The 120,759-nt window shown below is 41.7% G+C and overlaps 1 protein-coding gene across 22 annotated transcripts; it reads right to left on the minus strand.

Moving 5' to 3' along the window:
• Positions 1 to 3,404: 3,404 nt before the first annotated feature.
• Positions 3,405 to 106,563, minus strand: LOC306978931 (ankyrin-3-like). Of its 22 annotated transcripts, none has more exons than XM_079577672.1 (51): positions 106,269 to 106,470; positions 68,088 to 68,189; positions 67,847 to 67,945; positions 67,544 to 67,642; positions 65,090 to 65,188; positions 62,986 to 63,171; positions 62,730 to 62,753; positions 61,191 to 61,289; positions 60,263 to 60,361; positions 60,028 to 60,126; positions 58,894 to 59,091; positions 57,051 to 57,149; positions 55,989 to 56,087; positions 54,744 to 54,842; positions 51,889 to 52,086; positions 51,061 to 51,159; positions 50,380 to 50,478; positions 48,669 to 48,866; positions 48,481 to 48,579; positions 47,472 to 47,570; positions 47,289 to 47,387; positions 46,947 to 47,042; positions 45,633 to 45,705; positions 45,251 to 45,310; positions 39,863 to 39,986; positions 37,074 to 37,170; positions 35,978 to 36,022; positions 35,591 to 35,697; positions 34,366 to 34,398; positions 32,494 to 32,718; positions 31,265 to 31,363; positions 30,003 to 30,157; positions 28,614 to 28,825; positions 28,087 to 28,294; positions 27,684 to 27,780; positions 27,376 to 27,604; positions 27,147 to 27,272; positions 26,469 to 26,591; positions 25,988 to 26,014; positions 25,489 to 25,570; positions 18,591 to 24,392; positions 15,461 to 15,535; positions 13,504 to 13,635; positions 12,505 to 12,648; positions 8,315 to 8,924; positions 8,099 to 8,237; positions 7,462 to 7,545; positions 6,695 to 6,778; positions 6,133 to 6,366; positions 5,813 to 5,879; positions 3,405 to 4,815 (listed from the first exon to the last, which is right to left on the minus strand). In XM_079577672.1, exons 1-50 carry the CDS (start codon positions 106,332 to 106,334, stop codon positions 5,832 to 5,834), a joined length of 11,928 nt encoding a protein of 3,975 aa, XP_079433798.1. In that variant the 5' UTR covers positions 106,335 to 106,470; the 3' UTR covers positions 3,405 to 4,815; positions 5,813 to 5,831. The 22 variants fall into 22 exon arrangements, with proteins under 22 accessions (XP_079433798.1, XP_079433783.1, XP_079433800.1 ...); XM_079577657.1 differs by lacking the exon at positions 106,269 to 106,470 and adding an exon at positions 86,024 to 86,563; XM_079577674.1 differs by lacking the exon at positions 62,730 to 62,753.
• Between the last annotated feature and the right edge of the window lie 14,196 nt (positions 106,564 to 120,759).

The following is a 120,759-nucleotide window of genomic DNA, read 5'->3' on the forward strand; positions in this document are numbered from 1 at the left end:
AAAGTTAATTAATATCTCTTTTCATTTTTAAATCATCCTATTTGTCTCCAAACAAATTGCAACAGAACCGGCTCGTGCCCCCACTGCTCCCGGTTCACGGTGAAAAGTCTCCGCCGCCGGCTGGCCCGCCAAGCCTGCCTCTCGGAGAGGGATCCCGCTCTGAATGAGCCCGCCGCTACCGCAGCACTTCAGCTCAGAGCGGCCTCGACTATGAGGAGGAGGACTCATTTGGAGAGGACCTTTTGGTGTCGGAGGACGACGAGGATGACTCCTCTTTCGTTCCCCCGGGCCAAGGGGAGAGTTCCCCGTTGACTAACGCCAGGAATGACGACGGGGCTGCAGCTGGCCCCCAGCAGGTTAGACCCGCGTGGCCGAAGAAAACGGCGGCCTCCTCTACTCCTCAGGCTGTTCCACGGCCACATGGTGTATCACAGCCGCTGAGGAGGAAGAAGAAGGCGTCTTTGCAGTCCACCCCGCTGCTTTCAGACGGAGACGGCCCGGTTCTACGTTTGCCCGTCTCTGTCAGTTCCAGTGTGCCACAGGAGGTCATCCCCGACTCCAGTGTCGTGTGCGCCCCTCAGGAGGACCCGCGTGTCCCCACCAAGAGGAAGAGAGACTATGTTCACGTGTTGGATTGTTCTCATTCTATCTGGTGCTGGATGGTGATCTGTGGTTGCTGTTGGATCTGAAGCGCCAGCAGAAGGCGCTGGAGAGTGCACGCGATCGTCTGGACCTTCTCTGGTTTCGGCTGGACTATTAAAGCACATTATCATCAGCCAACAGAAACTTGAGAATTTCCTGCTGATTCCTGATGATCACGGACTTCGACACCAGCCCCGGCTTTAGAATAGGCCCGATGAATATAGGCATCAGGCTCCCGTTGGTTGTACGCCATCGCCTTCCTCCGGTGACGGCTATGCTCTTTTACAAGCCGCCTGTGTTCTTTGACAGGCATCAAATACATGCATGTCCCACCAAGGCCCACTTGGCCTGGACTATCGCCACTGGACTACCAAGGGATCCCAAAGAAATAAGAATGAGATTTGAATTATTTGAGGTGCAGACAAAGCTCTTGGACCCCACAGTGGAGGAGCAAGGACTGGATCAGAAGTGTACCATCCAGGGCCTGTCCTGTGTCGTGAGGGACCTCATCCCAAACCGCCACTACCCGAGGTGCAGACCAAGCTCCTGCACCCCAGGGATTGGATCAGAAATGTACCGTATTACTACCAGTTCTCTGTGACACACGACGACCACAGTAGCCTGGTCTACGCAGGCGTTTCTGATCCCCAAAAATTATTTTGGATTTAGATTCCCTTGAAATAAATTATTAAGAGTATTTTGGTTCCATGACACTGCAGTCCTTTATGTAAAAGGGAAATTAATATTGAAATGTAGGTAAACTTCTATGGAGGACCGTGGCTGCCAAAACAATAAATATATCTATGAATAAATATATCAATAAAATAAAGATCAAATTTGCAAAGAAATGCATGCATTTATTATAATTAAGTATAATAAAGTGTTTATTTATATATATATATATATATATTTATATATACATTTATTTATTTATGCATTTCAGTATTTATATATTTATTTATGTATTTATTTATGTATTTATTTATGTATTTGTTGTTGGAATGTTGGAATTTCCTCAGACACGCCCCTTTGCGCAGTCTCCTCGCGGCTCAGTTTTCCGCGTCCTGAAAATATTTCTAATTACGCGGACGGTCCGCGCGGAAATCCATGACGGAGGACAACGAGAATCGCGTGTGGACAGTCCGCAGCTACCAAACAGTATGAAAGGCCACTACCGTCCCGTCTGTGCATCTAAACTCCACGCAGAATTAACGTACGGGAAGTATAATGAGACCTTTACTCTGGAAGAAGAAAGTATTTGTCCAGATCCAGATGTTTACATAAGTCGTTTATTGTGCTGTGTGTTTAGATGATGCGTCAGAAGCTACAACTGTTGCAGCAGAGCTCATACTATCTGTTGCTGGACGGTGATCTGTGGTTGCTGTTGGATCTGAAGCGCCAGCAGAAGGCGCTGGAGAGTGCACGCGATCGTGTGGACCTTCTCTGGTTTCGACTGGACTATACTTTAAAGCACATTATCATCAGCCAACAGAAACTTGAGAAGTTCCTGCTCAAAAGTCAGCAAGGACAGATGGAAAAAGATTTGCTCACTGATACTCAGTCCACTGTGAGAAATGTCCATAAAATGATCACGGACTTTGACACCAGCCCCGGCTTTAGAATAGGCCCGATGAATATAGGCATCAGGCTCCCATTGGTTGTACGCCATCGCCTTCCTCCGGTGACGGCTATGCTCTTTTACAAGCCGCCTGTGTTCTTTGACAGGCATCAAATACATGCATGTCCCACCAAGGCCCACTTGGCCTGGACTATCGCCACTGGACTACCAAGGGACCCCAAAGAAATAACCGGAAGTGTCTGTACAACGGAAGTGCCGAGACAACGCAAAAAGTGGCAAAAGTGGGCGGGGCGGAATAAGGTGAATAGAGCTTGAGCTGGAGGTCAACTGACGGTAACTATGGTAACTGTGGTAACTGACAAAATGCATATTGTTATGTCTTTGTTTATTGACTCATATCTCAGTCATTACTGGAGGAATCCACATGAAACAAAAACTGTCACAAAGTTCATTGTCTCCTGTCAGCACATATGAACTAATGTCCAATTATTTTCTCAGAAAAACGTCAAAAAGTGGTGACATTATGCAAAAACATTACCGTGATGTTGTCCAATAGAAAGGACTTTCAGACAGAAAAATAATATCACAGGTTTGTGAATCCAATCATGATGAAATACTGATGAGGGAAATCATTTGTCAATTTTCGTTTTTGAGATTTTATAAAAACTGTATTTCTCCCATAGGGTTGTATTGGCCCTGCCCTCCGTTTGACATTACATTCTAACTCATGAACACCACCTGTATGTCCGCGGGTTTTCAGATATTTTTGGGCGTGGCTCAGTCTTCTACGTCGCCATCCTGAAAATATTTCTAATTACGCGGTCGGTCCACGCGGCAATCAATGGCGGAGGACAACGGTTTTCTCCGTTATGAACACGGAGGTTTCCTCCAGTGAAGTCGTTACATCACAGTTAGCTGTTAATAAGTGAGTCCTAAACTAAAGTGTTACCCTTTTTTCACATAAAAAAGTTGCATAATGCACCTTTATTCGTCACGACTTGGTGCTTTGCTACTTGTGACTTGCACATGAGGGACTGACTCCCACCTCCACTTTTCAGTATAATGTAGCCTCACTTTATTTTATTGTTTTGGTTGTGAAAGTGAATGCAAATGAGAATGCCAGGTGATAAAGATTTTACACACATTAAAAAAACAAAACAAAAAAAACGCACAAGCATTCCAATCTATTTTTCATTTTAAACACAATTTATTTTCTGCTTAAATAATTAATTTGTTCATCCAGTGTAGGCTATGTCCATACAGGTTTTGTACCAGGTTGTTCTCGTCGACAGTGGATGCTTCGGGTGCTTTTGTATGAAAAAAGACAAAGACACAAACGTACACAGGAGCAGAGCATCTGATCTTTAACCAGCAGTGGGCAATACTGTGTCGATTGAAGTAAAAAGTCCTATAGGTTTTACTAATGGTGTTAAAAAACAGAAAGTCTGCTCTCGTGTCAAAATCCAACCAATTAAATAAGGATTAAAAATTATCAAACCGTCAAAATAAAAAGCCCCCTTTAAAAAACACAGCAGGTCTAAAAGCATAGACACTTGAAGGATGACAATATAGACAACACACAAGGCTGCTAGCATTCTGAAGCTAACAAAGTCTACAGTCATTTTGAAGGTGGGTAAGTGGAAACTGCTAGCTAGTATCATGTGGAAGCATAGGTACTCGAAGGAGTGTGTGAAAGATTATATAAAAAGTAAAACAAAAAACAGGCATATATGGAGTTGTTATGAGTGTCCACGCAGAAGTACCGTCAGTAATTGTAGTACAGTGCTTTGTATTAGCAGAAGAATAGGAAAGGTCAAATAAAGTGACGTTACATGCAGCAAAATATTAGTTTCTCTGAGTTTGAAGGAAAAAAACAAAACAAAAAACAAAAAAGAAAACATTTCCGGAGTAACGACTGGCTTCAAGAAATGTCCGTTTGTTAATCGTCAAGCAGAGTTTTCATTCATTTACATACAGCTTGCTTCATTGTTTGTTTGGGAAGAGCAACAGGGAGGCGGGACGCTCAAGGCTTAAGCGCCCGCCTCGAAATGCAATTACAAACGCACTGAACCTGCAAAGCCTCTCTCCTCCGCTCAAATCAGTGCATAAACTCTTTAGATTTTATACAGTGTCATTTATGTACATCAAAACCACCTATTTACTTCCTATAATTCATTGTTGTGTTTTCCATGTGAACCACACTGTGCACCTGAATACAGTGGCTCCAAACAGGAAGAAAAAATACACCATGTGAGGCAAGAGTCTGTCAGGAAGTCCTTTTTTTGAGATTAGATTTTTTTTTTTTTGTCCCAATGGCGCCATCTTTGGTCACACTCGGTCCCGGCGTCGTCGTCGTGTGCGGATGCTGCTGTTCGCTGTTCCAACCGTAAAAGTGATGACATGCTCATGCGAAATCAAATTGTCAAAGTACGTTTGTTTTGCTTCGTCTTGCTGTAAAACCATGCGGAATTTTTAAAAGTGAGAGCATCAGGTTTTTTTTTGGTTTTGTCAGACACGGCTCCCGGTGCAGGTGTTTCCAGTTTGAGATTTCCCTTCTGGTGTGTGGGGGGGTTCGCAGGTGGACGACTGTGGATCTATAGAAATAAAAAATAAAAAAGAGAGAGAAATGCATGAACGATTTAGGACTCTTTTTAGCTTAATATTGTCAGAGATACAGTGTCAACATCCTATCTCGGGGGCAACCACTATATCAAGAGCCACATTTAAAGCCTCTGGTGGTTAAAGTAAACCCATAAAGTTAAGCCATAAACAAGGACATTTAGTTTTTCGGCATTTTCCAGGGAAAGACCAATGGCCGCTGGCTGCCCTGCTTTTTGACCACAAACGTGGGGGCCGCCATTGCTCCGCCGTTGCTGCAGTACCTCCATATCGCCGCTAGGCCCCCATTGAAAAGCATTGGACTTTAGACACGTTAAAAACTACTTTAAAGCCTGGTTTCAATTGTTTCAACACTAGACTAGGCTAGATATTCCTCCTGAGATAACGCTGGGTTAATAACAATATATGAAACCAGGCTGGTTTTCGTAATATGAATTTTTGAAATCTCGTACTTAATGAGGCTCGGACTGTTAGCATTGGAGCAGCGCGAGCTACACGTCACGCAAGGGCCGAGTCTACGGTGAAAATCCCGCCCATATGCCCTTTTTAGGAACATGCTTCGTCAGAGCTGGGGAGGGGGAGCCTGTAAATCCGCCATGAATTGCCCCACGGCCGTGGTCAATCTGGTAAACGGGGAGGAGTGAGCATAAGACGTCCATTTTTTTTACAGTCTATGGGAAAGACCCACTAATCCCCATGTTTCTTTATTTTAAAAAGTCATAAACCGTATTCTCTGAACTATAAGTCGCACTTTTTTTTCAGAGTTTGGCTGGGGGTGCTTGTACTTATACTTATAACTTCACATGTATTTTTTTTAAATACTGACAGCCACTAGAGGGCGCACTGAAAAAAAACAAAAAAAAAAAAAAAACTGTAGTCTCTCAGCAAACCACTTCCTTCCAAATATTGGGTTTCAGTCTCATGAATCACCCTTTATCTATGATTAGATTGCTAAAACATAAAAATCCTTACCAGTTCATGAGCTTCACTGTTACGATTGGCCCTTCTTGCCTTGTTTTTTGCTGCCTCCTTCTCCACTCTAGGCACAAAGGAAAACAAAGTTAGACAAATACAGTTGCAAATTATGGTAAAGCTGTATGACTGTTTTGACAGCTTATTATTTCAGCAGAAGTGTGCAGGCAGCATGCTGAAAATGAGAAGACAGTTCAGAGAAAGGAGGGTAAATTTGTTAGCACAGTTGAAAAGAAAGTGAGTCCACTATGTTAGATGTTACGTTTCTACTCCGATCATGGCCTACGATGCACTGCAGACACACATGGGGACGGTCCAACCTCAGATTTGCCTTTCTGGGCCTCCTCTCCCTTCTGTCGAGAGCGCTTGCCTTTCTTCTTGCTCTTTCCCCCCTTCCCCACAGAAGGAGCAGCGTCGACGCCCCCTGTTGTTAAATCATCAGCACCACCACCACCACCAACAATCCCACCACCAACGTCTACAGCCTCAGTGACTGTCTCCCCCTCCATTAGCTCCTCTGAGTTGTACACGCGCCGCACCACCTTCCTGATCACCTGTAGGGGGCACAAGCGTGTTAGAGGGACAGGCGCTTAAGGGGAATGAAATGGAATGAAATGTAGAGCAACAGGAAAATGTATATGTATTGAGAATATTGTAAAGGCCTTCAGTGTATGTGACAGGGTGGATTTCCAGATTGTGAGATTGACTGACGCTGATATTACAATCCAATCAATATCCCGTTCTAAAAATGAAGCGGCCTTGTGTGATTCTTTGTTTCTCTGTTGCATAAATTGTATAAGGATGCATAAGTTAACACACCATTTAGGACAAGAGATGAAGAAATAATAAAACTGTGTTATGGAGTGAGGAGGGAAAGGTTACTTTTCTTGTGACCAGATTCCCGTCTTCATCTGTGAACTGCTCCTCTGTCACAGAGTCCCCGGGGAGGTTCCTGGCATCCTCGCCCTAGATTTAGTATAAAGGTCAGGGTCAAATGATAAGGGGAAAAAAAGGGAGTAAGACAGATGTTGTAATAGTACATGGATGAGTATTACATGCATGACATTGTGTTACGGTGGATGGCAATAGCACAATCTGAAAAAATGTACTGATAACAGTTGAATAATGCCGAGTATATAGTCAACTCTTTGAAAGGCAGTACAATTGGTTGAAAAGGTTTTAAAGTAGTCATCCGTGCTGGTTTTTTTTTGTGTTTACTGGAGACGTTTAGCCTCTCATACAAGAAACACTTCACGAGCATAACAATAAAATTCAAATTCAAAGCAATCCAGTACAGATGACGATTTGAAAACCTTTCCTACAATGTATAACTCCTGTGCAGCTGAGAACTAAAACAAGCATGTACATACATACTACTGTCTGACAGACTTCAAGATGTCAAAAGCCAAACACATCAACAATCACTGCAAACTTAGCAAGTGTCACTCAGATACAAGACAGACTTAATATTCAAATCCATTCGTTTTTTCATGAACTTTCTCTGTATCTTTAATCTCGCAAATGGCATCCTTGATATTTTGAGGCAAAGCCATGATGTCTAGCAGCAAAGGCCACAACCACCGCAGTCACTACAAGCAGCAGCGATCACACGGTCCAGGCGTTCGGTCCGCACCACACCGGGACCTGACCTTGAGTATGACCCGTCTGCGATACACTCGGGTGGTCACAGTGGCATCATCATCGGAATCAGAGTCTGCAGCCGTGGCGCCCCCCTGACGAAGGCATCCCACCAACAGCGTGTGCACATTTTGAAAGTGTAAACTGATCAGGCATAGAATAGTAACAACTGGCCTTATATGTTGGTAACACTTAAAGCAGAACTAAGTAACTCATGCCCCTAGAGGCCATAAGCGCCACTGCAGTTGTCATATCATGTTGCGTTTTTTTTACTCATTAATTGTCCGTGAGAGTAAATACTACGCTGACAGAAAAGACAAAGGGACAGAGGGATATTGCCTGTTAGCTTCTTCTTCGTGATTCTATTAGTGTGTATTGTGCCTCAGACCCGGTGCAGGCAAAGTTGCAAGGGTGGTTTTCTGGCCAGAGACACCGGGGGAGATAATAGACCCCCCCCAATCACACCATTAACACTTGTATTACCCCCCAGAAGGACTACGAAAAGGAATTAGTAAGTTACTTAGTTCTTCTTTAATATGTGATCACTCAAAACCACCCTCACCCTCGAATATGCTATGATAACTTTAACATGGCACCACCTGTAGGATTTTTCCATTCAGTGTCAAAAATCTTAAGTGTTAATCTGACCTGGACTTTGCTGCTCTCCTCTTTGGACGCCTTCTTCTTCTTGCCCTCTTTGTCGTCTCTCATGGCGTCGCTGTGGCCTCCATTTTGTTTCTCCGTCCTCACCGGCGGCTGCTCCAGTGAATCGGCAAAACTGTCAGGGCTGGACAAGTACAGAAGTTTCACGCTTTGCTGATTGCACATAACTTTTGATGCTCAGAGCAGTTTTTCCACACCCACCTGCCCTCCTCCGCCCCGGGGCTCTGCAGGTGTTGACCCGTAGACTCGCCCGCCGCTCCAGACGCCTCTCCCTCTTGCCAACCTGAAACTGCAGACATGTCCCTCTCTGCTTGCCGTACTTGTTCAAGAATTGCATTGACCCTTTCCTCCGTCATCTCCTGGTCCTCCAAGCCTCCCTCCAGCTTTATGTCCTCCAGTAGGCTCTGTATCCGCTCCGGGGTCATTTCATCTTCTTCCTCCTCTGCTGCCTTTGCCTCCTTTCGCTCCGAAATGACAGTCCCGGCATCTTGTTCGAACTCTGAATCTTTCCCCTGCTTCTCTACGGATCTTCGGTCATTGTCGGGGCTCTCGTAGGTGACTTTAATTTCCTTAAGCAGGCTCGAATCGACTATAACATCGTCTTCGTCATGTTGAGGGGCGACCGTCATTGTGTCATTGCTGGACGTGTTGAGGGTTTGATTTAGGGACAGGTCGCTAGGCCTAGTAACGGACGTCCTGCTTTGGGAATCTGGGTACGTTTCGCCAAAGAAGTCGTCCGAGCGGAGCGGGGTGGGGGGCTCGTAGCTGAGGGACGTGGGGGTCTGCAGCTCCAGATCTACATTGTGGTATCCTGAGTGGATGGGAGGACCAAAGGATTAGACAAGGAACGGGGGGCAGGGGGGGAGGAGAGAGGAAGGGGGGAGGAAGGAAGGAAGGGGGAAGGAGATACAGTGGAGGTGTTGATGGAATGAGAGGCGACACTTGAACAGAAAACAGCGGCTTAAAACACTCAAGAGCTTGTTCAGATGTCCTGTAATGATTATGTGTTCATGTATGTCACGATAATGGTTTAAAACAAAAGTTATGCTGCCACAAAAATAATTAACAGTGCATTTACTGTTACTCAAAACCTAAAATCACAAGAGTCCGGGCTGTCCAATTACTTGAATTTTGATTTCAATTACACTTACTTACAAACAAAAGTTATATCATTTCAGTCGATAACTAAAATAACTGTATTTTCCCCCATAACCGAGCATATAATTTAAAGCATTATACTTTAAAATGCGTCTGCAGCATTAAAGAGAATTATTGTGATGTATAAATCTGCAACCCATCATTAGACATTGTTTCTCTTTTGCTCCCGAAGTATAATTGAATCAGAGATTTCATTGCCCTTCGTCACTATGAATTGTAAACAAAGAAATATCAGAAAAAAAAGCCATTTGTATTTCAATCAATTACAGTATATCTGAACAAGCGCTACACATACTCAGCAGTATGTAGTAAAAAATACAGATCGACAGGCGAAATGTCCCACAAGAAGATGGAGATGGACAATACAAAAACAAGTCTAAATTTCTGTCTCTGTTTTCAGGAGGTTATACCAGGCTTCATACTCTGCAATAGAAAGGGCAATTTTGGCAAAGCTTGCACAGGCGTTGACCAGCGTGAGTTCAAATTATAGTGAGTTAGTTGTTGTTAGTAGTATCTAAATGTAGAGCTCGGGGACAGAGTGATCCCGCCTGAAGTGCGACGGGACACCAGGGGGAAGCGGAGAGGAGGGAGGAGAGGCGGGATAGGTCAAAGGACGAGGAGGAGGAGGAGGGAGGGCAGAAAATGAGAAAGACACACGTTTGGGCAAAGGAAAATCAGTGGGAAAAAAGAAGGAAGATGCCAGGATCCGAGGTGAGGAAGGTAAGGGAGGGATGTAGGAGAGATGGGAGAGGTGCGGCAGGACAGGCGCGACGGGAAGCACATATACGGGGGACACAGTGGGCGGGGCCTGGAATTGTAAACAGGAAGTAGAACCAGGAATAGACGGGAAAGGGAAAGTCGGAGGAAAAAGACTCGGGATGATGGTCAATATTGAATAAGAAGGTTTTTTGGGGCATCGTGTTAGTGTGGGAGAGCTAGGAACTTTTATAGGTATTGCTATAACACAATTCACATGAGACAAAAAGACAACAGTTAGTTAGACAAGACTTGGCATGGACACACGCCGCATGAAAAGACAGACACTGAATGCACACGATGTTAAAATGAATGTATTATTTGAAGCTGCAGAAGCGAAACGATTGCGTATCCCCCACGGATAAGCAAAATGGTGTTTAGTCGGGAGCAGGGTGACTTTTTAAGAAGGAAATTCCACAGAAATCGGAAATAATTGGAAAAAGAAATTGGAAATATATGGGAACTAGGAAGACATAACATGCTTTGTTGCTTGTGTGACTTCCAAGATCAAGCAGCAGGGGGCACTGCTAATGTACGGTATGTTATGCCTCCTTTGCACACATATGGAGAGGGCCATATGCTCAGACACTCGGTCAAGCATCCTAACATTAGAGGCCCAAAAGCTGTCCAGACTTAGCTATCCAGGCTAGCAAAGGGAGGTTAGTGGTTGAATTAGGCTGGTTAGCGTTGGTTATTATAAGGAGAATTTGCATTAGGCGTGAGAAGAGCAGAGAGAAGGAAGAAGAGGAGGCTGGAGTCAAAGCAGGAGAGGCTTGGAGAACCCGTAGATGAGCGCTACATGGAGGCTAACAGCAGTTACACACAGAAAAAGGAAAGTTAGCGTGGTCTATTTCAACTTCCATCTGCGTCGAAGTGCGATTGAAACCAGACCAGATGTGTTGAAAAGACCACAATCACATTTTAACAACATTAGAGCAGGCAGCCTCTGACAACAACAGCAAAAGCCATGCAGTTTTGAGACTCAAAAATTGTTTTGAGTTGCACTTTTGCAGATTAGCTTTAGTTGGAATAGCATTAGCACACATTTTTGAAGTTGAAGATCAAACCAGTATAACCATAAAAACTCAAATATATATAATTATTACATAGGTAATTGCTTAAAGCCACACTGCGGAACATTCCAGCTGTTATGTTGCTACATCACAAGAGAGAAAATCATAAAAGAAAAGCACCAGAAATGCTCATGATGATCAAGTGGACACAGACAAAGCTAGTTTTGCTGTGGGTCAACCATGTAAAGCTTTTTGAAGAAGACATTGTGAATTTAAACCTCAGGCTTAGCGGCAACATCTCCATGGAGATGAGCTGGTGATGTCCACAACAAAAAATCACCCGTAATAATTAAATAAATGCTTATACTTGATTCTGTTTTAAGGGGTAGAATGTTACGCAGTATGGCTTTAAGTAAAATGAAGCATAGTAAGTATAATCAAAAAATCTCAAAGTTTAACGTGTATGTCAGTAGCTACCATCTTTTGAAACCACAGAGGAAAAAGAGCCAGAGGGAGAGGGATAGACTTGCCACACTTAAAGCCACATAACTTGGTTTGTATAATTATGTTTCTGTGTATTTAAAAGTAAAAAAATATGTATGTCGTGCATGTGTGTGAGAGACTGAATATTTATATACACACAAACATAACAAAACCAAATTATGATCTCGTGTCAAAGTCATCTGAGACAAAATATCAGATGCCACAATGACACCGTTTACATTGGTTTCTATAAAAGTTCATGCCTTTGAACATTTATCGACAGCAGTCACACACTGAATTGTCTCATGGTCCAAAATTCAACAAATGTGGTATTTGTGACTAGACGCAGTATAGGCAGAGGTGGACAGGAGTCTTGATTGGGGTAACAGGAGAAGAAATGTTGTACTGCTACTCTGCAAGGACTGTAGTAAGTTTACAGTGTGTAGTTTGATGCAGCTGCAGTTATGGAAATATTGTGTAGTTGCAGAAATAGTAATTATAGTTGACATGTAGCACGTAGTGAATCTGATCTAAGTACTATGCTGCCTTCATGTGTCATCTGTCAAGTTAAAAAATTGCATATGAATGTCCCAGCAGGTTATAATTTCTACTGAAGAGCGGGAGATGAAATAACGTAACAATTAGTGGCTGTAGTAGTGGCAGATACTGTATAACTGTGGTCCTGTATTGACCAAGTAGTGGTAACAGTACATCTTATATTTTACCATTAGTACTTCTACATCTACATGAGTCACTGCAGAGTAACAGTACATTTGTTTAACATGATACTGACTTTGTCCACCTCCATCTATTAGGCCTCTAAAACCTACTCCAGATTCATATTTCTGTTTAAAAAAAAAAAAGTATTTGGTCTTTGCTACGGCCTGCCTACAGCTCCGAGTGGGCGAGGTGAGGAGAGATGGAGAGAGACTGAAGAGAGAGACTGGAGAGGCATTAGGCTCAGGGTGGGCTACTCTTTACCATCGGACTGATCCGGGAATACTGCGTTATCATCGGCAAAGCAGCGTGTGCCTGAAATGTTACCGTAGTCAAAAATGGGCCCTTCCAGCAAAGTCACAATATCCAACCGGTTGATTTTAGTGAGCGCTGCGGTTAGAGCGTCCGCTGTGAAGACAGAGATAAGGAATGGGATTATAATACAGTAAAGTGTGTTTCTGAAGTATGCATACCCCTACATTTATTCCTATAATATTATATGTTACAGGCAGAGCCAATTCATAATTTGTAATGGAATTATTATCAAATCTATGGTTAATCTCAATTCAGTCAACTCATTGTTTGAAGCTACCACGCTCTTCCACAGGCACGCACAAAGACCAGACATGTACGTATCGACTCGTCTAAGCTCAGGTAAGAACATATCTCAGTATGGAAGAACGGTGGCCTGGTCCTTTCAAATGGAAACCATTTTGTGTTAAAAGGCATTTGAGTGGAAAGCATGCATTCGTTGTTTAAGATGGGTTTTATTTTTATTTAAACATCTGGCTCATGAACCATACATAAAATTGGATAAACGTTTCTTGTTTGCCACATCACCCAGCCTCACATTAGTATGACAGAGAAAATGTCCAAATTATTATACTAATCAATTTGAAAAATCATAGGCTTAAATACAGTAGAGGCTGCACTTTCAGTATTATGGGCAATGAAAGGACTTTACCACTAACCTAAACTTTTAAGTCAAAAACTGCACAACTATGATTAAGTGGGGAATCTGCAGTTATTGTGCTGTTTATAGTACTGTTTGAATTACCACATTTTTCTTTTTCGCAATTTTCAACATGTTTCTCTTTTTCACATCTTATTCTATGGTAAATGGCGCCTAATTTTTACATACAGAAAAGACATTTATTGGATTCTGTAAGGCTGCAATATGCTAAAAGAGAAATAAATAAAAGAGGTCTGACAACCTTTTGTCCCTGAATGTCGAGGGTATTATGAGTGTGGACTGTTGCTTACTTGTGGCGTTTTTACCATCCCTGTGCACCCATTTCTTTAGCAGCATGAAGCTCTGCGTGGTCAGAGAGTTGGGGTTTTCCACGCGGATGAAGTTGATCTCCTCCACAGAGAAATTCATTTCCCTGGCCAGCTCTGCAACAACAGAAACATACAGACTTGAGGAAAAAAATGTGCTTAAAAGCAACCAGTGACAGTGAAGTATGTTTAACAATAAACCTAAATTGACAGGATGGACCAATGTAGTCAACTGGACGATTTTGTCACTCCTTCAGGCCTTATCAGTTCAAGTTCAAGCCAGTTTCTCCCTTTTTCCCCCGTTTAAAAACAGTTAAGTGCTACCTAACCTACTTGTAACTTTGTGCCCCTTTGCCAACTTCTGTATTCCCCTTTTATTAATATTTCACACGCAACATTTGGAGTCGGGCTATACTTCATGCGTGCCGTGTTCGATTGATCTTGCTCATGGAAAATTGGACGAGGCGAACGGCTGCCAAACACTCCCATAGCAGCACCTATAACACATGGTGCCCGTGTGCAGAGAAAGCCCGGGCGGTGGCCGTAAATTTAACCCACGAGGACATAATGTGCGTTAGATCTGCAGCTCTCGCAAACAGTAGCACGCATTAAATATGAATCAGGGCTTTTTCCTCCGAGGGGGCACTCAGTCACGCTGCGCAGACAGACAGAGAGGCTCACAACTCCTGACATACTTCTAATGCCAATGCTCTCGCTCATAAACACACAAGAGTTCGAGCCACGCCCAATGGGACACATGCACTACGAGGCGCGGGACAATGCTGCAGTGCAGGTGGGTGAGGACGGACTGCAGTGACCACACCCAGATATTTCAGTGTGATATATTAATGATAAACTACTATCTCTTAAGGCATAATGTTTGCGCATGGAGGGATATTTGCATCCGGGCAATTTGGATATAAGATCTTGGAGTGGGCTGTTATGACTGTTACACCAGTCTTTTAAACATAATGAAGGCAATTGTTTTTGGTATTTTGTGGGCTAAGTGTGCTTTGAATTAGCTTGAGGCATAATCTTTTGCATAATAGCAATAGCAAATTAGACGGTTTAGATGCTGGGAGAGCCAATATGTAATATGCCATGCTTCATCAGGCACACAAAAAACTGGTGGAGTTTTTATGTATATTAACCAGCTAAAATATATAACAATAAACATATGATGCTATACTGCATAATCTCAGAATGTTGACCTATATGTATTGGTTCCACCGTCAACAAAACTATGAGAGAAATTCTTACAAACTATCGACAAGCAAATTCCCTTTTACATGGGAAATAATTAGTGGTTCAGTTGCACGGGCTGCTGTAAGGGGGGGTGGTAAATAATTTCCTCTGCAGTGCTGCACACACGCTCTGCACGGTTTGTCCACCAGGAGGCAACAGACACCACCAAACAAATCCCTTTGAAGCCAGTTCAAATTATTCACATGTGGGTGGGCGGAACACTGCAAAGTCCCCATTGCGGTCTGTTCAGCAGCGGGTTATCCCATGCTCAGAGATACACGATTGCGTCAATTTCAGTATGTAGTGACACCGATTGAGCAAAGCCATTTCAACGGTAGGATGTTATCTTTCGAGTTTTCTAAAAAGGCAATGCAATCACACCTCAATCTAGGTTGCTTTAAGCTGCATTTTGAAGACACAAGCAAGCACTAACAGAGGTCTACACCAGCTTTAATTTAGACTTGACTGGGGGAATTGCGGCTAGGTTTTGGGTATTGAGTGTTTAGATCAAATACATGTATTGAAAATTCTACACTCCATCGACAGTTGCTGTAATTGTGACTAAATTAAGATAGGTCAAGTTCATACAATAATTTTAAAAAAAAAGACAATTCCTTTATCAACATCGATTAGATTAGCAGATTATAAATTGGAATTTGAATCATTTTAAATGTACAAGTGATGTGCATTGGCTCACCAGTCCAGCTGAGTCCGAGGTGGTCTGCTACTATGGCCATGCGGAGGTCGGTCCTCTCACATGGGCTCTGTGGACCTGTGTGTTCAAAGTATCCCGGAAGCAGGAAGGAGCGAGACAAATACAGATTATTATAAAGCAAATAAACAACAGCAGATACAAAATGCCTAAGTAACTCTTAAATTATCTGAATACTTATATGTAATGTCATTCTGTGCATTATTCGTACCAAATACTGAACATTTTACCTGAGCTCTCTGAAGTCTCTTGATAAAGTCCACCTAACCTATAGATTGGCTCAACTCAGGAAGCATGATCTATCTCCGAGAGTGCAGTGGTTTGTATATTTATTTCCATCATGAAATAAAAACCTGTACCTGTACAAGTTTGCTAATGGGTAATGTGGGCTATGGATGGATGACTGTGACTGTACAAATTGATACTTTAAGATAAATGAGATTTTCTACAAAGAGTTCATTGTAAACCTCTGGGTAAATGCGACTACATAGTGAAATATGCTACATACAAATGTTGTTAGTATAAGTAATTGTTAAATTCACAGCACTTCAAAACTACTATCTACCATCAAGCAACATCGCCTCCCACTAAAGAAAGCAGTTCATTATCTTAAGTGGAAATCAGGCGTCACCAGCTTTTCAGGGCCTTTAGCTTGTAGCACAGAGGACATTGTTTTAACCAATGCGCACAACCGCTGGTGGTAGCATGTGATTTTCAAGATTAGCTGATGAATTGCTTTCTCAGTGAGCAAAAAGACGAAGATTACCACAGAACTATCTCTACGAGTCAAGCAAACAGACCAAAGCAAGCACAACGCTGCACTGTGCAACTCCTGTTAATGCTGCAGACCTGAACTTACGCATATGTGTGACCCTAAAAGCGCGCCTTGAGGAACGCATTGCTTAAGGAGCACTAATACAAAATAAATGTTTCAAATATTTAAGAAATCACTCGTACAAAAAACTCCAACCATACGGCAGTGTAAGTATAGTACCATCTGCCATTGTGTCTTTTCCTGTGCATTGTAAAAAAAAGTCTTCCTCATTCCAGAGTTAAGAAATAACTACGGCTGCAAACTGCTTCGCAATAGAATTGAAATGGTATTTTGTAAGGCTGTAATTAGAAATGGCAAAAGCTGCAATTATTTATTTAGCTAATAAAATGTCTTATTCTTACAACAATGTATACTGTCTCTGCTGTGTCTTATTAAATATAAAACTTGCTTTTAGACCATAGACGAGTGCAAGGCATGTACCCTTGGTTGGGGCTCAAACTCAAGCTTTGCTTTGCTGTGTGTGTTAGTAACAGACTGAACAAGGTGTCTGGGAGTTCTCACCAGGAAATTTGTTTAAAAAAAAATCAGCATTTTGCCAGTATTTTAAATGGTGTTTGAGCTCTGTGATGTGCAATCATATTTCCAAAATCAATGAAATTGTGGGGCTCGTTGCCAAACTCTGCCTTGACCACGTGAAATACATGTGATTCTTGTTTATCAGTTCATACTTCTCAAATATAAAAGTGTTTATTTTTTATAAATTAATAACTTCCAAATCTAATCACAATCGCAATCCCTTCCAAAAAAAAAATCGCACTTATATATTTTTCAAAAATTGAACAGGCCTATTCCCAACTATTCTGAAAACTAGATACATTTTAATTCACTCCTAAACCATTGTCTGGTATGTTTTCACCCTGGCATACTGAGACAGCACTGGACAGAAGAAGAATAAAAGAGAACATCACATCACAGAGCACCCACAGTCCACCACAACAGCTGCATGCATCTCATCAGAGAGAGAGGAGAGCTTATAACAAGGGTTTAAAAGAGTTTACAAACTCTCTGTGACAGGAGCCGTGAGTGGCGCATCACCCTGACTCCCTCGCTTCTTGTGCTTCTGTCCTCCCACCAGTGTCCGCCTACACATCCTGGCTGTTTCACCCTCAGCTGACACTTGTGGGGGTGATGTGGTGGAGGTGGGTTGGGTGCAGGTGGGTGAAGGGCCGGCTCTCCTCTCTGACAGGGAAGTGTTCATGCTGCGTCGCCTGGTGTCCGCTGTGGCAAGTGATCTTTCCACTAATGAGTGTCCTGGCATGCCCCTAGCCTGGTCCGCTTTTCTATAACGAACTTTATAATCGGACTTTTTCCTAAATCCTTCACTAGTACATTTTTCTGACTTGTTTTTCCTACTATGGCTATCTCTATGTATTTGGTTATCCCTGATGCCCTGCTTTTTAACCACAGATTTTGTTACTACATTTTTCTTCTTTAGTGATATCAAAATAGGAATTTTGCTTTTCTGAAATGAATGCTCAGGTCGGACAAATATTTTGCTCATTGCATTGTCCTTCTCTAGTCTTTGCTTTGGGGTTTGTTGTGCTTTTGAAGACGTTTGACTGCATAGATTGTGATTAGGTACCCTAACTGGTAACCTAGACTTGCATATCTTAGTTTTGACTTCTTTGGCCGCAGTGTGTGTAACTGCTATGTGAGTGGTACATGAGTTTCCTATGCTACTATGTGCTTCTACTCTATTGCCCTCTTGTACTATGGGCTCTGTAGAGGGAAAGTTAGATACAACTTTGTCCAAATGAGCTGTATTTAAAGAAATATTAGGATAATCTAAGTTGATGCTCGTTGTATGGCTCTGAATATTGTGTGTTGAAACAGAGTCCATATTTTCCTCTGTCCCCCCTGAAGAACAATGGTTCATTACTCCTAATGATATATTGCTCAAATAGTGTGATATGTTTGATGAGCTATAGTTAGAATTGGCTGAATAAGTGGAGGTATCAGAGGTTGATGTTGTGTAATGAGATGAATTAAAAGTGCTTGTTGTTCTAGTTTTGGAAGTGCTATTTGAAACATCAAAGTTATTGTCATATGAAAACTTTGATCCTGTTCTAAAAGTGGAAAACGTGGGCTCGGTGTGAGCAGTGAAATCGTGGCATGAGCTGCTACAGCCAGCCCCGTTTGTAATCTCAAGCTGCACTGTGGTCGTCTGTATAGACATCTGTGGGAAACTCTCTGCGGACTCCTCAGTATCCTCCTGATCATCATGTGAGTCTAACTCTAAATCCCTGACTCGGTACCTGCCCGCTAAAGGGTAATGCTCACCAATCTGAAAAAACTGCAGCCTCTCCTCCACCATGTCCCTCTTGCTCATGTCAATCGCACCACTGCGCGTCATCTCAAACATCTTCCCTTCATGGAAGGGGAATGGGTTGGGCTCACTCGTGGGCGTGCTATCATCCGTTGGCGTTCGGGCTGGAGTGGTGTCTGGTGTTGTGGCCTGAGATTGCTCATCCACAGCCAGTCCAAATGGTTTAGGCTCATCATTACCCCCTTTTGTCCCGCCCACGTCCACTTCCTCTTCACTTTTGTTAGGCCACGGGTCAAAGTCCAGCCCTTTAGTGGCGACAGTCTTAAAAGTGGAGTTGAATTCTTCCTCTAATTTATAACTAAAGTAAGTGTCTGAAAACCCCTCTTTATCTGAGGGCTTCTGGTCAGTTGTGACACCGTCTTTTGTAATCCCATTTGTTTTCCCTCCATTTGTGTCTTTTTTACAAATGTCATTTTGATATTCCTCTGGTGTCTTCTCCTCCTCAATCACTTCCAGTTTTGTTGGAGGAAAAGGCCGGTCTGATGTCCTGTAAGAGTCAGACGCCCAGATATCTCTTCTACTGTCTGGGTGCCCATAAAGTTTTAAATCGACCTGTTCGCTCAGTCCATCGTCCTCATCCTGAAGTTCATACCCATCTAAAGAGTCTATCTCTGTGGCATCGGTGTCATGGGAAAACTCTGCTGTTGTAGCAATGGAACAGTCTGTTATGGACTGGTCATTCCCATTTTGTTCATAGTCGTAGTCATCTCCTTTACCGTTAGACCCTTTAGAACCATTGGACCCATTGGTGCCATTAGATTCTTTATTGTTCCCATTTTTGTCATTCTTTTTCATCTTCTTCTCTTTCTTCTTATCCTCCTCCTCCTCCTCCTCCTCTTTAGATTTAGATGTTAGTTTTTTACACGGGATTGGTTGAAAGATGGACTCCTCATCTTGCTCCTCCTCAGTTTGGCCGTCTTCAGTCCCCGAATGCACAGGAGTTGGAGGTTGGATGCGTATAATAGGCTCTCTTAGAAGATGTTTGTCATGCTCTTCTTGTAAATTCACCTCCATCATTTCTGTTTCTGTCTCCGAAGATGCACAAGACCCTTTCCTCTCAGTGTCGGACTTATCTGATGATGAATCTAAGGGGGGCGGTGGTGGGAACTCTATATACGCTATACCTTTGTCTCTTGGGATTTCTTTACTTTCCTGTGCTGTTTCAATCGGCCTATCCTCACCTGTGGACTGCAATCTGTTCAACGCATTCAACTCTTTCTCATTATCATAACTTTTTTGTTTATTTGCATTTGTTAGATCTGCCTCTGTGTCTGGACTTGCTATACTTTTTGGTGCCAATTCTTTGAATGTGAAAGCTGCTTTTTCCTCTACCTCTGATTCTTCTGATACCTCCATAATAGGACTTGGTTGCCCAGGCATGAATCCCATAAAACCATCTAGAGTCCGTGTGGTGAGATCATAGCTGATCTCTTCGGAGCTTGGGGTCTCTGGGGTTATTGGACTTTTCCCTGAACTGTCTATAAAAGAAACCTGCTCCAATGTATCATCATCAGGGCTAATGGGGCTAAGACCATTGTTAGACTTTTGCTTGGTATACAACGACCCCTTGGCATCTCTCTCTGCCTGTCTCCCCACCTGCACGCCCACATACACTGGTAAAGTCTTAATGCCCTTGAAATTGTCTTTGGCTGTTGCCGTGGTAGGGGATGTTAGCACTTTGTCAAGCACCTCTCTGGGACTTGTGAGGTTGTTGGAGTTTGAATCTTTAGGAGCATTATCCAAAATCTCAAAAGTCAAATCTGTCTTTCTTTGGGTTGCTTCAACACTGGGCCCTTTCTTGACTAATGTCGGTATTTGCGAAGGCCGGGTAGGTGATTTGAGAACTGGAATTTGAGATCGAAGGTTTTTGTTCACTTGTTGCTCTGATTCTACTTTTGACCTTTCAATTATCCCTTCCTTGGAATCAACTTTTAGGGTCTTCGTTACCTTTCTGTCCACATTTCCATTGTCTACAATGTTCTTAGTGTCTTTGCTTTGCATATCTGTAACACCTTTAGGTTTGCTGCTATCTTTCCAAACTGAGGAAATATTAAGGTTGGGCTGACTATCCTCCTTAGGGGATTTTAATGGTGATGTTGCCATAACCCTACTGCTTTCTTTTTCTGCATCCTTATCAACAACACCCTTTTCTACACCTTTAGTAAATACAGGAAGTTTACTCTCTTGCATCTTTTTCACTGACGGCTTTGGTGAGACGGGTGGGGGTATTTTAGTGGGACTAGCCTGACTGGCTTGCTTCTGGGCTGCAGCTTCAAACTTCATCCTCACTGCACTGACTCTGGATGTTGATCTAGGAGAAAGCGATTCGGATTCACTAGACCTGTCTGGCTCTGTTACATTTGCACTTTTCTGTGGGCTGCTTGGTAAACTCGAACTTTTCTTTTCAGTTGCTGTTGTGCTACTTAACATTTTACCAACAGAGGACTCCATTGATTTTCCCTTTTCTTGTGTCTCTGTTCCAGTCTTGGGCTTTTGCTGTGTTTTTTCGGGGCTACTGCAAACTGAACTGGGCCAAGATCGAGGCTCTCTTAATTGACGCTTCATAGGCTTTCTCTCCGGTGACTGCCACTCATCGTTCAGTTTTTCTGTTTTGTCACGGAAGAATTGAGAAACTTCACTTAGTTTCTCCTCAGCCTCTTTAACCGTCTGATCTACCCTGTCTTCATAAAGTAAATTTTCCCTACTCTTGCTTTCATGCTTGTCTTCAGTAAATCTCATCCACACCGCATGTTTAGGGCTGCCTGGTTCAGTGGTGTAATGGAGAACTGTTACCTTATCATATTGCCCTGATTCATCCCTATGTGCAAATTTACCAGATTTTGGGGAGCCTTCTTTGGACGATCCCCTTTTGGGACTACCTTGCAGTGGGCTACCGTCAGTACTCCTGCCAGATTCAGGACTTTGGTGTCGTTTTCTCTCAATTACTGTATCCTCTGTGTCAGACTGGGAAGCAGATGATGCATCAAGCTTCTCGGAAAGCAACATTTTTTCTGCAAAATTGTACGACTCACCTCGGATTTCTGACAGATCATCATCACAGTATTCAATTGAATGTTGGCTCAATAGTTTTAAGGCTTTGTATGAGTCGTCTGCTATGAGCTGCGCTGAGCTGGGTCGACTATCCTCCTCATTGGATACTGGAGTGTTAACTCGGGAAGTCTCCAGGAACGGGGGCAGTGTTTCCTCAGCAATAAGCTCCTCCTCTTCCTGTTGGACATCATCATAGTCTAAAAACTCCCTATATCCGCGATCCCCCTTATAGACATAAAGTTCTGGGTGTTTCTTTGTTTCTCTAATGATAACCTCTGTTGGTTCGGCCGTGCTATGCCCTTTTTCAATGTGAACCTCGATTATCCTTTCAACTTTAGGTTTAGACTTGACATCTCTATCTAAAAACCTAGGTGTTAGCTCGTCGCCTTTGACCGAATCCTGGCTAGCCTTGTGTTCAAATAGCCCTGCAAGCTCATTTGATGGATCCCTCCCTGACTGAAACGCTTTCATTATATCTCTTACCGACATGCCTTCCTCAATCATCTCTGCACTGTCTGTAAACTGGGGCTTATGGTAAAGCATCCTTGTAGTCGTGGTGATTTGAGTTTCCTCTTTTAGGCACACACTTTTGCTCATCATTGAATCGTCTGGTGTCATCTCTAAGGCTTGGGCCGAGCTACACGGATCTAGGTCTATGGGAGGGATAGCAGACGCAACATCCTCCATAGCTACACTAACCGAAGGGGGAATGGGCGAGTCGGTAAACAAAGGCTTAGGCCCTGTACTTTCTGCACTCTGGGGCGCTGAGGGGGTCTTTTCACTCCTGGTCTCAAAGCCACTGTCCGACAAAGGGCTCTTATCCTGCTCATGGGACAAATCCTCAGGTGACTCTAACATAGTTTCTGCCCCCTCAGCGAGTTTGCTCAAGTCCTTCTCAGAGGGAGAGGTGTGCATGCCTGAAGCCGGGGGCGGCATTTTGAGCTTGTTCTCTTGTAGTGTCATTGAAGGCTTTAGGACACGTTTCTGTTTCTCCTCTCCCTCTCTCCTCACCTCCTCCTCATACCGACTTTTCAATTCGGCCATTTTGGAAAGCGAGCTCGCACCAATTTCATTTGTCAAGTAATCCACAACCTTAGCCAATTCAATGTCCTTACTTGACAATGCTTGGTGTTTGAACAAAAGCTTGCTTTCTTCAAATGGAGGGTAAAACTCCGACAGTCTTTGGGCCTCCTCAATCTCATCTTTAGAGAACTCTTCCCACTCCTCTTCTTTACCATTACTTAAGATATCTTTCTGCAAGATCCGACTAACCTTCACTAAATCTTCCTTTACTCTTTCCACTAAAGTATACGGCTCCTCATCATCTAGTTTCTCTCTGGGCGTACCTGTGTTTGAGGTTTGGACTGTCTTTGCTGCTGTTGGCGTGTCTGTTTGCAAGATTGCCGTCATCCTTATCAAATCTTCCTTCATGTCTGCTACGTCTTTCAGAATCTCCTGATTGGAAGCAGCAGATCGATGGATAATTGGCGGTGTAATGAACGGAGGAGATTTCAATTGAGATTTTAATTTGGTTGCGGTCACACAAGTGGACATGGAAGAAGATGGAGAGGATGAGGTAGATGCGTGCTTTGCCATTTTGAGAGATCCTGGTCCAGGTTTGGCAGGGGAATCTGGGATGATGTTTACTAATGAATAGACAGGCAATGTAATTTTATTTGTGCTAACTGTGCATGTGGAAGGAGGTGCGGCCAATCTGAGGGAGCCATAGCCTGAACTACTTGGCACCGATTTATGAGTGGAAGATATTGATTTCAGTGTTCCGTATGCGGACACCGAACAGGTGTCTATTGCTTCATTTATGGCTGCGCTGAGAGTGGATGTTGCTGCCTGCGTAGTGGCATGGATCCTTTCCTGGAGACTAGTGCTTCTTTCGGATACAAGTCTGGACGAAGGTGAGGAGGGTGTTGAGGAGGAGGGGTACTTGACTGGGGACATCGAACCGTTCATCAATTCAGAGGATGCGATTGTTGTCTGTCCTGCTGAGGAAATTGATGAAAGTGGTGATCGACCAATACGTGAAGACAATGTTGGCTCTGGAGAGGTTTTTATGGGTGAGATATTGGAAATGTTTCTGACATTCGATTTGATTGGGGAACCTGTTTCTGATTTATAAGGAAGGTTGTACATGTTTAGCATAGTCTTTGGCGATGCTGGCGCTGAAGTTGAAGATCCATTGGTGAAGGAGTGAAGCGGAGATGTTCTTGATGTGTAAGCTGATGCAAGACTTTTAATTGAGGCCGGATCTGTTCCGTATTTGGAGGGGCTTCCAGGGGTAGCATAACTCACAGAGGTTTGGATAGGGTATTGGCCTTGCTGGACAACGGTTTTGATGGGGGAAGCCACACCTCGACACCGGACAGGGGAAGAAGACACAATTTCGACAGCGGCAGCTTTGACTGGAGATGGTATGGTGGTTGGTTGCGAATGGGTTCCCAATGCTGTTTTCATAGTGGGGGATGTTGGGGACAAAGACCAAGGTGATTTTAGTGGAGAACCAGCTGGTGGTGAGTGGGGCGGGGAATTGGAAGAGGTGATTGAACCCCCCAGTCCTGCTGCCCTTGCCTGGCCAGGGACGGTAATAGGAGCAGCCGTCCATGGTGGGTAAGGTCGGGTTGGAAAGACAGGTTTGTGAGGGTAACCAGCAGGCAGTGTTCTTGCTGGTGCGCTTCGCTCGACTGCTGTTTCTTCACACGAATAGTTTTAGAAAATAACGGTGCAGGACAAAATGACAAAGGGGGAGTTCAAAGAATAGTGGAGTGACAGAAAATTATGTGGGGCAAGAAAAAAAAAAGAAAACAACGAAACATGAAAGAGGGAAAGACCAGAGGAGGAAGAGTTGGTCAGTGACAAAGGTATCAGGTATCAATACAATTTGTTTAAAAAGCAATTCCAACACTGACAGAAGAGGAATTTATTACAAATGTCTGTGTGAGTCAGGGTAAACAACGAAAGAAGCAACGCAAATAAAGTGAAGGGCACATACAGCAAGGAAAGTAAAGTTCAAAATAAAATGATGAAATATTTGACAGCGAAAGAATGGCAAGACAAATGCACCAGGACAACACAAAAAACTCTTTTTTTGAATGTTGATAGTAATCATGAACTCCTCAATGTGAATAAAATCCGCTTTTTGAGTGCCTTTTATCTGTTTGGTTAAAAGAAAATTTCCAGCATTTTATCCTAAAACAAAGCCATGGACTGCTGAAAATAGTTGGGAACTATAAATATAACAGAAAATTGACTAAAATGCCCATTAAAGTGCATAGTTTCAGTTTTCAGATCCATTTTGTCATGCGGTTTGGTGTCAAGCAGTTTGCCAAAAAGTGAAAAAGGAAGCCAAACGTAACCTTAAAACATGCATTTTTGTCCCACGGAAGTTTCAAAAAGAAAATTCAGATTCAAACTGGGACAAATGCCTTCTCAAATATCAAATTTTGCTTTGACCCCTGTTTTAATATTTCTGCCAGCGAGTCAAAGGAAAATTTGTTATGTTTCTCAAATCAAACATTTGAAACGCAGCAATGAAAATTAACCCAGAAGTCCAACTCACAATGTGGAGCAAGCACAGCACAAAACTGAAAATCACTGATTGACCCATGCAAAAAATACCATGTACCATGTTGAGGACAGAGCATGTTATGTGGGTGAGGAATATGCATCCATTACATTCATAATATCACAACTAACTGCATATCTATCAATGATTAAAAGAGCTAAAGTTAATAATTGATTATGTAGGTTAATCTATCAAGGGGTTGTTAGTAAAAATATCAAACTCACTCTGTGCAGGCTCGGAGAGATAGCTGTAGCGCTTACGTAAGGCTAGGGATGCAAAGGTATGCCGTCTCTCTGTCTTTTCAGTCTGCAACAATAGCAAACACAACACCTTTTCAGTTCTGGGTGACCCTACATTATTACAAAGTGCTGCCAAATCAACAGTATTTGGCTTACAGTACTGCATAATGTTAGTAAATAGTGTCTTATCCAACACAGCAGCAAATAATTATGAGTAATATACTGGTAAGTGCTGCTATGTTACAAAGTGGGTTAGTTCACAGATATGTAAAGCACATTGTATGAGTATCTCTTACCACAAATGCTATATCTATACTATGATGTGAATAAGATATGGCGAACCTAATGGCATGCAAACACCTAATACAGCTATTATAGGTATTAGAGAAACATAATAAGCGCAAGGATAGGGCAATAATGTGCAAAGCAGGGGCCGCGTAGCGCGCAGAAAATGGACAGCACACGGTGGGAATGGTGCGGTTACCTCTTCCTCGGCATCTGACTCCACATCCTGGTTCCCAAGATGCATTGCAGGAACAGGAGTAGTAGTAACATAATGGAAAAGCAGGGGGGAAAAACGTCAGGGGTGAAAAAGGAGTGACTGAGAAGCCTCTTTAGCAAATTGAGCAAAGCAATAATGAAATAATATTGGCACCAAACACAGAAAGGTGTAAAGCGCACCGCAAATGAATACAAGCCATTGTAGCAGCCACAAAGGGCCCATGAGCCAAAAAGCATGTCACCCAAATCATAAAGTAGATAAATAAAACAGCCAATGACAAGAACCCACTGGAAAGGTAATCATATTTACACAGAAAGAAGCTTTAAACAGATAAAAGACACAGTGGCGGCAGATTGGCCATAGTCTTTCTCTGTCTTCAGTTATAGTTAATGAGGTGGTATTTCCCTATCCATGAGCATGGTTATGGAGGTGAGGACAGAAATGGTACCGGGTAGGATCGTACCTTCTTCACAGCGGGGAGTGTGAAGTTGAGATTACACACCGCGGTCTGAGGAAGTCCTTTCATGGTCTTACACTCTTTGAGGAACGTCAGGCGGCCGCACGGCTCCTGGCTGGGGTCTCGGACCTAAATAGAGCAGGTTAACCATGTTTATCTTCATAAACAGATTTTGTATACTTAACACGATATCAATGTGCGTGTGTGGTTGAGTATGTTTGGCAATGCAAAGAATGGAAGTCTATGAACTCTTCTACATGAGGGTTACATGATGGAGGGAGTCAAAGCATTATTTATTGTTTGAACCCTCATTGTTTATGTGGCAGATTTTTTGGTACTTGATAACTTGCACTTTAACTTATTAATTTACATGCATTTGTTCAAACACAATCTTCTGCAGAAATAGAAACCCAATAAGACACACTGAATGAAAGCTGCGGGCCCTGAACAGTCTTTTACCAAAATATTAATATTTTTGCTCTTACAATAACATGGGGAAGCTAGTCGCTTTATACCATCACACCATTTGATGTAAAGGTAAACAGGGCAAACAAATTGTTGTTTCGCAAAAGTAAATACAGAGATCATGATCCGTTGCTGATTTTATATACAGTAAAAACAGATGATCACAAACAATATTAACATGTGACTTCCTGGACTGGAAATGCTACGGGGATAGACTACCTTGACACAGAATGGCAACCGATTCTCCTTGAAGGCATAGAAGTTGAGGACTAACTGTTGACCAGCTTTGGTCAAAGGCGTCAAGTTTCCATAGCAATCCACATAGACTGGCCGACCCTCGAGAACCTGTGAAATGGGCCAGAAGTGAACATTTTATATTTCCTGTTGGATGTTGCCAAAGTATTCTATTACCATATTCTAAAGACAAACAATATACACCTAAACTTACCTCTATGTCTTTGCTCCGTGCTACTTCCTCAAAGTTCTCCTGCTGCTCGAGCGTCTTGTCCACCTTGTCGTCCGTCATGCAGAAGCACCTGAGCCTGGACTCCACCGGATCGTTCATTTTGGCAAAAACCACAAACTTAGCCATGTAGGGCACGCAGATGAGCTCCCGGTACAACTGAGTGGCCAGACCTACTGTCTCCGGGATCTGGTGACAGTCCGCCAACCAGAACCTACAGGAACAATCTTATCATTAACTCAAATTCGACAACAATTTAGCAAAACCCATGGATTATTGAACCGTTTTCTTACCTGGCCGAAACATTGGTGGTAAAGGACACACAGTCATTCACAAAGGTGAGAGGGGTTGTGCCTGTGATGTCTTCCCATTGTGCGGGCGATGTACCACCTGAAAGCATTCAAACATGGTGAGAAAATAAAAAATAAACAAAAAGAGATATGTAGATATACTGTTTAGGTGCATTTTTTAACTACTCAAGGTTTAGTTTAACATTGTTTCTGGGGAGGCCTGAAGCAGTGAAGCTCGCAAGGCTTATCCAGGATCCCCTAACAGCAGAAGTTTGCCTACTGTCCAGTGTGAATGTTATGTTGTAAGCATCTGTAGCATCTGGAGGAGACCCACCCAGACATGAGATCATGCAAACACAGAACGGCCCACGTGGTATTTCCCAAACTACTCCCTCAAATACAGTACCTGTGATGCTGCAGAGGAGACGCAGACACGGTGTGGAGTCCCCCTTGTAGCCATTGCTGAGTCCTTCTCCGGAGAGAGGCGGCACCGGGATCGTCATGGTGATGGGCTTGTGAAACTTCCTCCTCCTCGGCTCCACAGTGACGATGGGACTGAAGGTCGCGCGGTTACCAAGGATCTTCTGCACCAGCTCCTCAGGGATGGGCTGGGCCTAGCACAAATGTTTGAGTAAACTATAAGTAAAGTAAGTAGCCTAGTTAACTCCCTTGCTCTTAACTGAGTAGGTTAGGTAAGAGTAAGTAAGTTAAAAGGACAGAATCAGTTTGTTTCAGTGATATTTTTATGTATTGGTCAAAAGCTGAACTGACTTTGCTAATGTAAAGTACAGCAGAGAGGAATGAAAGCTATAATATTGACCACATAGCTAAGACAAAGGAAAAGAGATGATTTTTTTGAGGACTTTATCTAAATTACCAGCACATTCCATTGAAATATGTAGGAGAAACTTGGTGCAACAGACGACCACTCACCTGCAATCCGACTTTGATTTTCTTTGTCAGTGCCCCCTCAGGGAAAGAGGCCTGGACTGGTGGAAGGCTCCGGCTACACAATGTCCCACCCTCTGGTCCCATATGGTTCGTCTCCTGCCTGATCCGCGACACAACAGCAAAGTACTGCGGGAAGTCCTTGGTTACAATGCGGCATATTCGCTTCTTCTCCAGCTCCTCTGCACTGTCCAGCTCTGGATACAATAAAGCAGGTTTTTCAATCAAATGTAATATGAGCATAAAAATAGATTTGACCACTATCAGGTATCACACATATTTAAAAATACTATATGTAAGGATTAAACAACGAGGAGCCGTGCATTATACAGTTTTAATGCACAATGTGGAGGCAAGAACACCACAACGCGCAGCAAAAAAAGTAATAATAATTCTATCTCTCATTCTTCTGGCATTTGACAAATAGAAATATTTTTTAAAATTCTAATTGACCTAAAAAAAAAGAAGGAAATTTTAGTTTCAAGCCAGAGAGTGTATGTAAATAAATGGTTCCCACTGTAGAACATGATTAACTGTTGCTGGACTAACTGTGCGTTATAGATACAGACGGCATCGCGTCATAGAAGGGGGCGTGGCTTCGACAAGGGTGGGAAATAGAATCTTCTGGGAAATACAGTGAAACATAAACTTATTTATCACATACAAATAAAGTAAAGTCTAAATTGGGTCCATATGGATGTTTATTCACAGCAGATTGTGCTAGCAAGCGTAGCTAGTAGCTAGTGCTAGCAAGCGCTAGCACTATGCTAACATGTAGCATCATGTTAGCATGATTAGTTAGTTCTCGGTTATTTATGTATTTATGGGCTGTTGAACCACTTTACTCCTCTCCATGTCTTTGTATCTTTATTTAGTGGAAAACAATATTCATAATTCAGCATTTGTTAAAATAGTTTTTGAATAATTAGAGAAAGTTTAGATTTTTCTCCAAATTGTTTTCCCCTTAACTGTTTTCAAACATGACCGTATATGGGTGAATCCAGAGATGCCGTCTGTATCTATACAGTTTTAACGCACGCCAGTTAGCCAATCAGAATTGAGTATTCACCCAGACCATGGTATAAAAGTATATTATATATTATAAAGAAACAAAATGCAACTATGCAAGAGTAAACAAGTGCAAAACCAAGAAATAAAATTAAATACACTGGAAAACAGTCCAGATTTCAGATCACTTGAAACCCATTATTATGTTACTCTCGAGAAGAGGACATAACATTTTTTCTAATTACATCCAAAAGTTATCATAAACCACCATCATTCCTGCAACGCATTGAACAAAATTATGTAGATTAGATAATAAGGTCAAAGTGCTTAACCTAGTTAGAGAAATGTGGTGATTATTTTGCTAACCTTCGTCCATCCCATTGAGAATCTGGTTGAGGTCGTCCGTCTTACAGTCGTACAAATGCTCCTTCCAGGATTCCCCGTTCTCGCTCCTGAGCAGGATCAGCTCCCTCTCCTGGCCCCGCAATGAACCAAAATGTGGGATCTCCACAATTACCGGCCTGTCAATTCACACAGACCTATTAAATTAGCCATCGCCACCTCCCGTAATCCACAATACATTCAAGATAACGCGGTCTGTGATACTGTGAAGGGTGTCATGGCAAAAGCTTCCTCCATGCAGATTGTGGACAGTCAATGCCTTTTACCTTTGGTCAAGCATAACGAGACAGATGAGATGGTATGAGGGGAAGGAGGAGAAAGCTGCACAGCCCTTTGTACCAAACACTTCAATTAATTTGAGTTGAGACAAATACCCTCAATTAAAAGTTTTTATAATATTTTAACCCGTTTCTTACAAAGTTTTAGGTTTAGAAAAAGTAAGGTATTTTGTGCTTATTCTCCACCTCAAGTCCTCATCTCTGCCCCAACGTAAGAAAACATCCCTAATTATTATGGCTCTGTAACATAAAATAAAAAAAATCAGTAACAAAAAAATTACATACATGGCACATTGTCCAACAAAATAAAACATAAATCAAATTCTAATTCAAAAGGTGAGGTAACTTAATCATGAGAAGCAGGATGATGCCAACTGGAGGGAAATAACTCATGCCCAAAGAAGCGCAAGTCAATTCCACACAGCCAATAATAAAACAGTAGCTTTCAGTGACCGTCATAATAATCTAAGATCAAGGTAATTCAGATGAAGGTGGCGAGAACTGTGGTGCGTTTCTGTAGTTTTAGGAAGAAGATAAATCCCTATTGCGAAATTTTACCAAAACTGTGCAACCCTTGTATTAGAATAATGTTGTCTTCTTTCATCAGTACACTCTAAAAAGGGTATTGAACAAAACCTAGGCTCATTAAATATGCAAACAAAAGCTAAAAGAAAAGAGAGAACATTTCAATGTGATTTGATTTTCCACCTAGTTGCGGATTTACTTGATTTTCTTTAATCCAGAGTCCAAATTGAAAGCCACATCACGGGTCTGGTGTCGAGTTCTTCCCAAGACTACATTTGCTGACATTTGCTCCTAACGAAAAGGGATGGGTTAAAATAATATCTTCAGCATGAGTCGGCCTCAGTCATGTGACCCATGAGGAGGTGGGTGCACAGAGGGGGAGGAGCCAAGAGGGGGAGGATGCTTCGGTTTTTTGGTTCCTACCCAACAAATCTAGTTCCTCTGGGTCCCAGCTGAAGCATTGGACTAACCAGACTCTCGCCTTCGTTTAGGGCTGGCAGCTTTCGGGGAAGATGGAGTTTACTGTGTCCACACACCCGCACACAGACAACACACAGGGGCACAAAGCACACACTCGCAGGTCAGTAAAAGGGGGATATGCTAAAATGCATGTGGAAATGGGGCTTATGCATGTTTTTTCATCAGATTTTCTTTCTTTTTCCAATTCATACAAAGTCCTACAGTCAATCCCCGAGTTCCAATTCTCACGACCGACAAGGCTTATGCTCCATTTGTGCCAAAAAAAACAAAGCTGCTAACTCAAGTACATGTAAATATTTGAAAAAGCGACAAGCGAAGGACTAAACATTGTTAATCAGAAGTCAGACAACATTTGAATTATACAGGGTTACTTGAAACCGTCCTGAGAGACATTACAAAACATCTGTGGATTATTCAACACCAAACTTGTGGGAGAAATGATTTGTTCAAGAGGAGGGTCTTCTTGCTTTTGAAAAGAAAATATGTGTGGCTGGCGCTCCGGGCTAACACAACGCCCAAAAGGATTCATAATTCATCAACAGAATGCTAAAAGAGTATTTGCAAGTTTCGATCAGTCCTTGGTGTAAGACAAATGCGCCGTTGGGAGAGAATGTCTTGGAAGGCACTGTGGCAGGTATAGCTCACTCGGATAGTCGGCTGTCTTTCGATTCAAGGGTCGAAAGTTTGAAGCTGAACTGTCTTTTTGTCTCATAGAACTGCCACACCCATATTAACATGCTTTTACATTTGCAGCAGTCTGAAGGCCTCCTCATGTACACAAAACATAGCTATTACTTTATCCAGTTATATCAGCATACAAGTCACCAGAAATGATAAATTCTTCACGTTTGCCGCAATGATGAAGTTCAGAACTCCAGTCTTAGGGCAGAAATGTTTAGAATGATAAGTGATAGGGGTGAAATGCCCTGTATTTACCATAATAGTGCTTTTATTTAATCAAAGTAGCCACAATCAATCAAGTAGTCATCTCCACACTGTAGATCAACCACTTCTCTATACATTGCATTAACACACACACACATTCACAGACAAAGCCCAATGGTGGGAAAGGGAGATGACAAAAAGCTGGGGAGGGATGTCAACTCAACAAATCGAAATGCGTCAAAGCAAAAAGCTTTAATAGCATGTTTTTTTTTTTTTACTTTTCTTACCCCAGAAACTGTGCCCCTGCCGGTCCCACCTCCACCAGTCGACTGGCCAGTCCCTCCCCCTCCACCATGGGCGGAGGAGACGCAAGCTTGTGCCTCTTGACCAATCGGCACGTGATCCTGGTGGGCGCGGTGCACTTCCTGGGCGGGATGATGATGCGCATGCCGTTATGACGACTTCCTCTCATGGACCCGCCCCTGGCATCGACCATGAAACTGACCAAGAACCTGCAGGTGAGGAAAAATAGAAACAGAACACAGAGAAACGTGAAGAGGGTGTGGTGTGATTGAGTTTTCTTTGGTGGGGACTGATGATGTTTTAGTTGAGGTGATGTCCCTTCTCATGCTGTGGTCATCAAAAAAACACAAAAGAAGTGATAGATCAAAAACAAATACTCAACAAAATGTGAAGAATTCTGAGTTGGCTTTGCCGAATGTTTCTTTGTATCTTTAAACACGTAGCATTTGACCACACTGCAATGCTGCTTATTGAAGGCAAAATTCCAACTCAGGATTCTTTAAGTTCACCTGTGTTAGAAAAATGTTTTTGTTTCTAATTTGACTGAAAACTCATTATTATCTTCACACACACAACCACACCATGCAAAAACCGAAGTGTTAGTTAGCTGAAAGAGAGTATATATGAGGAGTTGCAAAACGGGCAACTACCTTTGAAATTAGGATTAATCATGAAAGATTTTTCTTTTCATAAATCATGTTTGTTATTACAGCTACAAAACATACTTGGAAGAAAACAGCATTTATCTGCTTTGCAACTTTACATTAGACTGTCAATGCATTTTTGTTTACAACAAAACTTTAAATATGACTGAGCTATACTGAGCTGTTACAGTGATATCCAGGATGTTTAACTATTGTTGTATGTGGTGCTGCTGAATAGCTGAAGCAGTGGAGGGTTGGTTGGCGTAACTTGTGTGTTATACCCAGTGCTACGTATTACAAAAGTAACGACTTACAGAAATATATTACTTTTTTCAGCAACAGAGGAATGTATTACTAAAACAAATACATTCATATATTAGTAATTATAATTTAAGTAACTCAAGTTACAGGTGTACTTAAATGGTTTGTATTGATGTACGAACAAAGAAAAAAAAACAGCCAAATCAAGTCGGGTACTGGTGTATAAGACCTGCAGTTGTGTGAAGCTAACATTATCAAACAAAACATGAGCGCATGGGGAAATCGAATTGCTCAGTGGCATTATTACTATTTCCTGTTTTTTTGCCAAAAGTAACTCAAAAGTAACTTAAAGTGTAACTCATTTTTCAAACAGTAATGTCTAATACAAACATATTACATTTTTAAAGTTGTAACTACTGATACAGAATATATTGTAATTTTAAAGAAACTTGCCCAACACTGGTTATACCGAAAAGTCTACTCTTTGCCAGCTCAATGGCGGAATGATTTACTTTTTTTTTTTCACTTTTGTTATTAATGGGCTTGATTAATGTTCTCAATGTACTTTAGTCACTTGCACTCTGTGATGGCAAACTACTCCAGTGGCCACAGCCTTTAGGCAGATGTAACACATTACTGAACATTACTGCAATAGCATCTCATCAGTCCTACAGCCAAAAATCCTGGAATATCACTTTCAAAAACGGGGTTTAAATGAGTTAGCACAATAGTTTCTCACTGCAACATATCTCACTTTTCCTGTCTAAAATAAAAAATATATGTGTAAGAATTCCAAAGCTATTAAGTTGAAGTGGAGCAAAGGCAAGCACAGATGTTATGAGGGAAAATCAAAAAAAGATGTTGGTGTGTCACTATGAAACCAAACTCAAAACCCAAAGAGAAAAGTGTTGAAGAGGGAAACCACGGGAAAACCATCAGTCAGTCAGTCACCTGCTGTCGTACTGCGGGAGCGGAGAGGAAAAACTGCAAGATGGACGACAAAGCAACGCAGGAGGGACAGGTCAACAAAGAGGAGCCACTGAGCACATGATTAACAAGAAAAATCAGATTCGACAAGCCCCCCGTTTTCACCAGGTTACGTGAAAGATGAGGAAGCAACAGCCAAGACAAGGCGCACACACAATTTCTTTATATTCCTGAGGTATTTTCAGGATAATAGCTGGAATGCTGCAAGACTGACAAATAAGACATGACTACCACTCTCTCTCACGGTAAATCACTATGGCCTATTTAGTGTAACCCAACATACTGACACCATTTTTAATCACTCTCATTTTAGTTTTGGTCTAGTGCAGGGGTGTCCAAACTTTTTTCACTGAGGGCCACATACAGAAAAATATACAAACAACAAATTATAATTTAGAATTTGCAGCGGGACAATTAAAAGTGGGCCACCGGCCGCAGTTGGCCCGTGGGCCATAGTATGGACACCTCTGGTCTAGTGGTTCAGGATAATGAAACGTGCAGCAAAGTAATTTGACTAAACCTATTTAAATCAATCAGAATATGTTGCTAATGTTCATATTAAAGGGTTTCAGGGAAGATAGTTTAGACTTAAAGCAATTCTAAGTAACTTGTTTACCTTAATAAATCCTTTTTGTAGTCCCTCTAGGGGTAATACAAGTTGCAACTTCGCTGTCTACGGGTCGGAGGAGAAGAAGCTAACAGGCTAACAGGCAAAGCTAACTGCGGGCTAGCACCACTTAAACAGTATTTACAGCCAAGTTTGAGTGAAAATAATTATCTCCATGGTGTAATTGGATGCACAATATCCCTCTCTCCCTTTATCTTTTCTATCAATGTAATATTTACTCTCACGGACAATTAATAAGTAAAAAAAACGCAACATGCTATGACATTTATGGCCTAGAGGCATGAGTTACTTAGTTCTGCTTTAAATTCAGTCCCCTCTGTTTCTATATACTATTTATGCTACATACCCTACTTTTACGTTCAGTCAGCAAATATATTTCAACAACAAAAACTATGCATAATTTAGTTGATGAAATGAACACTGCTTTATGCATACTTTATTCCTGGTCTAAGGGCTCACATCCTTCCTGCTGAAAATATGGACGCTAGCCATTCTACCATCAAACGAAGGACAAAGAAACAACTTTCGCATCTCGTGTGACTCTCTCCACGTGTTACTTACCCCGAGTGGATTGGTGAAGAGACCAGATTAACGTTATCAAGTGCGTCCGCCGTCCAGCTGTATCTCCTCAAAGACTCGTTGTCGCAGTCCTTCGCCACGGACAAATGCTGGAGTGAAGGAAAAACAACAGTGTTAGGTGGAAACGGATTTGCGTTTTGCAGTAGTTCGGTTCAGTGAAGGAGATGTCAATGGCACAAAAGGGTAGGATAAAAGGAAAGCTGCAAATTCATGAGAATGACTTGGAGTAATATGAGAATATGAGCAAACACAAATGTGGTTGATGGACATGTACTGATCATGTAAACCAAATAAAAATGAACTTAAAGGTAGAGAAATAAATCAAATCTCCCATGCATGTACAGTACGGCAGTAGGTCTCAGTCGGTACCTTGTTGCGCTGCTCTACAATGAAGGACTTTTCCTTACACATGGCCTGGAGCAGCGAGAGAGGAGAGGAGCAAAATTACCTGTCACATTCAGAAATAATCTCCTGGCCAAGTGCACTATTGGGCATCCACAGAGTATAACTGAGTCTCCCCACAGGCCATCCCCAATCCTGTTATAGCGTTTATACCGAGGTCCACCTAAACTTAACCTCCGGAGTCATTTTCGAACTTTCAGGAACATGGCGGTAATCCTTCCAATATGTGAAGAGTAGAAGTAGAAGCCGGTAACTAATCTCATTACTCCTTACCGTGAAATAATGTGACAGGATTGGTCGGCCTATTGTCAACAATGTCTCAGGTGTAAGAGGATTGATGACATTTGGCACGGCACCACAGCCTGATCGGCACACTTGGACATGTGCCCGTCCCCTGTAGTTTTAGCCTGGTTATTTGGTTCGAGAAGGTTAACTGGGTACAAAGGCTGGGTATTCTCATAGAGATATTATTAATAGACCGTCATTCCTCACTCATCCCCGTTTGATAAAATATCTACGTTCAAGGAGGAAATCATGGCGGATTTACAGACTCCCCCTCCCCAGCTCTGACGAAGCATGTTCCTAAAAAGGGCATAAGGGCGGGATCTTCACTGTAGACTTGGCCCTTACGTGACTTATAGTTTGCGCAGCTCCAAGAGAGTACAAGATTTCCAAAAAGCAGCCTGGTTTCTTTAATTGTAACTAACCCAGCGTTTTCACAGGAGGAATTATCTAGCTGTAGAAAGTTTAAGAAAATTAGAAACGAGGCTTTAAAGTTGTTTTTTACATGTCTAAAGTGCAATGCTTTCCAATGAGAGACTAGCGGCTACAAGAAGGTACTACAGCAATGGTGGAGCAATGGCGGCCTCTAGTGACGTCGTCACAAAGCAGAGCAGCCAGCGGCCATTGGGTATTCTGGTCACTATGTGTGTAATAGCCCATGTAAGTAAGTTTGCAAAGGTAAGGAACTTTCATGAGAATATCTGGAATACAGAAGTCCAGCCAATAACTGTTTGTCATGGGTTATCAAAACACCCCCCCAAAAGACCAAAAAAAAAATTACCTCTTTGTTCGCGAGCATCTCCTCGATCATCATGCTGTCGCGGGCGTAGGAGCTGCGGTTCAGAGTGTGGGACCTATCAGAACTGAAGGAACGCAGGCTTGGTGCAGTTACCAAGGCAACAATCACAAAGATGGACACACACAGGTGGGAGGGAGGGCGGGGTAAGGTGGAGGATACAGGGAAGTGAACAGAAAAAACAAAAACACAAACACATTAAATGCATGCAGCTTCCAGGAACCTGATGTGGCACCTTTAACAAGAGTGTACCACCGTGAGTGCAGCGTCGGTATTCAGATACACTGCACAAGTTTACAAAACACTTCAAGTGAAAGCTTCCAGATTTATAATTATGACAATTTGCTGAGGAAACTCCGGAAGGGGAGAGTGCAGAGAAACAAAGGAGTAAAACACTCATTACGGCGATAACAAATCTATTCATTATAATCTCACACTTGTCTATACAGTGAATACAGCGTCAAGAAAACAAGGCTGAATAGGTTTAATGAAGATACTATTCCACAAGAGCTGATTACGGCGCCAAATGTTTTAATGAACTAAATGATGGATTAAGTATTAAAAAATAATTGCTTGTTAATGGGAAGAATTGAGCAGCTTAGTACACGCCACTATATTTCACACATCACCTTACTGTGTTTGCCACAGTATACAGTAGGTTGTGAACCCATGACTTATTGACATAATAGATGATGGTCTAGTGCATGACCTACAGCCGTATGTCATGAAGCCCCGGAGAGAACGTAGTTGTTTTGTGGTGTTTAGTAATAGACTGTCTTGTAGATGCTTAATAATGGGTGTGCAGCCTATGGGCTTTTATGAGTAAATAAAAAGCATTCCCGAGCAGTGACATGTGATGATTACGAAGTCTCGAACTGAAATTACACCAGAGCTATTTGCACTTCACACCAGTTAGCTTGTGAAGCACGCAACAGGAATGCTACAGTCAAAACAAACAATACATATGATAGTGCATATGTCCGTTTAACATAAAGTAAAAAGCTGCTTGACGCAAAACTGATGCAGATGTATCAGTTCAGGCCCCTGGAAGCTCGTAAAGCAGTGCCCCCTCCCCTGCTGACCACCAATGCACAAAAACTCAAGCATAAATCAAATTTACAATCAACACCATCAGCAAATAAAACCATGTGTGCAAATATAGATATTGTATGATTCCAGGGAAAAAAAACTTCGGACACTATGTAAAATGAAGCAAAATAAAATATTTTATTTGCATTTTACACAGCATCCCAGGTTTTCCAGAACTGAGGTTGGGAACTAAGAAAAACTACACACGAGACACAGCACCACATCTACAGAGCTGTTAGTGGAATCATGTTAGTCGAAACAGAGGGGGGTTTGGACACAGAGACTGGTACTTGGGGCTTTAGGCAGGTTAAGGGTCAGGGACTGAGGAGAGGGAGGGACAGGACAGGACGGGGGAGTTAGGAGGACCCTGTGACATGCCTCAAGTCTTACCTGACTTTAGGACTAACATTTACGAGGGACATAAGGAGAGAATAGAGATTATGAACACAATAGGAGTGAAAGAGATGTACAGGACCTGCACTCTTGGTGGAATTTTTTTTTAAACTAATTATATGTTCACTAATTTGCATACCAGGCATAGCTTAAGTCACTCATATGTTCATCAGCCCAGGCCTTCACTCCCCATGTGCATCATTTACCAATGTCCTTGGACCACTTTTGATCCTGACCACTGCACACCATGGAACACCCCAAAGGAACTGCTCATAGTGTTTTCACCCAGTCGTCTAATGTCACAAGTTGTCCATTGCAAAACTCACATAAGCTTTGAGGATGAATTGTATTCTTCCTGGCTCATAAACAATGCTTGGTCGGTCTTTGTTTCATTATATATGGCAGATCGTGACTGTTGCCTCCATGTTAGCATTGCAATGGTATTTTAATCGGCCTTTCCTTGCAACAATTGAGCAAGTCAGGAGGGTGGAGCAGCCAAAAGTCAATTGTAATTACACTGGAAGCGGTAAAACATTAGATGGGTGGGATTTCCACATTATCTGTTTCCAACCAGTGGATCAGGACCCTAAAGTGGGTCATGAGAACCTTGAACATAGTTTCAATGTTCAACTTTACTTTGCTTACAGCTTTTACGATGTTTGAATGCATAAAATGTATACATGTGAAACACTTTCTTTCTTGAGGCGAGAGCGAGAGTGTTTTTCGTGTTCAATCATCAGCATATGTTTTTCCTCACGATTTTCACCCTCAAAAATGCGTCCAATATATCTCACAGTGCATCATTAGTGAACTGTGTCCAGGCTCTCAGACAGGTCTAGCCTTCATTGCCTTATATTGGTCGAAACTCCTCTGTGCATTTGTGCGGCTCAGTGCTCAAGGCCATTGCTATTGACACTGGCTCTAATTTCCGGTGGCTCCAGGTCCATGTGTGTCACTGCTCAGATATCCAATAACTCCACCCCTCTGCTGCAGCGCGAGTCAATATTTTCACACTTTGTCCGACTGAGCAAAAGTTCAACAGCGCGGCGAGAAAAGGCATTGATCCTATATGGAAATAGTGTGTTCTTGACTTGAGTGTTCTAGCGGATATGCTGTACAATTAATGCCCTTGTTTCAATCAGGACCACAAAACGTTGTAATGAAACTAAAAAAACAGAACATTTTTAAGTTTCCAGTTTAGCTTTTGAGGCTGCGTTAGAAAATGTCAGTCACATGGAACATCTCAGTGACTTAATGAAAACACTCCTCATCAAATTGGTTGCTCTTCTTACCTTTGCGACCGCGCTCCGACGCTGAAGCCCATGTAGCCCTCCTGAGGCAGAGAGTCATCCCCCAGCTCCCTCAGGTCCTGGGGCGCCAGATACTTGTCTGTGTCCCCCGTCATCGCATCATCGCCTGCACAAGAACAAACGTGGCAACCCGATGAGAGAAATCGGCAATGGTCGTTATGTCTATTCTGCAACGCTTTAGGTGCAGGTCAGTGATTCACAAACTGTCGCAAAAGTATCCTCTCAAACAACAGGACGGCATAATCTCAGGGAAGAACCAAAGCAGGACTGAACCAGGACTAAAACAGAGACCTAAATTTGGACATAAAAAGGTCATAAGTAATATGACTAACTAGCTACTGAACAGAACTGAAGTAATACACTGCAAAAGGTAATTAAGTAGATTAGTATAAACATCTCAATTTAAGCATAATAATCCAAATTTTAGTTGTTTTGACTAGTTAAGATGTTGTTGAGATGTTTCTGACTCGTCCCAATACATTTCGTCCTTATTTCAGGTAATTTTCTTTGCCAATGGGGTAAGAAAATTGCCCTTATCTCATTGGCAATTTTACTTTCTTATTTCAAGCGAGATTTACCTTAGAACTGGTCTTAAATCTCCTCAAACAAGCAAAGTAAACTTGGTCCAATCAGGAAAAGTGTCTAAATGTGTACAAGATACATTTCCTCAATTCAAGCCATTTAAGCCAACGCTTGATATTTACTTTTTGCAGTGTACCTGGTCCAAATGTAAGAAAGTGGTCCATTTAATGGGCATTTAAACTATTTGTGTCCACAGATTTGGGCAGGATGATCAATACAGCCTTTGACCAGAGGCTCTTTCCCAGATGGGCTTTTGTTGCGCTGCACACCAACGCAGAGCAAAACAAAAGTCTTTCTGTCACTAAATGTGTTTTGTCCCAGGGCAAATAGTGGGGAACAGGTCACCAGCGGCAAAGTCCTCAGTAAAGCTAGCACACAAAAAACTCCTTTTTAAAGATGAAAACCTAACAGTAGCGCTTGACACACAATATGGGAGTGCACGAGGCAGCAGGCATGACTACAGTTTTTCAGATAAGTGTTTTAGCACATACAAAACAGCAGCAACCAAGAAAACCGCTTATAAATGAATTTGACATACGTTACAAGTCCAAAACGAAGAAAGTTAGCGGCATGTTATCCCCCCACAGAGGCTCTTCCTAACTGAAGTCAGAGAGGTAGGGGTTAGGACAGGAGAGCCGTGGCAACAAGTGCATGCGGTGAAAGAAAGACAGGCATTCCAGCGGTCACAAAGCATTAGAGACCCCCGCACCTCCCCAATTCTGGTCTCCCACACCCCTATCGCAGCTACCACAAACGCTACAGTCCCCCATCCCCCACCGCTAACTTGGCAAACTTAGATTAAAACTCACCTCCTACTTTGAAACACTTCATTTAGGCGAGCGGGTAACAATCCTCAAATTCCCCCCCAGTCTACGACCCCTCGCTCCTGTCTCTCACTCTCCACTCTCACGCGCCTCCTGTTCATGCGTGCACTGTCCCGGGACGGTCCCACCCCCCGTCCCGCGCACTGCCTATCACTGTGTGTCTCTCTCTCTCTCTCTTCTTTTTTTTTTTTTTCTCCTTCCCTCTCACACAAACAGATCAGCTTTCGGCCGCCCATCCGCCCCTGCACCGGGATTATCCGCCGTGTGACACTTTTGGAGACAGAGCGGGACAGGAATAGTATAAGAGGGTGTGTATCTGAAAAGTTGTCAACACACTCCGCTACAACTACTGTCCCAGGTGCACCTATAAATAAACACGTTTGTTGATTTTCTGTTGTTTTCGTACAAAGCGAACAATTGGTTCATTGACAATAGACGCATCCGTGCAATCTTGGGAGCGGCATAATCCTCAGAAAGTTTGTCATCATTTGTGGATAGATTTGAATACTAAATAGAAATCTCTCAAGTCTATGTAAATCTGTCTTAATGAATAAAACATTAATTAAAATGAACAATATTTCAATGACAATAATCTGAAGTTCTAAGAATAATCAAGCAATGGATAAAAATATCTCTTTCTTACATAACTCTATAAAAATAGCTCAGCCTGGACTAAAGAGCAATGCATGTTACAACTGTTAGACACAGTCAATATTATGACATGTTTTTGGTTTTTAAGCCTTTTTAGTGGCTTTAGTATTATTTTTGGCATTTAATCTACTGTTCTTAACTGGTTTCAGAGATTTACAGCACTTTGGTGGGCTGGATTGAATATATTATAAATAGTGCAATATAAGTGAATGGTAGAACCTGAAGCAGACTATACACGAGCCATTTAGAAGTGGAAGGCTTTTTTTTTTTAGCTTTTAAATTTGTTATTATGTCACATCCTCATCAAACACAAGCAGTGTTTTTCTTAATTCATGCATGTTTCTTTCTCTTTTGCACTCAAAGCGCCAGCCCACCCTCCGATCACAAAGACTAAAGAAATTATCCAAGATTAAATCGAGATCCCTGGGTCTGTCCGGGATCTCTTCACTTCCTAGTTCCAGATTAGCCTGTTTTAAACTGATTTGGGAAGCTATTGTTGATCATTTTTGTCAACTTCAATTAAAGCAGTACTAGAACTTGTTTATCTTAATAAATCCTTTTCGTAGGCCCTCTGGGGGTAATACAAGTGTTAATGGGATGATTGGGCGGTCTTTTATCTCCCACTGGTGTCTCTGGCCAGATAACCACACTTGCAGCTTTCCCTGCTCCGACCCGGAGGCGTTAATACACACTAATGAATCACGAAGAAGAAGCTAACAGGCTAACGGGCAATGCTAACTGTGGGCTAGCGCCACTTAAACAGTATTTACAGCCAAGTTTGAGTGAAAAAAATAATCTCCATTCTGTAATTGGATAAACAATATCCCTCTCTCACTTTGACTTTTCTGTCAGAGTAGTATTTACTCTCAAGGACAATTAATGAGTAAAAAACTGTAACATGCTACGACACCTGGAGTGGCGCTTATGGCCTCTAGGGGCATGAGTTACTTAGTACTGCTTTAAGAAGCATACAGCAGCAGTGCATCATCTACTGGTCTTATGCAGAACTACATTTAATAACATATTTAATACTAAGGATTTTTCTAGTTGTTTGAAGTTCTACAAAAATATCAAGGCTAAGGTATCCTAAAGTAGTTTAAAAAGTCAGAATAAACCATAATATAACCTTTAATCCATTGGCTAACGTGGTACTTTGAAACTCAGTCTACACCTTCAGGTATATTACGCTGTTCAATGCACTTTCCGACTGCATAAAATGACATAATGATTGAGCAGTTCGTAGTTTTGCTGCCTTGTTTGAGCGCCGCCCTGAATTAGCTCTGAGTTATTGCAGACGTTAATCATTGCTGTCGCGCAGCTGCTCCGCGCGTGCATTCGTCCGACTCATGTTTCACTTATAAATTTAGATCACGATTTGCAACACGGTAATAAAGCTGTACAACAGAAACAACAACACAACACTGCAACGACCAGGCGTGGATCGGAAAAATGCGGGTTAAAACGAAAGCCAAATCTTCACGGCAAAAAAACACGGCACACTTGGGTTAGTGTCAGGGACTTACAAGAGAAGGTAATGTCGATATTTCCAACATCAATTTCTGTAATAATAATAATCATTAATTTCTAGTATTAAGTTTTGGCCATTGAAAAAAAAAAAAAAAGTGTTGCTGCTCTAAAACATCTTGAGCGTAGCCTTGTGGTTATAGATGTAGGTGACGGGACCGGCTCAGGTCAAGGTCAAATCCATAAACCAATATTAGCCCTTTAAGTGTTTTAAGACTATTTAAAAGAAAATATGCAAAATGTTACAACTCTGACACCGAATTTAAAGTCTGCAAGATACTTGATATAATGTAATAATATCTTCATCTTAAAACCAATAACAACAGGCTATTTTAAGGAAGTGTCCCTCAAGATTTATAATATAGAAGAAGAGTTTTTTCATGCAGTACGTTTTACATCTACTTGAGTAACATTAAAAAGAATTATCTGTACTCTTACTTTGAGCAAAAAATATTCATTTTAACGCATACAATTTGAGCATTTTGATTTCTTTTTATACATTTTTATGGTAATGTTAACCTTTTTGGTAACACTTTGTTTTACACTACCCTTGATACAATGTACCTGCCAAATGTAGTACTATGCAATCTGCTCTGTAACAGTCTGTAATAACTTGTACCTATACAGTGCAAACACAATAGAATAATGTGTATTTGTACTTTGGAGGTACATAATGTAACAAGACATAAGATAAGGGGATACAGTTTGGGTCTTATAACTTATTACATTATGTACCTCCAAAGTACTAATACACATTATTCCACTGGGTATGTAACCTGTAGGTACAAGTTACTACACATTATTACATAGCACATTACATTATACTTTATGTGGCAGGTGCAATGTATCAAGGGTAGTGTTAAGTAAAGTGTTACCGTGTTTTGTTTTTCATGTACTCTCAGTTACTCAGCACTCAAGTACAATTTCTTCAAGTAGTTTTTTACTCTTACTTGAGGAAATATTTGGGCGACTACATTTCACTTCTACTTGACTAGCATGATTTTAAAGCAGTTATACTCAAGTAAATATTTTGGCTACTCTACCCACCTCTGCCTACCACACATCTCAATCCTCTCATTAGGTTCTTGGCGTTTTTTACAACGACAACTGACATTAATATGCACTCAAGCTAAATTTTGTAGAAAGTTTGTATTCTCCATGTATTTAGCAATGAAATGCTTTTGCACGACTACAATCCCCATGTACAAACGGCAGTATGTCACATGCCTTGGCGGTACAGTGTAAAGTCCGGCTCCATGTGTTTTTTGGCCCCTCCGCCCCTCCGTAGACACATGCTGTGCACAGACACAGCTGACACGGCGCTGTTTGCTTTGCTCCAATGTGTGAGCGTACAATGGGAACGTCGCTAATAAGCCGCCGCAGACAAAGGCTTGAGTGTGTGTGTGTGCGCGGCCCACTCCGACCAATGAAAGGGAAATCTATACCCACAATGCCATGTGCAGACAGTCGCCATGGCAACCAGGAAGGGGCGCAAAAAAGAGAGAATTGAGAAAGCTTTAATGTACTGTAGGGAAAAAGTGGGGGGCGCGACGATCAAATATTGTGAGTCGAGCGGCAGAATTCCTGAGAAACGAGGAGAGCGCAGACTCTTGAGCGATGTGTTGGCTAACTTTTCCCAAACCTTCACCCAAAAACTGAGTAGTAGGTTGTAATGGAAGAAAATGGGAAAAAAAAAATAACAGCCAAAGAATGCACGAAAGCAAAGCAACAGAAAAAGGGATGACAATGAAGCAAATAAAAAAATAAAACAATGGATGGAAAAAAATACCTTCTTCCACATCAGATAAATAGTCGTCTGTGATCATTTCAGGAACATTGGCCCTACGCACTGTGTGATCGGCATGGAGGAAAGGGTTAGAACAAAACAAGAATGATGGAAAAAATCAAACAGGAAATAAAATCACACTTGTAATAATAATGATGAGCATGTGGTCATTTAGAATAAGAGCGAAATAAAACATGTGAATGGTCCGGATATGGCAGGGCAAATGGACAACTACTTAGGGCTTAAATAGAGTGCACTTTATAGACAAATTAGGTATGTTTTATTCCGAGCCATTACAGTCACTTAGGCCCTTTAGAGTCTAAACCTGCCACAATGTAAGTCAGATTGTCCTGGGACATGTTGTTCTCGTAAAAATCCTCCTTACCATCATCGTCAGACATGTCCAATACTTCGTTCATGGTCTCCGGGACATTCATCTTGTGCTTCTCTGTCACAGTCTGAAACAAACCGGAAATCTTCTTTAAAATGAAGTGGACACATCATGAAAGATTGAGGTGTAGAAACGTTCTTTTGGAAACTTCAGCACTGATATGTTATGTTTGATATTTTAAAATGATGTCAGTGTCAAGAAAAGACTGTAAGGTGAGAGACTTCGCCTGGAACACCCTCTGTAGGTGCGAATGACACGTTGTAAAACTGTGAATGCAAGCTTTCCCTTTTAGCTAACAACATGCTAGTAAATATATGATGCTGTGATGAACAGTTTGGGTTCATATATCAATACGGCCGCTAAAAGGGAGGGCAAGCTGGAAAAGAGCGGCTATTTGTGGACATGTTTAAAGGGACTATATGAGGTTTAAAAATGTTAAAATTATGTATTTTCCTCCCCCTACCTGTTCCAGCCATGTCCTAAGAATGAACCCAGACCTATTCACCACAACTGCCTCTAAAATCCTGCACTGTCACTCAAAAAGGTGTTAATTCGGGTCCGAAGTGCAATAAAAACTTGTGCATGACTGACAAGTTTAATATAGAAGGTGCAGTTGAATTTGTGACCTGAGGTGGCAGAAGTGAGTATAAAATGGCCAACTTGCATCTAGTCTCTTTAACCAATTAATCATTTGAAAACACAAAATATATCTGATGTGTATATTAGAATACAAATGAGTAAATGACTGTGCTGCTGATCCACTTTTGCACATGCTACTCACTTTGCACATGAACAAACACTTGGTAAATTACCTCCTTTGAGCAAATAGATGGGGGTTGGCTTTAAAAATCTGGAGGACAGTTTGTGTTCCCTCAAAACTGCAAGAACTACAACTCCATGTGTATTTATAGGGGCAAAGGACGTATGTTGTATGTAAAGGTAAAGATCTTGGACAGATATGGCATATACCCTTGTCTCTGTATTTGTTCTTGAACACTGTATAGTTCTGTTTATACGGCTCGAAATAAAATGTTCAATTCAAGTCCATATGTTTTTGATGAGGGAACAACGCTATGACAAGGGTAAAAGCTCAAAAAAGTGTCTCTATTAAAACTAGATATTGCATGACACATTTTCATATGTCAGCTTTACTCTTCAGACCAAAGCAGCCACTTCTGACCCTCGTGTGTCCATATAGGGAGAGAAAGCTTCTCAATTTTTCTTTCATGTCACAGTATTTATGCTAAATGTCACCAAATGTTTTGGCTTAACGTAAACAACAAGACCATGTGGGACCCCCAGTCTGACCTGAGTAGTTACAGTCTCCTCGGTGACGACTTTGAGAGTGTCCACCACTGAGATGTACCCGAGCCGTTTGGCGATGGATAGAGCGCTGTTCCCATTCTGTAGGAAAACATAATGTAGTTGGTTAACAGAGGTACATGAGTGTCAGTGTTGAGTTCTGAAATTACTAGTTACTATTGTTGACAAATCATCAGATGCGCTGAGGCTCCTGCACTAAACCCTTGAAGCTTGTGTTAGAAACAAGTCAATCTCCCAACACTTAATCAATACAACTGGCAAAGGTGGCACTCGACTTTGAGACATGTCATACAGAGCATATTGTGAAAGTAAAGCATTGTTACTGACAGCAGTGAGTTCGTTTGGCGATGCCCCGTGGCGCAGCAGCAGGTTGATGATGTGAGTGTGCCCCTGCTGAGCGGCCTGATGCAGAGGCGTGTACCCGTTCTGCACAGACGACAAACACAGAGAAAGGTTAAAAAAACACGTTTACGACTGTCAAACATCAATAGAACGCAGTGAGAGGCGAACCTTGGTCTTAGCGTTGACCTTCGCCTGGTTTTTCAACAGGAAATTGACCATCTTGATGTTGCCGTAGTGACAGGCCACGTGGAGAGGAGTGTAGCCCAACTGTGGGAAAAATGAAATGATGATGTTTTTGTTAGCATTGGAACATTTTCAATAGACATCAGGGCCGATTGCTGTAAATTGAATGTCATGAAAATCAATTTAGGGAGTAGCATTAGCTAAAACAATATAAGTTAGTGGGTGAAGTACTTAAAGGGATATTTCAGGATTTTTTTACATAGGGCCTCATTTCGTAGTTATCCAGAGTGTTGTTGATCTCTGGAGATTTTTTTTTTTTTTTTTAATTCATGCAGTCCTTATGTTTGAAGAGTTAAGTGGCGCTAGGCTAGTGCTAGGCTAGTGCATGTCTATGGTAACTAGTAGCCTGCATTAAAAACAATCTTACCAAAGTACAGTGCACCTGAGGCAAATCACTTATAACACCATATAAACACTACCCATATAAATGTCTGTGTCGACTGAATTTTTCTTTTAATATATTTGAGCAGCGTCAGCTTCCTGGTTGTAAGCTACGCAGCGGCGGAGTGATCTGCTAGGTTACCGGATCTACAGGTTACCGGATCTACAGTAGTTTGTTTACCTGCAGCCGACATTACTACATGTGGAATTCACAAAGGAGCTTTCAACAAATCAGATATGGCAACCTTTGGAGGACGACCCCATGATTTTGAGGAGGTTTTTAAAGCAGGCTACTAGTTACCATAGACATGCACTAGCCTAGCATCACTAAACTCTTCAAATCTAAGGACTGCATGACTTAAAAATAACTAGGAAATGAGGCCCTAGTCAAAAATCCTGAAATATCCCTTTAACAGTCTTCTAAATAATATTGAACCTAACAGATTGCTTACATTTTATCCAAAGTACTTCAGGGAAATGTCTAAGAAGTGGTTGATTTATATGTCGCATTCATGACTATGTGACTATAGGCTATAAAGTAAACTTAACCCACCTTTGTCTCCGGGTCAACAGTCGCCCCGTGATTTACTAAAACTTCAGCCACGTTGACTTTATCCTCCTGGGCGGCCAAGTGCAGCGGCGTCAGCCCAGACTGAGGACCAAAGCAGAGGAGACGTTTTGACTGAAATGAGTGAAACTGTTCTTGCACAATGAGAGCAAAATCTCCTGTCTCTGCTGCACCTTATTGCTCATGTTGACCGGAGCGTCCCGGGCCAGCAGTAGCGTGACCATGTCCACGTTGCCCTCTTGTGCGGCCAGGTGAAGCGGAGTGATGCCCTGCCGTGTGACAGTGTTCGTGGACGCCCCGTATTCCAGTAACGTAGTGGCGATCTCCATCTGGTTCTTCTTCGCTGCGATGTGAAGCGGTGTGTAGCCGTTCTGAGGGGAAAACAGGATAAAAATATCACTTAATATTATTAACTAAACTTGTGCAACTGCATGTTTGGGTCGTATCCGCATGGACATTTTCTAAAACATTTTACTTTTGGGTAAATGTTGAAGTGATTGTGTCTAATGACATGCACTCTTTGTCCTTTCACAAGAATTAGACCTAACGTACAAATTTTCTTTCTGGTAGAATGTAGAGGAAAACCCTTTTCGTCCTATAAAGCATATTGGAAAAGCAGTAATTTAATGATTTAGATAGGCCCATAAATCTATGGAAGTGTAGCTCAGTTATAGTGTGCTGGCCTCATAAGCCATTATGACGTTATGTGGATAAAAATATATATTATTGGTCCACTTTTTCTACATTTCACCTGCATTTTCCCCTTCTTTACACACACTTCTCTGCTGGATTGGACTGCACCAACTTGAACTAGATCCCCCCCTCTGGGTTATTTCGACGTAAAATAATATAAAAGGTTCGATGCAAAAGCTCTTTCTGATCTTGATACATCAGTCATTATATGATAGATTTACATGACCATTACGGCTGCTACAGCCCAGTTAGAGCCTTTAGGCCTGGAATAGCACAACGGTGACTCTGTTATTAATTCATTCATTCTGCCGGCTCAAAAGCACCATAGCCCACCAGGAAATTTCCCGACTCTCCCGATTACCCAACACGCCCTTGCATATAAACTATTTTTAATTATTGCAAACCCTGAAGTATGTGACGATGCACTGTCAGTGTTGCCATAATGTGAATTCTGCTTTGCAGTGGAGCTGATCTAGTAGTTAGGGCTGCTGCACATGTCAGAACATTTTGTTCTATGGGTTCTAGTGGGTCCTAGCTTTGGCAATTTGCTGGATGTCTCTCCCTGCTCCTCAGTCCCTTTGACCCAGAACAGAATTGCCGAGTGGCTTCTAAAGGCCCCACTCCCTTTTGCAGCCTGAAAGATGTAAAATATGCATAAATATTTGTGCATGTGAAGAATGTGGATAGAATCTGTACAGGGACAATTTAAATTCAACTTCCTCCTTCTGTTATAGTTTGAGATTGAGAAAAACTTGGCAAGGAGGTTTAATAAATGTGACTTCACTGTTTAGAAAAAGTCGTCCAGGGAACAGATAGCAAAGAAAATGAAGATACAGAAGAACATAATACTTTAAAGGTGTCAGAAAACGCAATACATGACGGTTCTTGTCGTATGGGGTGCTTTAGGCAGACATAACAACAGGCTGCTTGGTAGATTCTCTCCCTTTTGAAAACAAAACTCACCTTTTAACTTCAATATGAACCTACAGAATCAATCGAAGCACAAGATTAATTCCTATGTGCTAATCATGTGGCAAGATTCCCGATAGATCCGCATCCGCTCGTGAAAAAAGTTCCAACCTGCCCTTCCTCCACAGAGTGCATTTTAATTGACTAAAAGTAGGTCATGATGCTTTCACAGAGACGGAGTGAGGCTGCGGTGCACTTTTGCTGCCTCTGAGCTGCACGTACCTTGGCTGAGGCATGCGGCGAGGCTCCCTGGTTCAGCAGGAGCAGCGCCACCTTCTGGTTGTCATAGTGCGCTGCCACATGCAGTGGGGTTAGTCCACTCTGAACACATGTATACAGGCGTGTTAGACAGTGATGCTGCTGGAGGACTTGAGTGAAGGATCAGCACTGAGTTTGGCTTATGTTCATTCAGGTAAGTTCTCCTATGGGTAGGTATTTCTTTTGTAGATCGTCACAAGTGAATTTCTGTCATATATGATTTATTGTGGCTTTATTTCTGATGTTATTTTGGCTGTCTTCTTTTTAAACAGTACAGTACTAATATGGCCTTGCTGCAAACAAATCAACCTGTCAAATCTATCTCCTGCAGCATCTTCTCAAACCAATGACCGGTCCAATTAGTTACTCCACAAATCCCTTCCTTTGGTCCGCCACTAACCTCATCATCCTGCAACCCACACAACTACCCTTCCTCTGTACAAAATTTCCACTCTGAGACTGAAATAAAGTTTTTTTACCTGAAACTGCCTCCTATCTGATACCTTTTTCTAAACCTCACAACATTGTAGTTCAAATTCAAGTGTATATTCCGGGGCAAACTTGGAAAAATCTACCCATAGAAGAAGTCAACATGAGCAGTAACTGTAGTGCAGCGCAGGTCGATGTTGTTAGATGGGTCTTTACCTTCCCAGCAGCGTCAGCCTGAGCAGCTTTTTGCAAGAGCAGGTTTGCTACTTCAATCTTCCCGTATTTTGCTGCTACATGCAGAGGAGTGAAGCCCTTCTGAAAGCGGATAAAGAACAGACAACCTTACTTGCTGTGGATTGGGGAATACGTAAATATAGCTTTAACATGACTTTCCTTAGTAGTCATATCTGCTAGAGCTATTATGTCAAAGCATCAGGAGTTAATCATTACATCACTGGAGGGTGACGTGAAGCCGAAGTCTTAACATCTAAGGTATTGAAAACTGAGCTATAGATAACATACTTCATGAAGAATCCAATTTGTAAAGACATGCCCCTAGAGGTCATAAGCAGCACTGCAGGTGTCGTAGCATGTTAGTTTTTTTAACTCATTAATTGTCCGTGAGAGTAAATACTATGCTGATAGAAAAGACAAAGTGAGAGAGGGATATTGTTCATCCATGTACACAATGGAGATCATTTTTTTCACTCAAACTTGGCTGTAAATACTGTTTAAGTGGCACTAGCCCAGTTAGCTTTGCCCGTTAGCCTGTTAGCTTCTTCTTCGTGATTCCATTAGTGTGTATTGGTGGCAGGAAAGCTGCAATTTTCTGGCCAGAGACACCAGGGGGAGATGAATGACCCCCCAATCACCCCATTAGGAGGAAGAAGCATATCACTTTTTTATTGTTTTACATCAAAGTGAAGCATTTTGGGGATCTGTATTTCTCCAAATGTTTTCCAGAAATAAGCATGTTCTGGGCAGCCCTAACTGCTGCACTGCTAAACCCAAACACAGCATATTGAGCAGGTGGTGTAGCTCTACCTTGGTGGTGACCCCGAGACTGGCCCCCTGGTCCAGCAGGGCAGCAGCGATGTCCCTGTGCCCCTCCCGCGCCGCCAGATGAAGGGGCGTGTACCCGGAGCTGGTGGTGGAGTCCGGGTACGCTCCGTTGGACAAGAGCTGCTGAACGATGTCTGGTTTCCCCAGTCGACTGGCAATGTGCAGCGCCGTCTGGTCGTCCTGGAAAACACAACGTGGCTTTACATTACATGGTCAAAGCCACAGGTATTCCAGCCTAACTGCCAGTTGTGTTAAACTAGGAGTAAGTTAAATGGCTAATAGAGGTTTGCTCCACTCTTTTTCTCCAATTTAGATTGTAATAATAAACAACAAATGTAATCCCAACTGAGCACTTCAATGACAATAAAATGGGTTTCCAAAAGTATTCCATCCTACCTCACATCATTACATAAACATGACATTTAATACAAAACTTAAAAGTGCCATTAACTCGACAATTGTCTATAATGGTGGTGGATCCCATTTGGGGTAATTTGGAGTCTTTCCACACCCTGATAGAGGCTAAAGATGTTGCATTGTAATCTTTCAGTGTGTTTTTGTAAAGTCCTTTGTGGCAGTTGCGTGATAATGGCCTGTAAAAATAGAACTAAAATGATCTAAATGAGGCGTGAGCCATCAACTTAATGTTCTCCGTTGGGGATTTCAGTCACTGCATTGCATTTTCGCCTTGCACAAATGACCTCATTCCTTATTCTTGCACATAAGAGTTGCCGCGTTGGTGGCAGCGGCTGACATTTCGAGATACACATTTGGCAGGCAGCCTTTCTTTGACCAGGGGCAATTTAGAGCCGTCCATTGTTCTGGCACAAGCGTGTCCTGGTCAGTGGGAGGAGCCTGCAGAACCTACAGTGACCCATGCCCCGTGATACTGAGAGGAGACTCACAACCCCCTCGGAGCCAAACCCTCCTTTACTGCTTCTCATCTCCCACAGCCTCCTAGTATAACTGCCAAGGTCACTTTTAGACCAACTTAAGACTACGTTTTTATTCCTCACATCACATTATGAGAAAAAATGTGGGTAACACTTTGGATTACAGCCCGCGAGTTCCATGTGTAGGAACAAGAAACAAGAATGAGTAATTACACATGTAAGTAATAAAGTGTAACAAAAGTGTACAACGTGTGAAGTTGCAGGTGTTTTAGCCGTCATGTAGATGTGCCAGCTTTAAGTTTCATAAATTGGGGAAATGACCTCATAGCTAACGCACAAATACACCATAGCAAATGTCAGCGTGGGCTGTAAAGAGAGACGCTATGGAACAACGAATAATAAAGAGCAACGAGGTGGAACAAGGGAAAATGACGGCATAACTAATGTGCAAATACACCATACCGGGCTGTAAAGTGAGACGCTATGTACGCCTTTGTTGCCCTTTGTATACTGTTATTGAACCTTGCATTTCAATGTGTAATTACTTTTTATTACCTATACCCACACATGGAACTTGTAAGCTTTAATCTAACAGTCATAATTATAGTGGGAATAAAAGGTAACACTTTATTTTACAGTAACCCTGATACATTGTACCTAAGTAAATTTAGTACAATGTAATGTGCTCTGTAACAATGTGTAATAACTTGTACCTATGGGTTAGATACACAATATAATAACTTGTATTAGTACTTTGTAGGTACATGATGAAATAGAACACAGGTTAGGGTTACAATTATGTCTTACTGCATTATGTATCTACAAAACTACTAATACATATATTCCATTATAATGGAATATATTCCATTATATTCCATTATACCTATGGAATATAATGACTTATATTCCATAGGTATAAGTCATTACAGATTGTTACAGAGCACATTACATAGTACTAAATTTACTTAGGTACAATGTATCAAGGTTACTGTAAAATAAAGTGTTACCTTTTATTCCCACTATAATTATGACTGTTAGATTAAAGCTTACAAGTTCCATGTGTGGGTATAGGTAATAAAAAGTAATTACACATTGAAATGCAAGGTTCAATAACAGTATACAAAGGGCAACAAAGGCGTACATAGCGTCTCACTTTACAGCCCGGTACGGTGTATTTGCACATTAAAAGTGCAATTGCAATTCATTTTTAACTATTTCAACACAGTACGTTAATTGTAAGCAATTAGTTTTGCTTTAGGCAAATTGTGTCAAATTGTGTGAAATATACTAAATCGCTACCGAAATAATACAAAAACTGAAGTAAACCCTGACTAAAATCGGTCTTTTTGAACATTTTTAAGATATTCCTTGTTTTTTTTTGGCTGTGTCAGCAATAATGTAACTCAGGTGGAAGATGATAATAAATTGAGGCTTGTTGGTGAAATAGAAACGGCCTCACATTTTGATGATATCACCTTATAGGCACATTTACAGAAATGTTGATTAATATGAATTGTCCCTGTAATAAACTAATAAAATGAAATAAGAAAAAATGCTTATATAGATGCAGCCCCACACTGGTGCACGTTTAAGCATCATATCCTCAACCATTTAGAAGGATTATTAGAACAAAACAAAAAAAAACACATGTATGTCTAAGTCATCTTGATGAGGCTAAAGTGTCTTTCATATTTACTTTGGAAATTATTCTATGAGGCTAACCCTGTGTAACAAATGTTGCAAGCAGCATGCATGGTCAACAACAATGCCAACAGACTGGCACTACCTGTTTTCTTCCTGAATCTTGCATCAGTGTTTTTCTAATCACTATTTTGTGTATTATTCTCTAAAATGTTTCTATAAAGAAGAATAAACAGTTTTCTCCACAATGTCCCGAGAGCATAACCCACATTGCAACCCTCACCGGACAAATGTATGTTTTACCTTGGCCTTGGCATCCACTCGTGCCCCGTTCTGCAGCAGATACCTCACCACATTGGACTGTCCCGCTCGTGCAGCCATGTGGAGCGCGGTCTCTCCCCTCTGCAAGAGTCACACGCCACAAAAAGGATAGATCCCAAATTATTCCCCCAAAACTTTCTGGTGCAACATTCCCACTTGGATCCTCAAGAAACACTGAACTGGAAGTTACTGAAAGACGCAGGGCATTGTTCCTCCCACTCGGCTCACTCTGACGTACAGTGTCCCAAGTTAGAAGGAGCAGGATAGCCCCTCTCCCTCCCCGCCCCCGTTTAAACCATAATGACGTCCCATAGGCCGAGTTGCCACGGAAACCTGGCCACAGAAGCAGCGTGGGCGACTAAATAGTTGGGGTTTAAGAGATAGGACTGTGATTTCCCCTTTTCCACTCCTTCATTTTGTCTGTTTACTGACTACAAGCTCCGTCTGGTTTAAAAGTGCAAATGTTATTGTTACAGACGTTCCAGGAACATCTTTCTAGTGTCTAGTTTCTCACTCTGAGGCAACACAATGCTTTCTCTGTATCTTATCAAACATTTCACATAATGTTGATAATATCTCTATGATCATTTTGAAGACATCTGTCATTTTTCGGAGAGTGGTGCAGTCAGGTTAGGGTTGACTTATCACCTTATTGTTTATGAAATCAAGAAAAGATTTTACTCACAAACTCCAAGAGCTGCTGTTTATAATCCCCTTTAACCATGTTCCCTTTTCACCACCATTTTAACAATTTAACCATCATAATCAGCGCAGAAATGCTACAAAAATGACACCACAGAAGCCAAGACAACTTCATCTTGGAACAAAAGCCCCACATTTAGGAAGTCCCCATTTCGAAAAGCCCCGAACTGGAGACTGTGTTCAGTATGAGGACATTTAAAACTATTGGATAAACATGCCAAGGCTTTACACAGCAGTGATGAAGGCAAAAGTCACTTGATCGTTTTTTCAATCTGGTCGTGTGAGGAAGATAATGAAGGCCTTCTCTTCATTTTCCTACATCTAATGAAAGTAAACTGGGCTGGTTTGTGTAGCCTACAGCGCTGTGTGTGTGGTGTACGGATTCATGAGCGTATAACATGTCGCGTCATTCCTCAAAGTGTCTATAGTTTTCTAATACAATGCCCCCCTTTGAGATGAGCGTGCCAAATGTGAAAGTTGGTTAACAGTTAATATAATGTTATTAGATGGAGAAAAAGCACTCACCACGTTGCTTGTGTTCGGCGACGCCCCGTGGTTAATTAACTGATGAACAATGTTGTCATGCCCCATAAAGGCGGCCACATGAATGGGAGTGAGCCCAGACTGTGAAGAGAGAGAGAACGCACCGAGCTGTAATCGCTGCAATTTGTCATTTGAAAGATTTGAAAAAAAAAAAAAGTTTGAAATGGTGGTTTTCACTGGTCAATTTGTTTTTGTCTTTAGCCTCTTAACCCCCACCTGAACAGAACGTATTTTCTCCGGTTTGGCTTTACCCAAATCTAAAAGCTTGTCAAAAAAAAGGCGTTGAAATAGCGACCAAAACAAGAAGAAAATGAGCATGAAAATTTGAAAAAAATGACAAAAAGCGAGTGAGGAAAAACTAAACAAAAAAACAACAAAAATGTGACAATAAAACCAACAAAAAATTGACAATAAAACTATAAACAATGTGACAAAAAACTATAAAAAATGTGACAAAAAAGCAGCAAAAATGTCACAAAAACAACAAACACGTCACAAAAAACAACAAAAAATGTACAAAAAACTATAAAAAATGTACAAAAAACTACAAAAAATGTGACAAAAAACACAAAAAGTCACAAAAAAACAACAAAAAATGTGACAAAAAACTACAAAAAATGTAACAAAAAACAACAAAAATGTGACAAAATACTACAAAAAATGTGACAAAAAAACTACAAAAAATGTGACAAAAAACAGCAAAAATGTGACAAAAAACAGCAAAAAAATTGACAACAAAAACATGCCAGAAAAACAGCAAAAATGTCACAAAAATGCATCAAAAAAGCAACAATAAAAAGCAATGAAAGAGCAACAAAAAAGTGAAAACATGACAAAAACGCTTGAAAAAACGCGCTGACAACGTGACAAAAAAAGTTATGATCACTTTTGTAGGTCTTAGCTTTCAAACTGCTCTTCAGTCGAGAAGGTTTTAGATTTGGGTAAGCCAAAGTGGAGGAAATGTACTCGGTTCAGGTGGGGGGGTAAGAGGTTAAACATATATACCTCAGTGTTAACTATTCCATGATTCTCTTCATGCTTTACCTCAGTGACTGCTTGAATGGATGCGCCGTGTTTCAACAGCAGCTCCATCACCTTGACTCTGTTCTTCTTACAGGCGATGTGCAGAGGAGTGAACCCATTCTGAAACACACAAAACATTTTCACCAATCAGAAGCTCAAAAGTGGGTGCTCTTGTTTGGATTGATGACATTTTTTATTGCTGGAGAATGGTCAGAGCAGGTACAAGCGAAACAATGAAATAAACTCTAGTGCTTAAACTGTTTAAACCACAAAACCAAAAGCAAAGGAGAACATCATTTCACAACTACTTTTCCACATTCGCAATAACCTCAGTGGTGGGTATGGGTTCCAGCATGGAAAATACTCTCTACCATCCAACTTTTTTTTTTTCTTACAAACCAGACGAGCACGTGTGGGAACAATTGAGTCAACAGTGAGCAGCAAAAAAAAAAAAAAAAAAGCAGTACTTAAATAGAAAGTCTCCTCTCGCCAACGCGCGCACCGTTTAGACACACTGCGCCTGCTCCCTCCTCTCAAGGCTTTGAGGTTTCTGGCTTAATCCTATGACTTCATTTCCCTGCAGGTTTTTTTTTTCTACTTCTCTTTTTGCTTTCCAGTTTTAAAGTCCCAAAGCTATGACCACACCCAAATGTCTTATATTACAGGAGGCCGCCTTGAACCAAACTTAAAACACAGACTTTATCTACAAAAAGGATGATCTACTCGCTACGCATAGCCAGTGCCACAACTGTTATGAAACTATACTGTATGCTAAATCCTATAACGAGTGCGAGTTACAGAAAATCCTCCGCTTCTTTATAGCAGCTTAAGAGTTAAATACATAGTGTGCTTCCTGGTAGACGCTCCTGAATTAGTAACACTTTTCTGTGGTCAGAGCGCTCTATGAGGATTGCCACACTGGCTCTAGTTCAGTGTTATGTAAACTGTTGTCTTGATAAACAGCACCTGGCAGCGCAGCGGCTGAGTGGTTAACCCTCTCCTCCAACACCATTGTAAACCAAAAACATGTACAATGGCTAATCCTTGGTTCTCCTCGAGGCCTGGAGGTCCTTGAGAGCTGGCGGCTGATCTGAAAGGTTGCCCCAGCAGCGCAGCACTGAAGGATGAAGAGCAGGGCACAGATTTTCCCACATGGACAATAACGCCCTAACCCAGTGGTTCCCAACCTTACTTTTCTAAATTCTTTCACTTATACCCCGAGTGATCAACTAAACACAGATTCATTCATATTTCAGGTTTTTTTTTTTCAAAATAAAGCTAAAATGCTCCAAACCTCAAACCTTTTGCAACAAAATATCATTAAAGCTGCATTATGCAACTATTTATGTGGAAAAAAACTAGATATTTGTATGTATTTGACCTTGTAGTAGGCTAGTGGCTGTATGAGTGGTCAGCATAGCACTTTTACTTTCCATCACAGTGGTCTCTGCAATGCTCCAGGATCAATTGTTTTGTAGGTTTTCAGGTGAGAGGCTCCGTCAGCAGTGAAAACCATCCAATCAATTGATCCTGGAGTGTCCTAGAGAAAACTGTGATGGAAAGTAAAGGCACCATGCTGACCACTCATACAGCTGCTGGCTTATTACAAGGTCAAATAAGCATGAAAATCAACTTCTTTTTCACATAAAAAGTTGCGTAATGCACCTTTAAGTGCCCTTAGAATATATGAATATCAATATGATCCAGTTTCACCTTCTTTATTTAATCTGAAACAATTCCCTGTACCCCTGGTTGTGACAAACTGCCCTAAGCCTAAACTTAAATGTCTCATGTGTTCAGTCCTCAGTTCATGATATGTTTTTAGATAATGAAGCATTAGAAACATAACGTGCCCTGTCCTCACCAGTGCTTTGGCGTTGGGGTTGGCCTTCTTGTCCACGATGACCTTGGCGACCTTGTAGTGCCCACAGTGAGCGGCGACGTGGAGCGCCGTGAGATAATCGTTGGTCACATCGTCCACCGGGACCTCGTGATGAAGCAGCAGCTGGACACAGTTCAAGTGGTCCCCCTGTGTGGCCATGTGCAGAGGGGACAGGCCGTTCTGGACGGACAGGGAGGAGAGATTTAGTAAACAGTGAGAGTGATAGCAGATGTGGGTAGTTAAGAGTTACATTTACTGTGTTACACTGAAGCAGACATATCATCCATAATTCTACTAGCCAGGCCTTTTTTTTTTATACACATGGATATCAGTCTGGGCCCCACGCCCTCGTTCGCTGCTTGTGAAAACACAAACGGTCCCGTGCACTATTGGGATGTGGAGGTCCCCTCAGTAACAATCCACGGATGGCACAAGGGAGGCCAGAGTTTTTTTTCCCAATCGTTGGTAAACCAAAAACACATCAACAGTAGGTGAGTTTTGTGATGTATTATCTTATGTAAATATTAGTTTATACGTATATTTTTTCATTTATTTACCAGGGACGATACAATCAGCATAGACACAATTAATGTTTGCAACTGATGCGATGCATGAAGGGCTTTTAGCTAGTGCTAATTCGCAGCTCACAGCAGTTTGGAACCGCTAATTCATTTCATTTCATTCATTTATTTATTTATTTCATTCAAAGTGATCTCATGCAAACACAATAAAACCGCCAAGCCAACACAGTATGAATGAAACGGAGCAGAGGAGAAGAACAAGTCTTATAATATCTGCCCCTTTTGATACTTTACATTTTACACTTCACACTGTTGTCCTTATATATATATATTTACAGTATTAACAGATATTTTTGTATTTTATATTCAGTTTTCAATATAAAAAATACAGAACCTTCTTATTCTTGAATGTTTAACACCTCAACACATGTCTGCCCTTCACTGATTGGTTACTCTGCTTCCAGACTCAATCACTGGTACAGCGGTGAACATTTCTGAATATTCGGAAATTGGTGTTTTTTCTACAACTAATGCAATTTTTAAGGCTGCAGTCCCGTACTTCGATGAGTTGTATTATAAGTGTCAAATGTTGTACCTTGGTCTTGGACAGTATTGGAGCTCCTCTGTCCAGCAGAATCTCTACGACCTGCTCATGTCCGCTCCTGGCACCACAATGGAGCGGAGTCAGACCGTCCTGTAAAAAGGTACAGTACATTTGATCTAAAATAATAACACATGTCGGTGGCACTGTGTAATGAACAGACACCGGAATAGTACAGTTTCAATAAGTCTCTCTGCATTTGATCATCGTTGTTTGAATGGTCCTGTACCTTGGTCCGTGCGTCGATCTTGGCCCCTCGCTCCTGCAGCAGACGCACCATGTTTGTGTTCCCACGTTTGGATGCTACGTGCAGCGGTGTTATATCATTCTATGTAAAAAATAAAGTGATCAATTAGTAGCTGTTTATGAGACTTATTTCGTAAAAAAAAACATATATATGATTTAACAAACATCTGGCATCCCGGGGCTGACAACTACAGCAACAATACTTTTCATAGTCGGATTATTTCAACAACACAGAAGCAAAAATAACTAAAAGTCTATTCAAAAACAAAGATAGGAGCTCTTTGTAGAAATTCTGAGGAAACTGTGGCTTTAAAATGACCAAAGCAACAGTAAGAAAAATAGCTCAATGCCCCCCTCTAGAGGGAAAGGTCTAACTAGACTAGAGGTAGATATTGGTTTAGTTACATCCAGGGCTGTTCCTGACAGGTCACCCCAACAGCATCGAACAATCGGTCAAATGCACAGAAAAAATTTAAGTATGGGGACAATAAAGTACCTTAACCTTAACCTTAACCTTAACCTTAACCTTAACCTTAACCTTAACCTTAACCTTAACCTTAACCTTAACCTTAACCTTAACCTTAACCTCAACCTTAACCTTAACCTTACACCACTTTGCACAACTAGCACGACAAAGGCTTCAGTGCAAAACAAATAATACATAACTGAGACTCTTCACATTACTAATAACTAAGAATATGAAAAAAATGTCTGTTCTATTAAAAAATAAAATACAATCTTTGCTAAATTGCTTGAGTGTCTTGTTATTTTTCTTCCCCCGGCACTTTATGAATCAGAGTGGCACAGACAGCTGCAGGGCTACACATTGTGGGGCACATTCCTGAACACAGCCCTGCCCGCGGAAGTATGGGAGTATTTGAGCAAGTGTTTTGAAGTACTGGAGAACGTACCCTCGCCTTGAAGTCCACAGCTGCTCCTCTGTTCAGTAATAATGTGGCCACGTTAATGTTGCCGTAGTGTGCCGCGATGTGCAGGGGAGTAAAACCACTCTGAGAAACAAAATAAAAGAGGAGAGAGAGAGAGAGAGGGGAAAAAGGGGATATTTTAGAGAAGAAACAGAGGTGAAACTGGTTCATAATGAGCCACAGCGCAAAGCATTATGGGACATTATGGAGCAGTTTGGACATAAGCAGAGCAGTGGGTGCAGCAGACCTAAGCAGTGGTCAAGCATGCTCTAGGGTTATCTCAGAAAGTGTATCGTATGTACATGGCAGCAGCAAGCATCATGTCAAACAGGGAGTGTGGGGCTCGGGTAAGACACTAAAAGAGGTCACATATCAGTAAACATATCATAGTGGAATAATAATAATAATGTTCCTGTCAAGTGAAAAGCATCAATAACAAACAGGTAGGACTGTCCATTTCAGCTGACAGGAAACGGGACGCGTATTAAACAAAGTAATAATAAAAGTATCAGACATGCAGGTGTGCATGCATCTGTAGTATAAAAAACAAGTGAGGAATTTGTACTTCATCGGTTTCTGAGATACTTGGAATAACAACAACTGTGTATGAAATAAACACACACAAATCATTAAACTACAGACATGTTGACAGAGGTGAGAACAAGTCCTTGATCCCGAGTCCAAGTTACCGTAAGTCCCAAGTCAGTGGCTCACACACACACATGAGGAAAGAGTTTTGTTGATTTATTTTGGTAAATAGTCTCTGCAGAGCTCTTGCAAATGTAAAGGTGAATTAAAAAATGTACTACAACACAATACATATACAATATGATTAATACAATATAATATAATGCAATACGATCTGTATTTTAGGAGAAGCATCAGGTCTTCTTGACTTACAGGACCCAAGTCGAAGTCAAGTCGAAATCAAAAGTCATGTCAAGTCCACACCTCTGTAAGCTGAACCTACACAGGTAGAACAATACTTATTTACAAACCATTTTGTTGAATAAACAGAAATAAATAAGTTGATTTGATTTAATATTACAATACTTATCTCTAGATGGACCAGGACACATGTTGAAATGTGATCTACTTGATCTAACAGATCACTAGTAGATCATTGTAGATAATGGATATGTGTATGTAAATGTCCAGGATACTTTAGTGTTGAGTTTAATGTTTAGTTATCAATCAAAGGACCATTTCACCTTTTGATTGATCCAAGTGAAAAAATGAAGAAGTGTTTAATAAAGCAACTATCAAGTAAGTTCTACAAAGACGCTGTTGAGTTTTGGTTATTTTTTTAGGCCAGATATTGCGTGTCAAAGAAGCAGGACACCGCAAACAACCGTCACAATGCTGCAGACCCGAAACAGGCACAAAGTGAGTTGCCGTCAGCAGCAGCCAAAGCGTTCATGCCAGCACTAAAGCACAAGGCGGCAGCAGGCAGAAGACCTCAGCCTGAAAATGGTGACTATGAAGAACAGAGAGGAGAGGAACAGAGAGAGCAGTGAGATGTACCTCTGTAGTCCTATTCACCATCATCTAGGATTTAAAAAAGGGGAGGTTTGGGCGGGTCACAGACAGGAGAGAGGAGGAGGAGGAGGAACAAGGAGAATGGGGCGGTTAGTGCACCACAAGAAACACCAAAGACACCAAGCCGTCGATGGACATGTGTGAATGAGGTCATGGGGAACAACTCAATGCTGCAACTTGTCATTAGAATTAAAAAAAATCGCTCCGTCCCGGCTGCGTCACGGGCAGCGCAGTCCTGTACCTTGGACTCGACGTCGGCGTTGTGGTCGTTCTGAAGCAGCAGCGCAGCGGCTTTTGTGTCGTCTTTGCGGGCGGCGATGTGCAGAGCGGGGAGGCGGACTTTTCCCTTCGTGTCGTTCTCCAACAGAAGAGACACAACCTGGTCGTGGCCTTGTTGCAGCGCCACGGCCAGAGGAGTGAAGCCATCCTGGGACAGAGGGGAGGACATGACATCATCAGAATACGCTGACTTTAAACGAATGCCATTTTGTTCACATGTGTGCCTTTGAGAGATGTTTATACAGGTTATTATTATGAATTTGTTATGATTTTGTGTCTGTGCAGGGTTTTAACTTGTTCACCTCTTAACCTTCACCTGAACAGAACATGTTTTCTCCAGCTTGGTTTTACCCAAATCTAAAAGTTCTTGAAAAACAAGCATCTGACTAGCTACAAAATCGAGACTCAATGATGAAAATGCAACAAAACTGTAACAAAAAATGTGACAAAAATGCAACAAAAAAGTGACAAAAATGTGATGAAAAAGCAACAAATGTTCAACAAACATACAACAAAAATCTGACAAAAAAGTGACAAAAATCTGACAAAAATACAACAAAAAAGCAACAAAAATGGGGCAAAAAAGCAACAAAAATGCAGCAAACATACAACAAAAATCTGACAAAAATGTGACAAAAAACGGAAAAAAAAAAAATGCAGGAATTTTTTTTTACAAAAATATAACAAAAAATGATAAAAATGCGACAAAAAAAAGGCCAAAAATATGATAGTAAAGCAACAAAATTGCAGCAAAAAACCTACAAAAATGCGACAAAAAAGTGACCGAAAAGTGAAAAACGACTAATTTAGATCAGTTTTGTAGATCTTAGCTTTCAAATGAGGTGTTACACTGGCTTGAAGCTTTTAGATTTGGGTAAAACTGAATTGGAGAAAACATGGCGGGGAGTAAGAGGTTAAACCAGAGGAGTTTGGGATCAAATGCTATGAATTAAACATGATGTACAAAGTCTGCCATGTTTGTCGTGAACTTAGCACGCAGAAAATCTCGATCCCTCAGAGATATTCCGAGCTCGTCATTTGCTTGACCTTGAGGATGCAAAAACCTTCCGCTGCATCAGATCTGCATCACTCCTCGCTCTCCTCTCCTCCCTCTAGACGCCTCTTTGCGCTCTCGCTCCTCTGTTTGCCTCCTTGTCTCGCTTCCTCCCTCACGTGTCCTCCTAGCCCTCTCTCCCTCCACGGTCTGCACTCCTGCCCATCGCTGGATCAATAATGCATGCACAGAAATGCATCCAGTCATATGTTTGTGCTTAATTATTCATGCTCCGCGATTCCAGCAACATATAATGGATTTACAGCGAGCTTGTAGGCTATAAGTACTACATAATCCTTTCAAAACTGCGAAAGAAATCAACTGTGTTTTAAAATGCAGTCCAATCTGCAAGTAAGTTTCTATTCTCTGACACCAAAGAATCTTTTTATGTGGGAGTATATCGGAGTAAAGACAGGCCTTTGGATGTTTTTATGTGACTTTAAGGACTGCGCGACTTCTAACAAATATAAATAAAGATCTTTCAAGGGAGAACTTTGTCATTGTCACTTTTGTCGGCGCGCCGGGCGATGGCAGTCAGCCGGCACTACTGCAGAAGCATCAATCACGCTGACACTTGAGAAGAACTAGCAGCTCCACAGAGACCTACGGCCGAGGGCATATCCCAAATAAATAGCGTTTGGAGCCTTTTTCGTTGCACTTTATTATAATGCCTGCTCTTTCTTCCACAAAACACCTACAGCATCTTCTGTTGTGTGTTTTCCTGACTATGTGACTACTACATAGCACAACCTTCACTTATACCTTAGACCCCAAAGCTGTGGCTATCTATTGCTTCTACTGCCACTACTCTTGCTGTTGCTTCTACTCCCTGTAGGCAGCTCTAGCCGAATAGTAAGCACTCTATTGTAATTACAGGGAGGACAGTGCAATGGCTGATGGCAGGCCGGGCTGAAGGGTGCTATTACCCCCCGGTACGGGCCGTGAGTGTGTGCAAACATACATTAGACCGTGGCCGTCTGGGGTTTGCCGTTTGTTTTGTTTTGTTTGTTACCTCGGTGGCGATGCTTTGACTGGAGCCGTGGTCCAGAAGGAACTGCACCACGTCCATATGGTTCTCCTGCGCCGCCATGTACAGAGGGGTGAAGCCATTCTGAGGAGGGAGAAGTGGACGTCAATCAATCAATTCAATCACCGGAAGCGATCGCCTCACAGGACCTCACGAGAAATGCAATTAATGGACAAGCAGATGTAAATGTAAATGTGTGGGTGTCTCCCGTCCCAAGGGCATTTAAACACATCAATCAGCAAATGAATAATCTTTATAAAAGGTTGGGAAGTACCAGTTTGGCCATGGAGATGCACGTGTTTATCTTTCTGCTATATTTCGATATAAGATGTGTCATTTTCAGGATTTATTTTGAGTAAACACATCTTTGATTTTGCATTGTCTCCCTGTGGCTTTGCAGTTGTTCACAATCAATTTTCTAGTATTGTCCCCCTACAGCAAACTGTCAGTAAAGTGTGAAAACAAATCTATGGTGACAAAGAGATTAATGAGCAGCTCATGTGCCGGTTCAGCATTATTCTCGGAACATGAAATTAGGACTTTTTATCAGTATTATCATATACTGTACATGCTTTTATAGCCACAGCTGCCCCTGGGGTAGCCTGAGGGGAGCGAGGCTGACAATCAGCGGCACTGGCCCCTCCGATCACCACTCACTCACACAGGCAAACACATTCATTCATTCTGGCAGATTGTCTATTTTTTTATGTGGTAATGGAAACTGGAGTATACGATGGAAAATATCATCACCTTTGTAGCAAAAATGTGCAGACTTTTGCTGATTTTGAGTGGATTTGGACTAACTTATTGGCAATGGAACAACAAAGATTTTTCCTTTTACTTTTGTGTCTCATTTCATGTGCTTTTGTCTTACTTTAAGTCTGTAAGATTGTTCTATGATCATCTTTCTTCAAGACCAAACCTACTCAAAATCAAGATAAATTATGAATTCAAGCATCTTTTAGGCAATTTATCCAAGATAAGATTGCATTTTTTCCAGTGATACCTGCAGGAAACAGGGAAGAATGCAAACTCCACAGAGAATGGCCCCGTCCGGCCAGGGTTCGAGCCTGGGACGTTCTAGCTATGAAGCATGAGTGCTAACTGCTGCGCCATTGTGCCGTAAGAATGTGAACATTTTGACAATTTGTGTTTTGTGTTATGTTCTTGAGCCATCTGCAGTCATTCTTCATCAGCAGTATACTCTTATGATTTGATGATCTGTTTCTGGCTTAATAATATGTTTATAACGGTGTAATTTGTATGCTTTGTGTTTCCTGTATAGCATCAAAGGTAGAGCTGGCTCCAGTTGCCATAGTGACAGGGAGGTGCAGTTGCTGACAGCGAAAGTGGGACAGAGTCGAGCTGCTGACTCTGCACTATCTCGCTCTCCCTCTCTCTCTCTTTGTAGCGAGATGACTAATGCACACACAGTACAAGGCTGCACTGTTTGTACTACAGTAAAAGTACTTTTATGGAGAAGTGGGCAAGAATCACTCAGAAGAAGGAAGGCTCTGTTGAAGACAAATTGTACATGTACACTTGCACAAAGGCCAAGGGGTTTTGTTTGTACGTGGCAGTGAGCTCTCCACATTCTCCACACAATTTAAAACTTTACTGTCTTCTCCAATAGAGCATGAGGAGCAAAATAATAAACCTGAAGTGAAAGGTTGCGGCATTTACTTGTATTATTGCAACTAGGTCTGATAAAAAGGATTCAAATAATACATTAAAGCAGGGGAAGGCAGCGTCAGCCCGCGGGCCTCATCGAGCCCTCAAGCATATCCTCTGGCCCCAAGATAAATTAGAGAAAAATAATATAATTATACACAAAAGTCTTCCAAATACATTAAAGTACTCGAACAAATTCTGAAATATTGCTTTAAATAATCCCAGAGGTAAGAACACCCCTTTTAAATTGATATTATTGGCTGTTATTAGTAAAGAGTGCTCAAGCAGAACTAAGTAACTCATGCCACTGCAGGTGTCGTAGCATGTTGCGTTTTTCTTTTCTAATACTACTCTAATGGAGTAGTATTTACTCCATGAGAGTAAATACTACGCTGACAGAAAATACAAAGGGAGAGAGGGATATAGTACATCCAATTACACAATGGAGATATTTTTTTTCACTCTAACTTGGCTGTAAATACTGTTTAAGTGGTGCTAGCCCGCAGTTAGCTTAGCCTGTTGGCTTCTTCTATTTTTATTCTGTTAGTGTGTATTGGTGGCTCCGACCCGGTGGCAGGGAAAGTTGTAAGCATGGTTTTCTGGCCAGAGACACCAATCATCCCATTAACAATTGTTTAACCCCCAGAGGGACTACGAAAAGGATTTATTAAGGTAAACAAGTTACTTAGCTCTTCTTTAAGTTTTTGACCATCGACGAGGAAAAACATCATCAATAGTATACTCGACTTGTTCAATCGAGCGTAGTACCTGTGATTGTGCGTTGACGTTGGCCCCATGTGTTACCAGCTCCTTCACCACATCCGTCTGTCCCGCGAGCGACGCTATGTGCAGTGCTGTGTTCCCTTTCTGTGTCAAGGAATAAAAAACAAAATCCACGAAGGGATTAATGAACAGTCATCAGTAATCATGAGTGGGAAACAGTCCAGAGTCTGATCTATTTTCCCCTCTGTTGTCTTTTACAGAGATGATGCTGTGCAATTTACTCAAAATACTGCAGGGAATAGAGCAAGCCCTCAATCTTCATAGAGAAAAATAAAAGATGATTGAAACCTTTGTGGCTGCGTCCACGTTGGCCCCGTGTTTGATGAGTTCCGACACCACCTCGACGTGGCCCTCTTTTGACGCCAAGTGCAAAGCGTTAAGGCCGTTCTAGAGAAGAGACGGAAAATTTTAAATCACACCATCAACATCATTACATCACAATATTACAGAAGGCTACTAATATTGATGGTGTGGCTAAACAGAAGACGGTTCGCCAGGGTTTTAGACAGGCAGACTTAAAGCTTTTCACCTGATTGCAGATGTTGATGTCCACTCCATTCTTCAGGTAATCCAGAGCCTTCTCCACGTTACCAGCCCGAGCCGCTCGAAGGTAACACGCATTTACATCAGTCTGTAAAAAAGCAAAAGGAAGCAGGCATCTTTAGTCACTTTATCTCACTTAAAAACATGTAGGATTCACAATGGAAACAGTATTTTCAATTAAAACCTTTTTGTCCTTTTAAGCCTACCAAAGACACCGGGGAAACAAGGCTTACTAGTCTTAAAATCATCTTTTAGTGCCAAGCGAGAGTTCAACATGTCTCTATAAAAACAGCCTGAAGCTTGCCAAATCCACACGCCTACGAACAGATTAGGTATTTCTGCCTTATTTATGCTTGGATGTGTGACAAAGCGCGGGACGCCATGACACGTGTGAGCCACTGCAATGGCACATGAAAAGCCGAGTGAAAGATGCCGCGATTTGAAGATAGTTTGTATAATGTTTGTGTTGAGATTGTTGGGTGTGGTGGAGCTCTGGGGAAAGCAGCTAAACTAAACTCAGGATGTTTACTGTTTGTGTTTTAGGGGACGTAATAAGGTGGCATCAGTGAAGTGCCAAAATACTACAGCTAAGAGATAAACAGGCAGCCAAGCTCTCGAAACAAGATGATTGGGATTGTGACGTCTATGCCAGTGATTCTCAGTTTGGCACACGCCTCAGAAAACAAGCTTCAAGATAAAGTCCTGTGCATTTGCTCCATCCTCCAATGCTGCTCGTCTCCAGATCTTGGGCCATGTTTTATAAGGAGAACCAATCAGGAGGGTTAGATGATTGTCCATATTTTGAGTCAATGGCGGGAAAACAGACAACCCTGGAGGAAATAATAATAATGCAATGTATTACCAAGATTCTCAAAGGGCTACACTGTCGTCACAATTCATTCACTCCACAGCTGCCCTGGGTTAGACTGACGGTAGCGAGGCAACCAGTCTGTGCCATCGGCCCCTCTGACTACCACCAACCACTCACTCTTTCCCAAACGGTCTCCCATCCAAGCACCGACCAGGCCCTTCCCTGCTTAGCCTCCGAGATCTGACGGGATCTGGCAGAGCAAAGGCGGTGTGGCCCATAATGGGGCAAGTCACAGGGTGAACAGGCTAATTCTACACAGACAGGCCCACACAGTTTGGGATTATTTTACACTCCAAAAAATGAATATCTAGATTAGTTTAGGTGTTTCAAATTGAGCATAATTATTTGAATTTGAGTTGGGCAGATTATTTCACTAGTTCTGTGATGTTTCTGGCTGGTTTCAATACACAGAAAATTGCATTGACAGTTTTACGTTCTTATTTCAAGCAAGATATCCTCAAACTCACAAAGCAGACTTGGTCCGATCAGGAAAAAAGTCTAAATGAGTGAAAACCAATCAAAACAAGATTAATTCACAATTTGTGTATCCCATGCTTGATATTTAGTTTTTGCAGTGCACACACAATCCTCTCAGCCATTGTGGTCTATGAGGTGAGATCTTAAACAAACAAAAGTGAATAAAAATGTAAAGTTTGGGCCCAATTCTGACAATCAGTAAACAGAAAACACTAAGAGAGATTGAACTAAGCCTTAAATAAAAATCCCGTCTGTCCAAAGAGCAAGAAAAATACTGCCTAAGTCAATCTTCTGACAAAATATGCATGGCAAAAAAGGTCAACCAAAGGTCAACATGAACATATTTATTACATGCGATGTCATGCGATCTCTATGCCTGAATTGCCTCAAATCCTGCATATCCAAGGTACTTACTGACAACATTCTACTACTACTATCACACAAAGTTTTGGTGTGTGACTTTACAGCCATCAGCCCCAGCCCCCTGTGTCCCCAGAGGCCCCCCGCACATCCGCTGATCCCGGTCTGTGAGGCTGCTGACACTGAGACATGTTCGGGTTGTGTTTGTGGAGATGGAGCAGATAAGAGCCTTTTATTGAAGTCTATTCACGGCCTGGGAATGAGCTCAGCCCTCACTTTAAACACCAGTCTGACGGCAATAACAAGCTCTGCGAACGAGCAAGGCAGATTTGAAACTTTCATTTGTCCCGGTAAACAGTCATGTACTATCTGCTTTGTATTGTACTCATTACACACGTGCCCATCCTAAGAATTTAAGAGGAGGGATGACACTTACATGGAGCTAATAACGACATTTACACATGATTCTAAAGTATATTATGAAAAACAATATGATACATCCAGTCCTCGCTTCACACATCCCTGGCAGACATCGATCCCTTCCCCCACTGTCTTAAATTTATTGAGTGAAACCTTATCCTTCCATTTTCCCTTTTACAATGAGTGATACACTATCAGCAAACACAACGCCCATATCCAAGAAATATATTGCAATAAGGTCTTCCCTCATACATAAATTCATACTTAATCCTAAATCTGACTCTTGAGCGGATGGTAATTTTTATTTGTACCTGCATCGAGGCAATTACAATAAAAACATCACTGTATTTAACATAACAATGCCGTTATAGCTTAAGGACTTGTGCTGTGTGTGGTTTGCGACAGTTGCTCTGTGCCACACCAGCCTTCATCCGTCAGGAATGCTGTTATCTCGGGTCTTCAGTGGGCAGCAGATAACAGAAGGACACCGTCCACTTGACACTGTGTTACACTTTCACTGAACTGCAGAGGCTCCAGGCTCCATCCTAACATCACCACAGGCAGAGCAGGCTTCTTAGAAACACATCGTTGGACTGGATTAGCATTAACCACCAAGTAATCAAATGAGAGGGCTTAGAATTGAATAAAGACATATTGACCAGGTCACTCTTGTAAAAGAGATTATAAATCTTAATGAGTTTTTTACCTGGTTAAATAAAGGTTAAATAAAAAAATAAAAAAAACATGTTGACACTACTGCAAAATACAGGTATAAAGGTTGTTGTTTTTTACTGCAGTTAAAGCAGAACTAAGTAACTCATGCTCCTAGAGGCCATAAGCGCCACTGCAGGTGTCGTAGCATGTTGCATTTATTTTTTACTCATTAAATGTCCGTGAGAGTAAACACTACGCTGATAGAAAGGACAAGGGGAGAGAGGGATATTGTACATCCAATTACACAATGGACATAATTTTTTTCACTCAAATGTGGCTGTAAATACTGTTTAAGTGGTGCTAGCCCGCCATTAGCTTTGCCCGTTAGCCTGTTAGCTTCTTCTTCGTGAATCCGGGTCAGAGCAGGGAAAGCTGCAAGGGTGGTTTTCTGGCCAGAGACACCGGGGGAGATTAATCCACCAATCATCCCATCAACACTTGTACAAACATCAGTGGGACTACGAAAAGGATTCATTAAGGTGAACAAGTTACTTAGTACTGCTTTAAGGTCAAAAGAGGGAAATCAAGAAAAAGTAAGTACATACATCACTCTTTTCTTATACAACAATGTGCAACAACTTCAGCTGAACTTGGTGCTTTATGCTCCGCAGTGACCTTGCAGCTCAACCTGCCAACAAATTAAGAATACAACTTCCCACGCTGATTTATAAATGTACTTCTTGAGACAATGTATCCAGTTACTTTCCCCGTCCGGCACGAGCCAAAGACAAAACGCTACTATGAAGTGTGTATGTAAACAGCAAATGTGTAGGCTCTCTGTATGTAAGTCATATTCCCGACAGTAACGTGATGCAGCTGTATACGTGCCATTCCGGTGTCACTTTATTTACCCGGGGCAGAAATGTGAGGAATGCTCATCGGCCGCTCTCGGGTGCCGATACATATGATCCGACAGCGGACAGGAGCCGTGCACCAATCACAGCCACAGACACACTACAGGCCATATGCAGACAGGGGGTAACTTCAACGCAATTATTTACACGTAAAGTAGATACAAGTAAAACTATCACAAGAACTCTTTATCCATGATGCTCACAATTAATGTTTCATATGCGGCTGGATAAAAAAAAATGTACCCAGCTTTCTTAGGTTTGACAATATTAATGATGTTTATAGTCTCACTTCCTTGTTGGACACTGACAGGAAGTGACATAGATAGAGGCAAACATCCAATTACACAATGGAGATGATTTTTTTCACTCAAACTTGGCTGTAAATACTGTTTAAGTGGCGCGAGCCTGCAGTTAGCTTTGCCCGTTAGCCTGTTAGCTTCTGCTTCCATTAGTGTGTATTGGTGGCTCCGACCCGGAGGCAGGAAAGTTACAAATGTGGTTTTCTGGTGAGAGACACCAGGGGGAGATGAAACACCCTCCAATCATCCCATCAACACTTGTATTACCCCCAGAGGGACTACGAAAAGGATTTATTAAGGCAAACAAGTCGCTTAATTCTTCTTTAAAAACAACAATTAAAATGACTTGTATGTCGAATATTTATTTGCTGCTTCACTAAAATAAACTTTTAATTATTACTTACATCTAAATAAGTCATACTTACAACACTGTTAAAACTTGCATGTTTGTCCCAATTTATTCCAAGTATTCCTGAAGCAGCTTCTTTCCATGGGTTTGGATTTCGTAGAATTTTAATGCTACATGCCGTGTGGAAACGGTTTTGCAAAACATTGCCATAATATTGTTATCTAAAAATGTAAGACTGTTATCTCATATTGCGCAGTCCCAATGTGAATAAACATAAACTCATAGTACTGTTAGTGCATGTCTGCCAAATTGTCAGCTGATTACAGTCCGGGGAATACGCTGCCAAGAAAAGCCCAGTTAGTAATGCAGACTGCAGTCACCCTTCATTTTTTACAACAGGTGCAATTGCTCATCAAGATATTGACGTCGAAGTCATCCATCACTTTGTTGGAAATTAATTAGTGTTTTAAAAGGTCCGTTATTGCCATTTCCACTTCGAAAAGTGCAATGTGTTGCTGTAGTGACTGACATCAATCACATCCTTAATGATGGGAATGTAATAGAAACTTTGCACCTGAGTTATAGTCAGCAAGCTCCATGTGAACCCATTCGACAGCATAATATTGACGATGTATCATGGTTTGGCTGTGTGATATGGCAAAATGAAATTAGTTTCCTCTTAGTAATTGATCTTGATTTTCTATTTATTTTCATTTTTTCACAGATAAATAGAGCTTTTACTCCATGTATAGACAGACCTTTGAAATAAACCTAATCTCAAACAAAAAAATAATACTATCCACTTCATTTAACACAAAAATCCTACATTTTACTCCATGACGATAACTGACACTAACCAAAGTTGACATTGCGATGACTCCGATTAAATTTCAATGACTTGCACAGCCCTATATGTAAAATCTTGAATAATACTTTAGCATTTATCATGGTCATATAGAGACAGAATTCTCACACTAACTACGAGTGGTTTCTTTGGTTGCTCTTTAGGGATCAAAGTCAGTGCCAGTCACATGAACTGCTGCATACTGCATTGTGTAATGTATACCCCACCATCATCAGCACTGTTAGCAATGATGGCAGACAATGAAAATGCTACACAACACCTATAACCTCAGCCTTATTTCGCTCGCATTAGCGCCGTATTCCAGTCTATTCATCAACACTGATGGCATCCTGCAGCTGTAGTTTTCTCACACTTGGAGCATGTGCCACTTGCCAAGGTCAGGTGCCTCTATTGACCACAGCGCAACACGAAACTATGACAAACTCCTGCATTAGGACCACGCTCCAATCTCAGTCTTAATGTAAGCACGTCTTTGAAACAGCCGTTAAGATTCTGACAGATGTCCACAGATTCACACACTCTGACACTGCAGCAAAGTGGTGCAGAGGAGACCTGCTGTCCCATCAGAGACACCTCCACCCCCCACCACCCCTGTAACCCCAACAACAACACATTTAGAAAAGAAAAATGGATAACATTTCGAAGCTCGTTGCAACAAATGTGTCGCCTCGTCGCAAATGTAAAGTATGGGACTTACTTCGGCCAAATAGTCGGCTGCCTCCTCCACTGCCATGTCTCTCTCTCAAAAGCACCGCAGCCCCAAGAAGTGTGAAACCTGAGCAGTCAATTACTACAGCAGCTACAGCTAGCCCGGGGACGCTATAGGGGAGGGCATGGGACTCGGGACAGTGGATAGAGAGAGAGAGAGGAGTGCGGAGGGGTAGGTGGTGAGGGGGTGTGGGGTGAGTTAGAGTTAGAGTTAGAGACACGCCAGATGAGAGGGGAAGGGGGGGGGGGAGTGGGTGGGACGGTCCGGCACCCGGTGAAGGCAAGGGTTAAAAAAGAAAGTGTATACAAGAAGTGGAAGAGGAGAGAGCAGATAGGGGCATTATGTCACGGCTAAAAATACCTGGCGTTTGGCTGGCATGTGAGAAAGTCCAGAGGAGGGAGAGAGAGAGGGGGGGAGAGGGAGAGAGAAAGGGCGAGAGGGAGGGGAGGGGGGGGGGAAGAGTTTCCGGCAAGTTAATCTCAAACCAAGTCTCTACGGGACGGCTAGGGATCATCGGATACAATGCACTGGAGCACACGCAGCCACTATTGAAATTACATACTGTTCCTTTATGAAGGAGAATTTGTTCAGTCCCATGTGAGGAAAAAAAAGAAGAGACACTAAACATTATAAGAATACAGTGATGAAGGCTCTTTAATCAGACCCATATTTAAGATAGAAGAGTGACAAAGCAAGACCTAATGTCATCTGGTTACAGTCACATTTGTGGATTTTTCAGTAACAGGCCCTCCAAATTATGAATCACGGGAATTTACTTATTGTTGTTTTGTTCTGTCATGTAAGTTTGGCTTTTCCTTAGACACCTAATTGTAAAGTTACAAACATGACTCCGCTCACAAATCAAACCCACAACTCTCTCACAAGTCTCCAAATGTTTCCCATTAAAAGTCCCACATATCTCCAAGTAAAACCCTGTGAGAGCAATAATACCTAATACAAAAGTGGGAAAACTAAACCTGGGTGAAAAAAGGAATGCTCTGTCACAATGCAATGGAATTTAGCAACATGACACCTTTTTTGCCCAATCCTTTTTATACAAAGGTAAGCAAAGTCTTGACCTTGTAGTAGGATGACGAACATGATTCTGGACGTCCCATGGGCATGAACAGCGAGAATCAGGAATAACAAGTGAGCAATTGTTTTGGACGTTTACATGAAAATCTATACAATTCCGAGCTTCAATTGTCACTCAACTTCAGGCAGAACTAAATCACAGGACTGAACAGACAAATCCGTGCAGAAGGAAACCAAGACTGAGCAAGATCCAATCCACAGTAATATTCTTGATAACTCCCTAATTAATATTAAAACAGTGAACCTTTATCTTCCACAAATCTTCCCACTGAATCTAACATCCATTGCCCAAATTCTCAGCAAAACAATTACAGGGTTTAGACTGGCAGAAGCGTTCTTTATTTCATTTTAATGCCACATGAAAGAGAATTGGCCAAAACGGGCACATTTCAGGCAATAAATAACTGTTTTAGAACAAAATTACTTTTTTCCTGTGAACTCATTCAGAAAAAATATTGAGCAAGGTTATAATTTTCATAGAAATTGAGATTCAGTGCCAGTTTGAATCCAATCAATGCTTTTGAATTCACATGATGACATTTTTTTTTGCTCAGATAAAGCCAGGAGCTGCTACTTTCTCACGTTGTCATTTCACACTGAAGACAATATCAGCGCAGACCGTTTGAAGGTTATGCCGCGGCTACACCCCCACAGCAGACAAAAGCATGTAATGATCTATATCGTTAGTGTTTTATGGCATGTGACGGGACCGGGATGGGAACGGGGAAAGGGTGGTGGTGGCGGCTGTGGGGTGGGAAAGGGTGTTGCCATGGTGACCAAAATTTGCTGCATTTGGAGTGGTGCAAAGGGTTTTGTTTTGTTTTTTTTCCCCATGTACATGCGGCGGGGCTGTGGAGATAAACACGAGGATAAACAAGACTCTTAAACTCACAGCCTACACATCATTTAAAAAGACATTTCTTCACACGACAGGAATCTGTTCTTCTGCTACCGGGTGTGTTGAGTGATGTGCAGCCTAGCGTTCACGAGCAGGCTGATGCTTGAGGCGTAATTTAACTTGTGAAATATCATGACAGATTCTGGTTTTGGGACGCCGGATTTCCCCTTCTGCAAATGTCACGTCCTGTGCCATGAGCTCATTCTGGTGACAATGAGTTTTTAACAGTGTGAATGCATAGAAATGTGACAGTGTAGTTTCCTCTTGATCACCGGACAGATCTTCTTCATATTAAACCCTGAGGCAAACATAAAATGCCTGAATACTTAAGCAAATCATACCTTTAACATTTACACAACAAAAATCCACATTTGTTGATTTGTGGATGGTGATGTCATTCCATATGGCCTGCTCTATTATACACACAGCCACTGTTTTGCCATGCCCGAGTAGCCGTCCTTATGTTGCGTGTCCTGTATCAGTCCCTGCTGGCCACAGTGAGGTACTGCATCTACATCCTAACTGCCCATTTACAGAGTACACACACGCCAATGACTCATGCAGTGATGGCTCTGTGTGACAAATGTTGCAACAAACACCGCCATCTCCAACTATTATCCCGGCCAGCTTGTGTCACGCTGTGCGAATCGCTAAACATAAAACAAACTGGCATCGGTCGCAGATATTGAGGTAGATTCATGTAAAGAACATCCCCATCCTAAAAGTAGGGGAAGTGGTAATGTTATGGGGATGCTGTCCTGTCTCCTGTCTGGAGTGCTGCGATCCGATTGGCTCCCTGTCTACTGCAGTCTCCCTATACTCACAGCGCTGGCACGGAAAGAGGCAGCTGGGTGCAAAAACATACATTTAGGCTTATCTTTTTCCCCGGCTTTCCAACGCTGTCCTCCTATAAGTCTCCAAATGCTCATAAAACACCAGTCTATTAACAATGTATAGCACATAACGGACGCGGTCTCCCTTTAAAAGAAACAGCCAACCACAATCATCGTTTTGACTCGTATTGTTTTGGCCAATCGGGGCTGTTTCTGTTATTATTCCTGTTTGACGTTGACCGGTCGCTACTATTGTGCAAAACTGGCGGGGCAGCATGTTCCACAAATGTACTGACTGAGACCACATGTTTTTTGTTTTTGTTTCCATTCAGCGGCCCTTGGTGAGGATTTGACTACGCAGGGAGCTACGCAGCGTCCTAAATTTTGATTAAAAGTCAAGGTTTGAAGCTGCCAATGTTTTCTAATCTCTCCGGACAGAGACAGAGCGGTGGTCATGAATAAATTAACGTCTGCCGTTGCCCGCAAATACACAGTGTACAGTGGAGCAGCAGCTGGGAGTGGAGTGAGGAATGTCAATGTTAAGTCAGAGATGCAGATGTTGTGAGGTTATGTTATATTTTAGTAGCTATTTATAATAATCATCATATAAATCATAATAATCAAACATGAACTTAATGGGCTTCAGGAGGAGATAGAGGACCATATACAGAGTCTGTTTCTTTGGTTGTCTCGTGAAAGGTTCAGTTTGGTCCTGGCTTTGACATGTTTTAGTCTCTTCTGGGTTCAGTCCTATTAAGACCTGATTTAGTCTCAGTTTAGAAGGTGAATTTGTCCTGCATTTGACCCATCCTTTGACTGGGGCAAACCCAAAAGGAGCAGTAGGTGACGGCAGTGCGGTGCCCGGTGACCCAGTTGGTTTAACAGCACTTTCACATGTATATGCAGATGGTGGACTTGAACATAAAAGCTGACACTGATCTCTCATCTTTGCAGATAAGAATTAGTTTGATTCCAAAAGGTTGTAGACCCCTATACTTATACCCTATACTTTAATACTGTTTTTATTTACAAAATATTTGTATTTACAAAACCCTAAAAGACACAGATGCCCAGAGAACTACAGGGTAAAAAAGACTATTGATGGCCGCATAATCGTAGGCATCGATCCCGTGGGTGCTCAGGGCTCAAGCACCCACACAAAATCTTTGGGCACTCAGGCAAATTTGCCCTAATTACAAAATGATTAAATCGTGTAAATCACGATTCGTCTCTCGTTTGTTCTCCTCTCACATGCGAGCGAGGTTCTGTCCTTTACATTAGTATAGGTGCAGCTGTGTGATATTCCAGTCATTTAGGTCAATAAGGAGAGTGCTGGACTTATGAGCAGGAGTATGTGAGCGCTCATCTGTTTTTTAATTTGAATTTTTTTCAGGGTGGTCCAGTCGTGTAGCTGGGCACCTACTGTGATACAATATATCACAACATTATCGTTAGTGCAATAGTCGATTTTGCAATATTTGTATTAAAGAAAACAGCCATTTATCACTTGAATAAAAAGATTGTGCAAAGTTCCAGTTTTGTCATGTTTTTTGTCATTTTGTTCCATATTAGCTTGAATTGTGTCCTTTTGTTTAAAATGTAGTGGGCTGAAATAGTTTAGTAAAACATTTCAATAATATATTTAAGAGTAATTTGATATTGCAATTACTTTTCTCATTCTGTGCAGCCTTAAAGTGAAGTATCCGACAAACGCCAACACCAAATTAACACCAAAACTAATTCACTTTTTTCTGGGCACTGACCTCTCTGGCACAACAACAACAAAGAGCTCAAAGAGCACGAAGGCAATCACATAAAGTGCTATGTAAATCGATAGAGCTTTCTCATTGTATGGACAAGATGACTTCTGCCATTTCCTCTGACCATTGTCACGGCTTCACAGCTTCATTCAGTTTTCCTTCAAAGTCCAATGTTTTGTGTATGGCGTTGTTCAGCCCTGTGTGTGTTTCCTGGTGTCGGTTCACCTTGAAGCGTCTGCTCCACTTTGGAAACAGTAGGTTTGAGCCCTGTGCGTCTGTGTCGTGACTCAGTCTGACTCTGTGCCATGGAGCCCACCCCCCCACGGCCCACACAAGGTTACGCATTAACAATTCCTATGTTGAAGGTTTGCATAGTAAATATTAGCACAAGTATTGCATGCGTCGATGATCTTAACTAAAAATAGCAGATTAGAAAAGCCATTTTGTTTTTGATAATTGATAGTTTTGTGAAGGAGCTGTTACATGACTCACATCCTTTTGGAAAGATATCTCAGGAAAAAGACCACGAACATCTGGAGAATTACTTTTTGTAAGTGACATCTGAACATTTACTGAAAACAAAAACAAACAAAAAACATCCGATCCAAAAGGCGTTTAATTGCACATTTCCATTTTGAGAAGCACTAGCATTTCTCTGAAAATAAAAATACCATCAAAGTTAAAGAAGAACTACGTAATTTGTTTACCTTAATAAATGGGGGGTGGGGGGGGGGGGGGGTGGGGGGGTAATACAAGTGTTAATAGGATGATTGGGGGGTCTTTCATCTCCCCCTGGTGTCTCGAAGAAGAAGCTAACAGGCTAAAGGGCAAAGCTAACTGCGGGCTAGCTTCACTTTAGCAGTGTTTACAGCCAAGTTTGAGTGAAAAAAAAAAAATCTCCATTGTGTAACTGGATGTTCTATATCCTCTCTCCCTTTGTCTTTTCTGTCAGCGGTAGTATTTACTCTCACGGACAATTAATGAGTAAAAAAACGTAACATGCTACGACACCTGCAGTGGCGCTTATGGCCTCTAGGGGCATGAGTTACTCAGTTCTGTTTTAATTGGAGAGAGATGATTACCAATAGTGGCCACTAAAGGAGCTGCCAAAAAGAGGATGAATAAGCAGCACCGGCACGTAAAGTCAATAAGTCAATGAGGTCACGGTCCACGGAAATCTCTCCGGTCAATAGTAACTACTTCAGCTCTGGACAAACTGCGACTACCGGACTTGGTTTTCACATGAAGTGGAACCATTTAAGCCCATATAAAGAAGCCACAAATAACAGAAGTAAAAGCAAATACAGATAAAAAGGTCAAATTTAATGTGTTGGCAATTTAATACTTCAAAATTAACACCACTTGGATCCTTGTTGTATGTGTGATCCCTAAGTCCTGATACTTGTGCTTGAATGAGTTATCAGTGAAATGAGAGGTCTGCTGAAGGCTGAACCTCCAGAGAAACACTGTCCCAGATCTTCCCCGTATTCTCCTCCTTTTGGCAGCAGCGAAAGCCGCAACAGAGGATGGAGCTGCCGGGGCACAAAGCCAAAGGAGATGATAAGAAACCCATCCTCATGTTTTGTCATTATTTCATCATAAAGTCATTACAGCGCGGAGTGTGTTTCGTAGGCGTGAGCCAGATAGATAAGCGCTCTCAAACTTTCTCACAGGTTGAAACGGATCAGGCTCAAAAAAAAAAAAAAGGAGCCTGGGTCTCGTTATGGGCTGTGAGTGACATTTTCAAAATACGACTAGACTGGACCAACCGTAGGCAGCCAAAGACGAACAAATATGAACTACATTGCAATACAGCGTACAACTGAAAGCATCTCCTGGTGACTTCGCCCTGCCTTTCTTTTCAGTTCACTCCGTAATGGACGTTTCTATAATTCATAACACTCTGGTCTGTTGAGCTACTCTCTTCACATTTTGTCAGCTTCGCAAAGTGCCGTCACAGCCAGAGCATCTGCAGCCACGCACAGACCTACAGTAACAGTATTTCTGCCACAGCGAGAGAAAGATACGTGTGGGAAAAACGCTGACTAATGAGCAGACAAAACAGGACACAATAAAGCAAAGATGAGAGGATTGTCTATTGCGCATTGAGACAAGTTTGGCATTGTTTTAGTTTATTGGGAAATTTGAGCAATGTGTTTAGTGGACGAGCTTCCATCCTGCCTCTATAACACCCACTCCCATAATGGATTTGCTAGTGAGGGCAATATCAAATCACATCTGATATTGCCTCTTTTGATTGGATGGGATTTGAGCTAGAGTGTTTCCCAGTGTTATAAAGAGGGAGGAGGAGCATTTACATTGCATAACACAACATTTTCTTGAAACTAATTTCAAGAAATCTGTCCATGGGGGGAAGTAAATTCTGATTTCTTATCTAATTTTGAGAGCACTGAGGTCTTTCTTTCTTAATCTCAGTGAGTGTATAAAACTTCCCCCTTGGACAGATTTCTTGAAATCAGTTACTCAAATCATGGACACCAAATGTACGTATTTCAATAAAAATGTTACTTATTTCTAGATTGCCCCTCCTGGAAGCGCCACCTTAACGTGGTGGAGGGGTTTGAGTTCCCGAATGATCCTGGGGGCTCTGTTGTCGGGGATTGGTGCCCCTGGTAGGGTCTCCCATGGCAAACAGGTCCTAGGTGACGGGTCTGACAAAGAGCGGTTCAGAAGCCCCTTATGAGAGACCAACAAGCCTGAGAATCGTGAGGCCGTCCTTCTGTGGACCCACCACCTGCAGGAGAGGCCAAAAGGGGCTGGTGCAGTGTGATTTGGGAAACTCCAACAGCTGCCCCCACGACCCGGCAACGGAAAAGTGGAAGAAAATGGATGGATGGATGGATTTCTAGATTGCTTTTTGCCCTGTGAAGAAAGAAAAGAAGCGAAACGTCCTCAACTCAATCAACCCAGTCCAATTAGGTTTGATACACTCTTTTACTATGTGCTAGACCTGGATGACGAACCCTCACCCAACTTTATCGAACTATCTACTTCTGGACAAAGGTCTAACGTGACTAAATCCAGTATTCACCAGACGTACACCACATACAAAAAAAAAAAAAAAAAGTAGCTGCATCGATAACAGGTATACACAATGTACACAATATATCGCCAAAATAGCAATAACAACATTATCACTGAAATCTCCCACCTGACTGAGAATATCACATATTTTTCTCATATTGTGCCGTCCTAACAAAGACATTGTTAATATATTATTGATGGTGTGGATCGTATCATGTCCAACTGTTAAACATCTAGTCATACATTTGGATGGACACCATTTTAATTTAATCATAGATAATTAAAAGTTAAGGTTAATGTATGGGGTAATGACGGAAGACGAGCTGGCAGACTTCAAATATGAATCTTGGCTTAAGTCCGTCCCGAGGGAGTGATGGTGCACAATAGCCGCTCACCGGGGACCTATGTGTGTGCATATGTATGTCTGTGTCGCGCATCGACAGCACAGCCTGCTGCCAGATAAAAGGGAGACTGGGGGTGGGGTGAAAATATGAGCGAAAGAAGTCCAAAATAAACCTCAAAGGACAAAAGAAGTTTCCCTCTATGCAGCGTATGATCTTTTTCTCATTCAAAAATAGCCAAAGAAGACAGTGTTTATGAAGAGATCTTGTTTGGCCTCCGATGTAGTTTATCCTGTATAAATCCGCTTTTGTTTTCTGCGACATTTGCAATTTCTTGTATGTTTTGTGGATGTCCTTAAACAAAAGAAAGGTTCAGGACATACTGCTGCTAAAATGCCAATTCCAATGACAAATGGACCACACAACAAAAAAACACCCGAGCAGCAATTCAGTCGATTAGCCAATTACCCAGGCCATTGTTCATCCCTTAAAGCCAATAGAAAACCTCACTCTCCATTAAAGCAATGGCCTTTAGCAAATTAGCTAGGTTTGATATGAACTCTATTGACTCAAAGTGACACATATAGTGGCACACGCATCTTTGTATTTTGTCTTTCTACTTGATGACAAATCCCAATGTTTACAACATGTCTATCAGGATCTTTGAGAAACATTAAAGTGTAGTATTCTTCTCAGTCGAAAAACCCCGGTACTCATGAAGTTGGTGTCTCGGAGCAAAAGCTTGAGAAAGAAATTGAAGTGATTTTGGTGTTTGTCCATTGTGTAGCGGCCAACAAACAGCCTCCTTCATGGTGTCTTGATTCAAACAGGAATAGTATCTGATATAAAGGTTTCAGTGTTCCAACCCCCAGAAGAGTTCTCCAATCAGAAAAAGTTAGCTACGCAATACATGCTCACCAAAACCGAACATAGTTTTGGATATTTAGAGGCTAATGCTACTGTAATGGTGTAGATCCTCAGTCATCCAGGTAGTCATACCTAAAACTCATTGTTTTGTTATAGGAAGTGTTTGTGATATTGATGTTTGAATGCTCACAAATGAGCAAGCGTTTTTGTAATGTGATTGTGCTTTAAGTGCAGTGGGAGGGGTCAGCCACCTCCAATATTGTTTGCCTAAAAGTGACTTTTGGCTGCATAAAAACATAATCCTACGGTTTAGTGGTTCCTTTGTCAAGAAAATACTGTAAGTATGAAGTGCAACGGGGCATGTACAAATATGGACAAAACAATTTAACTTTAGGTTTAAGTGAACATGATGTGAGTATGATCAAAATATGGTGCCTGCCTCTTTTCTGATGTAATTTCACTTATTTCATTACATCCTCCAAAACCAACACACATATCACCACTTAGCACAATTATTCACCAATAAAACGTGTGAGTTTCATCAACTTACGATGGTTAGTTTTAAAGTTGTTCCCCATACTGTCTGTTGTTCACCATACTGTCTGTTTACAAAGTGGCTAAATCATCATCCATATGTATAGCTCTCGCTCCATGTAGCTTTTAAACTAATGGTAGCTGCTGCACTCCCATGTGGTGCCTGAAATGCATTTGGTTCCCGCTATGCCTATAAACACACTACACTGAATACATAACATGATGCAGGCCTGAATCAAGCCATTCCCGATCAATTCAAAGGAAAGTGTACATGAACCAATTAGCAAGAATCTCGTATCATGTCAGGAGCAAACCCGTAGAGTGCAGTTCATTGTCAGGTTAATTAGCAGCGTTTGTTTAAAGTCGCTCGGGCCACACGCAAAAAAAAAGGGGAGGCACTGTTGTCATAGAAGGGGAAGTAACAGGAGAGGATCTTTGCCCAGAGCGGTGCCAAGAACAAGCCGGGGCAGACAGCGTTATAGATTTACCCTGAGTGTGCCCAAAGATAGACGATACCCTCCATTACGCTACACTCACGATCTGCTGATGTCACCCCAGCGCATCACACTACTACACTACGGAGACCGGACCTGTTGCCTCAAGTGTGGCTCAAATTCTCGGTTGTTGCGCCAAGGTCAAAACTGTGTCGATGTAGAGTTTAACGATAAGGACATTCAGTTTTGTTTCTGGCCTATATACTCTGCCTTAACCCCCACCGTGACCGTGTTCTCTCCAGTTCAGTATGGCTCAAATCTTAAAGCTTCTAGACCTGAGAGCTTACAGCCTATAGGCCAGGGGAACGCCTCATTTGAAAGCTAAGGGCCTACAAAACTCATCTAAGCTTCTTCAATGTTTTGTATTGTCAACTTTTAGTAATTTCCTTTGCTTTATGTGAGGTTTTCTTCACATTTTTGTCAGGTTTTTGTTGATTTTCTTGAAGCGTTTTGTGTAATGTGGCTGATGAAGCCACAAAAATGTGACCAAAATCTAAGAAAATTGGACAAAAACGTGACAAAACCTCTAAGAAAATACATCAAAAACATAACAGTAACTCGACAAAAACAGGACGACAACATGACCCAGAAAAAATGAGGAAAGAGCTTAGGCCTTAGCTTTCAAATGCACTGGACTACAGGCTGCAAGCTCCAGTCGAGAAGCTTTTAGATTCGGGTAAAATTGAACAGGAGAATATGTGCTTGGTTATGGCGGGTTAAGAGGTCAAAGAGGACGACTCAGGGTGAAAGGATGTGAAGTGTGGGAAGAGACTTTCAGCAAATTGCCTGAGTCGGGACTTGAACCACGACACTGAGGTTGGAACAGTGTTGGCATAAGGCACATAGACACAAGGAACATACACAAGAAACTATTTACAAAAAAAAGTGAATAATTAATTTGCCAGAAGTGACTTTTTAGGTCAAAACACATCAATCGAGTCAGATCTTAAGAGGCTGAGCAGGTTGGGCCTGGTTAGTAGCACCAGGATGGAGGATCATGTGGCAAGTGAGTGGCAGATGATGGTACATAGGCAGCCTCGCTTACATCAGCGTACCCCAGGGCAGCTGTGGCTTCTTCATATACAACTACCACCACCAAGTAAGGAGAGAGAATGACACTTTAACAGCAGTATATACGCCTAGTTCATTATCAGTTTATTTTCTCTTATTCTATAGGCTTTCTGATAGATCATTTTCATGGATCATTGATGGATACTTTTTCATAGGCGCCCAAAAGTGTTCACCCTCCTCCCCTCTCTATATTTGATCTATTTTGACCTTGATGCTTAAGGGGTCAACACTATTGGTTACATAATGACACCTAATGCAAGCATAATGTGGTTAACAGCGCGCCGGAAACACAAACCACAAGTCGTGACCATTTATACAAGAATCGTCAACAAACAGGACTCAAATTCCAAGTCGTGTTTTCGCTCGTCAGTATTTCTACCCAAACGCTGAGCCGTGTTTAGAAGCCGATTGATTTTCCTAACTTTGTCCTTGCAAGATGACGCAAAAACAAGACAAACTGCGAAAGGGTGTGCCTGCTGGAATCTCCACACGCGAGACACACTCCAGGTTTTAAAAAAAATGTAATAACAGTGATCCATCCTGGCAGGTCATAAATGAGATAATGGGAGATTTATACGGCTCGAAGCTTATAATTAGATATCGGGTTGATTGGGAAAAGTGGATCGCTGCAGCGGGGCAAGTGAGGACAGATTTTTCCAGGTGTGGCAGGACACTTTGAAGATTCGATTTGAAGTATCTTGCATAAGAGAACATATTTTAAAACAAAAACAAGCAGCATTTTAAGACTTGAAAAGAATGAACATAACCATGTGGGGGAAAAAATTGTCCAATCTAGAGGCACACTTTCCTCGTTTTAGCCCATTTATCTTGCTGTCAATCCCACCACACCGCACCACCCCCTTCTCCCCCGATGGGACCCCTTTTTTGAGAACAACGTGACAAAAGAAAAGACTCAGCACCAGTAGCGGCAGCAGCAGCGATCGGCGTGCTCCTACCCCCAGACCCCCCCCATCCCCATCCCCTCACACCTCTCCATCCTCTCCCATACACGCAGCTTCAATATTACAATCCCTCCACGATCGCTCCTCTGGTGGAAAAACCTAACCTTTTTCTTGACGACTTCTCGAGACCTCTTCCTGTTCTTCTTCTTCAGATCTTTCTCCTCCTCTGCGGCGAGGTTCTCGTCCGCTTTCTTCTTGAGCTGGGAGGCAGCGTGCGCCATGCCGCCTTAGTCCAATTAATCCTCACAGGTGGCAACGGGGGAGACCGCGCGGTGGGATGATTTTTTTTTGTTGTTGTAGTGGTGGGGGGGTTTTGCTTTTTTTTTCCCTCCTCACGGCGCAACAATCACCATGAAATTGATGGCTTATTTATACATCGGGCTCTTTTGTTTCTTCTGTTTCTCCCATTGTGGTGCCTGTCCAATCACTGCAGATGCTCCAGGTTGGGGCAGGACGCGCTCCATTGGTTTGCCCAGATTGAATTGGCAGTAAAAAAAAAAAATCACACTAACAATAAAAAGGTATGAATAAGAATCTTCAAAATGTGCCAAATCTTAAGCGTCCATTTCTCTTGGTAATATCACGCACAAAAATGGCAAAATTGGGCATCCGTGGTTGAAAGTAGGTTCCTGTCCAAAAAAATGTGTCCAGCCCCATTCCCCAACAATAAGTCCAATGGTGTAATTGCCCCCCGACTATGGTCAAGGCACCACTAAGGCATCCCCCCCCTTTTACAGGACACACTCACCCAAGACAGGATCAGCGTATGAAGGAGGAGAGCGGAGAGAGAGATGATGACACGGGAAAGGAGGCTGAACGGGAGGAGGTGGCGGGTGGAGAGGGAGGGCATTTGGCGAGAGGGAGTGGGGGGGTGGAGTGGAGTGCATGAGGAGGGGAGAAAATAGAGACAGCAGCTGGGACAGTGGAAGGATGAAGACTTGTGCTCAACACCAGCTGGCTTGGAATTGCAGACAAAGAAAAGGGCAAAGAGGATCGCACTCAGCACATAATCACGTCGTGCAACTGAGATGGGACGCGGGGAAAGGCTGCACAGATGTACGTCCGTTTGGGAATATAAAGGGGGGGGGGTTACATGTTTGTTACAAGTGATGCTGAATGATGTGTCCAGCATTGCGTTTGTGATTTTTTTTGCTTGTTTGTCTGCTTTCATCATTATTTAGAATAGAATAGAACACACTGTATTGATTCACAGTGAGAGTTTGCTCATTTGCATACAACAGCACGAGCCAAGCCAATAGGTAAAAATACACTGCATATTTGGTTGGACCGCCTTTAGCTTTTGTTTCTGCAGTGTCAAAAGTCCAGTGTTGCTTAAACTTTTCATCAAGATCTTGTATTGATGATGGGAGAGTGTGTGACCACTGCGCAAAGCCTTCTCCAGCACATCCCAAAGCTTCTCAATGGGGTTAAGATCCATGTGTGAATGTGATGTCTCATGCTCCCTGATCCACTCTTTCACAATGTGAGCCCGGTGAATCCTGGCATTGTCATCTTGGAATATGCCCGTGCCATCAGGAAAGAAGAAATCCATTGATGGAGTAACCTGGTAACACAGGACATGCAGCTGATCTCATTCTTTGGACACATTTTTGGACACTTTGTCAAGGCGTGTGCTAAATAGTGGGCATGTTGCACTTGATTTGGTAATGGTAAATGGTCTCAACTTATACCTACATTAGGCACTCAAAGCGCTTTACAGCAAGGATCCACTCACCCATTCATACTCTCATTCATACACCAATGTACGCAGACATTGGGGGCAATGTGGGTGAAGTGTCTTGCCCAAGGACACAACGACAGTGTGCACTTTCAGGAGGTGGGATTCGAACCCCCGACCTTTCGATCATGAGACGACCCACTCTACAATCTGCGCCACTGTCGCCCCTTTTACCATTTACCATTTGATGTTGCCTTTATTGCAGAATCAGGCCCACAAATCTAAAATGTAAATAAGACAACGCTGCGTGAGTAAAAAATGGATAAATGTTGATCCTAGTGTTGCTGAACCGAGACCTGACCAACGGCAGTAACCCCAGGTCATGACAGTAAGTTACAAATGTGCATACCTCCTCCATAGTTACGGGCTGGACAAAACCTTATAGAGACAAAACAAATGTTTGTCAGTTTACGACACGCTATTGACACCATCGGCATTCAAAACATTCTTTTGTTAATCGGCCTTTCCCTTTTGTATTCAAGCTCAAAGGATTTATTACTTTGTACAACAGATGCCCTACCTCGCAACCCTGTCCATTTATTGGGATCAGCGCAGCGTCGGCCTGGGACAGGACCGAACTGCTTTCAATAAATTATTAACCGAGAAATGTACTTCATAATAAATTGATCAGATATGGTGTGGATTTCACACCTTGAGGAATCTCACTTGGAATTTTGAAAACGCTGCAACTTTCAAGGAAATCTTCTCAATTATCTCAACATTAATGAGAATTCTTGCCTTAGGTCTTTCTTCCTCAGACAGGAAAAGCCCAAATGAATATTTAACACTCCCTTTCAAATCGGCAAGTTGTGTTTTAGCACATTTTGTGACTAAAAAAGCGAGTCGAATTTGCTCCACTGGTCTCTGGTTTTCCTTATAGAAGTGACATCACAGCATCACACACTGCAGATTCTCAATGTTTACAATACGGCGGAGCGGATTGGGCGGTGTTTCGTGACAGGGTCATGTGACCACCGGGTAGGCTTCCTATTGGTTATGTCAAGAGTGAGAGAGTGGTTACCAGCAATGTATAGACAGAGGGTCAATCCCATAAAAGACCGTGACAAAGACTGGGAGTAAAGGAGAGGAAAGTAAAACAATAACTGCAAATTTATCTGGTTATATTATATGAAGACAAGAGAAAACTTAATAATGAACTAGTTGTATAAAAGCTCCCATTACCCAAATTACAGTACAGTACATTTTGTAATACGCACTTTTAGAATATCTTGTTTAAGGGAGTCCTGGCCACCAGAGGGACCCCATTGTACAGATTTACTATCATATTGTTCAAATGCTTATGTTGTAAAATGGTATTGTTGCTGAAAGCGTGACCTTTCCTCTTTTGCTGACCAGTCCCACGGCATTAAACAATCTAAATTGCATTACGACTGACGACACAAGCCCTTTGACTCAATAACCGATTTGAAACGGCTGCTACAAAACATGTGATGTACAAATTCCTCCTCCTTTATCCCCAAATTATCTCGTGAAATAAGGTTTAAAATGGCATTTCTGGACCTTAAGGCTCCGCCGATGTCTAACCATAACAAACCCTTCAAGCAGCTGGATAACATTACTTTCTAAATCATCTCCCAATAAGTCGGATTCAGTTGGACAAATCCCTCATTATCTCTGTAAAAGGAGCTTATGAATTAGCAGCACTGGCATCTTAAATATGTTAAGCTTGCCCTAAAATGGGGATTAATAGCAGTAGGTATGTGAAATGTGGCAAGTTGTTGTATTTCTTATCACAATTGAGCACTTGCAATATCCATGGCTCTCAACTAATGAAATAATATGACTTATACATCGCAATTGACAATACCAAGCCAAACATTCTGTCTTTTTAGTGTCCCAAAATAGCATCCATAAAAGGGAAAGGGTTGAATAAATCCATGAATTGAGTATCCTTTATAAGGTAATGGCATACTCAAGGGACACATCACTAAAATGTGGGTTAATGACAAAGACGCAAAGCCACTCACTAAGGAAAAAGATAATTCAGGTCAAGCAATGATACCATCTGAAAACAAAGACAATAGACAAAGGAACATAAATGTACAGTACAACAGGAAGACTTTAATACACTGTGCTCCGTGTTAAATAATTCAGCATCGTTTCATTCTGCGGTGTGAGGCTCCTCTTAGTGGGAGAGCGTGGGAACTGCCCCTATCGACAGGCAGATTGGCTGCAGTCCCGCGTCTAACCGCTCGGGGGCGCCATCACTCCAACTACAGGACTACAGTGCTTTGTGCGCTTATTGCTCTCTTCAGCCCGAGTTCAATTAAAACAAAAGCAAAGGCAGCTTTAAACCAGGTCCCAGGTGATTTCTGGAGCTACATGTCGACTTATATTACGTTTTGTTTTTGTTATTCATGAAGCCCCACAGTTAGAGACGCGGTCGCCGTTCACCAAATCACACAAATGAGAAAATGTTAGTGCAAGTTCGATCAATAAGATTAACTGTACAGGAAGGACAGAGCCAAGGCAGGAGAAAAGATATGCTGCTTTTCAAAAATTGTAAGCTTTTTTAAAAGAAACAAAGAAAAGAAAAGAAAAGCACTGTATTTGGCAAGTTTCTTTATGCCGGGAATGGGATCAAACATGTATCTTTAGCTTCTTCCTGTTGAGAGCTCCTGGTGGGTGAGCTGCACAGTAAACACCACAGTGCATTATGTAATTTCAAAACAAAAGCTAGAAATGACTGTCCTACCTCCTGCCTCTACTGTTTTATTGATTTATTTTGTTTTGCGTTAATGCTGCTGTTTCAGACGGTTATTCAGAACCGGAAGGAAGTGGGAGTTTTTCCATCAATTTATTGTCTCTAAGAGGTTTTAATGATTGTCGCAAAAGAGATCGTTTCTGATGATTCAGAGCTTTTACCATCACACAGTCACATGTCTTGTTATCAGGAGAGCACCAGTTCACCTGCTGATAGGGAGGCCTTATCAGAAGTGCGCACACGAATATCTCAAACAAAGCGGCTTTTTGTTCCAAGTCCATAAAAGGATCATATTATGGCGGCTGCTGCTTGCATGTGGCGAGGCCCAGGTTGGCTCAGAAGTCTTTCTATTTCATGCCATTTTAAAGCGACACTAGGTCAAACTGTGTCACGAGAGCAACAAAACAATCACAAAACTGAAAATATAAAGAAATATGAGCGATACAGCTTCAGTATTTTGCATTTTTAGCTGTTAAAGCAGTACTATGAAAGTTGTTTACCTAAATAAGTATTTTTCATAGTCCCTCTGGGGGTAATACAAGTGTTGATGGGATGATTGGGGGGTCTTTCATCTCCACCTGGTGTCTCTGGCCAGACAACCACGATTGCAACTTCGCTGCTTCTGGGTCGGAGGCCCCAATACACACTAATGGAATCACGAAGAAGAAGCTAACAGGCTAACGGGCAAAGGTAGCACCACTTAAACAGTGTTTACAGCCAAGTTTCTGTGACAAAAATATGTCCATTGTGTAATTGGATGTACAGCATCTCTCTCTAACCTTTGTCTGTTCTGTCAGCGTAGTATTTATTCTCACGGACAATTAATGAGTAAAAAAAAAACAACACCTGCAGTGGCGCTTGTGGCATGAGTCACTTAGTACTGCTTTAAAGGAGCAGGCCACCGTTTAAAAAAATACTGTGATATGTTCTTTTCTGAGCTTAGACGAGTTGATGCGTACCTGTCTGGTCTTTTGTGCTATAGGAATACATTGGGAGAGGCTAAATGCTAACAACATCTTTGGTCGTTTTGCGTGACTGAGGGCACGCACAAAGACCAGACAGGCACGCATCAACTCGTCTAAGCTCGGGTAAGAACATATCTCAGTATGGAAAAACGGTGGCCTGTTCCTTTAAGTGCATACCTGAAGCTTATTCATTTGGAACAGGCAAAGGTTATCAAAGGTCATTGGTGAAACATGCCTGCTCATTCATTTCAAGTTTCCATTTTATCGTATTTTATCATATCACTTTTTAAATATTCATTCTGCTCTCTAAAGACCATACATTGTGCCTTGTGCTCGTGAACTACTCTTAACCTTTCCCCTTGAGATGACCCCTAATGGACCGTGACTAAATTAATTTGCCTTTACGACCCTTGATAGCAGACTCCTAAACTCAATAGACCTGTTTGTGTCCAGCACCGAGCCGCTCCAAGTCCTGCGGTGCTCAGCGGCTGCAGACGGAGTTGGATTAGTCTTGGATGATATGCGGAAAGAGGAGGGAGAGGCCCAGACTGCCCATAAAACAGATAGATGTCCATTAACAACACTTGATTTCATATGTGCGCGCTGTGGTAATGCTATCTACGCTCCATTAGCAGGCTCTTCTGCGCTGACTCAAATGTCAAACGCAATAACGGCTTCTGAGCATCAACCTCCATTTCCCTGTGATCTTTGAGGTTTAATAATGATAATAATAAACGTGCGCAATTAATGATTATGTAGCCTGCAAATAAAAACAATTTCTACTTATAATTAGTGCAGTTAGCAGACCTCCGCCAAGGCACAGCGCTCAAAGGTGCAATAAATGCCCCGCCAGACAAATTCAAAGTAGAAATCTTCAAACCATAATGCAAAATGTCTTAATGTGTGTCACACATTAAGTAACTCTGGATTTAGTATTGGATTTCATGAGAGTGCTGGGTTGTATCAATGAAGCAACGTTATGACAAACTTGCTCATTTGTATACTTGACTGATACAGCTAATGTGCATTCCCCGAACTGACAATGAAACAAGTGCATTCATGTGCAAGATGTAACTGCCCAAGAAACGTTTATCAATTTACCATTGCGTCATTAGCAAAACAGGCAGGCAATGACTTGTGCGTCCTCAAACAGGCTCCATAATTAATTGAATCAAAGTAGCAATTTTAATAGGCGGACACTTTTTTCTCTTTAAGAAAACAAGTTCTCTGAAAACAATAAGGATTCTCATGATATATAAGCCTGCCATCCCTGTAGATTACATCTCCAACACATGAAATGCATGCGACTCTTGTATTAGTTTATTTCAACTACCCCCAGAGTGTGCTTCTCAATCAGGGGAGCAGGGATGTAGCTGGGGGTACTTGGACATTGCTCAGATTTAAAACATAAGGCAAATTTACATTTTAATGTTTAGTTGCTAAAAGGTAATATTCAGCAGTTAAAATGATCAATTTGAGGGTATCTAAGCTTTAATTCAGTTGATAATTCTTTAAAGCAGTACTAAGTAACTCATGCCCCCAGAGGCCATAAGCGCCACTGCAGGTGTCGTAGCATGTTGAGTTTTTTTACTCATTAATTGTCCAGGAGAGTAAATATTACACTGATAGAAAAGACAAAGGGAGAGAGGGATGTTGTACATCATTACACAATGGAGATAATTATTTTCACTCTTACTTGGCTGTAAATACTGTTTCAGTGGCGCTAGTCCGCAGTTAGGATGTTAGCTTCTTCTTCGTGATTCTATTAGTGTTTATTGCACCTCAGACCCGTAGGCAGGGAAGTTGCAATTGTGGTTTTCTGGCCAGAGACACCAGAGGGAGATGAAAGACCCCCAATCATCCCATCAACACTTGTATTACACCCAGACGGACTGTGAAAAGGCTTTATTAAGGTTAACAAGTTACTTAGCACTGCTTTAAATAACTCTAGGCAGGGGTGCTGAAAGTGTGAATCAGAGGCCCGTATGGTGCGGCACGCAAAAATAAAAAAGGTTTGGAACCACTGACCCAGAGGACAACATCTGCATCTTTAGCTGTAGTTTCTGCAGCCAGCTTGTCCAGACACTCACTTAAATCTCTTAAGACAAGAGCCGGCGAGCGTGCCGCGCGACAAGGTGCCGCGCAGATTAAGATGTCACTTACACAGACACATGCAGTCCGGCAGCATGACACCTGTGAGCGTGCGATAAGACACTCCAATCTAACACCAGGACCAGATCATGCTCTGTCTGCTGAAACCCTGCTATTTCTTGTGTATTTTAAAATAATTTTCTCTCTTTTTTTTATGTGAAAATGTCTAGGGTCAACTTCGGTCTCCAGCTGGAACTCTGCCAGCTGTCTCCACGGCAACCGGATACACGGGCCACAAATAGATCCAAGCGGCGGCGAGTATCCCGACGCCGCGCTAAGGCCATATCAGACCGAATCTCACCCCCCCACCCTGTGATGTTTTAGATCCCTCCACTGCTTAAAATAGTTCACATTAAAACTAACATGAGCGATATTAACATGCGGCACCAGCAGCTTTCAGCGGTGATGCATGAAGAGAAATTGATCATCACAAGTCAAAGTACATTTCGCACTGACCTAAGCCCGAATAAATGACTCTGGTCAGGAGAGGCATCTGCATTACACCATTGCTTAAATGTAGGATAAGTATAGTCACATAAAACAATGCTCTCATCCTTCCTGATTATATCTTCCTATTAGATGCTTGACCCTTAGACATGTAATGAGTGTTTTATAAAGCTCCCTGTCGACTTAACTTGTCAATCGCTTCTTGACCATCAGATTTATATTGTACATGTTAATCTGCTGAACTGATGACCTCAATTAACACATCAAATGCTTAATTATGTATGCCCTTCAAGTTGCAGTCACTGAGAGCTAATCCTAATCCGTGTTTACTTTGAGCATGTTCACGGCGGCTGAACAGAGACGTTATTGGGCACAGGCAGCACAATAGAAGGCATGAAGGTCTTTATAGATTAAGATTGTAAATAAGGGAAATTATAAGGTGAGGGAGATGAGGGAACATGGAAACAAAAATAGACACATCTTTGGAATTGCCCATATACACGAATATTGAACATGATGTTCGAAGCAGCCACTGGGAAACAAAGAAGCCAAAAAACTTAACTTTCTCCCATTGCCCCCACCATTACTTTAACAAATGTATGAATTATGAATATATTTTCCTACTAAATAAAGATATAGAGACATGGAGAGGAGCAAAGTGGTTCAACAGCCCGGAAATACTTAAAAAATAGACAATGCTAACCGGGAAGCTACGTTAGCTTCATGCTTTATATACAAACTTTAGCTACAAGTGCCGTTTTTTTGTTTTTCTTTGCTTCTACTGAACAATTTGATGTGAAAAAACATCCATATGGACCAGATTTTGGTTTGATTTATGTGTGATAAATATGTTTATAGTCTGCCAGAAAATGGCTCGACCCTCTAAAGTTTTTGTGGGGTCAAGAAAGACAAACTTGTTTTATACATAGACACATACAACACCAGCTATTTAATGTGCTGTACACAAGATTAAAGGGTGTGTAGGATTTCTTTCTAAATATTTTATAACATCAGTGTCTTGATACATCAGGTCCACATGTTGAAATCAAATAACTGGCTTTACAGATAACAATTAGTTTGGTTTTCAAGCTTATTATTCCATAAGAAATCAGAATAAGCCCATATTTTGGGTTGCCAGCTCCAATGGCTAAAACCAGCATGCACCATTAGGGCTCTCTGAAGTTGCAAATCAAATTAGTGCTGGTGACATTAGTTAAAGCCTGAACTCTGGAGACTCTGAACTGTGACGTGAGGAATGGCATGTGCACATACGTATACTGAGAACTTGAATCACTTCTTTTCGTAATAAGTATAGTTATGATCATTACACCGATGCTACAAAGGCATCCTCATTGTTTTATGCCTGTTAGCGCGTAGTAATGCCCATGATATGACGATAGTGTTGATCTGTGCCTTGAGCAGCCTCACACAGACGCAGCTTCAGTGACGTCCATCTCAGTGTGAACAACAGTCTGGGTTTTTCCACCAGGCGCCCTGCCAGGACAAACTCCCTCTCCCACTAATGTGCTCCAGTCCAGAAATCCCTCTGCCTTCTGCCTCTCACCACGATCACTACCGCGGCTGCTATGTCTTTGTGGGAAGGCGCAACGTTGAACTAAATATGGAAATAAATTCATATCATCCCAAATCGTTTAATGCAATTTTGAACAAGCTTTTTGTATAAATTCGGGGCGGAAAGATCAATCCCAGTGAATATAATTCACAATCAGATAGACAGCTTTATTCCACCGGGGGGGAATTAATTCGCAAAACACAACAAGTGAATCGAATCTTGACCTCAACACATAAATTGCAAATCTAATCACACATAAAACACAATTAGATATTTTCCCGTTAACCCTTAGCATATATCTCCTGAAACAACCGACCCATAGAAGGGCGTGTAAAAAGAGGAAATGTGAAGCCTGAACGATGAAAAATGATGAGGGGAAGATGATGGATGGTTTTGCAAATACGATTACACCATCTTCAGCACAAGCCTGTTGCCATAGTGACGTAGTCGCATTAGCCTAATCATAAAACTCTGGTCTGACATGTTCATTTGAGCAATCGAGACTTCTACCTGAGCAAAATATTATTAAATTACGTCAGTCTTTATGTTCAATTTTGAAGGTAAAAGCACAGGCATGGCAGGTATTATATTTATGTATTCACTCACTAGTTTTGAGCGTATAGGCTTAAGAAGATAAAAAGTTCTTCAACGTGGGGGTCATGGGGTACAGCAGAACGGTTTTGTGTTATACTAGTTGCACTTTGTTCATAAACCTATTACATTGAAAAGACATGACTGATAGTGCTTTCAAATACAATCTCCAGCAGTGGTAGAAATACGGTGGGTCAGGTTGGGGGTGGTTTGGCCTGAAAACCGTTCCTTGAGGTAAAAGGAGTTTGCACTGGCCACAATGTCCTGAATTTGAACCTTGAATATTCTAATGGAGGGGGAAATGCATTATACCAACCAGTAGCTCTCCTTTACAAGTAGCTCCCCAAAGGCTTTCCACACTTCTACTTCACACATGATGAGTCACCCTTTCGATGCATTTTCTGTTTGTTCTGAACATGTTGAACACAATCTGGAAGCAATTGGTTAAAAATAGCAAAGTATAAACCGGAAACTCAAGGGAATTTTTCTGAATTGTTGTGTTGAAATATTATCTTGGCTGCACGCTAATAGATGAAGATCCGTATCGCAAGAAGCAACATTAGATGGTCATATCAGTTATATACATAGTTATATTTAAAAGTACAAGTTCCACTTTAGCCCAGGATTAGTATTTTATTTCACGATTGATGAAAAAACATAGGATTACGATCTTTGTTTGAATGCACCGAGTTGAAATTATTATTTAAAACATTAAATTCTTTTCTCAGATGGTGCAACCCTATAAAACAGCCAAAATGTACAGAATAGTCAAACGGCAGTATTGCTGGTTAAGATAGAGTGTGAGTGGATCTATAGCTGACTTGATGCCAGGTTTTGTGCACAGCCAGCCCTGCACTGAGAGGACCACTGCTGCTTAGTCAGTCTCTGTAGCATTAAACTAATTCACTGTGATGCCTGTGTGCACATTTTATTCTCTACTGTAGCAGCACTGAGGAGGCAACGCTCAGCAGTAACCTGTTCAGATGGAAAATATATAATATATAGCCCATACATGGACGCTTCCCATGATGAACATGAAACAGGTGCAGCAATAAGCGGAAATTCAGCCCATTGGACACAAAAAATGGCCCTGTAATGTAAAATGATCCAGTGCATCAGAGCATGAAGGTGAGGTCTCTCAATGCTGTACGCCAAATTTTGCACATCTTTGCACACACATATGTTCAGAATAAAGACACACCGATCCAGCTTTTTTGCTGGTATTGATCCGATATTGGGTTTTGAGTGTCTGCCGATACCCGATATTTACCGATACCATTTTCTTAAAAGTGTCTTTTTCTGAGTGAAAAATTGAATTTACTTTAGTCTTTTCTCCATTTTAAGATCAATTAAGTCATATTCTATTGTAATGATACTACGGATCAATATTTAAGGATCACCGGACTTTTCTACACTAAATATTCTTGGGGATATGAGAGGCTATAGGTTACATTAGCCTAATAGATCAGTTATTTCTTAAACTAAAATACAAACACTTGGCTTCAACAGTAGTCGATTTCATCTTATTAGGCTACTTTAAGTATTTCTATCATAGTTTCTGACCCAGCCTTGATTAGTGTCCGTTAGCATTAGCATGCTCCTGCTAGCTTTAGCATACTGATGCTAACCGTGGCATTTTGCACAGCGATCAAAAATATGTTTGTGGAGGTTAAAACTAACTCCAGATTCTTAGCTTTCAAATGATATACACCATGCCCATATTCACTTAGATTTATGTGGTAGATTTTTTTTTAAGCGTTGAGGGCCAAAACTGGTATCGGTTCAGCATCGGATATTCGTGGCCGATACCCGATATCTTATTTTTTTCAGTATAGGCTGAGATTTCCAATACCAGTATAGTATCGGATCGGTGCATCCCTAGTCAAAGCCAAATTGTGGAACCTTCCAGGTTAAATGCCGCCATGTCCCAAAAGCCACCAAACTCAAACCATAAAAACATGCCAAATGTGTTTTCCAATGATTTGCTCCCAGCAACGTTATGAGTTGAGGAGAGGCCTGCTCACAGTAAAGATTTTTTTAAAGTATCTTTTTTGCCAGCAAAGTCAAACTTTGTGAGAAAACTGCAAAATTTTGACGTACAACTTTTTTTCCTGTAGCTAAACCAGTGACGACATAGCTTCACCTATAGCCTTCTGCTTGTTTCACTGATATTGAGCCGCCTTAATTCCTTTCAGCGGCTGTCAGGCTGTTTCCTTGTGCAGTTAATAAAGAGAGTCCGCAGTCTTGGGACGCAGTCAAGTGCTGAGCCAGGCACCCGAGCCGCTAAGTGGTCCCATCCCACTTTGTTCCCCCTCATCCCAACACCATTCATCTTACGCTATCAACCCCGATGAGGTCCTCTTTGTTAGCGCATGTGCTTATATTATGTGTGCGCGCATGCATGGTCGGCCCTAACTCACATTGGCTTCATCCTGTTCCCATGAAGCGCGGCCAAACGCAGCATTCGGCGACGTGGGCTAGCTCAGCAAAATCACAATATGTTGGCTCTAAAGGCAGGAACTCTGAAGCCGGCCGCTATTATTCCGCGGTATGCTTAGGAGGCGAAAAATATGACACACAGTAGACTAAAGAGGAGCGGGGAATTAATGCATGATGAATGGATGGAGATACAATGCAAGTTCGGAGAGCAACAAACAGAAACTTAATGCACAGGGTGAAGAAGTCAATGGCACCATGATGAACACACTGAAATATCTCAAACTCTCCGAATATTTGTTTCCGAACTGCTTTTATGAACATTTTATTTTGTATTTTTTATATGTGTACAACTCACTCCACGTGCAAATGTTCATTGAGAATTATGCGTGTCTGACATTTCGGTCTTCTAGCGTTTCCAGCTCGCAAACCAGTCTTTGATATGAATATGCAGGGATCTAATGGAGCCAGCAGTAATTCAGGACGGGGCACTTGACCCATTCACACCAGACGCAGCCACCGCCATTTCCTGCTTTCCTTCAGCGGGCCGTCCCAGTCCAACCTGGCCCAAATCCACCTGCGACTCTCAACGGTGCAGGCAGCAGGGATCAGGTTTTTGTAGCAGCGCCTGTCATCGGGGGGCAATGATGAACCGCGTGGGACGTTGGCCAGGCTTCATGCCCACAAAATGCTGTGCACCGGGCATTCCAGCTGGGATTACATTCTGGGATAGGGTGGCCAGTATCGCTGCACCATGCCACAACGGGACAGGGGAGGCGGGCCAAAGTGCTGTCTGGGAATGCTTGTCATAGTCCAGTAATATCATATTTTTTTCGATAGATAAGCCTCGCAGTGGTGGACGTCAATAGAAAGATAGCTATATAAATGACAGTATTGGGGGTTTAAGGATGCACAGTTCATCAGTTCAAGTGAATTGAAATTGCTTTTTGAATGGTTGCAAATACCAAATCACAAAGACTGCAAAAAATATAATGTTACTATCTTACTCCATAAGGATCATGAACAACAAAAATCGTTTCAACAGAGTCAGTCTCTCATATGGCGTTTCTAATTATTAAAGCATCAATCCCAAGAAAAGAGCTGCCAGAAGACGCAAGGGTGATAGTGGACTTACCCCGTACACCACTTGGTGTGCATTTGACCTTTTAGTGACCCTTCGACAGTATGGGTGGTCAGCATGGCGCTTTTACTTTCCATCATGGTGGCCTCTATGACACTTTTGCTTTTTTAGGGTTGCTAGTGGTTTGTTTGGTTGGTTGGAACGTATGCCTTACAATGGAGACGGTTCCATCAGAGAAAACCTACCAGAAATCCCTAAAAAACAATTGATCCTGGAGCGTTATAGAAGCCACCATGATGGAAAGTAAAGTCGCCATGCTAACCCCCCATACATACCCATACATTATTTGTTTTATGAGAAAAACAAAGTTCCCAATGCCTTGAAAGTGATATTTCAGGATTTTTGACATTGGGCCTCATTTCCTAGTTGTCCAGAGTGTTGATTTTTGGAGATTTTTGAACTCATGCAGTCCTTATATTTGAAGAGTTTAGTGGTGCTAGGCTAGTGCTAGGCTAGTGCATGTCTATGGTAACTAGTAGCCTGCATTAAAAACCTCTTCAAAATCATGGGGTAGTCGTCCAAACGTTGCCATATCTGATTTCTCTTGTGTGAATTCCAGGTGTGGTAATGCCGGCCACAGGTAAACAAACTGTAGGTCCGGTAACTTAGCAGATCACTCCGCCGCTGTGTAGCTTACAACCAGGAAGCTGATGCTGCTCAAATATAAGTTCTTTTAAATGCAAAATGGTTATATTTCCAAAATTATTCAGTCAAAACAGACATTTATATCGGTAGTCTGGTGTTGTAAGTGATTTGCCTCAGGTGCACTGTGCTTGGGTCAGACTGTTTTTAATGCAGGCTACTAGTTACCATAGACATGCGCTAGCCTAGCACTAGCCTAGCACCACTAAACTCTTCAAATATAAGGACTGTATGAATAATTTTTTTTTTTTTAAAAGTCTGGAAAACAAGGAAATGAGGCCCTATGTCAAAAATCCTACAATATCCCTTTAAATTAACAAAATATTGACAGTGAAATAAACACTAAAGATGTAAAGAACCTGTCAACTCACTTTTATTATAAGAGTAAATAAGAAGTACATCAACACATAGTGCAATCACAATCTTGTTGTCTTGTTGTCACACTCACATGTTAGAAATTGCAAAGAAGGGAGAAGGAGAGAGACATTAGTGCACAAAATAAATAAAATAAAATAAAATAAAATAAAAAGTCTGAAGTATATTGCACTAGTTTTGGGCTGTTTATTAGAGTTCAGGAGCCTGACCGATGGATGCTTGGACGCTTGTGCCGTAGTCATTTTTTTGGGTGGTGTGATGCGGCTTTACCTTAAAAGTGAAAAATAAAAGTAGCGCATGTATAGGAATACTGTAAATTAGGCTATGAGATACTGCAGCAGCATACACAGCGAAAACAGTAACGCCTTGGCAAGCTCCTCTAATTTATAAATGGTGCGTCGCTTATGTTTCACTGCAAGATATTACTTTTCATCTGCATACTGATACAGCCGTTACATGATTGGATGTTTTCATGTCACTCAACACAAGCTCCATTATCAGAGGGTATAATTATGCATTTACGAGATACAGTGTCCTCACATCCCCGAAGCTAATGGGAAATGGCGTCTGAGTGAAGCATTCGATCACACAATTCTCCTAATGCTATTGATTAAACACGCTCTGCCAATACGTCACCGCATGGCGTAATTTGAAAGGCTCGTGTTAGGAATGAGCATGACAAACCTTTCAACTGTCTGTCAAATATGAGATGTGTGCATTAGGAAGCATATTGGCATCAGACAAAAAGTTTACAAATGAGAGTGATTTTCATACCACTTGTAAAATCGTACAAACAGGAATACGTGGAGTACTTTAAGAGCTGCTAAATCCGTGTGTGCCGGAGCTAGCACTTGCCTTTTATTGAAAACATTGACAGTATTGACATTGTGGAGGGTGTGGGCTGAAATGACTGAACGTGGGCAGCCATGTTACATAAGGCACAGCACTTTTCTCGCTAAAACAGGGCAAAATTTAACCATATCTACGGCGAACGCGCAATAAATCGGCTTTTTATAAACATTTTAGCGGCCAGTGCCTCCCCTTTGTCGCTAAATGGACGCTCTGTATACCTCGTAAAATAACATAGTGACATTTATTACTATAAGGAGCCAGTTCGCATGCTCCTTTCCCATCGCTTCCTGTTCCCTTCCACAGCTCTAGCGGGGACAGGATTTGAGTTACAGTAGAAATGTAAAATGCATACCAGACACAGGCAGCTCAAATGTTTACATGCGGAGACGCTCGCCAGAGTGGAGTACGCGTTTCAGGACATAGCGCCAGATCGTATTTGGGAACAGGGTTTTCGATAAACACAGTGTAAACGCATTTTAGTGTCCTGGTATGACTGAAAACTACAATGAAACTTTAAATGAAAATGAAATCAAATGGGAACTCTACCCTCTTATTGGGCGAGAAATCAACACCAGACAGTATTTATCATTCAAACAACATGACATTTAATATTTACAAATGCATTTATAATATAGTCACCACTTGGATCTGGGGTTGCTGCAGTTGGTCAGGTCTAGGTTTCAGCAACACTACTGTACGTGCCCGAAGATTGAGATCAGCTGACCTGAACATCCTGAAAAACCAAGCACGGGCATATTCCACAATGACAATGCCAGGGTTCATCAGGCTTACATTGTGAAAGAGTGGTTCAGGGAGCATGGGGCATCATTTTCACACATGAATTGGCCTCCACAGTGCAGATCTGAATCCCACTGAGAATCTTTGGGGTGTGCTGGAGAGGGCTTTGCACAGTGGTCACACTCTCCCATCACCAATACACAATCTTGGTGACAAAATGAATGCAATATGGTATATTTTGACATTGCAGAAGCTAATTGGCGGACTAACCAAATATTGCGCTAGCTACGATTTAGACTTGAGTTTATTTGTATGTGATAAAGGAGCTTATATTCGGCCATAAAATGGCTAAAAGAGTGAAATGTGCACCCCAAAACATACTTCTCCACCCTCATCGAGGCCACGCCCCCTTCTATGACCTATGACAGGGGTAGGCAAGTTTGTGTCATGGAGGGCCGATTTTCTTAATTTCCAAAACGCCAAGGGCCGAAACTCACAATTGTAGCCCAAAGTAAAGCACTGTTTTTTCTACAAATATAAGTTTTGCACATAATATATGACCTAAAGCGGTGTTTTGATGGGAAATGTGAAAATATTGACAGGATTTTTCACATTTTACAGTCCTTTTCACATATTTGGTCTTTGATTTATGAGTAAATGTTTCTTCCAAATTCTCTTGGGGGCCAAAGGTCTTATGCTGGAGGGACGAATTTGGCCCCCGGACCTGACGTTGCCTACCCCTGACCTATGATGTATCTGCTCTGTCCTAGGTGTAGTTTTATTCCTGCCATTTCAACACAAGTGCAACAGGTTACCATCCACAGCCAGAACTCCTCCAGTGAAAGAGATTCTGAATCTCTGTGGGACTTCCCTGGTCAGATAAGCACACTTTTCCCTTTCTTACATCTTTGTTGAAAAAATGACAGATAGACGGAGCAAAGCTAGACTCCGAGATACAGACGTGCTCCTCTGTGATTTAGCCCTGTGTTGTCTGGACCTGGAGCTGTTGCTAAGGACTCTGGCGTGTGCAGATAGGCCCGTGAAAAAAACAGTCTCCACAGCAGCGAGTACAGTATGACTAATCCTCAACGCACTATCACACTGGAGCAGGGGGACAATGGAGAGATGAGCCGGCCGTCTGAGGTGGCGGGACGCTTTAGGAATGGGAGGGAGGGGGAACGCATTTGTCAAGTGAAATTGGTACTGATTTGTGATCAAAATGTCAGCCATGCCAAATGTAATTGCGGGGTTGCGTTTCACCGTGAGTGCGGCGCCGCTGTCACTCTAATGTCAAAAAGTGCGAGAGGCGTGTTAATGTAGCCATGGCGACGGCCCACAGGAGACAGGAAGTGAGGGCTCCAGTTTGAATCAGTGAAAATTGGTGGTTTGAGGAGGGGGGAAAAAGCAGTCTGTGAATAGATGCTTACTGTATCAGCTAAATTTAGGTTTTTAAGTCCATTTCTTTTAACTTTTGGACTCGGATGAAAGCGAAAGTCAAAATGATTTTCCCCCGCAGGGTGACTGGGCGCACCCATAGAGACAGGATGAGGAGCTCACTCACCCGGGAGGTGCTTGGAATAAAATCTCCAAGACACCTCCCTGGGAAGGTGTTCTAATCTGGGCATGCCCCATCGGAAGGAGGCCCCGGGGAAGACATAGGCCACTCTTTCGGGACTAATTCTCTAAGTTGGCCATGGAAACACCTTTTGAGAGCTGGGGGAAATGTGTGTGGAGAGTGAAGTCTCTGCTGAGAGTGCATCGTCCTGACTTGGCTCCAGATAATAAAGCAGGTTGTTGGTGAGCTCCTCTTGCAAGTGGTGGAGTTGAAGTATTTAGCTCCTCAACAAAAGAAAAATGGAGCATATTATGGCTGTCGTGAATTTCTATCAGAAGTACCGTATTTTCCGGACTATAAGTTGCACTTTTTTTATGGTTTGGCTGGGGGTGCGACTTATACTCAGGTGTGATTTATATATCAAAATATATTATCCCACAATGTTTTATTTTCACATTGACAGAGGGCGCTTTAGGCTTGTGTACCAGTATCTGCACTCCTATACCACTGAAGATTCAAAAAACGGTAAAACAGCAGCAGAAAGAAAGTTTGAAATGAGTGAAAAACTTGCGAGGGACTGGCGAAAAGCGGAGGTTACTCTTAAAAGAAAACAAAAAAAGCTAATTGCGTCTTAAAGCTAGATGGCCACAGCTAGAAGAACGAGTTTGCAAATGGATGCTTGAACAACGTGCTGCCGGGAGAGGCTTGTCAACAGTGCAGTTACGCCTCCATGCCCAGGTAGTTGCTAAGGCTGGTGTGACTTATACTCCGGAGCGACTTATAGCCTGGAAAATTCGGTATTTACCAATCAATTTATGCGCCAACTCTTGCGGTCATCGAATTAAGATGGCTGACTGAAATTGGAGAAGCTTGGGGTAGAGCTGCTGCTTCTCCACATCCTCGACAGGGGGGAGAGGAGGCCCCAGATCCATTGGAGGGACTATGTTGAGATTAACTAGGAGAGCTCACAGAAGTGTCTAGAGAGAGGAAAGTCTGGGATCTGCTTTCTACATTTTGACATTTTACGTAAAGCAAAAAAAAGCCACACCTTATTCCGGCAATTCAGAAACTTGCAATGATTATTCACAAAGGAAACTCTGTCCAACACTTGCCAAGTCTCTGATTTAGCCCCATGAAGATTATATTCTAACCAGTATTAAAGCTATCTATTGTTCCCTGACCTTCTAATCTCTTCTTACATGGCACAGCACGGGCTATATTGCACTGTATTGTCCGCCGGGAGCCACTGGGACACCTGTATCGCCCCTTGGAGAAAACCCTGGTGGATATGAGAGCACACAATCACTGGGAGCTGACTAAACATAAGGCGGAAAGAAGAAAAAAAAGATGCCAAGCCAGCAGCATTTTTGAAGTGCTTGGTAAAGAAATGCTACAAATACAAGTACGCAGTGCACTGGATTACTGCCAATACTACCTTAAATATAAAGTGCTTCTTACTCAGGACAAAAAGTGCTGAAGGAAGATCTAGTTCAGAGGAATACACACAATTTAGCAAATGTCCAATGAATCTCAGAGCGCACAGAAAGCCGATTTTAATCACTGGGATGTGGCGCATTCGCATCTTTGGGCCAGCCATTCTCAATGCTACATATAAGAGACCCCCCCCCAATAACACTTCTTCAATATATCACAAATAAAACTGCACTTGTAGGTTTAAACCAATCCCACACCCAACTTGACACAAGGTGGACGTTTATCCAAGCAACGACTGGATGGAAAACAATATCTCAGCATCTTCTTCTTTTCTTTCTGACCAATTTGTTATTTTTCAAAAGAAACAGATGCGCTCAAGTGTGAACGACTAAAAGCAGAGCCCAAATTTACTCGAGCAAAAGAAAAACAGGAAAAAAAAACATGATTACGAACGAGGCGATGTCATCACACCAGGGGAAAACAAAAGCGCTTCTCGAATCGCCAAAGCAGCTGCCCATAACTCAACACAAAATAGAAAAGTGAAGCTCAGATTGAGAGTGTTTAGACAAAAGAGGTTATAGAAAAAAATCACTCTATTTTCAAAGTGGACAACAATAAGAGAACCCACATAAAGCAGTCACCAATGAAGTATGCTGTATATAGTTATAAGGAGATTAAAGAAATAAGCAATGTGGCACCTGTGGCAAAATCAATCTTATTTTCTGATAACATAATGTCAGATTTAACAAAGATGGTAAAGTAAACTATGCACTAATATAGGATTCACCAACATGAGACAAAATTCACCACTACGAGAACTAATAAATCTATTCCAAACAATAAATAGATGCCATATATGAGTGGCAATACAATGAGGCAGTTATACAAAGTGCCTCTCTTTGTCAGTCCTCCTCCACAGTCTGAATCACAGCGTGCATGTCGGTTGCCGCCTCACGTTGTTTACAATCCTAATCCCTCTGTGTTACCTTTTTTCCTTTCTTCTTGCGTTGAGGCGTCTTCCCCGTAGCCTTCTCCTTGACCTCTTCGCTCATTGTCCCAGCTCTGTGCCAGCACCCAAAAATAATAAAATAATAATAAAATAAAATAAAAACAGGTGTCAGCCCCCCCTCCCAAAAAAAAAAAAAAAAGAGGGCTTTTCTAAAAAATGTAATCCAACATGAGTGAGTGAGTGAGCAGCGGAGGAGAGACAGCCACTCTATGGAAAGCAAAAAGCACCAGACGACTTGTTCACACCCACTTCAACTCACGAGGGAGGCTCCTTCTCTCTCTCTCGCGCTTTCTCTCACCCCCCCCCACCCAACTCGTATCCGCGCATATGGGTCCGTGCTTTATAAAAAAAAAGAAACTTGATTTGTCCTTTACACCTGGATGCCGTGGACAAAGTAGACGCCCACGCTCCACAAGTGAGAGCCGAGCGAGCAACAAGCTGCAGGGGCGTTCGGTATTTATAGCAATCAGTTTCATCATGGGCACTTTTGTGTACGGTATGATGTGCGCGTCTTGCTGGACTGGAGAGAGAAGGAGGGAGGGAGGGAGGCAGAGTGATAAGAAGTGCACACTGGAGTAGTTTAATGGAAGGAGGAATGGAATGAGCAACGACAAGTGAATTAATTATTAATAATTGGAGAGAACAGATACTTCAAAGTAAACATTTTATGCAGAATTGTTGCTTATAAACAATATATTATGCACCTCAACATTGCCATTTTATCATTTCAAATATTGCGTGTAGGTAAAGTAACTCGATGAGTATGGGAGAGCTCTTTTAAGCATCTTAAAGGTGCATTATGCAACTTTTTATGCGAAAAAAAAGTTGATATTTGTGCGTTTTTGACCTCGTAGTGACCCAGCCCTTGTATGAGTGGTCAGCATGACGCCTTTACTTTTGATCATGGTGATCTGCAACACTCCAGGATCACATGTTTTTTTAGGTTTTTGGGTGAGAGGGTCCGTCCGCGATGAAAACCTTCCAAACAATTGATCCTGGATCGTCCGAGAGACCACTGTGATGGAAAGTAGGTGCCATGCTGACCACTCAAACAGCCACTGGGTCATTACAAGGTCAAATAAGCACAAATATCAACTTTTTACGGGTAAAAAGTTGCATAATGCAGCTTTAACCATTCAAGCACAAAAGCCACCATTTTTAGCTAAAAGGTTGCTAACAAAACAATGGTGCCGTGATGAACGCAGTTTGAGTGCAGACCATCTCTGAATGGATCCGGCGATGCTACAATAATTACTATGTACATCTGTTAATCATTCTATAAATAACAGACAAACAATGTTCATCAAAAGTACATTTAGTTGTGACGAGGAGGGAAGATGAGTGCTTCAGGGAAGGAAGATTGAGTCCAAAATTGGTGCTCTTCAAGATCCAGAGTTAATCCACTAAAGTGGAACAGAAGGAGGAGATCATGTTTCGGACCTTAAAGGCATAGGCCACTGTTTATGCATACTGAGATAAGTTCTTACCTGAGTTTAGACGAGTTGATGTGTACCTGTCTGGTCAGTACGCGTGCGCTCAGTCACGCAAAAAAAGTTAGCATGTTGTTAGCATTTTTGCGTGACTGAGCGCACGCGTAAAGACCAGACAGGTACTTATCTCAGTATGGAAAACAAAATGGTGGCCTATTCCTTTAATCTAACGATTATTAAATACAATACACAATACATTTAGTTGTATTATTTTTTGTTTTGTTTTTTAAACTTGTGTTTTCTATTTTTGTAAAACTTGAACAATTGTATAGAGGGAAATCATGTTTCATTTTGTGTCTTGTTTATTGCAACTTATGTCTTATTGAAGATATGTTATCAATGGACGCTGGCTGCCCTGCTTTTTGACAACGACAATGGGGGCCACCATTGCTCCGCCATTGCTGTAGTACCTCCATATCACCCTTAGGCCCCCATTGAAAAGCATTGGACTTTAGACACGTTAAAAACAACTTTAAAGCCTGGTCCCAATTTTTTTTGGAACTATCTATAGCTAGATATTCGTCCTGTGACAATGCAGGGTTAGTAACAATTAAGGAGACCAGGCTGGTTTTCGCAAGAAGAATTTTTTAAATCTCGTTCTTAATGAGGGTCGGACTGTTAGCATTGGAGCTGTGCGAGCTACATGTCATGCAAGGGCCGAGTTTACAGTGAAAATCCCGCCCTTATGTGCTTTTTAGGAACATGCTTCGTCAGAGCTGGGGAGGGGGAGTCTGTAAATCAGCCATGATTTCCCTCACGAGCGTGGTCATTATGGTAAACGGGGAGGAGTGAGGAGTAGCTGTCCATTTATATATACAGTCTATGTATGTTATACGTACTTATAAAACAAGCCATGTAATTTCCATTTTTTAGTTAGTATCTGTGGTATAAAACAGTCTTCAATCATTTTGTTTCACACAATATACCTCATTATATCGCACTTAAAATGTTGTCATTGTGTCAGACCGAGGTAATGTCTCATCAAGCTATAAATGAGTGACAGGGAGGTTTAACCAATCACAGTGAAGTGTGATCGTTCAGAAGCAACAAATGGCTTTGCCTCTTGAGCAATATTTTTTTTTTGGGCATATCACCATTATTCAATCTGTCATCTTCTTTTCCTGTTCCCACCATGTCTGTCATTCCCAGTGCCAGTATCACATCAGACGAGAACAGCCGCCCAGCGCAGTATTAGCATCGTGAGACCTCAGACTGACCCTAAGGTTTGACAGAAGAACGTGGGCAGCAGGAACTCTCTCCGTCCACACGAGGAGCCCAATGAATTAACACCGTCCACTCTCCCCCGTTGTCTCTGTCAGTCTGCGTGAACATCTCTGACATCAACTTGTCCAATCTGCCAGTCAATGCCGCGGCACCTTTCACTCCCCTGCTCTACACTCAGAGACTGCTGTTGTTCTGACACACCACTTACTCATGGGTTTCAGTCACTTGACATTGATAAATAAATCGCTATTGCTATGGTCCTTATTTAACATTTTACACACATGGATACAAGTGCAGGCCAAATCTGTATTATGAGGCAATGCGAGATATGAACTTAAAGAGGAAGATTTAATACAGTGTCAAAAAATCAATAATGATGATATAAGTCAGTGGTTCCTAATCTTTTTTGTCTTGCGGCCCCCTTTGACTTTTCAGTGGTAGTTCAGCGGTTCCCCCTATTCCAAGTGAGTTGCAGTTTATTGATTTCACTTAAAAGCACTATCTGTAAGTAAAAAGACCATGTTGTGTTCAAAATAAACTTCAAATTTCTCCCAAAACTATAGCCTGGGACTATCCATGCTGCTGTGTGCGCTCAAATCATTTCAGTCTGGGGACATGGATTTGGGACCAATCACAGAACGAGGAGGGACGGCAAGACGAATACACGCTATTCGTTTGTTTACAGATACATTTTCAAAAATAATAATTATACGGATAATTAATTATACGCATAATAAATTTACGGACATCTGCAGACACGATCCCATCTTTTGATCAAGCTTTAGAACGTGTTCTAAATCATTTAGCTCGAAAGTTTACAGCGGGCTATGGTTAGATGCAGACAAATGGTAGACATTCGAAGCGCCCAATAAACGGCTATGGACGATCGTAAACCACACCTCTCCTACAAGAAAATTAATTGGTGGTCCCCAGACTAAATATCACTTGAGGCTTCAAAAACTACTGTAAAACATAGCTTTCCCTATAAAATAATGGTCAGTTTCCTCTTTCTTTTTCAATCCGAAATCGCACCCCCATGGGTCTCCATACCCCTGGTTGGGAAACTCTAATATAAGTAAATAACTGCATAATCAAATAACTGAATTAAAAAAAAGAAAAAAGTGCCCAACCTCCAACATAAATCTGTGTCTCCAGATATGTGGGTGCATGTTCAAAAACATTTGTGTTACTGATAAAGGCAATATTTCAAAAAGGATTTTACATGATGTGAAAGTTTAAAAGGGCTAGATGCAAGTCAGTCATTGTTATATTCACTACTGCCACCTCAGGCCATGCGTGTAACTGCACCTTCTACATTAAGCTCATGCATGACGGCAATTCGAACCCGAAGTAACACCTTTTTGAGTGACAGTGCAGGATTTTAGAGGCAGTTGTGGTGAACTGGTCTGGGCTCATTCTACACATTAGGACATTGTTGGAACATGTAGGGGGAGGAAAACACAAACTCTGTATAATCCCTTTAATGCTTACACATTAAAAATACTTTGATCAAACTGTGTAATTTGTAAAACCAAATATTCTTTTTGTTTCTCAAGATGTTTATCCAACCAGAAAGCTCCACACTTACTGTTGCCACATCCTATGACTAAATCCAGCTTGGAAAATGAAGCTCAATGAAGTCCAAATCAGCGCTGGTGCGACTCCAGAGGTTTTAAGTTCAGTGAGAGAATTCTGGAGGTTCCTGGCTCGTTCACATACATTAAAACTTGTGCATGTGTGTGTGTGTCATACGCAGCTTAAGGCAACCCAGTGAACAGTCACTATCCCGAAGTTGGGGTCACTTAGGTCAGAAGCCACTATACTACACATTAAGCAAGTTCAAGGTAGACAACCAGAATTCACCAAAAAAATATCCTATATGATTTTTTCTGGACCGGTTTCTAACCTGCCTTGTATTCTAGCCATATCCAACCATTAATCCTCCCATTGCCCTATAATAGTGTCTCCTCTCTGCTTCCTCTCTATCAATAATTAAGGACAGAGGAAAGTCCTGCTGGGAGGATGGGATCAGGGCTCTTTGTGAGCGTCTGAATGAGTCTGAGTGCGCATTGTGACTGGATTATAGCATTGTGAGCCCGTTCGCCCAGCACAATTAAAACTGCATCACGCACCGAGCGGCAGAGGGATTTGAGGACTGCGGGGCCAGGCTTTGCCGCACAGGACAAACAAGCCACAGGGCAGACACAAATCGGCAAAATGTGGAACAAAAGAAATGTTGGCAAAATGCACAAAGAGGCGAAGTATTGGAGATTCTGTGTTCCATTACTGTACAAGAATGATAAAGATGCGGAGACTTGGTGCACTTGGATTCCCCCTGTACTGTGTCTGACCTTTCCAGTTCAACTCTGTGCTGACACCTGGTGGACGTAGAGCATCATGGCAACAATAACTGAAAATCATGTCTGATACTGTAGGAAATATGAATATTCAGAACGTGTGTGTAAAGTGTAAACTCTGGAGATAGCAGATTTAACCGAGCACCTGAACCGAGCACATTTCTCCAGTTTGGTTTTACCCAAATCTAAAAGCTTCTAGAAATAAGCATCAAAATGGCGACGAGGATGAAATGCGTCAAAACCGTGCAGGAAAAGCAACAATAACAACAAAAAAGTGACAAACTGTAAAAAAAAAAAACTACGGAAAAAGTGATTTAAAAAGCCACAGAAAGTGCAACAAAAACGTGAACAAAGAAGAAACAAAACAGCAACACAAATGTGCCAGAAAAGCAACAAAAACATGACAAAAGAGTGACAAAAACGTGGCGAAAATAGGACAAAACAGCAGCAAAATCAGTAATGAAAAAGCGACAAATTTAACAAGAACACACAAAAAAAAAAAAAACACAACAAAAAAAGAGACAAAAACAAAAATAAAGCAGTTTTGTAGGCCTTAGTTACTCTGACTCTCACATCGAGAAGCTTCTAGATTTGGGTAAAGCCGAACTGGAGGAAATGGGCTCGGTTAAAGCGGGTGTTAGCGAGGTTAACACAACAAGACAACATATTTTATTGTTTGGATATTTATGATTTGCTAGTTGTGATTTTGATTCCCGAAAAGCAAAGTCCTGTGTGCAGGATTATAAAGGTCATCTCTCTCTCTCCTTCCCTTTTCTCTCATAACTTGCTATATTTGTCTAATCTAATAGTTTTAAGTAGTTTATCTTTGAATATCCTCCACTGAATGCTAGTCCTTCCTCCAGACACAATCGTTCCAGTTTCGTCCAGCACAACCACTGACAAACAATAAATCCCTTCTAAATGGCCAGGCCCACACCGCGCTGAGGTAACCCTATACTTTTATTGCCAATATTCTCTTTCAGGCCGCTCTTACCAGCACACGATGAGGGAGTGGCCTCACGACAAGGGCACGGCGAGGGATCCGCACAACGTTTAATCAGCTGCTATGAAAATGATGGTTATATCGGCGAGCAAGAGCCAGTCGGTAGCTACGTATTAAAGGTTTAATGCAAATGTGACACAGGGCTGCAGTGTTAAAGCCGACTGTGAATTCAGTTTGGCGAATTTGCATCAATGAACTGGACACCAACGCAGACGGCTATAAAGCTGAAATATGTCATGAGAGTTGCATGTTACATTCCTCACAGCAGCGTCGCCACCGGGTTCGTAAAACAAGAGCTCTGATTGGCCGTCGACAGAGGGTGCTTTGAAATCAGGCTACAGCTGATGCAGAGGTGTGTCTGTGATGAATGACTTAAATGAAGCATACAGAGGGTTAAGAGTGTTCTCCTGTGAGCAAACTCCTTATCACGTTTTGTGTTTTATTCCCAGAGACAGAGAACTTGAGGATCGAAGGGGCTTGTATGAGCTTGTCTGAACCAGAGACTCCATTAACAACTTGTAAAACACAAGCTGGAATCCAAAACAAAAAGACGGTGACAATTATGGATACAGTAACTGGAACACAGCACTGAAAAATGAGCCAAGATTAGGGATTGGACAAATTATTGACCAATAGGACGGCACGATATTGAAGTAACAAGTAATAATGATGTTATTGTGATATTTCCATAAAACCATTTCAACACGATGTTCCATTATGATAAACCTCTTAACCCCCACCTGAACCGAGCACATTTTCTCCTGTTTGGCTTCACCCAAATGATCTAAAAGCTTCTTAACGAAAGCGTCAAAATAGCGGTGAAAACGAGGATGAAAAGCAACAAAAGAACAACTAAAACATGCCGGAAAAGCAACAATAACACAATAAAGAAGCGGCAAAAACACGGCTGAACAGTGTCAAAAATGTGATGAAGAAAGCAAGAAAAAAACTACAAAAACAAGACCGAAAAAAACGGCGAAAACCAGACCCGAAAAGAGCCGAAAGCTAGACAATAACACTTCAAAAATGTGACGAAAACGCTGTGACAACGCAAAACAAAAAAAGTCAGTTTTATAGGTCTTAGCTTTCAAATGAGGTGTTACACTGGCACATGCTGTAAAATCCCCAGTCAATACGTTTTTAGATTTGGATAAATCTGAACAGGAGAAAAGGTTAAGGCGGGGGTAAGCGGTTCAACAGAAATTGTAAGTAACTAGTTATTCATTTCTTGGACTAAATTAGGAAATGTTCAACTAAAACTTTAACTAGAACGTTTACACATTTATGAATTCCGTGCATTTAATATCGCAATACAATATTTTTTGCGATATAGTGTGCAGCCCTATTGACCAATTATTGTTATTGTAATACTGTATACTTATAATACTGTATATAATGTGGCGCAATATCAGTATCGCAAGAAGCCACAATATATCGCAAAATCATCTTCTATGTGACATTTTCTGTTTAAGAAACAGGCCACCGTTTTTCCATACTGTGATTTGTTCTTACCTGAGCTTAGACAAGTTGATACGTACCTGTCTGGTCTTTGTGCGTGCCCGTGGAAGAGTGTGGTAGCTTCCAACTTTACCCCCGTTTGGAGCTATAGGAATATATTGGGAGAGGCCACATGCTAACAACATGTTTGGTCGTTTTTTGCGTAGCTGAGGGCACGCACAAAGACCAGACAGGTACGCATCAACTCGTCTAAGCTCAGACAAGAACAAATTACAAGTTACAGATGGTAACTTAAACTGACATCATGATTTTCCTCATTTAGTGCCTTTTCAATCTTGTTTTAGTAATGATTCACTGAGGGGGTAAAAAAAAGCTGATTGATTTTTGTTTGAATTAATGGACAACGCTATGCTGAAGTGGTTTGATAAGACATCCAATATACTGTACAACCATGAGTACCAAACTGAGGATAGGCCGACTGCGCATGTTCTTAGAGTTTATGGGTGAAACCGGAGAGTCCAGAGGAAAGCCACCCAAGGAGAACAAGGAAACTCCCCACACAGACAGGACACCCCCGGACCAGTAATTAAGATTTAAGGTTGAACTCCTCTTTTAAATATATTTCTTTATACACGCCGGGTCTTTGAAACTCTGTCATGTTGTTGTCCTGTCAGGGCGGCCCGATTGCAGCTTGATGTTCCTGACTCTGACACTGGTCAAAGATCCACAGAAAACATGAGACTTCAGGAAAACAGTTTAAACTAATGGGCCATGACAGAGGGGCAGCACGGAGCGGCTCTATCATTTACACACTGTGCACACAACAACATGTGTTTGAGGAGACCGGAGGCACTTCACTGACACGTGACGTAAAGGCACAACTCAATGTTTCTATATTCTGTCAAGTGTGACCAAAAAGTTAGAAATAAAGAGCATGCAAAACCAGTTGAATGTAAAAGGGATATTATTGTTCTAAAGGGTGAATGAGTGAGCTATCTGTAAGTTGAAACGTTAAATCTGGTCTTGATAGCACACTTGTTTACACTGTGAGCCCGTTTTATCAGATCGTTTTGACAGAGCTGAGATTCCTGAGAAGATATTTGCATAAATAAATGCAGGCACGAGAAGCGGGAATTCAGTTGGGTGCATTTTGATTTGTCCCCGTCATAAATCACACTTCACATGACTCTGGCAACTTTCCAAGTGTAACAGCTAAAGGGCAAATGCGCTGTCAAAGAGTCTGACATTTTTGTATGTCTATAGGCAGATTATTTCATTAAAATTTGATGCATAAGTAGAAGTGACAGTGTGCAGCTTGAATAGTAGCATTAACATTTTTTAGAAAGCCTTGTACAAGTACTCCAATTACTTTACAACTATACACCAGCATAGTAGGTAATCTGGCCACCCAGGTCCAAAGCCATTTGATTTTTTTCTCAATCAGACACTCGACTGTCAGTTTCCCTCATGTCAGCACATGTTTGCTCGTGAAAGTTTACTCAATACTTCTTTAAAAAATGTGCAGATAGCAATAGAAGCAGTGGCAGGATTACATAATATTATCCATGAAGACAAGGCACTAGTAGTAGTCGTGCAGTAGCGGTCGAAGTACTGGTCATAGAATAAATAAATATAAGATTCTGCAACTTCTGGTGACGCCCTCTACATATTAATGAGTGTGTTGGGTGAAATCTGAATAAAATGCCCGGTCAACAGGAAATTAGCCTGGATTCATGCTTGGTTGCTAAGGAAGCGCTTCGGGAGGAGATTAAAAGGCCCAAAGCAGCATGACTGATATTGAATAGAGATCATGGAGAGATATTAGCAGCATGTTGATGTTTGTTTTAGTCTTGCAATGCTGGTTTGCAAGGCGGGGACGGCGGCGGCCAAAAGAGATAATAATATGTTAAGATGCAAATATAAATGCATGTGTCAGTATGTGGTATGACACTAAACATTCATATATCAGATTTCAACAGTTTCTAATGATAAATACAATTACCGGGCCTTGAATTTCCTGTCCTTTTGTTCCCATTAGTGTGTGTAACATAAATATTTTCACATGGTCAACACTTGTCAACCTTTTCATCTGACCACACTGGACTTTGCTTCTTCTTTGTGTTAAAGAAGTTATTCAGTACAGAAGATTAACATTGGCCATGTAAGGGAAAGGGTCGAGGGTCAAGTAAGTGCCTTCATCTCTGTGTGTGGTACTTGACGTGGCAATTATTTATAGAAAAAGGAAACTATGACCATGAGTTTACCAAAAAATTGTATTCTTGGAATCGGTCAATCCCCCCAGCGGATGCAAATGTTGTTAAATGTGAGTAACTACATAATAAAACCTTGTTCTCCTGAAATCTATTTTGAGATATTTAAAGGGATATTTCAGGATTTCTGACATAGGGCCTCATTTCCTAGTTATCCAGAGTGTTGTATAGTTCTGGAGATTTTATTTGAAGAGTTTAGTGGTGCTAGGTTAGTGCTAGGCTAGTGCATGTCTATGGTAACTACTAGTAGCCTGCATTAAAAACCTCTTCAAAATCATATGGTCGTCCTCCAAACGTTGCCATATCTGATATGTAAAAAGCTCCTTTCCACGCGTAGTAATGCCGCCCGCAGGTAAACAAACTACTGTAGATCCGGTAACCTCGCAGATCACTCCACCGCTGAGTAGCTTACAACCAGGAAGCTGATGCTGCTCAAATATAAGTTCTTTTAAATGCAAAATGGTTATATTTCAAAAATTATTCTATCGACACAGACATTTATATCGGTAGTTTTTAATGCAGGCCACTAGTTACCATAGACATACACTAGCCTAGCACGAGCCTAGCACCATTAAACTATTCAAATATAAAGGACTGCATGAATCAAAATATATATGTATATGGCCAGAAATCAACAACACTAGGAAATGGATAACTAGGAAATGAGGCCCTATGTCAAAAATCCTGAAATAATTCAAGATTCAAAAGATGTGCTCATTGTTAGAGTCCATGAGTCCAAATCACTTAGGACATGTCCGAATCCGGGACACAAATAGGACAAAAAACAGGGCACTCTAATGAAGTGATGTATTGCTGTGTAACCATTATGATGCCATTTAACTGCTTTATAAAATTAATAGCATTACAGACAAAATGGAAGGATTCATACGGGGCACATTGGTGATCACAGGTGTGGCAGTATTTGAAGTCAGCTCTGTATTGCATCACACATTCCTCGAGGTGCTTCCTAGTAACACAATAACACTTATATGACACAACGTCAGCATTCCTATTCAAAACACTGTAGCACACTGTTACAGAGTAGAAGAAGAGACAGCGCCGTATACACACATTTGACAAGACAGTACAGCAACCCTAAGGCATCTTTACATGAAATGGTGTCTAACATGTATTATGTTATCAACAGGGCAATTGGAGCAGCCTCAGCACGTCATAAAACTATACTGATCGTCTAGTAATTGACTCATAATAAATCATAACAATGCCACCTAAGGAGTGACTTCCTGTTTCGATCCAGCACGCCAAAATAAAAGCACCATCTTATTCATTAGTTAAACTTTCTTTCTGCCTAACTATTAACAGACAAAACACTTGAAATGTGTGTATTTAATTATATTCTTGTAATGTTACAAGTACCTGCTGAACTAATCAACGAGACGAGCTGTGTGCTTTTATTTTGGCGTGCTGGATCGCAACAGGAAGTCACTTCTTTGGCGGCGTTGTTAGTATTCCATGGAATTGGATTCTTTCACTTATACATTGGAAAATCTGCCGAAATGAATCTGGGCTGTAACATTATCACAACACTGCCACGCACTGTTTGGATGAACTGCCTTTAGCATTGATTACACAACTCGCCTTGGCATTGTTTCAGTAAGCTTCTGCCATGTCGAAAGATCCAGTGTTGCATTCATTTTTCACCAAGATCTTGCAGGGATGATGGGAGAGTGCGACTCCCATCATCAATGATCCACCACTGTGCACCTTTCACCTTTCCATTGGCAAAGAAACTCCTCTTTTCCCCATCACATCCAAATGACCACAGTAACCTAACCTTTGTCTTGAGTTATAAGATCCAAGAGTTGGACAAAAGCATTGGCCTTCCGGGGGCAGCAGCCAGCCCCTCCACAGTAACAGAGACACAAACACAAAGGCATGTGAATAAAAGGCCTGATATGGCCGGCATTGCAGTGTCAGCCTGTCCTCAGTCCTGGTCTGTGCATGTGCAGCCCTGTGTGACTGCATTGTAATGAGGAGAACACTGAAATGCCCCGCTATCCTCACTGGTCATTTCAGATTACAAACTGGTACGTATTCAACCGCTGGGCAGATGTGCAGACAATAACAGGGCTTTTGTTAGGTCAGGGGCAGAGGGATGGTGCTGTGTTTCCTCAATGGGTTGGTACAGCAAATGTATCCAATTATGATAGATGTAGTAAAAGCTTTATTTGTGGAATGTTAATACCCATATGGAGAGCAGTATTTGTCTCAATAGTTCTGAATGTCATGTTAAACACTGTCACATATTTTTTCTTCCCTCCACCATCAGACGCATGAACAAAAATAAGACCCTATAAGTCAGTTACAGACTCATGAATGTAATCTGCTCTACTGCACTATATGTGGTATGTCCACACTCATATTTGCTGCTAACACTCAATATGTACATTTGTATACACTCACGCTGTTGTTCTAAGTCAAATTGTTGTTGTCTTTATCATTGTTTAAATTTAATCTTCTTATGCATCCCCTTATAGTCTTAAAGCTTTCTATAGTTTATTATTTAAATGTGTTATATGTTTCTTGTTTCACGATTGACCGGAAAAAAAGTCCTAGTTGTGAACCTGTTCATAACCATGGCAATAAAACCAATTCTGATTTAATATAAGCCTACAATGGTGACTGCAACTAAAATAAGACGTTAGGATTATAAATAATCTATTTCATAAAAAACAAATAAAAGCTGACAAACAACACATTTATAGGCTCCCCTACCCCATTTCACTTTTCCTGTTGCCTTATCAACTCAAAACATACACAATCGAGCTCAGTGTTTCTCAACTGGTGGGTCAGGACCCAAAAGTGGGTTGCGAGACTTTCCCAGAAAACATTTATTTTAATATTTCTCACTCACAGAAACATTACATGAGTCTGATAACCTGTTAGGTTTAGGGTCAGGGGTTGGGGTTATGATTGGGGTTAGGAATGGCAAATCTGATATAACTTATGTTTCACTCACACAGATCTTACACATAGTTTTAGAAACTAGAAGATCTTGGCTTTCAAATGAGATATCACACTGGTATATAGGCTGTAAGCTCTCCAGTCAATACGCCTTAGGATTTGGATAAGCATAGTTGCTAATCCTAACTCTAATCCTAACTCTAAACTGGCAGATAACAGGTCCAAATAACTGTGGCTTACTACATGCTTAATCAGTTGTCAGTATTTTACATTCTGTCTAAGAAAACCATTCTCACATGTAATTGTATTGTAATGGTGGGTCTGATTTAATTTAAGACACATCAGGTCCCAGAGCGCTGTATGTACCTGTAGTCGCTTACTGCTCCTGACAGGTTACTCCACCAGCGCCACTGAAGAAAGGGTCAGATGTGGTGGAGAAATTTTCACATTTCTTATCAACTGTGGTAAGAAAGGAGTTCAGTTACCGATGGTAAGCTTAGACCTGCATTGCCACAGGTCATGTATCATTTTCAACAACTCTTTGAAAAACTACATCTTACATTGTAGCCAATACATGAGCTCATGCTGTGGCCTCATTCAGATCACTGAATCGAAGATCACTCACGGCAACTTGGTTAAATTCATCTAATGTGGTTCGCTTTCAATGTGTTATAATGAGCCGCAAACACCTCAATATAATAATTTCAATTTAAAATGGAAAAAAATTGAGTTTGGCTTTGTTATAGTATAATATAAATAGGAATAAAGAAAGTTCTGTGGATCCAAGAAGTGGTATACAGTATAAGACTGACTTTCATAAACTATCAAACCTATTTATCAAGTGTCATTTTTCTGGCACACTGAAATGCCCTTCACCTCACTTTATGAACCGACCCACCGATTGGGAACCACTGGTCGAATAATGTAATCTAATGGAAAATTTGTGCTGAATTTCCTCCCATCGTGTCATAGTGTTAGTTTTGTCTTGACAAATCATGAGACAAGTCTAGCCTAAACTTCAATTAGCATTACAATAGTGTTTAAAGCTGAAGATGCTTCTGCACGTCCTATTTGTTTAACCCTGGGTAACAGACACCATTACCTCACCACGACTTAGGTCATGTTTGCCCTCACACTTCAACAAGCGCACACACACACACACACAGTCCCCTGTCCCGAAGCCAGCGTGGGTGAATCAATAGCTCCACAGAGACACGGAGGCACATGCAGAACGCTGACTAAGCCCAACTTTTCTCACTACAACAAAAAGTGGAAACTGGTGTGGAATTAATTTATACAAAAGAGCTGACCTTTACAGCGTCTACTCGGTGTTCAATCAATGCGTTGGTAATGAGCGTGGGCCTGACATAGATGCTGATGGATTATATGTACTCAGGCATTTACAAAACTATCACCTTGAAAAGTTGTCCCCATGTTGACAGTGAATGTATGCAACATGGACGACAAAAAAACATCCGGTGTGCCGTGTTTACATCTACATGCATTCTCCTAACCAAATAAAGAAATAATTATCATTTAATAACATCAACATCCTATCACACCAACACAGCTTTTGTAGAGGCAACTATTTGTGATGAAACCATGAACCAGCATTTCTTCTCACTTGAGCAGAGATATATCCAATTAACTGTATTGTTTTAATAGTGTATACAAATTATTATCCAAACCGTGTCTACCAGCTGGTGTGCATGCTTTTTTTTCCAAATATCCAAGCCAAAAA

The sequence above is a fragment of the Gobius niger genome (assembly GCF_951799975.1).
Source record: "Gobius niger genome assembly, chromosome: 19".
NCBI lineage: Eukaryota > Metazoa > Chordata > Actinopteri > Gobiiformes > Gobiidae > Gobius > Gobius niger.

What these genes read in the sequence shown, in the direction of transcription:
- LOC306978931 (XM_079577657.1), bottom strand. Translation starts at nt 86,140, where the DNA reads ATGGCGCACGCTGCCTCCCAGCTCAAGAAGAAAGCGGACGAGAACCTC. An exon ending in CACTCCCCGCTGTGAAGAAG is followed by an intron (nt 26,015 to 26,468) that starts GTACGATCCTAC and finishes CTTGGGAACCAG; the next exon opens with GATGTGGAGTCAGATGCCGA. An exon ending in ATTCCCGGATCAGTCCGATG is followed by an intron (nt 8,925 to 12,504) that starts GTAAAGAGTAGC and finishes CCATCCACTCAG; the next exon opens with GATACCACAATGTAGATCTG.